Consider the following 104,349-nt stretch of genomic DNA (forward strand, 5'->3'; position numbering starts at 1 on the left):
ATTTGCGTAGTTAAATAAAGAGTAAATAAATCAAATGTAAAAGACAATGAGCAACTCAACGTCCCCTACCCCCCATCGAAGTTGAACGGTAAAATGCGGTTGAGGTTTCGCGTAGGAAGTCCCAAGGATCCCGGATAGCACTAGCCCCTTGGCACATGACACTGAGTACAATGAGTGGAATGTTTGTCAGACTGGTACGAAGACCAGCATGCATTGGTGTCTGGGAAAGATGTAATATATTGTCAATGTCATTTCAAAGCCATGTTTGTTAAATTGAGGTCTAAGTAATGTATAAAAAAAGGAAACTAAAACTCTTTAAGTTATGTGTTTGTCAGTGATGAAAAGGTAAATAAAAGGTTGAAGTCTTAAATAAAATATTCGAAAAAGTTTTACAATGCAACTAGAATTCTCTGTTTACATATAAATTAATAAAAAGCGGCTTTCAACAACTGTTTTCTTTCAAATTGTGCATTCGAGTGTAGAGTACTAAAACCAATTTACTGTTATTAAAAGGACGAGCTGCACATGAAATGGAGTCGGACAATTTCAACCACTAGATGGCGACATTGACTTGGTGAGCTGCTGCTGGTGAGATCTGGGTCAGAATGCTTTTCCAAAGTAATCAACAGATGACTGTCAAATGTTGACGCTTGCTACGAGGCGAGACTGAGGTCTGCCCTGACAGTCCTGTCCAAAATTTCTTCAACAACGGGAAAGTAAAATACAGATATAAGTGTCGCAAGCGGTTGTCATTCAACCCTGCATGGAATAAACAGAAAAAGATTGATAGAAGCGGCAAGGTAGCTAGCTAGCTGGCATGTCACTGACAGTGCTTGGGGGCTATACACAACCTTAGCCTACAGTACCTAGTTAGCTTGCTAACGTTGTTGAATGGCATGCTCGTAGGCAATAGCACTGGGCATATTCTTCTTTAGCATGTGGTTTAGCTAACGGCAGTATCTTTCTTGCCCAATGTGGGGACGAAAGAGACAGCTGGGACATTGGCAGAAAGCTTGGCTAGCTGCAGTAGCTAACCAATAACTGGTATTGTGCCGCAGATCCAGTTTCACCAATGGCAGTTCTCATCGCGGAGGACGCAATGACACAAGACTAGGAGCCGCGGGGTGACTGACAGTCTTCAGGAACCCGACCATCGAAGTAGCTAGCTACTACTGCTGACAATCTGGGAACATGGACAATTTTTCCAAATGCATCCAGAGAAATATCTCTCCCAGTGGATCAGAATGTAATGCAAGAAGGACGGATCATGTAGAAAAGCTTTCCAGGCAGACCAGGGCATGTAATGAACGGGAACCGCACACATCATGCCAACATAACACGCAACGCATTGAACCAGAAGGAAGCATGACAGCAAATTAACGTTTATTTTATCTTTGTATTTATTTTGCTGAACAACATTTGGTTTAGTCTGGCTATCATCACTGGTTCCCAGATTTAATGTACTAGTTCTATCAACCGATGTCTGAGATCAGTCAGAATTTAGATTTCATGATGACGGTGGAGGGTTCCACAATAAAGAGTCGGATCAAAAATCTTCTCCGCTCGCCATCTATCAAATTGAGAAGGAATAAAGATCGGAACCATAAAGAGAATCTCAGTAACAAGGTATGTATCCGGTGTGGATAGGATCAGTAGTAGACCATTATAACCAGCTTGTAGGTTTGCTCTCAAACACAACGAGCGACCTTCCAGGCAATATCGCGATAATGTTTATATAGGCCTAATTGAAATAGCGTTAATCTACAGGTAAAATTACATGATCAGCACATTGCTTTCCAGTGGAAATAATTGTCTGGCTCCTCATAGAGTCCAGAAACATTACATATTTAGGGAAGTGTGTCACTGATCATAAACCAAAAACATTTACATTGCATGCAGGCTTATTCCCCCTTGCAGAACAACCCCATGGAGGTTGTTCATAGCATTAATCCTCATCCCTCATAGTAGCCTAGTCTTGCAGTTAACTCCATATATCTTCATCTTGAAGTAATTGGTTACAACTAGTATATTACTGTCCCAATTGCAGTTACAGTGATTCCTATGGACAAAGGCTAGGATATTTGCAACTGTAAGTTGATTATATAGGAGAACTGTTCCCTAGTGTTGCTCCCTTGGTGTTGACGTGAGAAAATGGCATGTGACACACATGGCTTGTGACACCTACCTCTCACAGACAGCTGTGATCCTTCCATTCACATGTAGGATACAAGCTGCCTGTGTTTTCTCTCTCACAAAGGCACACACGTGATGTGTGCCTGACTGAACCCCCTACAAAGCAATAAAGAAAAAAAAACATTAGCCAAGTTAAGTTGATAACATTTTTAATGTATTTTATGTAACCTTTATTTAACTAGGCAAGTCAGTTAACAACAAATTCTTATTTACAATGAAGGCCTACAAAAAGGCAAAAGGCCTCCTGCGGGGACGGGGGCTGGGATTAAAATATATATATTTAAAATAAAAATATGGACTACATAAACAACACTACATAAGAGAGACCTAGGACAACATAGCATGGTAGCAACACAACATGACAACAATATGGTAGCAACACACCATGGCAGCATCACAACATGGCAGCAGCACAAAACATGGCACAAACATTATTGGGTACAGGCAATTGCAAGAAGGTAGAGACAACAATACATCATGCAAAGCAACCACAACTGTCAGTAAGTGTCCATGATTGAATCTTTAAATGAAGAGATTGAGATAGAACTGTCCAGTTTGATTGTTTGTTGGCTAAATCTCCATCTGTGACAATAACACTGTACATTTGAAGTTTAAGTCCAAGAATGTAATCAATATGACAAGGTTTCATGTATAGTAAAGGCCATTTTATTTGTAGGTGTAGACTAACAGTGAAATGCTTACTTACTGGTCCTTTCCAAATAAAATGTCATTTGAAACATGCACCGTATACAGCAGGTGTAGACCACCGGGTAGCCAATAAATACTGACATGAAGACTAAATAAACAGTGAATAACAATGAAGAGTCAAAATAACATGACTATATAGGGAGTAACACTGTTGAATCGATGTGCAAGGGTACGAGGTAATTGAGGTAGCTTCACTATATATACAAAAATGTGTGGACAGCCTTTCAAATGAGTGGATTTGGCTATTTCAGCCACACCTGTTGCCGACAGGTGTATAAAATCGAGCACACAGCCATGCAATTTTCATAAACAAACATTGGCAGTAGAATGACCTTACTGAAGAGCTCAGTGACTTTCAACGTGGCACTGTCATAGGATGCCACCTTTCCAACAAGTCAGTGTGTAACATTTCAAAGCTGCACCGGTCAACTGTAAGTGCTGTTATTGGGAAGTGGAAACGTCTAAATAAATACAAATATACACAAAATACCCCATAATGACAAAGTAGGTTTTCAGAAATGTTTGAAAATGTGTAATAATAATAATAATAATAATGAAATACCTTATTTTCAAAGTATTCAGACCCTTTGCTATGACAATCAAAATTGAGCTCAGGTGCATCCTGTTTCCATTGATCATCCTTGAGATGTTTCCACAACTTGATTGGAGTCCGCCTGTGGTAAATTCAATTGATTGGACATGATTTTTCAAAGGCACACACCTGTCTATATAAGGTCCCATAGTTGACTGTGCATGTCAGAGCAAAAACCAAGGTAAGAGGTTGAAGGAATTGTAGAGCACCGAGACAGGATTGTGTCGAGGCACAGATCTGTGGATGGGTACCAAACAATTTCTGCAGCATTGAAGGTCCCCAAGAACACAGTGGTTTCCATCATTCTTAAATGGAATAAGTTTTGAACCACCAAGACTCTTCTTAGAGATGGCCTCCTGGCCAAACGGAGCAATCGGGGGAGAAGGGCCTTGGTCAGGGGGGTGACCAAGAACCCCGATGGTCACTCTGACAGAGCTCTAGAGTTCCTCTGTGGAGATGGGAGAGAACCTTCCAGAAGGACAACCATCTCTGCAGCACTCCACCAATCATGCTTTTATGGTAGAGTGGCCAGGCGGAAGCCACTCCTCATTAAAAGGCATATGACAGCCCGCTTGGAGTTTCCCAAAAGGCACCTAAAGACTCGCAGATCATGAGAAACAAGATTCTCTGGTCTGATGAAACCAAGATTGAACTCTTTGGCCTGAATGACAAGTGTCACTTCTGGAGGAAACCTGACACCATCCCTACGGTGAAGCATGGTGGTGGCAGTATTATGCTGTGGGGATGTTTTTCAGTGGCAGGGCCTGGGAGACTAGTCAGGATCGAGGCAAAGATGAACGGAGCAAAGTACAGAGAGATCCTTGATGAAAACCATCTCCAGAGCACCTCAGACTGAGAGCGAAGGTTCACCTTCCAACAGGACAACAACCCAAAGCACACAGCCAAGACAATGCAGGAGTGGCATCGGGACAAGTCTCTGAATGTCCTTGAGTGGCCCAGCCAGAGCCTGGACTTGAACCCGATAAAAACATCTCTGGAGAGACCTGAAAATAGCTGTGCAGCAACGCTCCCCATCCAACCTGACAGAGCTTGAGAGAATCTGCAGAGAAGAATGAGAGAAACTCCCCAAATACAGTTGTGCCAAGCTTTTGGCATCATACCCCAGAAGACTCGAGGCTGTAATCGCTGCCAAAGGTGCTTCAACAATGTACTGAATAAAAGGTCTGAATACTTATTTAAATATGATATTAAAGTTTTTTATTTGTAATAAATTAGCAAACATTTAAAAAAAAAACAGTTTTTGCTTTGTCATTATGGGGTATTGTGTGTAGATTGATGAGAAAAAAAACTATTTATTCCATTTTAGAATAAACCTAACAAAATAAACCTAACAAAATGTGGAAAAAGTCAAGGGGTCTGAATTCTTTCCGAAGGCACAGTATGTAGGGGTAAAGTGACTAGGCAACAGAATAGATAAGAGACTGAGCTGTAGCAGTAGTATATGTGGAGCAGTAACAGCAGTGTGTGTGTGTGTGTGTGTTGGGGTGTAAGTGTGTGTGGGTAGAGACCAGTGTGTTTGCATAGTCAGTGCAATGAAGTTAGTTAAAAAAATATTATAGAGGTCGACCGATTTATGATTTTTCAACACCATACCGATTATTGGAGGACCAAAAAAAGCCGATAGCAGTTAATCAACCAATATTTTTATATATACAGTATATCACAAAAGTGAGTACACCCCTCACATTTTTGTATATATTTGAGTATATCTTTTCATGTGACAACATTGAAGAAAGGACACTTTGCTACAATGTAAAGTAGTGCGTGTACAGCTTGTACGGTATAATAGTGTAAATTTGCTGTCCCCTCAAAATAACTGGACACACAGCCATTAATGTCTAAACCGCTGGCAACAGAAGTGAGTACACCCCTAAGTGAAAATGTCCAAATTGGGCCCAATTAGCCATTTCCCCTCCCAGGTGTCATGTGACTCGTTAGTGTTACAAGGTCTCAGGTGTGAATGGGGAGCAGGTGTGTTAAATTTGCTGTTATCGCTCTCACACTCCCTCATACTGACTGGTCACTGGAAGTTCAAAATGGCACCTCATGGCAAAGAACTCTCTGAGGATCTGAAAAAAATAATTGTTGCTCTACATAAAGATGGCCTGGGCTATAAGAAGATTGTCAAGACCCTGAAACTGAGCTGCAGCACGGTGGCCAAGACCATACAGTGGTTTAACTGGACAGGTTCCACTCAGAACAGGCCTCGCCATGGTCGACCAAAGAAGTTGAGTGCACGTGCTCAGCGTCATATCCAGAGGTTGTCTTTGGGAAATAGACATATGAGTGCTGCCAGCATTGCTGCAGAGGTTGAAGGGGTGGGGGGTCAGCCTGTCAGTGCTCAGACCAGACGCCGTACACTGCATCAAATTGGTCTGCATGGCTGTCGTTCCAGAAGGAAGCCTCTTCTAAAGATGATGCACAAGAAAGCCCGCAAACAGTTTGCTGAAGACAAGCAGACTAAGGACATGGATTACTGGAACCATGTCCTGTGGTCTGATGAGACCAAGATAAACTTATTTGGTTCGGATGGTGTCAAGCGTGTGTGGCGGCAACCAGGTGAGGAGTACAAAGACAAGTGTGTCTTGCCTACAGTCAAGCATGGTGGTGGGAGTGTCATGGTCTGGGGCTACATGAGTGCTGCCGGCATTGGGGAGCTACAGTTCATTGAGGGAACCATGAATGCCAACATCTACTGTGACATACTGAAGCAGAGCATGATCCCCTCCCTTCGGAGACTGGGCTGCAGGGCAGTTATCCAACATGATAACGACCCCCAAAACACCTCCAATATGACCACTGCCTTGCTTAAGAAGCTGAGAGTAAAGGTGATGGACTGGCCAAGCATCTCCAGACCTAAACCCTATTGAGCATCTGTGGGGCATCGTCAAACGGAAGGTGGAGGAGTGCAAGGTCTCTAACATTTTCACTTAGGGGTGTACTCACTTTTGTTGCCAGCGGTTTAGACATTAATGGCTGTGTGTCGAGTTAGTTTGAGGGGACAGCAAATTTACACTGTTATACAAGCCGTACACTCACTACTTTACATTGTAGCAAAGTGTCATATATTCAGTGTTGTCACATGAAAAGATATACTCAAATATTTACAAAAATGTGAGGGGTTTACTCACTTTTGTGATATACTGTATATATGTAAGTAATAATGACAATTACAACAATACTGAATGAACAATGAACACGTTTATTTTAACTTAATATAATACATAAAATCAATTTAGTCTCAAATAAATAATGAAACATGTTCAATTTGGTTTAAATAATGCAAAAACAGAGTGTTGGAGAAGAAAGTAAAAGTGCAATATGTGCCATGTAAAATGTTTAAGTTACTTACTTACATGAGAACATATGAAAGCTGGTGGTTCCTTTTTAACATGAGTCTTCAATATTCCCAGTTAAGAAGTTTTAGGTTGTCATTATTATAGGAATTATGACGTGTCGACTATTTCTCTCTATACCATTTGTATTTCATATAACTTTGACTATTGGATGTTCTTATAGGCACTTTAGTATTGCCAGCCTAATCATGGGAGTTGATAGGCTTGAAGTCATAAACAGTGCTATGGTTCAAAGCATTGCTAAGAGTTGATGACAAACGCAGTAAAGTGCTGTTTGAATGAATGTTTACGAGCCTGCTGCTGCCTACCACCGCTCAGTCAGACTGCTATATCAAATCATAGACTTAATTATAATATAATAAACACACAAATGCGAGCCTTTGGTCATTAATATGGTAAAATCACGAAACTATCATTTCGAAAACAAAACGTTTTTTCTTTCAAGTGAAATACGGAACCGTTACGTATTTTATCGAACGGGTGGCAACCCTAAGTGTAAATATTGCTGTTACATTGCACAACCTTCAATGTTATGTAAAAATTCTGTAAAATTCTGGCAAATTAATTACGGCCTTTGTTAGGAAAAAATGGTCTTCACACAGTTTGCAACGAGCCAGGTGGCCAAAACTGCTGCATATACCCTGACTCTGCTTGCACTGTGAACGCAAGAGAAGTGACAATTTCTCTAGTTAATATTGCCTGCTAACATGCATTTCTTTTAACTAAATATGCAGGTTTTAAAAATGTATACTTCTGTGTATTGATTTTAAGAAAGGCATTGATGTTTATGTTTATGTTTAGGTACATTTGTGCAACGATTGTGCTTTTTTCACGAATGCGCTTTTGTTAAATCGTCACCCGTTTGGCGAAGTTGAAGTAGGCTGTGATTTGATGACAAATTAACAGGCACCGCATTGATTATATGCAACGCAGGACAAGCTAGTTGTCCTAGTAATATCATCAACCATGCTTAGTTAACTTGTGATTATGTTAAGATTTGTTGTTTGGCCTGGCCTGGCTCAGACTTATTACGTGTTACAAAAAAAAAGACATTGAGTGACTGTGTGACTAGCACCTGTTCTCTCTCTCTCCTCTCTGCTACAGCGACCACCACAGAACATCAAAGTGTTTATCGTGCTGTCTCTGCTGCAGCGACCACCACAGAACATCAAAGTGTTTATCGCTCTGTCTGTGTTGCTTAAGCTGCAGTATAATTACAGCCATTTCTGACTGAAAAGTTTTGTTACCGTAATCCCTCATGTGTATCGGAAAAACATTCCTTATTCCCTCAACCATTGCTCTCTTTATGTGACACATTAATGCACCACATGTACGTGAACAAATAAGGCCTGACCTATAGTATATCGTAATCACATCAATAAATTGGTTATAACAAACTCCGAACACCATAAAATAGAGGCAGAGGACGTGACAAATAAATCCAAAACGAGGGAATGTTTACTGGTTTCTCATGAGGTAAAGGGGAAGTCGGATGTGTGGAATGAATTTGACTAGTTGTAGAAGATACTGGAGATCAACAAAAATATGGTAAGGAGAAAGCACTGCGTGCATATTATGTGTCCCAAACTGGTGCTGTTAGATTACAATATAATTTTCTAACCGTTTGGAAAAATGTAAATGACACTAAATACATTATAAGCATACCAGACAGTGGAGGCTCCTCAGAGGAGGAAGAATAGGACCAAATATAAAAATAGTGATAGATTTTTAGATAAAACTATATTAAATATTCACAGCACCAAATAATTGATTAAAACACACTGTTTTGCAATGAGGGTAGCACCATGGTGTAGCTGGAGGACAGCTAGCTTCTGTCCTCCAACATTGACTTCAATACAAACCTAGGAGGCTCACGGTTCTCACCCCTTCCATAGACTCACACAGAAATTATGACAACTTCGGGAGGACGTCCTCCAACCTATCAAAGTTCTTGCAGCACGAACTGACATGTTGTCCACTCAATCAAAGGATCAGAGAATTAATCTAGTACTGAAAGCATAAGCTACAGCTAGATAGCACTGAAGTACATAACGTGTTGAGTAGTTGACTCAAAGAGAGAGAAAGACAATAGTAAAACTTTTTTTTTACAATTAATTTCTTCAAAAATGAAGGAGAAGCAAGAGAGCTTTGTTATGTAGTATTTTCTTTTCACTTACTTAGCTAGCATTCAAATGCAGCTAATTCATTTAGCCTACTCAAACATCCGGCTCAAAAAGAGAGGGATGCTATGTTAGCTAGCTGGCTATCGCTATCCAACACCGTAACTGTACACACTGTACTGCGTGATTGTAGCTGGTTTACGAATGCGTTAGTTGAAGTAGTAATGTTGACTCTGACATAAGATGGTGACAACAATGTAGGCTGTGTGTAGTGGTTAGCGACCATCATATGAAGGTTTGGCTTGGAAAGGTTTTTTTCTCCTGGTCACAGACAGCTGGTGAGTTGTGCACTAAAGTCCACAAGCGAAGGGAAAAGGTGAAACGAGAAGGTGTTTGTATGTGGCTGCTATGAAAGTTAGCTGTGTTTGTGTGTAACCAGGGTTGTATTCATTGCGCCAATTCTGTTGAAAAACATAATTAAACGGAAGCAAACAGAACGAGACAGGGATAAACATACCTGAATTTGTCCAATAGACACTCTTGTTTGCAACTGTTGGACTAATGATTACACCCTAGATCAGGTAGATGCAGGCAAGAGTGCCCAAGGAGGTCTTGAATGTGTCGCTGTCTGTCACCTTGAGTACTCAAAATTATCTCGACCTGTGCACCTACAATGTAAACTTTCATTCATAGGCTAGGTTGTAGCAACCTCATGATGGGTATAGGGAAAATTGTAGTATCATGTAGTTGCCTAAACCTATCAATGTTACATTGAACTGGTTGAATGGAATATGATTTACTGTCATCCAATATGGTGTAATAGAAATAAGGCCATGCTCATTAAAAAAAAGTTATCCTCCCCCATCTTAAATGGCACCGACCACCACTGGTACCAGAGAGTTTGTTGTAACGTTTTTTTGCTAATCCTCTATTACAGCAAAGACTAAAACCAGTCACGTTCATTCGTGAATGCAATTTCCGAAATGGAACAATTTATTTATTGTTTAAGCTAATTATTCAAGGCTCGCTTTATTTTAATTTTAAAACAAATGCTTGATTTGCATTTCAAATCATAAATGCTGTGTGATGATATGAACAAATGAATGTTTGATCCAGTATCCTATATACTGTAAGTATTAAAATGTAGGCCTAAGTAATTTACGGTATTAAGACTTAACAGGATGTGCTCTTAGGCCTATAACGCTATTGTGGATATACAAGGCTGCTTTACTAAGGCTACTAATGAGAATCACATTACTTATTATTATAATGCTGATCCTAATAGTAATAATAACAATAAGAAGGATATCAAGAAAAAGGAGCGTTATATTTTTTTCTGACAATGTGGAACAGTGTAAATAACACTAAAGAAATTATAAATAATATCAGAGACTTTGTAAAGCCTTTATTACAGCAAAGCAAAGATTAAAAACAGCCGAATCTGTGAAATTGTTTACTTGACAATGGAATTGGGGCTCATGAAATCAGTAGGCTATTAAACAAACACTCAAACAGGCAACAGAAGCAGGATCTGTCTTATTTCTGTAGATATACACTACCGTTGAAATGTTTGGGATTATTTAGAGATGTCCTTGTTTTCCATGAATACATACATGAAATTAGTTGCAAAATGAATAGGAAACATAGTCAATATGTTTACAAGGTTGTAAATAATGATTTTTAATTTAAATAATAGTGTCCTTCAAACTTTGCTTTCATCAAAGAATCCTCCATTTGCAGCAATTACAGCCCTGCAGACCTTTGGCATTCTAGTTGTCAATTTGTTGAAGTAATCTGAAGAGATTTCACCCCACGCTTCCTGAAGCACCTCCCACAAGTTGTATTGGCTTGATGGGCACTTCTTACATACCATACGGTCAAGCTGCTCCCGCAACAGCTCAATAGGGTTGAGATCCGGTGCTGGCCACTCCATTATAGACAGAATACCAGCTGACTGCTTCTTCCCTAAATAGTTCTTGCATAGTTTGGAGCTGTGCTTTGTGTCATTGTCCTGTTGTAGGTACCACGCTTAAGGTAAGACCCAGGTGCAGACAGTGTCAAAATAACAGAAGTTTATTATTTTGAACAGGGACAGGCAAAAGGACAGGTCAAGGGCAGGCAAAGTCAGTAATCCAGATAGGTGGGGTGAAGGTACAGGACGGCAGGCAGGGTCAGGGTCAGGTGAGGCAGAGGTCAGTAATCCAGATAGGTGGGGCAAAGGTACAGGACGTCAGGCAGGCTCAGGGTCAGGTCAGGCAGAGGTCAGTAATCCAGATAGGTGGGGCGAAGGTACAGGACGTCAGGCAGGCTCAGGGTCAGGTCAGGCAGAGGGCAGGCAGGAATGGTCAAAACCGGGAAACAAGAAAACAGGAACTATAGCAAAGACAGAAGCAAGGGAGAAAACGCTGGTAGGCTTGGCGAACAAAATGAACTGGCAACAGACAAACAGAAAACATAGAGGCGACACCTGGAGGAGGGTGGAGACAATCACAACGACAGGTGAAACAGATCAAGAGGAAATTGGCTCCAATTAAGTGCCGTCCATAGGGTCCATGGCTTTGCAAAATGGAGTGATTGCCTTCCTTTTTCAAGATCCCTTTTACCCTGTACAAATCTCCCACTTTACCACCACCAAAGCACCCCCAGACCATCACATTGCCTCCACCATGCTTGACAGATGGCGTCAAGCACTCCTCTAGCATCTTTAAATTTTTTTCTGCGTCTCACGGTTGTTCGTCTTTGTGATCTGAACACCTCAAACTTAGATTTGTCTGTCCATAACACTTTTTTCCAATCTTCCTCTGTCCCGTGTCTGTGTTCCTTTGCCCATTTTAATCTTTTCTTTTCATTGGCCAGTCTGAGATATGTCTTTTTCTTTGCAACTCTGCCTAGAAGGCTAGCATTCCAGAGTCGCTTCTTCACTGTTGACATTGAGGCTGGTGTTGAGGACTTGTGAGGTGTCTGTTTCTCAAACTAGACACTCTAATTTACTTGTCCTCTTGTTCAGTTGTGCACCGGGGCCTCCCACTCCTCTTTCTATTCTGGTTAGAGCCAGTTTGCGCTGTTCTGTGAAGGGAGTAGTGCACCGTGTTGTACAGGATCTTCAGTTTCTTGGCAATTTCTCACATGGAATAGCCTTCATTTTTCAGAACAAGAATAGACTGACGAGTTTCAGAAGAAAGTACTTTGTTTCTGGCCATTTTGAGCCTCTAATCGAACCCACAAATGCTGATGCTCCAGATACTAAACTAGTCCAAAGAAGGACAGTTTTACTGCTTCTTTAATCAGAACAACAGTTTTCAGATGTGCTAACATAATTGCAAAAGGGCTAATGATTAATTAGCCTTTTAAAATTATAAACTTGGATTAGCTAACACAACGTGCCATTGGAACATAGGAGTGATGGTTGCTGATAAAATGGGCCTCTGTACGCCTATGTAGATATTCCATGAAAAATCAGCCGTTTCCAGCTACAATAGTTATTTAAAACATTAACAATGTCTACACTGTATTTCTGATCAATTTGATGTTATTTTAATGGACAAAAAATTTGCTTTTCTTTCAAACAAAGACATTTCTAAGTGACCCCAAACTTTTGAACAGTAGTGTATATGGATGATTTATAAAGCCAGGCACATTTATCAGTTAGGCTGTTGATTATTAACTAAGTTTGGGTTTCCTCTCTACTCACTTTTCTTAGACAATAAGGCACAGGTTGTTTTCTAGTCTCCTCATTCTGCTGCTGCCTCCACCGCATTGTTCTCAACACCAATATGCTGGTTAACTTTGCTATTATCCACATAGCAACATGGTCTAGGAAAAGGCGCCAATTCAATAGCGCACTGATGTGTTTCAGAACCGCGGACAGCGACCACTATCCAACGCGGGGGAAAGCGCATTTGTTATAAAATAATATTATTTTTATTAGTGTTGCAACAATGTTCTTATGTAATATAACCATATACAATTTCAGTAGCACTGTGCCATCCCCGCGGTCTCCACAATGGATTAGTCCACTCAGACAGGCACGAATCAGAGAGGTGTCTTGTACACCATGATATACACAGTTGGACACACCTACTCATTCAAGGGTTTTTCTTTTTTAAACTATTTTCTACATTGTAGAATAAAAGTGAGGACATCAGAACTATGACATAACACATATGGAATCATGTAGTAACCAAAAAGGTGTTAAACAAATCAAAATATATTTGACATTTTAGATTATTTAAAGTTGCCACCCTTTGACTTGATGGCAGCTTTGCACACTCTTGGCATTCTCTCAACTAGCTTCATGAGGAATCCTTTTCCGACAGTGTTGAAGGAGTTCCCACATATGCTGAGCACTTGCTGCTTTTCCTTCACTCTGTGGTCCAACTCATCCCAAACCATCTCAATTGGGTTGAGGTCGGGTGATTGTGGAGGCCAGGTCATCCGATATAGCACTCCATCACTCTCCTTGGTCAAATAGTCCTTCCACAGCCTGGATGTGTTGAAGCCATGCTACTTCTTCCTATTGTCTGTATTTAGTTTTGCTTAATGATATATACATAATGTGAGTCATCAGCCTTGCTGTGGTTGTTTTATTATTGAAGTGAGCTTCATTAATTTGTTTTCTTAGGGTGTAGGCCAATAAGAGGTGATGGAAAGCTTTTGCAGACAGCCTACTGGCTTAGTGTGAAGCACTCTGGAGTAGGGAGTCAGACAAAGGAATATGCCACTTTTGTTTGAGTACGAGGGAAGTAAGGAGTGGATTTTCTTGTTATCCTGGGGCTGATTTATTTCTAAGGTAGTGAGTGGAGCTCTAAAGATTACTCACTGTATGTAGCCTTGAACCTATAGTAGCATTAGTGGATGGATCCCAAATGACACCCGTTTCCCTCACATAGTGCACTTATTTTGACCATTCCATAGATCTTTGGTCCATAGACCCCCAGTCCTTAACGCTTGCAAGCCTACCTATAACATGATGCAGCCACCACTGTGCTTGAAAATATGGAGAGCGGTACTCAATAATGTGTTGTATTGGATTTGTATTGTACCAAAAATGTATTGCTTTGGGGTTAGGGTTAGAATACTATAGTACAGTTTCAGAGGATACTACCAAATGTTTCGGCCCTACCGATCTACCCTCTGGCGTCTGCTCCCCTATTCCTTCATCAGTTTTTAAAATAGAATTTAGCCGTGATAGCGAGCGGGGATGCAGACCCAGTTCAGTCTTCTGTTATTACATTTGTACATTGGAGCAGCACACAGAGCGAGCAAAGTTGGTACATTGGCCTGATATAACCAAGAGCACAGGCCAATCTAAGTTCGCTGTCACGCTGCAGTGCCAGGAAGGAAAACCAGTATGGCGACAGGCATGCGTGCTTTACAGCAAAGAAAACGTCTCTAGCTCAAATGGTTAAGACAATATGATGGGATTTATCTGTTAATTGAATGATTAGAATATTCCACCCTGAAACCATATAATTGTATGGAATTGATTAGAATGTATAAAATTATAATCAATAAATGTGTAGTTCTAGTCAGAATTAGGGTCAAACAATATACAGTGCCTTGCGAAAGTATTCGGCCCCCTTGAACTTTGCGACCTATTGCCACATTTCAGGCTTCAAACATAAAGATATAAAACTGTATTTTTTTGTGAAGAATCAACAACAAGTGGGACACAATCATGAAGTGGAACGACATTTATTGGATATTTCAAACTTTAAAAAAAAATCAAAAACTGAAAAATTGGGCGTGCAAAATTATTCAGCCCCCTTAAGTTAATACTTTGTAGCGCCACCTTTTGCTGCGATTACATCTGTACGTCGCTTGGGGTATGTCTCTGTCAGTTTTGCACATCGAGAGACTGAAATTTTTTCCCATTCCTCCTTGCAAAACAGCTCGAGCTCATTGAGGTTGGATGGAGAGCATTTGTGAACAGCAGTTTTCAGTTCTTTCCACAGATTCTCGATTGGATTCAGGTCTGGACTTTGACTTGGCCATTCTAACACCTGGATATGTTTATTTTTGAACCATTCCATTGTAGATTTTGCTTTATGTTTTGGATCATTGTCTTGTTGGAAGACAAATCTCCGTCCCAGTCTCAGGTCTTTTGCAGACTCCATCAGGTTTTCTTCCAGAATGGTCCTGTATTTGGCTCCATCCATCTTCCCATCAATTTTAACCATCTTCCCTGTCCCTGCTGAAGAAAAGCATGCCCAAACCATGATGCTGCCACCACCATGTTTGACAGTGGGTATGGTGTGTTCAGGGTGATGAGCTGTGTTGCTTTCATGCCAAACATAACGTTTTGCATTGTTGCCAAAAAGTTCAATTTTGGTTTCATCTGACCAGAGCACCTTCTTCCACATGTTTGGTGTGTCTCCCAGGTGGCTTGTGGCAAACTTTAAACAACACTTTTTATGGATATCTTTAAGAAATGGCTTTCTTCTTGCCACTCTTCCATACAGGCCAGATTTGTGCAATATACGACTGATTGTTGTCCTATGGACAGAGTCTCCCACCTCAGCTGTAGATCTCTGCAGTTCATCCAGAGTGATCATGGGCCTCTTGGCTGCATCTCTGATCAGTCTTCTCCTTGTATGAGCTGAAAGTTTAGAGGGATGGCCAGGTCTTGGTAGATTTGCAGTGGTCTGATACTCCTTCCATTTCAATATTATCGCTTGCACAGTGCTCCTTGGGATGTTTAAAGCTTGGGAAATCTTTTTGTATCCAAATCCGGCTTTAAACTTCTTCACAACAGTATCTCGGACCTGCCTGGTGTGTTCCTTGTTCTTCATGATGCTCTCTGCACTTTTAACGGACCTCTGAGACTATCACAGTGCAGGTGCATTTATACGGAGACTTGATTACACACAGGTGGATTGTATTTATCATCATTAGTCATTTAGGTCAACATTGGATCATTCAGAGATCCTCACTGAACTTCTGGAGAGAGTTTGCTGCACTGAAAGTAAAGGGGCTGAATAATTTTGCACGCCCAATTTTTCAGTTTTTGATTTGTTAAAAAAGTTTGAAATATCCAATAAATGTCGTTCCACTTCATGATTGTGTCCCACTTGTTGTTGATTCTTCACAAAAAAATACAGTTTTATATCTTTATGTTTGAAGCCTGAAATGTGGCAAAAGGTCGCAAAGTTCAAGGGGGCCGAATACTTTCGCAAGGCACTGTAGCTAGTTTTTGTCTTTATGCTATTTTCAAGACAGACTGTCTGAGCAAACTTCGGCGCCGACCTGACTAGAGATTTGGGAGAGAACGGGGAGGGGTCTCAAGGTCTCCCTAATCTCTGTCGGCTGGGTAGTGAGACAGTATGTGCGTAGGATACCTTCTGTTAGTGTGAATGTGTGTGCGTACCAGGGCATTGTGTGCTAATGTTAGTGTGAATGTGTGTGTGTAGCTGGACATTGTGTGGTAATGTTAGTGTGAATGTGTGTGCGTAGCTGGACATTGTGTGCTAATGTTAGTGTGAATGTGTGTGCGTAGCTGGACAATGTGTGCTAATGTTAGTGTGAATGTGTGTGCGTAGCAGGACATTGTGTGCTAATGTTAGTGTGAATGTGTTTACGTATGGATGTGTGTGCGTGAGAAGCCAGTATAAAATTAATTGTTTTGTATTCTTGACTTTAGAACGTTCCCGTGAATGACTATTGTAGACTGGGCGTCTGTCTGTTTTCATTTCAATCAGTGTCTTACAAATCCTGATTTAGCAGACTGAGCAGTTTAATTGAATTGGTTTATAAACATTGAGAACATAATTCTCGTGACAATGACCCATACAACCGGAGCTACCTTATTAATACCTGGACGCTAATTATTGGTTTGATAACAAACAACGCCGTTCAGTCATGTTATCTAGCTAGCTAGCAGCCTGGTAACTTGATATTAGATCGAGGCAAATTTGATCGGCACTGGAAGAAAGGAAAAGGGTATTACCACTACGGACTTGACTGCAATGTGGGCCTCAGTTAATCTTTCAATCACCTACATTGGTATATGCTCCTAAAAACCAATGAGGAGATGGCACGTGGGTATATGCTCCTAAAAACAAATGAGGAGATGGGAGAGGCAGGACTTGCAGCGTGTTAAGCGTCACAAGTAGAACCAAGTTCTGTTTTAGCAGCTCGTTGATGCGTGCGAGCAGTGTGGGTACAATGATTGAAATGCATGTATTTGTACATTTATTTTGCTACACATGTGACGCGAGTGGTGTGGTCAGCATGTAATATAAGCCTAAACTATATAAAACAATCTATCTCTTTCTGGTGCTCCTTACACTCTGTTTGGTGCCCAACGTTGGGAACAGTGTGTGTATGTGCTTGTGGGAGAGAAAATGGTATGTGTGTTTATGTGAGAGGAGGAGACAGAGAGAGTGTGTGATGGAGGATGTGTGTTTTACAGCTGAAGAGTAAACATGGTTTCATGCAGTGTTTTCCCCATACTGCCACAATGACATGCAAATCATTATGCGTGTAGAAAACATTAGGAATGTGTGTTTCCATTCATTTTATTGTGGAGATGTAATAAGCTTTGTGTTATTTATTTTTCAGGTCACATTAGAGAAGGTGCTGGGGATCACAGCATTTGGGAACCGTGCTTTGGCCTGCGACCCTCGCTCCGGACTTGTGGCCTACCCAGCTGGGTGAGTGACCGTGGTGAACACCCGTTACACACCAAAACCACACCCAACATCTGCACCTAATTTGTGGAGAAATCCACAGAAATATGTGACAATGAATGTGTAGTAGTACAGGGAATACGTTGACTGTGTATGCCTAGTCCTGCACCTTGTTTAAATTCCCACATCTTGTCCTTCTGCTACTTGTTTAGTCAACTTCAATGCAATGTTTGTTGTTCTTTTTTCTGTTGTCTTTCCATGTCATTTCAGCAAGCCATGACACCCACCATATCAGATTATTTAAAAATTGTTTCTGTGGTTAGAATTCCTAAACATTATTTTGTTAAAATAACATTTGGTCTTTGAGAAATTAAGCTAATATTAATTACATTTATTGCATTTTAATTTATAGGATTCAGATAATATTCAGTAAATACAGTACCCAACATCTGATTTGGACCAAACTTCTTCCTACCAGTGGGTAAGAAATTATGAATACCCAAATAAATTCTGAAGCCACCCCATGCAAATCCCACCCCAACAACCAGTATAAGGTATCAGTTGTCTATGTTTGACAATTAGTAGGAAGCTGCGGCTTGGAGAATTGCTTCTCCAACTATGTAATGTATTCCCAGTGAATCTGCTGATGTTTTCTTTTCCTGTTAAGAGAAATAAATCCTTCACAGAGTTCAAGTAACAGACACATCTCAACATCAACTGTTCAGAGGAGACTGTGAGAATCAGGCCTTCATGGTCGAATTGCTGCAAAGAAACCACTACTAAAGGACACCGATAAGAAGAAGAGACTTGCTTGGGCCAAAAAACATGAGCAATGGACATTAGACCGGTGGAAATCTGTCCTTTGGTCTGATGAGTCCAAGTTTGAGATTTTTGGTTCCAACCGCTGTGTCTTTGTGAGATACAGAGTAGGTGAATGGATGATCTCTGCATGTGTGGTTCCCACCATGAAGCATGGAGGAGGAGGTGTGATGGTGAGGGGGAACTTAGTGACACTGTCAGAATTTATTTAGAATTCAAGGCACACTGAACCAGCATGGCTACCACAGAATTCTGCAGCGATATAACATCCCATCTGATTTGCGCTTAGTGGGACTATCATTTGTTTTTCAACAGGACAATGACCCACCACACCTCCAGGCTATGTAAGAGTTATTTGACCATGAAGGAGAATGATGGAGTGCTGCATCAGATGACCTGGCCCCCACAATCACCCGACCTCAACCAAATTGAGATGGTTTGGGATGAGGTAGACCGCAGAGTGAAGGAAAAGCAGCCAACAAGTGCTCAGCATATGTTGGAACTCCTTCAAGACTCTTGGAAAAGCATTCCAGGTGAAGCTGGTTGAGAGAATGCCAAGAATGTGCAAAGCTGTCATCAAGGCAAATGGTGGCTACTTTGAAGAATCTAAAATCTTAAATATATTTGATTTGTTTCACCCTTTTTGTTTTCTACATATGTGTTATTCCATAGTTTTGATGTCTTCACTATTATTCTACACTGTAGAAAACAGTCAAAATAAAGAAAAACCCTTGAATGAGTAGGTGTGTCCAAACTTCTGACTGGTACTGGATGTGCCTGTGCACAGCTTCACAAATTACATCTTGGCAAAAAGCTATTAATTAATTAAAGATGAACTGGTCTGGTCCCCATAGATGTATCCCTTTTTATGAGTAAAACATTAGGCTATATAGTAATGGTTCACTAGCTCTACCTGCTCATATTCTTCAGAATATGAGATTTTTCTGGATGCTAGTCTGATTGACTAGCATCCTGTCCAAGGGGGTGTACTTGTAGCCTACATCAAGCTGCTTTAGGCTGCAGAAACAGGAGATTGTCTATGCTAAGCCTTACTCTAGTCTGTCTGTAGTGTTGTTGTAGTAGTAAGTAGCCTTATATCATTGTGGGACTGTTCCATTCTACTGGCACATGATGTTATGAATCCTATGTGGTTTCATAACTGATAGGCCCCCAGGGCCGGCTGGTTTTATCACCAAGACGCGCATCCATACAGCACAGTCATATATGTGGGTATGGGGAAACTGGAATATCAGGATCCCAATTTGTTGAATGCTGAGTGTGTGACGAGGGAGGATATTTGTTTGATTTACAATGGCCTTGTTGTACAACTAGTTTCGTCTATGACGACTGAAGGATATCAGCATTTGCTGCAAATGTCTTAAATAACACCTTTACATACCCCTCTTTATTGTAAGAACATTTATGGCAGAACCTGAATGCAGCACACTTTAGGTCAATTTCCATTGTGCTATATATACAGTGCAACCTAGAATGATGGGTGCGTTCGTAAATTCACTCTGGCTATCTACTCCGATTTTGGAGCTCTCTCGTCTGAGTGTGTCAGAGCGCAGCATAACTGATAAATTTATGAACGCTCAACACCCGTTGAATATGGCCGCTGTCAGTAAACGCTGGCAAAAAAAGCGTAATTAAATTGTTGCCAGTGGTGGTACAGTTACAGTCACCAACGCTCTGGATAACATGCCCTAGCAGAGATGGAGCAAATGGCACTCCAGTGTGAATTTACGAACACACCCGATCCGATATGTGCGATTATTGAACAGGATAGTACTGTATGGGGTTTGAATGAATGTATGGCTGGGTCCTCTGAAGCAGCATCTGTCGTGTATTGGTTAATTTGGATCCTTTTGCCGAAGCAGCAGCTATTGTTCCTGGGATCCACACAAAAGCATAAAACGCGACGAGCAACAAAACACTGATGGACAACAACTGTCTCACGTTTAAATACAATGATTTACAAACAACACAACTAAAGATTGTGTGTGTCACAGTCCCTAATGTGCCATGAGATGTTTTATATTTTTTTTACATCAAATTTAGCTTTTTGCTTGAGAGATGCGATCATCGCTCCTTATAATACTGTGCATTGCCTTGCTGCAAATTTGTGTTGGACTTGGGGACTGTGAAGAGACCTCTGATGGCATGTCTAGTGATGTGGAATAAATGTCCTCAGTGAGAATTAAATGTCCTACTGCTGGATAAATCTAACATGCATGAATAGATGTGTGCCACAGACCCTCATCCTGACCGCACCGCACTGCAGCAAACTGGGTCAGTAGTAGCACTGTGTGTGTGTGTGTGTGTGGGGGGGGGGGGGGTTGCATGTGCGTATGTGTGAGGGGAATACTCCTTAGACCACTCTGCTCCGGAGAAGAGGAGTGGGCACTGCTCTGCCTCTGTGCTGCATTGCAGCTCTCTGCTGGAGGGTCTTACTGCAGCCTGAGCCTTTGTAACTGCAAGCTTGCAAATAAGCCTGCTGCAGAAGGATGCTGTAAAGACTTAAGGCAATGGATGGACAAAATAAGAAATGCAGAGGAGAATACAAAAATACAGCTCAAATGAATGCTTCGACTACTAAGAATAGCCTGAATCCTGAGGCAGTAAATATTTGGCTCCCATGGTTCACTTAGAAAAGAAAAGCTGCACACTCTCATGGCTACAATGCAATACATTTAATAGATTTGGACAGCTACAGTGTGCTGCCTTCAGGGTTTCAGCAGATTTAAGCAGCATAGCTGGCACAGAGCTCAGGGAAACACTAGTTCTCACCATCATTGTTAGCCACTTACTCTGGCCGTACTGGGCAGACAGGACAGGAAACTTGCAGTACGGGCAGATTAACAACGAGGTCATCCAGTCTGTCTCAGCATGAACAGAGGATGAGAAATAAGACAGTATCAGCATGGGGGAGGGGTAGGGTCTGGAGTGGACTGGCAGATTGGAGGGTGGTCTCTGTCTCTCCTCTCTTGGGTTGGAAGGAAACTGATATCCCCTCCTTGTTGACGCCACAGACCCTGCGGGGCTTTCTCATCTGAGAGGCTTGACCACCTGTCAGTCTGCTAAACCAACCCACCAGATGGCTGATAGGTGACTGATGATGATGATGGTAGAAACCGTGTGGCAATACTTTTACTCAGCCTACCATGAATTAGCCATAGGTATAGGCTCTTATTTTAACTTGTTTTTCAAATGATTTTTGAACGATGGCCTCTGAAATATACCGATAGGCCCAATGTAGACCGCACATTCTGAAGGAGCCTATGACTTAACCTGTCGGATAAGTAAATATTTTATTTATATTGCTGTGAAGTCAGAATAGTTTCACAAGATTATGTGCTTGCTACCATGTTGGACAGCAATAGTTTTATTGCTGTGAAAGTACAGAACCAGTCAAACGTTTGGACACACCTACTCATTCCAGGGTTTTTATTTATTTGTACTGTTTTCTATAGTGTAGAATAATAGTGAAGATATCAAAACTATGAAATAACACATATGGAACCATGTAGTAACCAAAAAAGTGTTAATCAAATCAAAATATATTTTAGATTCTTCAAAGTAGCCACCCTTTGCCTTGATGACAGCTTTGCACACTCTTGGCATTCTCTCAACCAGCTTTACCTGGAATGCTTTTCCAACCGTCTTGAAGGAGTTCCAACATATGCTGAGCACTTATTGGCTGCTTATCCTTCACTCTGCGGTCCAACTCAATCCAAACCATCTCAATTTCGTTGAGGTTGGGTGATTGTGGAGGCCAGGTCATCTGATGCAGCACTCCATCATTCTCCTTCTTGGCCATTGTCCTTTTGAAAAACAAATGATAGCCCCACTAAGGGCAAACCAGGTGGGATGGCGTATCACTGCAGACTGCTGTGGTAGACATGCTGGTTAAGTGTGCCTTGAATTCTAAATAAATCCTGACAGTGTCACCAGCAAAGTACCCCCACACCATCACACCTCCTCCATGCTTCACGGTGGGAACCACACATGCAGAGATCATCCATCCACCTACTCTGTATCTCACAAAGACACAGCTGTTGGAACCAAAAATCTCAAATTTGGACTCATCAGACCAAAGGACAGATTTACACTGGTCTACTGTCCATTGCTCAAGTCTCTTCTTCTTATTGGTGTCCTTTTAGTAGTGGTTTCTTTGCAGCAATTTGACCATGAAGGCCTTATTCATGCAGTCTCCTCTGGACAGTTGATGTTGAGATGTGTCTGTTATTTGAACTCTGTGAAGCATTTATTTGTGCTGCAATTTCTGAGTCTGGTAACTCTAATGACCTTATCCTCTGCAGTAGAGGTAACTCTGCGTCTTCCTTTCTTGTGGCGGTCCTCATCATAACGCTTGATGGTTTTTGTAATTGCACTTGAAGAGACTTTCTAAGTTCTTGAAATGTACCACGTTGACTGACCTTCATGTCTGTAATGATGGACTGTCTTTTCTCTTTGCTTATTTGAGCTGTTCTTGCCATAATAGGGACTTGGTCTTTTACCAAATAGGGCTATCTTCTGTATACCACCCCTACCTTGTCACAACATAACTCATTGGCTCAAATACATTAAGAAGGAAAGAAATTCCACTTTTAACAAGGCACACCTGTTAATTGAAATGCATTCCAGGTGACGACCTCATAAAGCTGGTTGAGAGAATGCCAAGAGTGTGCAAAGCTGTCATGAAGGCAAAGGGTGGCTACTTCGAAGAATTGCAAATATTAGATAATTTTGATTTGTTCAATCATTTTTTGTTACTGCATGATTCCATATGTGTTATTTCATAGTTTTAATGTCTTCGCTATTATGCTACAATGTAGAAAATAGTAAAATTACAGAAAAACCCTTGAATGAGTAGTTGTGTCCAAACTTTTGACTGGTACTGCATGTGTCCCAAATGGTACCCTATATGCTGTTTAGCTATTGATTAGGACACATAGTGCACTCCTTTTGACCAGAGATCTATATAGGGAATAGGGTGCCATTTGGGATACATTCAATGTCTGCAGAGTAGTGTTCTTTTCTAGTTGGGGAAAACATGCTTAGTCTGACGAAAGCATAAGACCTTTCGTAATGCTTAGCTTAATTGTAGTCATGTTACTGTAGTCATGCAATTTTGTCTACCAAGCACTCCAGCTTGCAAGGGAGAGAGTGCAGCACATATTCTTCAAGAGATACTGTGAATTTCTGATTCATGGCTTTGCTAATAAATAGCCAACTGTGTTTATTTGACTGTGCTTGCAGACACAGGATGAACAGCAGTGTCTGGGATAGACAAAACAGGATAGCAGTCGACAGTTTGTGCTGGCCTAGTACTGCAGTCTGCCCTGTGTGAAAGAGAACGTGTAGGATTATTTTGCCTGAGAGAGGACGCTCACCTTGATTACTCAGCCGTCCTCCTAAGGTCATTGATCTGAACCCTGTTTGTCAATCCCATCACATTCTCTATATAAATACATACTCCAATCCAATAATGATGTTATAGATAGATGGATAGATATGCTAGATACTAACGACTCAATAACTTTCTCGCTTCCCCTGTGAACCCCAGTGGATCTATGGAAGGCGGAAGTATATGGAGTGTTTGTGGTGAGATGAGTAATGGGATATTGAAACATGAGATCATTCCCCTCCCACCCCCGTGGCTCTGGCTGAAGTAATGCCACAGAGTGCTGAAGTAATGCCACAGAGTGCTGAAGTAATGCCACAGAGTGCTGAAGTAATGCCACAGAGTGCTGAAGTAATGCCACAGAGTGCTGAAGTAATGCCACAGAGTGCTGAAGTAATGCCACAGAGTGCTGAAGTAATGCCACAGAGTGCTGAAGTAATGCCACAGAGTGCTGAAGTAATGCCACAGAGTGCTGAAGTAATGCCAGAGTGCTGAAGTAATGCCACAGAGTGCTGAAGTAATGCCACAGAGTGCTGAAGTAATGCCACAGAGTGCTGAAGTAATGCCACAGAGTGCTGAAGTAATGCCACAGAGTGCTGAAGTAATGCCACAGAGTGCTGAAGTAATGCCACAGAGTGCTGAAGTAATGCCACAGAGTGCTGAAGTAATGCCACAGAGTGCTGAAGTAATGCCACAGAGTGCTGAAGTAATGCCACAGAGTGCTGAAGTAATGCCACAGAGTGCTGAAGTAATGCCACAGAGTGCTGAAGTAATGCCACAGAGTGCTGAAGTAATGCCACAGCCATGAGGCATTCCTTTACCGCTGACGAAGGCTTTTAAAGCACAAACCAGATGACCACCAAGGCATTGAAGGAATTGACATCGTAGTGCACTCACTCAGCAACATGCAGCTTCTTTTCTACCTATTGAATGAGATTTTTTTTATTTAAAAAAAGATTTTACCTTTGTTTAACTAGGCAAGTCAGTTAAGAACAAATTCTTATTTTCAATGACGGCCTAGGAACAGTGGGTTAACTGCCTGTTCAGGGGCAGAATGACAGATTTGTACCCTGTCAGCTCGGGGGTTTGAACTTGCAACCTTCAGGTTACTAGTCCAATGCTCCAACCACTAGGCTACCCTGCCGACCCAGATGACAGCACAGCAGATAGGGACAGGAGTTGTTCTGTGGTGGGGTCTCCCTCCCTCCAGCCCAGCTGGCCTGCATTTCCTGTCTTCCCACAAGTCCTCTGGCTGCTCTCTGAATATGACACCAGCAAGTAGGCAGCCTAAAACACGCTCCGGGAGCCTAGGTAATCAATCACTGACTGAGCTTGTGTCCCAAATAGCACCCGAATCTCTACATTATAGTGCACTACGTTAAAGGGCTCTGGTCAGAAGTAGTGTCCTGCAAAGGGAATAGGGTGCTATTTGGGGTGCATGCTGATTCTCTTTCTCTCTCTCGTTCTCTCTCACTGTTGTTTTATTTTTACACCGTGCCAGGCAGGAGAGCTGGCTGGCTGCTGGCCAGTTACCGTAACGTTCCCATTATTTATATACAACCTATGTGGCCGCAAGCAGAATCCCTTCCTGCTCCACACACAGCCATGGACCAGGGAGGGAAAGCCTCAAATCAAATCTTATTGGTCACATTCACATGGTTAGCAAGTGTTAATGTGAGTGTAGCGAAATGCTTGTGCTTCTAGTTCCAACAGTGCAGTAATATCTAACAAGTAGTGTAACAATTCCACAATAACTACCTTGTACACACAAATGTAAAGAGATGGAATAAGAATATGTACCTATAAATATATGGATGAGCGATGGCCGAGCTGCATAGGCAAGATGGAATAGATGGTTTAAAATACATTACTGTTGAAGTCGGAAGTTTACATACACTTAGGTTGGAGTCATTAAATCTCATTTTTCCACCACTCCACACATTTCTTGTTCACAAACTATGGTTTTGGCAAGTCAGTTAGGACATCTACTTTGTGCATGACACAAGTAATTTTTCCAACAATTGTTTACAGACAGATTATTTCACTTATAATTCACTGTGTCACAATTCCAGTGGGCCAGAAGATTACATACACTAAGTTGACAGTGCCTTTGACGGTGCCTTTAAACAGCTTGGAAAATTACAGAAAATTATATCATGGCTTTAGAAGCTTCTGATAGGCTAATTTACATAATTTGAGTCAATTGGAGGTACCTGTGGATGTATTTCAAGGCCTACCTTCAAACTCAGTGCTTCTTTGCTTGACATCATGGGAAAATCTAAAGAAATCAGAAAAGACCTCAGAAAAAAAATTGTAGACCTCCACAAGTCTGGTTCATCCTTGGGAACAATTTCCAAACGCCTGAAGGTACCAAGTTCTTCTGTACAAACAATAGTACGCAAGTATAAACACCATGGGACCACACAGCTGTCATAACTGCTCAGGAAGCAGACGCGTTCTGTCTCTTAGAGATGAACGTACTTTGATGCGAAAAGTGCAAATCAATTCCAGAACAACAGCAAAGGACCTTGTGAAGGTGCTGGAGGAAACAGGTACAAAAGTATCTATATCCACAGTAAAACGAGTCCTATATTGACATAACCCGAAAGGCCGCTCAACAAGGAAGAAGCCACTGCTCCAAAACCGCCATATAAAAAGCCAGACTACGGTTTGCAACTGCACATGGGGACAAAGATCGTACTTTTTGGAGAAATGTCCTCTGGTCTGATGAAAAACAATAGAACTGTTTGGCCATATTGACCATCATTATGTTTGTAGAAAAAGGGGGAAGCTTGCAAGCCGAAGAATACTATCCCAATCGTGAAGCACGAGGGTTGCAGCATCATGTTGTGGGGGTGCTTTGCTGCAGGGGGGACTGGTGCACTTCACAAAATAGATGGCATCACTAGGAAAGAAAATTATGTGGATATATTGAAGCAACATCTCAAGACATCAGTCAGGAAGTTCAAGCTTGGTCGCAAATGGGTCTTCCAAATGGACAATGACCCCAAGCATACTTCCAAAGTTGTGGCAAAATAGCTTAAGGACAATATAGTCAAGGTATTAGAGTAGCCATCACAAAGCCCTGACCTCAATCCCATAGAACATTTGTGGGCATAACTGAAAAAAGCGTGTGCGAGCAAGGAGGCCTACAAACCTGACTCAGTTACACCAGCTCTGTCAGGAGGAATGGGCCAAAATTCACCCAATTTATTGTGGGAAGCTTGTGGAAGGCTACCTGAAATGTTTGACCCAAGTTAAACAATTTAAAGACAATGCTATCAAACACTAATTGAGTGTATGTAAACTTCTGACCCACTGGGAATGTGATGAAAGAAATGAAAGCTGAAATTAATCATTCATTTTTTCATTATTCAGACATTTCACATTCTTAAAATAAAGTGGTGATCCTATCTGACCTAAGACAGGGAACTTTTACTCAGATTTAATGTCAGGAATTGTGAAAACTGAGTTTAAATGTTTTCTTTTGTGAACTTCCGACTTCAACTGTATATACATATGAGATGAGTAATGTAAGATATGTAAACATTATTTAAAGGGACTAGTGATCCATTTATTAAAGTGGCCAATGATTTGAGTCTGTATGTAGGCAGCAGCCTCTCTTTGTCAGTGATGGCTGTTTAACAGTCTGATGGCCTGGAGATAGAAGCTGTTTTTCAGTCTCTTGGTCCCAGCTTTGATGCAATTGTACTGACCTCACCTTTTGGATGGTAGCGGGGTGAACAGGCAGTGGCTCGGGTGGTTGTTGTCCCTGATAATCTTTTTTGGCTTTCCAGTGACATAGGGTGCTGTAGGTGTCCTGGAGGGCAGGTAGTTTGTTCCCGGTGATGTGTTGTGCAGACCGCACCACACTCTGGAGAGCCTTGCAGTTGAGGGCGGTGCAGTTGCCGTACCAGGTGGTGATACAGCCTGATAGGGTGCTCTCAATTGTGCATCTGTAAAAGCTTGAGGGTTTTAGGTGACAAGCCAAATTTGTTCAGCCTCCTGAGGTTGAAGAGGCACAGTTGCGCCTTCTTCACTGCATTGTCTGTGTGGGTGGACCATTTCAGTTTGTCCGTGATGTTTCCACCTTCTCCACTACTGTCCCGTCGATGTGGATAGGGGGGGTGCTCTCTCTGCTGTTTCCTGAAGTCCACGATCATCTCCTTTGTTTTGTTGACGTTGAGTGAAAAGTTGTTTTCCTGACACCACATTCCAAGTTCCCTCTCCTCCTCCCTGTATGATTGTCTCATCATTGTTGGTAATCAAGCCTACTACTGTTGTGTCGTCTGCAAACTTTATGATTGTGTTGGAGGCATGCATGGCCACGCAGTCGTGGTTGAACAGGGAGTACAGGAGGGGGCTGAGCACGCACCCTTGTGGGGCCCTGGTGTTGAGGATCAGCAAAGTGGAGGTGTTGTTTCCTACCTTCACCACCTGGGGGTGGCCCGTCAAAGTCCGAGACACAATTGCACAGGGCGGGGTTGTGACCCAGGGCCTCAAGCTTAACTTCTTATGGCTGGGGGGCAGTATTGAGTAGCTTGGATGAATAAGTTACCCAAACTAAACGGCATGCTCCTTAGTCTCAGTTGCAAATATATGCATATTACTATTAGTATTGGATAGAAAACACTCTAAAGTTTCCAAAACTGTAAAAATATTGTCTGTGAGTATAACAGAACTGATATGGCAGGCGAAACCCTGAGGAAAATCAAACCAAGAAGTGGCTTCTATTTTAAAAATTCCATGTTCCATAGCCTGCCTTTGCTCCATTTAAAGAGATATCAACCAGATTCTTTTTCCTATCGCTTCCTCAATGTGTCAACAGTCTTTAGACATAGTTTCAGGTTTTTATTTTGAAAATTGATCGAGAAAGATAACATTGCGTCATTGTATGGCCGTTTGCCAGCAGCGTTTTGTATGCGCAACAGAGTTTGGGCAGCCATTGCCTTTCCCTCTCCTCTCTTGATATTTTATCGATTATATATTTAAAAAACAACCTGAGGATTGATTATAAAAAACGTTTGACATGTTTCTGTGGGCATTACGGATACTATTTGGAATTTGTCCGCATTGTTGTGACCGCTCTTTCCTGTAGATTTCTGAACATAACACACCAAACAAACAGACATATTTTGGATATAAAAATAATCTTTATGGAACAAAAGGAACATTTATTGTGTAACTGGGAGTCTCGTGAGTGAAAACATCCGAAGATCATCAAAGGTAAACGATTAATTTGATTGCTTTTCTGATTTTCGGGACCAAGCTACTTGATGCTAGGTGTTCATAATGTTTTGTGGAGCGATCGATAAACTTACACAAATGCTTGGATTGCTTTCGATGTAAAGCATATTTTCAAAATCTGACACTGCAGGTGGATTAACAAAATGCTAAGCTGTGTTTTGCTATTATTGCACTTGTGATTTCATGAATATAAATATTTTTAGTAATATTATTTGAATGTGGCTCTATGCAATTCAGCGGTTGTTGATGAAAATTATCCAGTTAACGGGATGGCAGCAATAAGAAGTTAATGATGAGCTTGAAGGGTACTATGGTGTTGAATACAAAGCTGTAGTCAATGAACAGCATTCTTACATAGGTATTCCTCTTGTCCAGATTGGATATGGCAGTGTGATGGCGAATGCATCGTCTGTGGACCTGTTGGGGCTGTATGCAAACTGAAGTGGGTCTAGGTTGGCAGGTAAGGGGAAGGTGATATGATCCTTGATTAGTCTCTCAAAGCACCATGATGACAGAAGTGAGTGCTATGTGGCGATAGTCATTTAGTTCAGTTATCATTGCCTTCTACAGGAACAGTGGTGACCATCTTGGAGCACGTGGGGACAGCAGACTGGGATAGGGAGCGATTGAATATTTCCGTAAACACACCAGCCAGCTGTTCTGCGTGTGCTCTGAGGACGTGGCTTGGGCTGCCGTCTGGGCCAGCAGCCTTGTGAGGGTTAACACATTTAAATGTCTTAATCACATCGGCCACAGCGAAGTAGAGAGGGGGCCCGCAGTCCTTGGTAGCGGGCCGTGTTGGTGGCACTGTATTATCCTCAAAGCGCGCAAAGAAGGTGTTTAGTTTGTCTGGAAGCAAGACGTTGGTGTCCGTGACATGGCTAGTTTTCTTTTTGTAATCCGTAATTGCCTGTAGACCCCGCCACATACGTCTCGTGTCTGAGCCGTTGAATTGCAACTCCACTTTGTCCCTATACTGACATTTTGCTTGTTTGATTGCCTTGCGGAGGGAATAACTACACTGTTTATATTCGGCCATATTCCCAGACATCTTTCCATAGTTGAATGCGGTGGTTCGTGCTTTCAGTTTTGCGAAAATGTTGCCATCTATCCACTGTTTCTGGTTAGGGTACGTTCTAACACTCACAGTAGGTACAACATCTTCAATTCACTTCCTTATAAACTCACTCACCGAGTCAGCGTATAAATCGATGTTATTCTCGGAGGCTTCTCGGAACATTTCCAAGTCCGCATTATCAAAACAATCTTGAATCGTGGATTCCTATTGGTCAGACCAGCGTTGAATGGTTCTAGTCACGGGTACGTTCTGTTTGAGTTTCTGCCTATAGGACGGTAGTAGCAAAATGGAGTCGTGGTCAGATTTGCCGAAGGGAGGGCGGGGGAGGGCCTTGTATGCATCACGGAAGTTAGAGTAGCAGTGGTCCAGTGTATTGCCCGCGTGAGTGCTACAGTCAATGTGCTGATAGAATTTATGTAGCCTTGTTCTCAAATTAGCTTTGTTAAAATCCCCAGCTACAATAAATGCAGCCTCAATATGGTTTCCAGTTTACATAGAGTCCAGTGAAGTTTCCTTGAGGGCCGTCAAGGTATCTGCTTGGGGGAATATACAGTGGGGAGAACAAGTATTTGATACACTGCCGATTTTGCAGGTTTTCCTACTTACAAAGCATATAGAGGTCTGTCATTTTTATCATAGGTACACTTCAACTGTGAGAGACGGAATCTAAACAAAAATCCAGAAAATCACATTGTACGATTTTTAAGTAATTAATTTGCATTGAACTCATCAGTATGACAACAGCTTTCCCTCTCTCCTTTTATGGCAATTTTTTTTTACCTTACTGTTCCACTGAAAGTACTCTGGAAGAAAAACATTTTGCGTTTACAATTGTCTTACATAGGCCTACTTGCAGACCCCCTAAGACGATCTTTGTCAGCTGCTCTGTGGTAGTTAGGCTACTAGTAGCTTAGCAAACAGTAATATTGTGTGGCCACAGTACAGTTTCCCATGGTGCACCAGCTTCTTTTGTATTCCTTTCTGTCTGCACAATCTCAATGACGTCGTAGTGCCTTTGATTGTATCCCTTGTACACCTGGAGCACTTAAATTCAAAGGCTTTCTCAGCAGCTCTGATGATCACCCCAGTGCTTCGCCCTGATAAGTTGTCAGTGACTGAATATACAAGTCCTCTAAGTATCCTCTCATCTTCCCTGTTGCCATGTAATAGGATAAAAGGCCATCATTCTCTTTTAGTCTCTTTTTAGGAGGGTTACCCCACTGGGAGATGAAACAACAAATGGAAGTACCTTAAAAAGGCAACTCGGTTTTGCTTGGCCATGCAGCTCAGTGCTCATGCATTTACTTACTCCCACACATAGTGACTTTGTAACCGTGCTGTACGCTACTCTGATATTTAACCGAAAAAAAGTACAAAAGAGGGGTATTAAGTATTTATGTAACTTTATTTTAGTGCGGCTCATGGGTCATTCTTGGCTAGATGCTTGGTAAATAGGAATATCATGTTGTTGTTGTTGTCGTGACTCATTCCACACTTTCCACTGTAGCTTTATTGATGTTCACTGCTTACCTAACTTTTTTTTTTACTTACCTAACTTTTTTTTTAGCTAGAACTTTGCGGTATGAATTAGGAGTATACTGCTGAGCCTTGATTTTTGTAGTCATTCCCCTGAGTAGGCTTATGACTTCTGTAAGGCGATCAAAGAGGCGAAACAACCGTACAGAGACAAAGTGTAGTCACAATTCATTGGCGCGGACACGAGACGCATGTGGCAGGGACTTCAGATAAAGGGAAAACCAGCCATGTCGTTGAAACTGACGCCTCACTCACAGATAAGCTGAACACCACCTTTGCACCGCTTGGAGGAGAATAACACAGAGCCGCCGACGGAGGAATCTAACTTTCATTAAATCACGCATGCAATATAGCAAATTAAAGCTACATTAAAGCTACACTTGTTGTGAATGCAGCCAACATGTCAGATTTCAAAAAGGCTTTTCGACGAAAGCAAACAATGCTATTATCTGAGGATAGCACCTCTGTAACCAAAGAGAAGAAAAGCATATTTCAATCCTGCAGGCGCGACACAAAACGCAGAAATAAAAATATAATTCATGCCTTACCTTTGACGAGCTTCTTTTGTTGGCACTCCAATATGTCACATAAACATCACATATGGTCCTTAATTCCTTTTGATATATATCCAAAATGTCCATTTATTTGGCACGTTTGATCCAGAAAAACACCTGTTCCAACTTGCGCAACATGACTACAATATATCTCAGAAGTTACCTGTAAACTTTGCCAAAACATTTCAAACTACATTTGTAATACAACTTTAGGTATTTTTTTACGTAAATAATCTATAAAATTGAAGACGGGATGATCTGTGTTCAATACAGGAGGAAAACAAACTGTAGCTCGCTTTCTGGTCACGCGCTTCTATCTAACAGTACATTACAAGTGACCCTCGTTCTGAACAGGGCTACTTCTTCATTACACAAAGGAAAAACCTCAACCAATTTCTAAATGCTGGTGACATCCAGTGGAAGTGGTAGGAACTGCAAGAAGGTCCCTTAGAAATCTGGATTCCCAATGAAAACTCTATTGAAAAGAGAGTGACCTCAAAAAAGAAATCTGAATGGTTTGTCCTCGGGGTTTCGCCTGCTAAATACGTTCTATTATACTCACAGACATCATTCAAACAGTTCTAGAAAATTCTGAGTGTTTTCTATCAAAATCTACTAATGATATGCATATCTTATCTTCTGGGGATGAGTAGCAGGCAGTTGAATTTGGGCATGCATTTCATCCGGACGTGAAAATATTGCCCCCTGTCACCAATAAGTTAAGTACCCTGGCAGAGTGGTGCCGAGGACAAAACTGCTCCCTCTACGTCAACAAAACAAAGGAGATGATCGTGGACTACAGGAGACAGCAGAGGGAGTACGTCCCATCCACACCGAAGAGGTCGCAGTGGAGAGGGTTAAAAGCTTCAAGTTCCTCACCAAGGACCTGAAATGGTCCCACCACACTGACACCGTGGTGAAGAAGGCGCAACAGCACCTTAAACCTCAGGAGGCTGGAGAAATTTGGCATGGCCCTCACACTGTTGAACAGCCATCACATGCCGGCCACTGCCCAGTACTCTGCCTGGCACCTTAGACACTGTCTCTAGCCAGCGTCCGCCCGGTACTCTGCCCTTCATTCCAGACTCTGAAATTGCTGATTCTGATTTATTTTTTATATTTTGACTTTTTGAATTGTGTGTATATAGTTATTGTGTTGCTATATATCACTGCACCTGCGATAACATCTTGAAATGTGAGTACACCAATAAACCAATCGACTTTGATTTGATTGATTTGTTAGTCTAACCTCTCTTCTCCTCTCCCCTGCTTCTTCCCTACAGATGTGTGGTGGTGCTGCTGAACCCCAAGAAGAACAAACAGCATCACATCCTCAACAGCTCCAGGTGAGGGTCCGTCGTCATACTGTATGGCTGCTGCCTCCTGTTCGGTCAGTCACCCCCAGGCAGTCAAGGCACACTAGGGGAATGGATGGATCCAGACAGCTAGTCACTGTCACTTAGGCTTAAGGGTTCGTCCTCATACATAGCATACATACAAAAACAAAACTGCAACACTGAGGATTGTAACAGCCCTGCCATGACACTCGTGTCTCTTGATTTGGTGCATATATGTGGCTTAGAGTCATCATGTAGATGCCCTGTTATTAGGCCCTGTAAATACAGCCCATCTGGAGTCAATGCGAGGCAGGGAACTAACCTGGAGTGACTTGTCAAACACAACATGGCTTATGTAAAGACTGAAGACTGAGAGCACTGGACAGAGAGTCAGCAAACGACCAAAGGAGCACCACGGCTTCAAAGTCTCTGCCAACCCCTTTCATGTGTGGGGAAAAGCCAAAGTAGATGTGGTCACGTCAGTGTGACTGAGTAGCTGGCTCCATCCATTCTAACCGTAATATACCCAGAACGTTTTGTTTCATTATGCTCTCCTGGCTGGAGGCTAATATTTTTACTTTATACCCTCGTCGCCCTACTTTTACAGCTCATCACTCTACAAACAAATTATTACTGCGCCATGATTAGATTACAGTATATTAATAATGCCATGTGTGCATTTGCTTAGTACAGCATTTGATAAGATAAAAACTGCTTGGCTAGGCCTCAAATGTTTTTAGGACAGTTTAGCTAAGGAACAAATTGAGCGTCACAAATTGCACCCTATTCCCCAGTGGTGGAAAAAGTACCCAATTGTCATACTTTAGTAAAAGTAAAGATTAATATAAAATGGCTCAAGTAAAAGTGAAATTCACCCAGTAAAATACTACTTGAGTAAAAGTCTAAAAGTATTTGATTTTAAATGTACTTAAGTATCAAAAGTAAATGTAATTGCTAAAATATACAATAAGTATCAAAAGTATAAATAATTTCAAATTCCTTATATTAAGCAAAACATTTGCAGATAGCCAGGGGGACACTCCAACACTCAGACATCATTTACAAACAAAGTAAGTGTGTTTAGTGAGTCCGCCAGATCAGAGGCAGTAGGGGTGACCAGGGATGTTCTCTTGATAAGTGTGTGAATGGACCATTTTCTAGTCCTGCTAAGCATTAAATATGTAACGAGTACTTTTGGGTGTAGTAAAAAGTACATTATTTTCTTTAGGAATGTAGTGAATTAAAAGTAAAAGTTGTCTGAAATATTAATAGTAAAGTACAGATACCCCCAAAAAACGACTTAAGTAGTACTTTAAAGTATTTTTTACTTAAGTACTTTACACCACTTCTAATCCCTATATAGTGCACTATTTCTTAAAAAAAAAGTACTGCACTACTTAGGGAATAGGGTGCCATTTGAGATGCAGACAATATCTCTGTGTACGAGTACTGGAATGGATAACTGCTTCAACAGTTAAAGAAACACCCTGAAATCGAACCTTTTTAACCAGCGAATCGACTCCCAGTCACAGGCCATTGAGCCAACCACTACAGAACGTTAGAAGTGAAGGAGCCTGGCTCTAAGCTCTACTCCCAGTGTATGATAATAATAATCATTAGATTGATGTATTGATTGTGGTGAGTATAAGTATGCCATTGTCATAAAGTACATCCCAAGCGGAAAACCCTCTTTGAGACCCGGATGCGTTCATACTTCTCTTCTCTTCAACAGTAGTAAAATGTTTCCTCTGCTCCCTCCTGTCTCTCTTCACAGGAAAACCATCACCACTCTGTCATTTTCCCCTGATGGCAAATATGTGGTCACAGGAGAGGTGAGTGTCTTCTCATTGTGTTTTCGCATGCTGTGATGATGTGATAAAATGGACTGCAACCTTTTCGAAAAGATCTGACTGTTTCCCGCTCCACTGCCACTGCTTGGCAAAGCTATCATACCAGTGTACAACCCCAGAGTTCATAAATTGAACTCTGTCTGTGCCACATCATCAACAAAGGAGTGCTTCTATAACTGTGAATGCTACAAAACATACCCACAGATTGTTGTGTGTGTGTGTGTGTGTGTGTGTGTGTGTGTGTGTGTGTGTGTGTGTGTGTGTGTGTGTGTGTGTGTGTGTGTGTGTGTGTGTGTGTGTGTGTGTGTGTGTGTGTGTGTGTGTGTGTGTGTGTGTGTGTATGGGCTCGCGTTCGTGCGTGCTAGTCTAATCCTCTCCCATCTACTAAGAGCTTATTAGCCAGACAAGTGTGTGTGAATGTGTGTGTGCTGCTGCAGGGTTGCCATGGCAGCACGAGGGGGCAGGGTGGCAGACTGACTCTGTTGGCTGTCTGAAGGAGAGAGAGAGAGAGAGAGGGAGGGAGGAGAGAAGGGAGGGGAAGAGACAGACGGCTAGAGGGAGACTTCCAGGGATGTAGCAGAAGGCATAGAGTGTGTGCTGGTGCTCACCCTGCCTGTCTGTGCTCTGTGGTGTAGCTAGCTGACCGTGCTGCAAGCTGCTGCTGCCCTATGTATGTACTCAAAGGGAGGTCCACACAGTCTGCTTCTGTTCTGTCTTTAAAAGAGCTAGACGTCATCAGCTGTCCTGATTGTGTTATTTTCTAAAGAAGTGCACCAAAAGCAAATTCCTTTTGTCCAACATCCCTAACCATGGGTTTACTCTACCTAGCTGCTACTGTAGTCTATGATATTTATTTCAAATGAAAAATAAAAAAGAAGAATATTTGTCACATGTGCCAAATACAACAGTGAAATGCTTACTTACAAGCCCTTAACCAACAATGCAGTTTAAAAAAAAAAGTGTTAAAGTATTTACAAAAATAAACGTAAGTAAAAAAATATCTAAAGAACAAACAATTAAAGAGCAACAATAAATAACAGTTGCGACGCTATATGCAAGGTGTACCGGTACACAGAGTCCATGTGTTAGTCAAGGTAATTAAGGTAATAAACTCAGCCAAAAAAGAAACACCCTCTCACTGTCAACTGTGTTTATTTTCAGCAAACTTAACATGGATAAATATTTGTATGAACATAACAAGATTCAACAACTGAGACATAAACTGAACAAGTTCCACAGACATGTGACAAACAGAAGTTGAATAATGTGTCCCTGAACAAAGGGGGGGTCAAAATCAAAAGTATCTGGAGTACTGCAGTGCATCACCTCCTCATGGACTGCACCAGATTTGCCCGTTCTTGCTGTGAGATGTTACCCCACTCTTCCACCAAGGCACCTGCAAGTTCCTGGACATTTCAGATTGCCTGCAATGACAACAAGCTCAGTCCGATGATGCTGTGACACACTCCCCCAGACCATGACGGACCCTCCACCTCCAAATCGATCCCGCTCCAGAGTACAGGCCTCGGTGTAACGCTCATTCCTTCGACGGTAAACGCGAATCCGACCATCACCCCTGGTGAGACAAAACCGCGACTCGTCAGTGAAGAGCACTTTTTGCCAGTCCTGTCTGGTCCAGCAACGGTGGGTTTGTGCCCATAGGCGATGTTGTTGCCGGTGACGTCTGATGAGGACCTGCCTTACAACAGGCCTACAAGCCCTCAGTCCAGCCTCTCTCAGCCTATTGCGGACTGTCAGCGTGGTAGATGTGTTGTTACCTACCTTTACCTACCTGGGGGCGGCCTGTCAAGAAGTCCAGGATCCTCTGCCTGCCTCTGAGCCTCTGCCTGCAGAGGGGAAGACAGTACTAGAGATGCTTTGGAATTAATTTCCTGGCTTAAGTCTCCCTCGCCTTTCCTCTTTAAATTCCCTCCACTCGATCTTCTGTTCTATCCTTGAGTTGCATAAGACAAATCATTTACAATGTACCCGCAGTTACAGGGTACATTGAAAAGCTTAGTGGAGACTAGAGACTTCTGTCCTCAGACAACATCTGCATGATCCAGGGAATCGGACTGAGGCTACATCACCTTTTGGATACAAACCTGTCAGGTCGTCATTATAAGAGTTAGTTCTTAATCCATTTGCCTGGATGAATGAATGGGAAATAAATGAAGATAAGATGAACATGTGTGGGTGTGATACATGGAGTAGGCTAGAGTGACAAGAAGTAGAATATTTTTGTGCATGATTTATCATTTTGTCTTTCATTCATCTCTATTTCTTCCTTTCCTCCTCCCAATCTCCCCTTCCAGAGTGGGCACATGCCTGCTGTGCGGGTGTGGGACGTTGCAGAGCGGACTCAGGTGGCCGAGCTACAGGAGCATAAGTACGGCATCTCCTGCGTGGCCTTCAGCCCTAACAGCAAGTACATCGTCAGCGTGGGATACCAGCACGACATGATCGTCAATGTCTGGGCCTGGAAGGTAGCGAGCTACTCCCTTATTAGGTCTTCATTGGGTCTTATTAGGTCTTCAAATGTCTCCATTTTCCAATACATTTTGGATGAGTAAAAAAATACTTTAGCTACTTAGGCCCATTGCTCCTTTGGAAGAAGAGGCAATCGACGACGACTCTCCAAATACATTAATATACATATAGCCAGATGGTGCGGTTTTTAAACTGCTGTTCAATGTTTTATACTGAACACCTTTCCTCTCTTCTTCTCTGAGGAAAATAAAGTATATATCTAATGTCGATCTACAGTCCTTGTTCTGTGCTATTTTTTTCTCCGTCTCAGAAAAACATTGTGGTGGCAGCCAACAAAGTCTCCAGTAAAGTGACGGCCGTGTCCTTCTCAGACGACAGCTCCTACTTTGTCACGGCAGGGAACAGGCACGTCAAGTTCTGGTACCTGGATCACACCAAATCCTCCAAGGTATTTACAGTCAGTCACACCAACAACAGCATGACTTAATCCATAACTGATCAATAACAACTGTTGAGTTAATTAACAAATTAGATAATAACTAACGGACTTAAGAAGAAATTTGATTCTACCTGCCACCCTAATTAGGTGTGATTTTGTTGGAATTTAACAAATACTTTATGTGGAATTGTTGGAGGTCACAAGGACCAGTTTTGGAAACTCTTCTCTTCAGTAAGCTATTAGGATGATAACAGACATCAGATCTCAAGTTCAATAGCCATGTTGATGCCCAATCTAAATTTCCTACCACTCAAAATCCAGCAGCATACCACCCTGCATCCCACTGTTGGCTTGCTTCTGAAGCTAAGCAGGGTATGTCCTGGTCAGTCCCTGGATGGGAAACCACATGCTGCTGGAAGTGGTGTTGGAGTGCCAGCAGGAGGCACTCTTTCCTCAGGTCTAAAAAATATCCCAATGCCCCAGGGCAGTGATTGGGGACATTGCCCTGTGTAGGATGCCGTCTTTCGGATGGGACGTGAAACGGGTGTCCTGACTCTCTGAGGTCATTAAAGATCCCATGGCACTTATCGTAAGAGTAGGGGTGTTAACCCTGGTGTCCTGGCTAAATTCCCAAGCTGTCCCTCATACCATCACGGTCACCTAATCATCCCCAGCTTACAATTGGCTCATTCATCCCCCTACTCTCCCCTGTAACTATTTCCCAGGTCGTTGCTGTAAATGAGAGCATGTTCTCAGTCAACTTACCTGATAAAAAAAATCTAATAAAAAAAGTTTGGGGTCACTTAGAAATATCCTTGTTTTCCATAAAAACCTACATGAATTGAGTTACAAAATTAATAGGAAATATAGTCAAGACATTGACAAGGTTGTAAATATTTTTTTCAATTGAAATAATAATTGTGCCCTTCAAACTTTGCTTTCGTCAAAGAATCCTCCATTTTCTGCAATTATAGCATTGCAGACCTTTGCCTTCTAGTTGTCAATTTGTTGAGGTAATCTGAAGAGATTTCACCCCACGCTTCCTGAAGCACCTCCCACAAGTTGGATTGGCTTGATGGGCACTTCTTACGTACCATACGGTCAAGCTGCTCCAACAACAGCTCAATAGGGTTGAGATCCAGTGACTGTGCTGGCCACTCCATTATAGACAGAATACCAGCTGACTGCTTCTTCCCTAAATAGTTCTTGCATACTTTGGAGCTGTGCTTTGGGTCATTGTCCTGTCGTAGGAGGAAATTGGCTCCAATTAAGTGCCGTCCACAGGGTATGACATGACGTTGCAAAATGGAATGATAGCCTTCCTTCTTCAAGATCCCTTTTACACTGTACAAATCTCCCACTTTACCACCACCAAAACACCCCCGGACCATCACATTGCCTCCACCATGCTTGACAGATGGCGTCAAGCACTCCTCCAGCATCTTTTCATTTTTTCTGCGTCTCACAAATGTTCTTCTTTGTGATCCGAACACCTCAAACTTAGATTTGTCTCTCCATAACACTTTTTAAGAGTCTTCCTCTGTTGAGTGTCTGTTTTTTAGCCCATCTTAATATTTTCTTTTTATTGGCCAGTCTGAGATATGGCTTTTTCTTTGCAGCTCTGCCTAGAAGGCCAGCATCCCGGAGTCGCCTCTTCATTGTTGACGGGTTTAGGTTAACATACCAAACTGATGGACTAGGTCTTTCAGACCCCATAGCAATGGCTCTCAAATAATTCCTCCCTCCCTCTCTCCCTCCCCGTGTCTGCTAGGTGAATGCCACAGTTCCTCTGCTGGGTCGCTCAGGGCTCCTGGGAGAGTTGAGGAACAACTTCTTCTCTGACGTGGCATGTGGGAAGGGTCGTAAAGCCGGCAGCACCTTCTGCATCACTTCCTCAGGCCTGCTCTGCGAGTTCAATGACAAACGCCTGCTGGACAAATGGGTGGAGCTAAGGGTGAGTTACTTTAAACTCTAGGTCACATTCAGTATAGGCACAACGTAACAAGACATTTTGCAACCGAAAACGGAAATGAGCCTTGTTAAAGGAGTCATTCATAGAATTAAGAATTGATCTCCTTGACTCAAAAGTATTTGGCTGCCAGGTTAAAAAGGCAATAAAATAAAATGGAAAGGAAACCCTGAATTCAGTGACATTTTAGAGTTCCCTACAGACGTGTGGTGGTGCTCACCTTTCCAGTTTATTGGACACATTTAGGCAACAGGCTACTCTCCGGTTCTACTGGAACTGTAGCTGCCTGGCTGTGTCCACAAGCGGAGAGTAACACTATGAATCTCTTTAGTCTAAAACCCTGTGAATGAATGGAGTATCGCTACAGGACCCATGGTGTGTAAACGTTGGCAGAGAAGGAGCTGGTGACTTATCACAGCTTCTGCTGCATAACCAGCTTAGAACTTTTTCAATCTACTTGTGGCACAGGTTCAAACTTTCAAGCCACTTGACTGGCTACTATATCCTAATTCATATGTAGCCACCGACTGTCATACAATACACTGCTTTCAGCCCCTTCTTAAAAGTCAGTTATAGACAGACAACTCGTGTAGGGGTTGTGGTCCTGTAGGAGTGTTCATTTGCCCCTCTGTGCTGCTGTCTAATATTAGTCTTCTTCTGCTTCTTCTCTTACACTGTCCAGAAAAACGTCGTCATCACAGTAAGTCTGTCCCTCATCTGTGCTGCAGCAGTTGTCACTTCCATGTCACATCAGCTGAAAGTTGTGCCCTCCGATACCTCCGAGCATCCCATTGGGAGTCTTTCTCAGAACACTGCGTTCTATCATGCCCACCTGTCCACCCTATTGGCTGTGTGTGTGTTTGACTTGACCCTAGTCTTTGTCGTCATCTGCTCACACACCAGATGTTGGCCGTCCATTGTCCTCACTCAAACCTTCCATCACCTCGTGTCCACATGATTATACATACACTCCATAACAAAATATAGAGGGTTTATAATGGCGTTGGTGTGAAAACAATATGATATATGAACTTGTCCACAGAATTCAATAGGACACATGTTGTATCTCTATGAACTCATTGATTCCCCCCCTTTAGATAAGTATACCTTGTTTACTCACATTTAAAATCTGGGGTAAAGTTGACTTCAGCATACACATACATTTTCTCCCAGGTTTTCATGTGAGAAAAGGTATGTCATTGTTAGCATCACTCTTCGATATAGGCTAGCCTTTATTCACATTAAAAACCTGAGGTAGAGTTGATTTCAGCACCACCGGTCACCTCATTTTGGTGTTGGTGTGAGAACAAAACAATGTTTTCACCCCAGGCCTTCGATAGATACTTCTCGTATCATTGCTAGTGCTAACCTCATGGTTTCCTGGTTTCATATCCTGAGGGCCTGAGAAGGTCATGTTGACTTGTGGGATTATACTCTGTTTTGGTTTTTATGAACTGTACATTGAAAAATGCATGGGAATTATCAGGTCAAAGGGTCAGTTTGTACAGTATTTTCATCTGGTCGTCAGAATTCATGCAGGACTTTGATGGAGGGGCCTTAGTATGCGTCCCCAAATGGCACCCTATTCTTACAATGGGAAGAACATGTATATGAACCCTTTCGAATGACCTGGATTTCTGCATAAATTGGTCATAAACAATTTGTCTTACCGTGGACTGACTTTTAGAGATACTTTTGTAACCCTTTCCAGCTTTATACAAGGCACCAATTCTTAATCTTAGGTCTTCTGAGATGTCTTTGGTTCGAGGCATGGTTCACATCAGGCAATGCTTCTTGTGAATAGCAAAGTCAAATTTTTGTGAGTTTTTTTTTTATTGGGCAGCTCCATACCAAAATCTCCAATCTCGTCTCATTGATTCGACTCCAGGTTAGTTGACTCCTGACTTCAATTAGCTTTTGGAGAAGTCATTAGCCTAGGGGTTCACATACTGTTTCCAACCCACACTGTGAATGTTTAAATGATGTATTCAATATAGGCAAGCAAAGTACAATCATTTGTGTGTTATTAGCTTAAGCACACTGTGTTTGTCTATTGTTGTGACTTAGATGAAGATCAGATCAAATTGTATGTCAAATCTATGCAGATATCCAGGTAATTCCAAAGGGTTCACATACTTTTTCTTGCCACTGTATATAGTGCACTACTTTTGACCAGAGATTAAAGGGACCTGGTCAAACATAGAAGACTATAAAGGGAATAGGGTGCAATTTTGGATGCAGACTTTGAGGTCTCAACAACCTTTGCCTGAACTTGTACCACATTATTGGAACCCACTCTACCAGAGAGTGATCCCTGCCTGATTGACAATGCTTGGCCTGGCACCTTCGTGCTGACAGTGCTGAAGTGGGTCGGGGCTACGGTGGGGCGGGTGGGTGGCAAGGGAGAGAAGAATGGAAATGAAAGCGGGGGAGAGAAAAGAGAATGAGAGAAAAGAGAGAGAGCGAGGGAGAAGAGGATTGGACAATGCTTGCTCTGTCTGATTCAGAGCTCATCAACCTCTGCGACACCATCACATTCCATCCTGGCACCTCCACTCGCGCTGCTCGTCAAGAAAACGCCTATTGTTTCTCTCAACGCAATTGATTAGTTGGCGCTCTTAACATTCTCACTGTGAAGCTACTGGTGGGGATTTTTAAAGACTTCCAAACATGAGGTGCTTTAGCCTGTAACAAGTGACCACAACCACTACATCAAACTGGGACATTTGTCTTTCATCCCCTCCCATGAACTGCATATGTGACATGCTGTAGAAGGCAGGAGAGAAATTACCCTCTGTAATAACAGGACTGTCACCATACACTCCTCTTCCCCAGAGGCCACTTGATGCTGTCACTTTCATATATTTTGGTTTCTCCCCTGCTAAGATGGTTGCTTCACTGGCATGCTTTGATTGTAGGGAAAGCACAGCATGCTTTGGCAACCCAAGCCCAATGGGGGAATGTGTAAACGATTTAGTAAATTACTGTTGTTGGACTTGGAGCTAAATATGTGTCCAGTCTGGGCACCATGGCTGGCCGAATCGCTCTTATACGTTATTCTAAGCATCATACTGGTAAATTGGAAAATGATATTGCGTATTGTTGTTTACAAGCTGTAGGCCTAGATGTCATTATGCTGCACGCGAGCATTTGTGGTTTCTGGATGCCTTGCATCTTTCAGCTTTACCACAGGGAAATATATTGCATATCATTCTGTTTCTGGCTTCCTGTTTCTGCGGTTAACTTTGGACAATATTGCTTTTCTAGTGAAGCCACTTCTTCTGCCTAAATTAAATTACTTGAGAGATGTTTTCATATTGTTTGCCCAGGGGCCTAGCGACAGTAAAGCTGGTAATATTGGCAAGTGAAATGATATCAGTATTTTCACAGAATAACAAGTCTGTGGTGCTGACTGCTAGTCCCTAGAAGTGGGTTCTCTGATGCTCCACTGACAATGGGCTTCAATAGGTTCAATATTATTGACAGACAGCATTCTAGTTCTTTCTGCTGTCTGTGCAAGTTTATTTCCCTGAAGACCTATAAGCCTATGTTGTGCAGCAGATCGTCAGTGTTTCCCCTAGAGTATTTTCAAGGTGGTTCTTGAAAGGCCCTTAAATCAACGTCCAAAGCCTCTTTAAAATCCCACTCCGTAATTCAACACAACAAATGTTTTTTCAATTGAAACTCTTTTATGCAGTGGGGAAAAGAGCCAGACGTGGTGGCCAGTACCGTATACTCTGTACAATAGTAGGGGAAGCAATGTTGTGTATAACCCCCCTTCCTCTCCTCTGCTCCCCCAGACATCTCAGGCCACATCTCTGTCTGTGACAGAGGAGCTGATCTTCTGTGGCTGTGCAGACGGCACCGTGAGGGTCTTCAGCCCTGTCAACCTGCACTTCATCTGTACCCTGCCACGCCCACACAGCCTGGGAACAGACATCGCCACCGTGGTGGAGGCTAGGTGAGTGTCAGTCAGAGCCAGAGAGGTAAAGGTGAGTGTCTAGGAAAAAGGTCTCAGACCGTAACGTTGATATTATAAACAGCAACGTAAAGAGGTCTTCGTGTCTGCAAGGGTATATTTTAAGAAAAAGGAACACTATTCAAAAAAAAAATAATCGTGCAATTTTAAACGTCAATATAATGACGTTTACATGATGCCCTGATCGTGAGTAAAGTGTCCAGTGGCTGAATAGTTTGTTTGTGGCTGTGGGAAGTGGGAGCAGTCCAGTTGATTAGCCAGAGAAGTGTGGGTTGTGTGGTATCTGCTTCTCATACAGCATCATACTCTACATACCAATGCAAATACCCAACAAACCAACCACACAAAATACCCTTGAATGATTTCCTTTTTGTTATTACTTTTCATCCAGGATGCACGGGGGCCCAGCTGGAGTTAAATATCAGATTGTGTTCCTATCATGTGTGTTCCCCTCAAGTTCTTTTTAAATATATATTTTGTCATTGATGCCTTCAGAAAGACAAAACAGAGATTCCTCTGCGAGTTAGTTCTCTTCTCCTCATAAACATGGACTGAGTGCTGAGATGCTGACGCTGTAATTCTGCTGGTTCATTTCCCTGTTCGACTGACTCACTGACAATAGGCCCCAGATGTTCCAAACAGGTTAGCTGACTAATCATGTCTGTACAGTAGCATGTTTGTGTGGGACATGAAAAAGCCCACCGGTGAAAGGAAGGGAAAGGGGGATACCTAGTCAGTTGTCCAACTGAATGTATTCAACTGAAAATGTGTCTTCCGCCTTTTAACCCATCCCCTCTGAATCAGAGAAGTGCTGGGGGGGGTTGCCTTAATCGACATCCACGTCTTCGGCGCCCGGGGAACAGTGGGTTAACTGCCTTGCTCAGGGGCAGAATGACATATTTTTACCTTGTCAGCTCGGAGATTCGATCCAGGAACCTTCTGGCCCAACGCTCTAACCACTAAGCTACCTGCTGCCCCTGACTAACTGCATGGGTGTGTCCCAAATGACACCTTATTCCCTATTTAGTGCACTACTTTTGAACAGGGCCCAGAGATGGTGTTGTAGTTATGCTCATGAAGAAACTACTATTAAGTGAAGCCTGCCATCAAGGCCAGCTCGCTACTGTATAGAAGTTTCTGTGGGACACCCCTGTTAAGTGGCCAGACCTCTCCCAGTATGCACATCATGTTCTGGTCAAAAGCACAGCTGGTAAAAAAAATCTGCCTAAAACAATTTGCCTAAAAACACAACCATTAAATTACCATTAAAGTTGGGCTTTTCCATAACCCTTGTATTGAGTAACTTTTTGACTATCTTGTAAATGATCTCTGGGTTCTGGAAAAGTCCTTTCTAAATTTAATGTCTACTTTTTATTACAGTGTAACAGTGCTATTATATATCAACTCTCCCCTCCCTCCCTCTCTCCCTCCAGCCACCTCTTCAGCCACAAGATGGACGCCCGGTACCCCGACACAGTGGCTGTATCATATGACCCTGCGAGCCGCTGGCTGTCCTGTGTCTACAACGACCACAGCCTGTACGTGTGGGACGTACGGGACCTCAGGAAAGTGGGCAAGGTCTACTCCGCCCTCTACCACTCGGCTTGCGTGTGGAGCGTCGAGGTAAGGCCTGGAGGAATATGTTGCGTTACAAAGCCTTCGTCAGGGCATTCGGAAACCTGGTTGAGTGTATGCGTATCGTATCACTCCTTACTCCTTGTATACAGAGGCTTATTTTACATGTAGAAAAGAAACAAGATACCCGTTGCACACTGTTGAATGATGCTCTCGTTTATGTTGTTGGGTGCAGCACAGCATTCAACGGTGTGCGGGTATCTTATTCTGTAGTGCCATTTTTCAACCCCGCAGCTGGAATGTGCGTATATTAGTTTAGAACTGTTTCCGTGTCCTATGTACTTTTTTTTTTTAGGTGTATCCAAAATGTATCTGTATGAATGTTTGCATCATCTCTTCCAGACGCCAGGTCTACTAATGTTCCATGTTCTGTGTACCTGGACAGGTGTACCCGGACAGGGTAAGTGATGGTGAGCAGCCCTGTCTGCCTCCAGGCTCCTTCCTCAGCTGCTCCTCAGACAACACCATCCGTCTCTGGAACACTGACGGTCACAGCACCACCCTCAGCCGCAACGTCATCAGCAACGTACGTCTGTCTTTCAACACACCCTGTAACTCCTGCTAGCTCACCAGCTCCCCCTCCTCTAACCGTAACCCCCGCCCTCCTCAGCTGCCTGCAACGTATGTCTCACACACTCCCGTCGAGCTAAATAACTTCTGATCTCAACACGAATGGCTGCTGATTTGAGATTTGATAGATAGTTGTTCTACTCAAAGAGGAGAGGAACCTATGAATCCAGAGTTATACCGTGAGAGGGGGACACTGACTCTGCAGCACACACAACCACCTGACAGAGATCGATTGATGGTGAATCTACAGTGTATGGTTTTCTCAGCTAATAACCTGTCCCTCCACTTCTCTTTCTCCAGGACCTCCAGAAGATCATCTACATGGACAACAACACGGCCGGCCTGCTGGACACAGAGTGCCTCAACTCGGGGAACGGAGAGAAGGCCGACCCCCAGACCTCAGAGACCAGGACGGGCATCAGGACCATGTGTGTGAGCCCCGACGGGCAGCACCTGGCGTCGGGCGACCGCACCGGCACCTTGAGGTACTGTTGGAGAAAAATAGTGTTTGTTCACACACCTGCAGTTCCAAGTCTATGGAAGAAACGATAGTAGAACGAGAAACTCTGGTACATTGGTAGTCTTGATTACTCTACAAACAATTCAATGGATCTTGTTTAAGCAATCAATGTTTGGGTTAGTAGACCTTCATCCGGGGAAAACACTGAGGTACAGTACCTCTCCCATGCCTTCCTAGAGAGAGCCTTGTTTTTAATCTCCACCCTTCAGGCATCAGCACCTCTGTCCTCATTCAATTCACTTAATTAGACTCCTGGGAGGGTGTGTGTTCTCAAAGCAGTGTTTTTAAAATGTGTTTATTTAACCTTTATTTAACTTGGCAAGTCAGTTACGAACAAATTCTTATTTACAATGATGGCCTACCCCAGCCAAACCCTAACCCGGTGGATGCTGGGTAAATTGTGCACTGCCCTGTCTGACTCCCAATCACTGTGTTTGTTAAATTGGGGTTACAGGAGGTTAGAGTCCTTTCAGCAGCAGCAGTCCTGCTGCATCTTTCCACATACAGTTGAAGTCGGAGGTTTCCATGCACCTTAGCCAAATACATTTAAACTCAGTTTTACACAATTCCTGACATTTAATCCTAGTAAAAATTCCCTGTCTTAGGTCAGTTAGGATCACCACTTTATTTTAAGAATGTGAAATGTCAGAATAATAGTAGAGAGTGATTATTTCAGCTTTTATTTCTTTCATCAAATTCCCAGTGGGTCAGAAGTTTCCATACACTCAATTAGTATTTGGTAGCATTGCCTTTAAATTGTTTAACTTGGGTCAAATGTTTCGGGTAGCGCTCCACAAGCTTCCCACAATAAGTTGGGTGAATTTTGGCCCATTCCTCCTGACAGAACTGGTGTAACTGAGTCAGGTTTGTAGGCCTCCTTGCTCACACACGCTTTTTCAGTTCTGCCTACACATTTTCTATAGGATTGAGGTCAGGGCTTTTTGATGGCTCTCTAATACCTTGTCTTTGTTGTCTTTAAGTCATTTTGCCACAACTTTGGAAGTATGCTTGGTGTCATTGTCCATTTGGAAGACCCATTTGTGACCAAGCTTTAACTTCCTGACTGATGTCTTGACATGTTGTTTCAATATATCCACATAATTTTCCTGCCTCATGATGTCATCTATTTTGTGAAGTGCACCAGTCACTCCTGCAGCAAAGCACCCCCACAACATGATGCTGCCACCCCCTTGCTTCAAGGTTGGGATGGTGTTCTTCGGCTTGTAAGCCTCCCCATTTTACCTCCAAACATAACGATGGTCATTATGGCCGAACAGTTCTATTTTTGTTTCATCAGACCAGAGGACATTTCTCCCTAAAGTATGATTATTTGTCCCCATGTGCAGTTGAAAACCATAGTCTGGCTTTTTTATGGCGGTTTTGCAGCAGTGGCTTCTTCCTTGCTGAGCAGCCTTTCAGGTTATGTCGATATAGGACTCGTTTTACTGTGGAAATAGATACTTTTGTACCTGTTTCCTACAGTATCTTCACAAGCTCCTTGACTGTTGTTCTGGGATTGATTTGCACTTTTCCCACCAAAGTACGTTCATCTGTAGGAGACAGAATGCGTCTCCTTCCTGAGCGGTATGATGGCTGCGTGGTCCCATGGTGTTTATACTTGCGTACTATTGTTTGTACAGATGAACGTGGTACCTTCAGGCGTTTGGAAATTGCTCCCAAGGATGAACCAGACGTGTGGAGGTTTTTTCTGAGATCTTGACTGATTTCTTTTGATTTTCCCATGATGTCAACCAAAGAGGCACTGAGTTTGAAGGTAGTTACATCCACAGGTAAACCTCCAATTGACTCAAATGATGTCAATTAGCCTATCAGAAGCTTCTAAAGCCATGACATCATTTTTTTGAATTTTCCAAGCTGTTTAAAGGCACAGTAAACTTCTGACCCACTGGAATTGTGATACAGTGAATTATAAGTGAAATAATCTGTCTGTGAACAATTGTCGGAAAAAATTACTTGTGTCATGCACAAAGTAGATGTCCTAACCAACTTGCCAAAACTATAGTTTGTTAACAAGAAATGTGTGGAGTGGTTAAAAAACAAGTTTTAATGACTCCAACCTAAGTGTATGTAAACTTCCGACTTCAACTGTAACTGGATGGATGGATGCACCATGGCTAGATCACTAATGACCCGGTGAACACCAAGGCTACTTGTTAGAATGTCACACAAAATGTAATGATGGCGGTCTACTCTGCATTCTACTGCGGCCCTGTGGTGTCTGTGTAGAGAGACTCAGCTGTGCTGTAAACCATATGCGGTCCTCCCAAAAAAGTAGTGTTTGTTGTGTTAAGGACTAATAAAGTACTATTCTATTCTAATTGCTGTTGCAGAATCCATGAGCTGGTGAGCATGGAGGAGATTCTGAACGTTCAGGCCCACGACTCTGAGATCCTTTGTCTGGAATACTCCAAGCCTGAGACGGGTAAGTCAGACAGTGGCTTTCCCTCTCCTGGGAGGAAATTAAAGAGACACCATGCTTAATGATACTACTGGAGTTATAAACTACCTTCAGCTGCTTGCCAGATTCTTCACCAACCTCCCATTGACTTGTGAAACAAACCACTTCAGAGCTCCGGCAAGTTATAAGAAGGATGGGTTGTGAATTGACGTTCCCAATGAACACAGTAAAATCAAAGCTCTAAATAGGCATTTTGTGCAATGGAATGGAACTATCAAAGCACTCTAGAAGTTAGTTATTTTAGTAATTTTCAATGTAAAAATTTTTTAGGGGGTGGATCAGCTTTAATATTACAGATAGTTTGTGGCTTCTATCAATGTAATTGTCTGCATCATATCCAATCCCCCATCCTTTGTTATTTTCTCCTAACCCTATCACCCCTCCACCAATTGGAGTTAACTAATGGACAACAACAATTAAGCTTCTACTTCCAGCTTATACATACTATATACATTTTACAGACAAAGTATAGTTTTACATTAGTTCTCTTCTTTTTTTTGTCCCACCCTTCAGCTCCCATCAACCCCTCCCATCTACCTCTGAACACTATCTAGTTTTGATTTGCAAAAAATTCTAATAACCTGTTTTCGCTTTGTCATTATGGGGTATTGTGTGTAGGTTTATGAGGACATTTTTGTATTTAATCCATTTTAGAATAAGGCTGTCATGTAACAAAATGTGGAAAAGGGAAGGGTTCTGAATACTTTCTGAATGCACTGTAGTGCACTACTTTTGACGAGGGCCGATAGGGTTGTCGTAGTGCACTGTATAGGAAATAGGGTGCCATTTGGGACGCATGTAGTGGCTCACCTGTTAATATGAGTATTAATGATATTAAGGTTCTCTCAGTGGATCATTCCTCTCTAGGCCATTCGTTGGTGGTTGCCACCACATGCATAGAGGGGAAGATAGAAGGGCTAAGAATAAACCCAATACACTGACACACCCTCTGGCCGCCACACTGCACTGTACATTAACACCTCTAGGGTGCTAATATGCAGAACTGTTACTTACCATTGTCCTGTAGAACTGCTGTGTTCAGATAGCCTGCCTGCCTACAGTCATAGAAATATAATTAAGGGACAAAGCCTCCCGCAGACCACGGCAATTTGACTGGACCACCCATGGGTGCACTCGATATGCTCAATACGTTTTAAGTCTAGCGCTTGCCCTTGCTATTGTATCTTGCTGGGAACAAGGTTAACACAGTCACAAAGCTGCCAGATCCAGGATCGATGTGCAATCTCAGCAAGGAGAGGATGAGCTAAATAGATAGTGCTTTTCATTTACTCAGTTGAATCAGGTTGGAAATTCAATCAAGTCCCTCGGTAGAGTGCTTTAAATTCATTTTTGATTAACAATTCACATGGATATTGAGTTCCGTCAGCTCATTGGTATTAGGCTAATATAATCACGTTTGTTGACCATGTGGAGTGCAGTCACTCCACATAAGCACTGCATGTTGCACATGCAAATAGCTGTAGAGTCATCTATAAATAAATTAATAAAATATTTAGAAAGCAGTTTAATCTAGTTTTCCAGTATGATTTTGGTGAGAAATATTGGACTCGACCTAGCTGAGGATATTTCATATCCCTCTATGCAGGCGATCCCTACATGGCTCATGCTTGGCATACCGTAGTACTGCTCTCATTTCTCAGTGAGCCTCTAAGGAAAAAGAGAGTTTGCACTGCTGTGTCCTCTCGTTAATAGATTACCGTTAACAGGGATAAAGGTAATACAGATGGAGGTTCTTCATTCGATCACCCTGTTGCAGGAGAACTTTCCTGCATTGCAGAAAATGTCAAACTTGTAATGTATTTGAAGTTTAAAAAGGCTTCGGGAAGTTTTCAATTTCCACTTTGAAATTTCAGGCTTGATTTTCCCTTACGAAAAATGTATCAACCACTACAAAAATGTCAATGAATTATAATCCACTTAATTGAAATGTCCTGTTGCTACAGGATTATTTTCCTGCTGTAGCAAACTAGCTCAAATTAAGATCCTACGTCTGTAGCAACTAGCACGCTTTAAGAGGTTACAGTGAGTCCACACGTGGCATTGCTATGTCAGGAAGCAGTCTGCGGAGCACATGTTCACCACTGTACTCAACAGGATGCATTATGGCTGTTAAAAACATGAAAGACCACTCGCTGTAATGAAACAGGTTTACCACCACTAAGATGGAGAACAGGTGTTGGCTGTTGGAAAGTTGCTGATGTCCTGTTGTGTGTGTTTATGTTATATCTGGCAGGTCTGAAGCTACTAGCCACAGCTAGTCGAGACCGTCTGATCCATGTGCTGGATGCAGAGCAGGAGTACAGCCTGCTGCAGACGCTGGACGAACACTCCTCCTCCATCACCGCCGTCCGATTCGCTGGTGAGACGCGTAGACGACCTTTGACCCTTTACAACATCCCGCCAACCTGCCCCCCTTTACCTCAAACTCTCAAGTCTCCATCCCTTAACTGTTATATTAGTTCATGTAACTTAGACTTTTGGCATGTCATGGAAGTGTCAAGTGTGGCGCTAGCTCGCTGTTTGAAGTTAACATGGTTGCTATTGTCATAATAACAGTGCTTCTTCTCTTTCAGCCAATGACGGCAAGGTGAGGATGATCAGCTGTGGCGCTGACAAGAGCATCTACTTCCGCACAGCGCAGAAGGTAAAGGCCGCTATACACACACACACGCGCGCGCTGCTCCAGAACAGCTGTTGCTGCGGCTAAACTAAGTTTGGAGGACTGATGCTTTTGTACCACGTCTTGGCAATATTTCATGATCTTCTTCTCTCAGCATATTTCGGCAATGGACCACATTTTTTTATCTTGGCTCAGGCAACCCCTACTGTATATTGAGATATTTCATTTGAAAATCCTTGTTGCTTACAGCTAATTAATTACACTCTAAGTGGCCTATTTAATAATGACACTTTTTCTCAAAGGCTTTCTGTGTCATCCTATCTGTTGTATACCCAAAGTCCCCTGCCAACTTGCTGCAAATAAATGCTCTCCCCCTCCCATGTTCCTCGCCCATTGCTTATGAGGGTCACAGTGACATTTTCACAAGGCTGCTCTACAAAAATAGTCAAATTCCTGACCCAGGGGGCTCAGAGGGCCCTCAAAACTAGGCTACTATAAAAGCATCAGCATGCTTCAGTAGCTTGAAAAATGAGAAAACAGCGGCAATAGTACTGTTTGTCCATTTTGAGATGCTGTAGCCAGTATACACACCCTCAAAATAGTCAGAATTAAGATAACTCGAGAAATCGGTCATTCATTATGACGTTTTTGCCGAATAGATATTTGTCGCGCAATTTTAAATTTAACTAAGATGTTTGGTGCAGTATTTTTCTATGAAAAAGTGGTCTCTCGTTGAATGACAACAAAGACTATTGACGAATACCCACTGTTGACCAATCACTGACGAAGGTGCGTAGACTTCGGCTCGGAACTTCGGCTTGCCTCCAGAAAATGTTTTGTGTGCCTGAACAGCTGAAAAAGCCCTCACTGAAGTCCAAAACGAAATGAACAAAAACATCACAAAATGTTGTCATAATATACAGAGTTTGCACTGGGATGCATACAGTGGTTGCTCCACTAAAAGTTTTGCGATTATGCTGCGGACTTAGAGGTAATTTTGGGGGGAGTTAGAGCACTGATTATGCTTTTGGTTTTTATTATTTTATTTTGTAGGATTATTTTGACCTTTCTGGTCACGTTGTACAGCGCCTGAGTGGTGCAATGGAACAAGACACTGCATAGCAGGGCAAGCTGTGTTGCTCCAGATGCTGGTTCAATACCCATGCTGGCCTCGACTGGGAGACCCATGAGGTGACTGTAGGTTTTTGGTTTCTCTACCTCTAAAACCAGAAAAAATCATTCTAAATAACAAACTAGCTTTATTTACAAATTAGTAACAATGTCTCACCCCATGTTCAAGAATGGCCTTTTTGTCGCTCATTTTACGTTATTTGAAAACTAAACCATCTCCAAAATATTGTTATTTCTTAAACAAAGCGATTATTATTAATTTAGAATTATATAAAAGCCCTTTGGATATTCTCACAGATATTCTCGCCCTCACTGTGAACTGTGTTTATTTTCAGCAAACTTAACATCTGTAAATATTTGTTTGAACATAATAAGATTCAACAACTGAGACATAAACTGAACAAGTTCCACAGACATGTGACTAACAGAAATGGAGTAATGTGTCCCTGAACAAACGGGGGTTCAAAATGAAATGTTACAATCAGTATCTGGTGTGGCCACCAGCTGCTTTAAGTACTGCAGTGCATCTCCTCCTCATGAACTGCACCAGATTTGCCAGTTCTTGCTGTGAGATGTCAGCCCACTCTTCCACCAAGGCACCTGCAAGTTCCCGGACATTTCTGGGGAGAATGGCCTTAGCCCTCACCCTCCAATCCAACAGGTCCCAGACGTGCTCAATGGGATTGAGATCCGGGCTCTTTGCTGGCCATGGCAGAACACTGAAATTCCTGTCTTGCAGGGAATCACGCACAGAACAAGTAGTATGGCTGGTGGCATTGTCATGCTGAAGGGTCATATCAGGATGAGCCTGCAGGAAGGGTACCACATGAGGGAGGAGGATGTCTTCCCTGTAACACACAGTGTTGAGATTGCCTGCAATGACAACAAGCTCAGTCCAATGATGCCTTGATACACAGCCCCAGACCACGACGGACCCTCCACCTCCAAATCGATCCCGCTCCAGAGTACAGGCCTCGGTGTAACGCTCATTCCTTTGACGATAAACGCGAATTCGACCATCACCGCTGGTGAGACAAAACCGCGACTCGTCGGTGAAGAGTACTTTTTGCCAATTTTTTACCCTGGCTACATCTGCAGTCCTCATGCCTCCTTGCAGCATGCCTAAGGCACGTTCACGCAGATGAGCAGGGACCCTGGGCATCTTTCTTTTGGTGATTTTCAGAGTCAATAGAAAGGCCTCTTTAGTGTCCTAACTGTGACCTTAATTGCCTACCGTCTGTAAGCTCTTAGTGTCTTAACGACCGTTCCACAGGTGCACATTCATTAATTGTTTATGGTTCATTGAACAAGCATGGGAAACAGTGTTTAAACCCTTTACAATGACGATCTGTGGAGTTATTTGGATTTTTACGAATTATCTTTGAAAGACAGGGTACTGAAAAAGTTATATTTATTTTTTTGCTGAGTTTAAATTGATCATAATGGTCATGGCTCCCGAATGGTGCACAATAGGTTTGCCTTCCACTAAAAACATGCGATGTTCAAGGCACGAGGGCCGAGGGCACAGGATGGGCCGCAGAGCCACGCACAGAAGATGGACCTAGACCATTGGTGGCTGGACCACTTCCCGTCACACTGGATAGCACAGAGCAACACTTTAAGGGGCATTGCACTAGTAATGGCGCTGCCTCGGGAAACGTTCCCGTTGTTCTTAGTGCCAGTCTGCACGTTCAAACTAAAGCAATGTAACTAATAATGGCATCTTTATGCTTTCATTAATAAAATAATGATAAAAATACTCTTTCAAAATGCCAATGTTTATTTAGTAATGGATTCATAACGAATTACTATGGGAATAAATATAACTGAATTACAGAAATGTTGGAATGAAGTTGTCTAATGAAGGTAAACAAATAGTTGCTTATTGGAAAATACTCTTTCAAACACACATGGTCATGTTGTACATCGCCATTATGGCTATTAGCAGATAGCTGGACAATACACTTGCCTAGAAGGAGGGTAGGGGGAGAATTCTATCCTCAAATGTATTTCTAAGTTAGGTTGGCTGTATCACAACCGGCCGTGATTTTTTGCAATTTCAGTTTAATCCACCAGGAAAGACAAAACAAATAATACTATAAAAAGTATCATCATGTATGACATCCGACCGTGATTGGGATTCCCATAGAGCGGCGCACAATTGGCCCAGCGTTTCTCTCCCTCTAAAACCAGAAATAAATACTTTGGCCTTTACAAATATTATTTTGGCCTTCATTTAGATAACAATTACTCTTTCTTTCTTTTTTTTTTACAAAATCACCTCCGAAATATTGTTATATATTATCAAGTTGATGACACAGTCATATAGCCGGCACCTACATAAACCTGAGTGACTCACTCATTTATGGTTTTGGATCCAAATAAACAAGTACCAACATTCTTTCTGATAGTCTTTAATAAAGAAATGTTTTGGTTATCTTGACCTGGACACCATGTACAGTATTATAATAGCCCATTATGGGCTATTAGCAGGACAATATACCTTTACCAACACCTCTCTGTATTTTGATACACTGGCCTCCCCAGTGGCCCCATCCACAAGTCACCACATCGCAATGCTAAGTGCCTTGCTGCAGATTCCCGTGGCGGCCACCACCCGGAGACCCATGAGGCGGCTTTTGGTTTCAATTTAGAATCCTCAAATCCTCTCTATGTAATTATTGGCGGGGAGTCACGTCATATTTTTTTATATACTGTAGGCCTACCGTAGGCAACATGAGTCTCACTAGTGTTGAGTAATGTGCTGTTAAAAGTGGTGTAGGTCTTATTTATTTAAAGAGCATATTGAAGTTAGAAGCAATAGGATTTAAAGCAATAGCCTACAACTATTTTAGCACCATTTCGCGTTGCTTTGAGACAAGATTGGGGAATGGTCTAGATAAATCAATGAGATTTTTTTTTCACTGAATCTCCGTTTGGGTATTGGTTAGACTACAATTGTACAATTAGGGTGTATAAATGTTATGCTCTTAGTGTAAACTTTATTTAACAAGGCAAGTCATTTAACCTCTCTGGACGCTAGCTTCCCACCTGGCCAAAAGCCAGGGAAAATGCAGAGCGCCATATTCAAATAAATTACTATAAAAATCTAACTTTCATTAAATCACACATGCAAGATAGCAAATTAAAGCTACACTTGTTGTGAATCCAGCCAACATGTCAGATTTCAAAAAGGCTTAAAAACAAACAATGCTATTATCTGAGGATAGCACCTCCGTAAATAATGAGAGAAAAGCATATTTCAACCCTGCAGGCGTGACACAAAATGCAGAAATAAAAATATAATTCATGCCTTACCTTTGACAAGCTTCTATTGTTGGCACTCCAATATGTCCCATAAACATCACAAATGGTCCTTTTGTTCATTTAATTCCTTTCGATATATATCCAAAATGTCAATTTATTTGGCGCGTTTGATCCAGAAAAACACCGGTTCCAACTTGCGCAACGTGACTACAAAATATCTCAAAAGTTACCTGTAAACTTTGCCAAAACATTTCAAACTACTTTTGTAATACACCTTTAGGTATTTTTTTACGTAAATAATCTATCAAATTGAAGACGGGATGATCTGTGTTCAATACAGGAGGAAAACAAACTGTAGCTAGCTTTCTGGTCACGCGCCTCTATCTAACAGTACACTACAAGTGACCCTCGTTCTGAACAGGGCTACTTCTTCATTACACAAAGGATAAACCTCAACCAATTTCTAATGAAATCCCAATGAAAACCCATTGAAAAGAGAGTGACCTCAAAAAACTAAAAATCTGAATGGTTTGTCATAGGGGTTTCGCCTGCTAAATAAGTTATGTTATACTCACAGACATGATTCAAACAGTTTTAGAAACTTCAGAGTGTTTGCTATCCAAATCTACTAATACTATGCATATTTTATCTTCTGGGAATGAGTAGCAGGCAGTTGAATTTGGGCATGCATTTCATCCAGACGTGAAAATACTGCCCCCTGTCACCAAGAAAATAAGAACATATTCTTATTTACAAGGACAGCCTACTCCTTCCTCCCCGGCGTGCCCACACGACACAGTGATTCTTTAGCCAAATAGCCAAGTACTGTAGCCTACTCCCGACCGTCACATTGTACAGCTCCATATTTTCCGTTCCATCTTAATGGAAATCCAGAGGATTTTCATTTTTCTTGGAATAGAAACATCATAATGGTAATCAAATTAATTAAGCTAAATTTCTTAAAATCAGTCCCATGTACTATGTTCTTGCGGAAAAAGGTTTTACATTCTCTAGTACTACCTCTATTGAAGGCTTTCAAATGCATCTCAAAGATGGTAGTCCTCTAGTAGTCAAACTTGCACTAACTAGCATTAATGGTACCAGTGGTTCACATTTAAATAACGTGCCACAGTACGCTGCAACTTTTAAAGTATGAACCACTGTACTATGACCCAGACAGATTATTTCACTTGTAATTTACTGTATCACAATTCCAATGGGTCAGAAGTTTACATGCACTAAGTTGACTGTGCCTTTAAACAGCTTGGAAAATTCCAGAAAATGTCATGACTTTAGAAACTTCTGATAGGCTAATTGACATAATTTGAGTCAATTGGAGGTGTACCTGTGGATGTATTTCAAGGCCTACCTTCAAACTCAGTGCCTCTTTGCTTGACATCATGGAAAAATCAAAAGAAATCAGCCAAGACCTCATAAAAAAATTGTAGACCTCCACAAGTCAGGTTCATCCTTGGGAGCAATTTCCAAATGCCTGAAGGTACCCCGTTCATCTGTACAAACAATAGTTCGCAAGTATAAACACCATGGGACCACGCAGCCGTCATACAGCTCAGGAAGGAGATGCGTTCTGTCTCCTAAAGATTAATGTACTTTGGTGCAAATAGTCCTTATCGGTCCCTAACAGACAAGGACCTTGTGAAGATGCTGGAGGAAACAGGTTCAAAAGTATCTATATCCACAGTAAAAGAAGTCCTATATCGACATAACCTGAAAGGCCGCTCAGCTTGGAAGAAGCCACTGCTCCAAAACTGCCATAAAAAGGCCAGACTACAGTTTGCAACTGCACATGGGGACAAAGATCGTACTTTTTAGAGAAATGTCCATTGGTCTGATGAAACAAAAATAGAACTGTTTGGCCATAATGACCATCGTTATGTTTGGAGGAAAAGGGGGAGGCTTGCAAGTCGAAGAACACCTTCCCATCCGTGAAGCAAGGGGGTGGCAGCATCATGTTGTGGGGTTGCTTTGCTGCAGGAGGGATTGGTGCACTTCACAAAATAAATGACATCATGAGGCAGGAAAAATATGTGGATATATTGAAGCAACATCTCAAGACAGCTTGGTCACAAATGGGTCTTCCAAATGGACAATGACCCCAAGCATACTTCTAAAGTTTTGGCAAAATGGCTTAAGGACAACAAAGTCAAGGTATTGGAGTGGCCATCACAAAGCCCTGACCTCAATCCCATAGAAATATTTGTGGGCAGAACTGAAAAAGCATGTGCGAGCAAGGAGGCCTACAAACCTGACTCAGTTACACCAGCTCTCTCAGGAGGAATGGGCCAAAATTCACCCAACTTATTGTGGGAAGCTTGTGTAAGGCTGCCTGAAACATTTGACCCAAATTAAGCAATTTAAAGGCAATGCTACCAAATACTAATTGAGTGTATGTAAACTTCTGACCCACTGGGAATGTGATGAAAGAAATAAAAGCTGAAATAATCATTCTCCTTACTATTATTCTGACATTTCACATTCTTAAAATAAAGTGGTGATCCTAACTGACCTAAAACAGGGAATTGTTACTGGGATTAAATCTCAGGAATTGTGTAAAATTGAGTTTAAATGTATTTGGCTAAGGTGTATGGAAACCTCCGACTTCAACTGTATGTCTGCCAAAACTCTCATTACTCACTGGAGCATTTACAGTAGTGTTAATGGTCTAGCATGGCAGTGAGTGACTGACCTGTTTTAACCTCTGGTTATGTTAACATCTTGTTTTGTTCACAGTCAGATGAAGGAACAGTGTTTACCCGCACCCACCACATCGTACGCAAGACAACGCTGTATGACATGGATATCGACCCCACCAGGAAGTATGCCGCTATTGGTTGTCAAGACCGCAGCGTTAGGTGGGGGCCTAGTCTACCTGTCCTTGCTTGTCTGTCTCTGTTTCTCTCGATGACTTTATATTGTTAGGTTCTAATTCTCAGAGTAAAACACTCAACGGACATTAGGAAAGCTTAACCAAGTGTATTTCTTCCCTGAGGGTCAATACAGCATTCAGACAAAACATGTTTCCACCACAAGTATATATATACTCCAATTTAGGCACTCCTTCTCTCTGATCCTTACATCTTTTATGGTTTGACAGGAAGACAAAGTAATAGGGTAATAAACCGTAATTTATCCTTTAAGGGGATCTGACCTGACCTCAACCTCTCATTTGCCTAATCCACAGACATCCATCCATATCCCCTATAGCAATCCTGTGACTTCCTCCTGTCCACCCAACATCCACCCATCTGGATCCTACAGATAACCATTCACTTCTGATGTAAAAACCAGTCTCTTTCACCCCTCAGATACTATACTGCTCAGTATAACAATGTTACAAGTTTAACCCAGAATCTAACCGTATGGATTTGTGTTTCTGTGTACGTGTGTTTGTATGTCAGTGTTGGTGTGTGCGTGTGTGCGTGTATCCATGTGTATGCATGTGTGAGTGTATATATTAGTGTCTGTGCACGTGTGTGTTTTCGTGAGTACGTGTGACCTCTCTCCCTCAGTAATCTGCCAGACTGTGCAGTCATCCCTTCCTAGCAGGTGGATTATCACTTAACTCAGGTGTTGTCGACACAGGACGGATGAGATTGAGGGCCTTGCCCCCGGCTCGTTCTGTCTTTAGCTATCTGCAGCTACAGACATGCTGCTGTCCATGTGCCTGACCTGAGTTTATCCTACTCGTGCCTCGGTCTGCCTGCCCACACAAGTGTTTCCATCTTTCTCTCACATACTCCACCTTGTGTCAACAACAGTAACAACATGCTATGAAAGTCAACCATAAAATCAACCATAATGGAGAAAATTTAAACAATCACCTTCAAATTATGTTAACAACCACCCCCGGGTTATAGTGTACAGCTTTATTTATCAGTTGGTGTAAATTGGAGGAATGTGGGAGAGTAGTACAACAGTCCAAAAAGGGCTTTCCCTCAGCTGGAGATACTTCAAGTCAACTGTAAACACACCTCATGCTGCTATGAAAACTAGGACATCTCACTGCACTTTAATGATAAATGTAGGTTGTAGAGTTAAAGGGCTTTTGTTTAACAGGCTTTGGTTTGTTCCTTATGTAACTAAGCAGCGGTGCTTAAAAGTGAGAACCAATGGTTGACTGGCTGCCCTCAGCCCACAGTCTGCCAACTCCTCCCAAGGTTGGCTGGGCCCTGGCTGGGCCTTGTGGGTGGTTGTCTGCCAGCTGGTGGCTGCTGGTCTTTCCTTCCTGCACTTAGTGGAAATACACCAGTTAGGCTGTTAGTGACCCCATGTGGTCAGCTGGGGAGAGACATGCTTACCAGCTGAGTTGCTGTGCTGTTAGCACACTATGTGGCACAGAGTTCACTGACTCATGAACAGAACACAGTCACGTGTTTCCTTGAACTCCCTGGGTCAGATGACTCAGTCCCTTGATCTGAAAGTCGTGGGGTCATATCCTTAACTGCTGAGGCAGGATGTAAATGGGTAGAAGTGTCTGACTTTTGGGCTATCGACTTATCGTCCTCCGTTGTCCTTGTGTGGAGACGCGCTGACAGTGGATAAAACGGAGGATTGATTAACTCATCGGTGCTTCAACAGCAGAAACTATATTTGTGATTTACTCCTGGAGTACTGAGCTGCTGGTGTGTTTTCACATTGAGATCGAAACAGGCACACCTGCACTTCTGTGTGTGGAGGTGTAAAGCCTCTAGACCTGTCCTTTTGTCTAACTCTTAGTTCCCCGCCCACAGAATCTTCAACATCAGTAACGGCAAACAGAAGAAACTGTACAAGGGCTCCCAAGGAGAGGATGGCACTGTTATTAAGGTTTGCATGTTTTCATGTAATGTGGTGTCACTGTGAAGACTCATTTGACAACACAGATTGCTGGTTTATAATAATGTGCGCTACAAGTGGTGTTTAAATCCTTCTTCTCCTCTCCCAAGGTTCAGACCGACCCCTCGGGACTGTATGTGGCCACCAGCTGCTCAGACAAGAACATCAGCATCTTTGACTTCTACTCTGGAGAGTGTGTGGCCACCATGTTTGGACACTCTGGTAAAAATAGCCCATTTAGTTTTTAAAAAAGACAGCAAAATGGCTGAATGACAACCTGTAGTGTGTTCAGAAGGAGAAACCAGCTGGAACTCCTCTTCCTCTCTCCCTCGCAAATTTGTTTACATCCCTGTTAGTGAGCATTTCTCCTTTACCAAGATAATCCATCCACCTGACAGGTGTGGCATATCAATAAGCTGATTAAACAACATGATCATTACACAGCTGCACTTTGTGCTGTGGACAATAAAAGACCACTCTAAAATGTGCAGTTTTGTCACACAACCCAATGCCACAGATATCTCAAGTTTTGAGGGAGTGTGCAATTGGTATGCTGACTACAGGAATGTTCACCAGAGCTGTTGCCAGAGGATTGAATGTTACTTTCTCTACCATATGCCACCTCCAAATTTGGCAGTACGTCCAACCAACTTCACAACCATAACCACGCCAGCTCCAGGACCTCCACATCTGGCTTCTTCACCTGCGGGATCATCTGAGACCAGCCACCTGGACAGCAGATGAAACTGTGGAGTATTTATGTCTGTAATAAAACCCTTTTTTGGGGGGGAAACGTATTAAGATTGGCTGGACCTGGCTCCCCAGTGCGTGGGCCTGGCTCCCAGTCATGTGAAATCCATAGATTAGGGCCTAATTCATTTATTTCAAATGACTGATTTCCTTATATCAGCAAAATCGTTGAAATTGTTGAATGTTGCGTTTTATATTTTTATTCAGTATAGTTCTGATCTAGGATCATTTTAGCCTTTTAGATTATAAAAGACCAGGGAGACTTTATCCTAGATTAGCAAACCTAATCTGAGACACTTGTTTCATACTGTGAATTCCACAGATCAATTATCTGTCAAAATGTCCTAATTGTCTTCCCCATGCCTTATATAAACTTGTCCATTCCCTTTGTGATTATTCTGAAGAAGGCCTTTGAAGGCCGATAAAGTCGGTCTTTTAAACTTGTCTAATAAAACGACACATTTTTAACGGTGAGCGAGCACTGCGGCTTTTCCTGTCCAACGATGTCTACACATTTTTAGGTTGCACCTCTACTGACATTGGTTGGACACCATCTACTTCTTTCCATAACTGAAAGTGCCCAGATGATTTAATCCTTGTCATTTTGTTTTGTCCTTTTCTCTTTTTCACAGAGGTTGTGACTGGAATGAAATTCACCAATGACTGCAAGCACATGATAACTGTGTCTGGTGACAGCTGCATCTTTGTGTGGCGTCTGGCCCCGGAGCTCACCATCAGTATGAGACAGCGTCTGTCAGACCTCAAACAGAGTGGCAAGCCAGTTCAGAAGACACCACCTCACAAACCTTGCAATCTCAGGTAGCCACCCTTTTGGAACACATCATTGTAGAACAAAGAACCTTGGTTTACATTTCTTTATTCCTGTTTTGTTGTCGCTGTCCTTATTCTTGTTAGCTCCAAAGTGAAGCAAAGGGCCTCCCTGGAATACCTAGTTAATTGGATAACATGTTTTGTGCTAGCTAATACCCTTAGAAAGCAAAACATGGTGTTTTACATAACGTGAACACTGGATGAGAGACGCATTCTGAAGACAATTGGAGTGAAAAGCAACTGTTAATCCTGCGTTCGGTATTATTTGTAAGACAGTCTTGTCGCTATGAACGCTGCTAGTGAATGACCAGTGTTCCTTTCGTAGCATGTTGCATCATCAGAGACATTTGACTATTGTCTCCTAGTAGTATGGTTTGCTCTGCTCACTGTCTGTTCTGTGCAGCACCAGGAGAGAGGTGCACAGAACCCCTCCCATAGTCACCATGTCCTCTGACAGCGACAAAGAGGTAGAGGAGGAGGAGGAGGGGATAGAGGAGGAGGATGAGGAAGAGATGATCTCTCCTTACATGGTGTCAGGCTGCAGTGCAGAGGAAGAGACAGGTTGGTATCTCAGAAATACATTTGTACACAAACAATACACTGAGTATACAAAACGTTATTGCATTTGTTTTCATTTAACCTTTATTTAACTTGGCAAGTCAATTAAGAACAAAGTTCTGACAAACTGACCAGGTGAATCCAGTTGAAAACTATGAACCATTATTGATGTCACTTGTTAAATCCACTTCAATCAATGTAGATGGAGGGGAGGAGACAGGTTAAAGGAGGATTTTTAAGCCTTGACACAATTGAGACATGGATTGTGCATGTGTGCCATTCAGAGGGTGAATGGGACAAAATGTTTAAGTGCCTTTGAACGGGGCATGGTAGTAGGTGCCAGGCGCACGGGTTTGTGTCAAGATCTCAAGATCTGCAACGCTGCTGGGTTTTTCACGCTCAACAGTTGCCTGTGTGTATCAAGAATGGTCCACCACCCGAAGGACATCCAGCCAACTTGACACAACTGTGGGAAGCATTGGTGTCAACATGAGCCAGCGTCTATGCCCCAACGAATTGAGGCTGTTTTGAGAGCAAAAGGCGGTGTGGTGCAATTCAATATATACTGAGTGGTATACAGAGTGTATATCTACAGTATTAAGAATGTGTTTTTTCGTGGCAATGTTGATGGCAGCGCACATCCTGAAATATCGGTTGGTTTTGTGTTTGCTTTCCAGACACCTCAGACGAAAAGCACAACTCTCTTAACTCTCACGGCAGAGAACTGAAAAGGGTTAGTATTTCTTGTAACTGTCAGTGAATATTTTCCCACTAACACAGTCAGTGAATATTCCCCTTATAAACTGTTAACTGAACCCTTGTCCCTCCCTCCCTCCCTATAGGAGAGCTCTTTTGGCAGGCGTTCCTCCCAGGGCAATCATCACTGTGAGGAAAGGGGTCCCCGTCCGCGGCGCCGCTGGTCCAGAGGCATGGTCAGCATGGAGCTGATGGTCAAGTCCATGTTGGACCTCAGACAGCTGGATTCCTTCGCCATGCCCCCCTCCTCCCCCAACAAGACCAAGACCCAGCCTGATGCTTTCAGAGACCCATTCAGGGAGGATGAACTGGGCAGCACCATCAGCCTGCAACCCCTTACTGCATGGGTGAGTGGATCACAGAGAGAGGGAAATATCCAATCACTCGTGGAAGTGAAGTGGACTTCAAAAAGGCTTCTTTGTCTTCATCCCAAAAAGTACCCTAATCCCTGCACTACTTTTGACCAGGGCTCATAGGAACACTTATAGGTAGAATAAAGTATAGTTTATTATTAAAACCATCAGAACTCATACTAATATGTCTCTGTTTGCTACTTGCAGGGGGATGAGTCTGAGCAGAGGTCCCAGCAGCGACCCCACTACATCATGTTCTCTCCACAGACCCCAGAGACAGGCTCAGTGCTCTACCCCGAGGGCTGTGAGGACAAGGTCAGCTTAGCTGGCAGGTAAACTCTCGCCATTAGTGTATCTCATTTTCTCCTCACTGTATATGGCCAAGAAATGACTGCATAGTTTGGGCCTTTAGTTTTCACTGGCCAAGTGCCTCTGACCTTAAAAAACTCATGGGGTTGTATTCATAAAGCATTCCAAATTACACTGAACAAAAATATGAACGCAATATGTAAAGTGTTGGTCCCATGTTTCATGAGCTGAAATAAAAGATCACAGAAATGTTTAATATGCACAAAATGTGTTTTACATCCCTGTTAGCGAGCATTTCTCCTTTGCCAAGATATTCCAACCATCTGACAGGTGTGGCATATCAAGAAGCTGATTAAACAGCATGATCATTACACAGGTGTACCTTGTGCTGGGGACAATTAAAGACCACACTAAAATGTGCAGTTTTGTCACACAACCCAATGCCACAGATGTCTCAAGTTTTGAGGGAGTGTGCAATTGACATGCTGACTGCAGGAATGTCCACCAGAGTTGTTGCCAGAGAATTTAATGTTAATTTCTCTACAATAAGCCGCCTCCGTCATTTTAGAGATTTTGGCAGTACGTCAACCGGCCTCATAAACGCAGACCACGTGTAACCACGCCAGCCCAGGACCTCCACTTCTGTCTTCTTCACCTGCAGGATCAGCTACCTGGATAGCAGATGAAACTGAGGAGTATTTCTGTCTGTATTAATACCCTTTTGTGGGGGGAAACGTATTAGGATTGGCTGGGCCTGGCTCCCAGTCATGTGAAATCCATAGATTAGGGCCTAATTCATTTATTTCAAATGGCTGATTTCCTTATATGAACTTTAACTCAGTAAAATCGTTGAAATTGTTGAATGTTGTGTTTATATTTTTGCACAGTATAGTTCTAATCTAGGGTCAGTTTTGCCTTTTCGATGATAAAAGACCAGGGAGACTTTATCCTAGATTAGCAAACCTAATCTGAGATACTTTATGAATACCAGCTCCCTACATATCAGATACCGTAGTCTATGTATACAGTATACATACCACCTAGTCCCAACCCATATATCCACTATCTGTGTTTCCTCTATAGTGAGTACCTAGTGAAAGAGCTACTGCCCGGGCCTGAGACCAGCAGGAGTGTGAAGGGGTACCAGAACCACAGCCAGTGGAGCCAGGGCCACCATGACAAACACAGCCCAGACAGCGCCTGCTCTGTGGACTACTCCAGCAGCAGACGGTCCAGCCCCGACAGCCAGCAGCAGCCTCCTGGAGAGAGTGAGACACACGCACACAGAGGCATAGGATCTTAATGTGACCTAAAATATTCCCGCAGCAACAGTTTTTGATGTTTAGTCCATAATGTTGCTTGATCGGTTTGTTAGGCTATTAGCTGGCCAAAAGTAGACTTTGTGAAAAGTGCAATACTGTAATATAACCGTGTTAGTGTGGGTTTTCAGTGAATTCATGTAAATCACAAAGCTCATCTGTATCTCCTGGATAAGTACAGCAAACAATTATTTTTCACCAATCACAATTCAAACAGTTTTGTTTTTTTTGTTGTTGTTTTTTAAAACTCTGGATATCTGTGTGTTTTCTGTGTCGTATGACTACAGTTATAACAGGAAAAATAAAGTTCTTCAAATCTATTTTCTCTGTGTCAGACTCTGAGCCCACGGATCCTCTCTGTGTGGATGGGAACTCCTCTGAATTGGACATGGAGGAACTGGAGGAGGAAGAGGAGGGGGGCGTAGGGAGGGGAGAGGCCAAGGGGACAACAGTAGTACCTAAGACCCCTGACCAGGAGGCCTTCCTCAAACAGCACTTTGGCAACCTGGCTGAGCTTAAAAACCCAGGTAAGAACAGCATCTATGTCTCTCCTTGACTGGTATAACACATTTGGTGGAAAATCCCACTAGCCCATGCCTCCACCGATTCAGTGCTTTTAGATTTGTGGGAGGTAGTGAACGAGTGCACACTTCAGGAGAAAATAGATATTATTGGGATGCACCCAGAGAGATTCAAGAAAGCTTCCCTTTCAACTGGCACATGTAATATTCAATTCAAACTTTATTGTCCACACAAATTGTGCAGCCAGGAGTACATTAGACACAATAGTATACACATATAGAGACACACAAGTTAATAGTAAAAATATTTCAGAATAATTCATTGTATTTCTCCTCTTTGATTGTCAGTGAGCCCGACCAGAGTTGTCACCCCGGACAGTGTCAGCATCTCCTCCAAGTTCCTGTCCCAATGCTCTCCTGGAAGGTATGTCATACTTACACTACATGGCCAAAGGTATGTGCACATCTGCTCATCGAACTTCTCATTCCGAAATCATCGGCATTAATATGGAGTTGTTCCCTCCTTTCCTGGCATAACAGCCTCCACGATTCTGGGAAGGCTTTCCACGAGATGTTGGAACGTTGCTGTGGGGACTTGCTTCCATTCAGCCACGAGCATTAGTGAGGTCGGGCACTGATGTTGGATAATTAGGCCTGGCTCGCAGTCAGCATTGGAATTCATCCCAAAGGTGTTCAATGGGGTTGAGGTCAGGGCTCTGTACAGGCCAGTCAAGTTATTCCACACTGATCTCAACAAACCATTTCTGTATAGACCTCGCTTTGTGCACAGGGGTATTGTCATGCTGAATCAAGGAAAGGGCCTTCCCCAACCTGTTGCACAGAATTGTCTAGTATGTCATTGTATGCTGTAGCTGGAACTAAGGGGCCTAGCCCAAACCATGAAAAACAACCTCAGACCATTATACGTCCTCCACCAAACTTTACAGTTGGCACTGTGCATGGCGGTAGGTAGCGTTCTCCTGGCATCCTCCAAACCCAGATTTGTCTGTCAGACTGCCAGATGGTTAAGCGTGATTCATCACTCCACAGAACGCGTTTCCACTGCTGCAGAGTCCAATGGCGGCAAGCTTTACACCACTCCAGCCGGCACTTGGCATTGCACATGGTGATCTTAGGCTTGATGCGGCTGCTCGGCCATGGAAACCCATTTCACGAACCTCCCAACAAACAGTTCTTGTGCTTCCAGAGGCAGTTTGGAACTCTGTAGTGAGTGTTGCAACTGAGCACAGACGATTTGTACGCGCTTCAGCACTCGGCGGTCCTGTTCTTGAGCGTGTGTGGCCTACCACTTCGCGGCTGAGCTGTTGTTGCTCCTAGATGTTTCCACTTCACAATAACAGCACTTACAGTTGACTGGGGCAGCTCGAGCAGAGCAGAAATTTGACGAACTGACTTGTTGGGAAGGTGGCATCCTACGACGGTGTCACGTTGAATGTCACTGAGCTCTTCAGTACGGGCCATTCTACTGCCAATGTTTGTAAATAAAGATTGCATGGCTGTGTGCTCTATTTTCATTTTGGCCATTTAGTGTATCAGTTAGTTAACCAAAGAACATTCTGTTAACCCACACTCATCGATCACAAAAGTGAGCTATCCTTTGAGATGACTGAGTATGTTGACAAACAGTCCTATCTGAACGGATCACTGTTTTTCCTTTCTAGCAGAACGGCCTTTCCATTCCCCTCGAAGAGCGGTGTTGAGGGGAAGGTAGCCAGCGGTGTGGTGAGGCCCCTGGTCTCTGAGGTGAGGCCCCTCATGGAGCACAACCAGGGCCAGAGCCACAACCAGGGTCAGAGCCAAGGCTACAACCAGGGCCAGGACCAGAGCCAAGACCACAGCCAGGACCAGAGCCACAGCCAGGACCAGAGCCACAGCCAGGACCAGAGCCACAGCCAGGACCAAAGCCAAGGCCACAACCAAAACCAGAGCCACAGCCAGGGCCAGAGCCACAGCCAGGGCCAGAGCCACAGCCAGGACCAGAGCCACAGCCAGGGCCAGAGCCACAGCCAGGACCAGAGCCAAGGCCACAACCAGGACCAGAGCCACAACCAGGACCAGAGCCAAGGCCACAGCCATGGCCACAGCCAGAGCCACAGCAAGGGCCAGAGCCACAACCGGGGTCAGAGCCAAGGCCACAACCAGGACCAGAGCCACAACCAGGACCAGGGCCACAGCCAGGGCCAGAGCCACACCCGGAGGAAGGGCTCAGAAGAATCTCAGAAGGGCACTACCGCGAGACTAGAAGTAGTGGACACTACGGAGAAGGGTCTGAATCTCCGGGCCTCTCCTTTGCGGAAGAAGCTTTTTAACCCTGCAGTGGACTCCCGAAGGATAGTCAGCCCTGTGGCCAAGGCTGCAGCATCACACCTCACCTCTACAGGCATGAGGAAGTCCCAGTCAGTCCAGAACCTGCACACTGAGGGTGAGACACCACGCATGTGATTGTGATCATGTCCAGCTAGTGTATTGATGTTATGATCATGTATGATGTTTTGCAGGAAAATGTTATGATTTAAAAAGGTCCTCATGTTATATTCTACGCATGGTGTAAAAGGTCAAGCTCTTCCTTGAATGTCTAATAAGAGACAGAAATGTTGTTAACACTGCCCTGGCCTGCATAGGCTAATCATTTACCTTCTCTGTCTGTAGAAATGCCTCTGAGCCTGTCTCGGCCTTCCAAGGAGGTAGCCCCTCAGCCCCATCACTCCCAGTCTCATCAATCCCAGGCCAACGAGCGTCCAGTGACCCTCCCCACAACCCCCCGCCGCACCTTGCCCAGCGTGCCCCCCCTCTGCAACCCCACCTCCCCACAACCCCGGGACATCACCAGTAGCAGTCACGGCACTGCCCCCACGCCCAGGAGCATCAAATCCCGCTGCTCCTACATGAGCCCCACCACCAGCTCCATGGCCAAGATGTCCCGCTCCATGTCCATGGGAGACAGCCTAAACGTGGCCGAGGAAGAGTCTGAGTCTACAGAGTCACGCAGGGGGTCCAGCTCTGACACGTCAAACGCTCCCACCAAGAGCCGGAGCTGCTCCTCCCAGAGCTCCCAGAGTCTTAGTACTAAACCGTCTACCCCTGTGGCCGTTGTCTCTTCCACCTTATCCTCCTCCTCCCCTCTAGCGTTGGGTTTAGCCATGCCCCATGCTGCAGTTATCCCCACCCTCATCACTAGCTCTCCAAGCAACTCCAACCCCAGCCCAACCACCAAGAGTCTGCAGGCTAAGCTGATGTGCAGCACCCGGCCCCAGCTCAACCTGGACATCTCCAAGCCCCTCCCAGACAAGCCCTCCCTGGCGGCCTTCACTCCCAACAGTACCTCCAAGACCGCCGCCTCCTCCAAGACTGTCAAAGAGGACAACGACCTCTCTTCCAGATCTCCAGTCAGCTTGTTACCTCACCAGGGCCAGACTCATCCAGTGCTCACCACCAAAGTCCAGCTAGTCACTGCACTGTCCCTCTCCCCAGCCACTCCTGTGGAGACTAGCCCTGCTCAGAGTCCTGAGGCAGAGCGGCGGTTTCTCACCACGGAGCTGCGTCCTGAGGCCCCCGTGGTAGACAACAGGCTAGAACAGCCAAAGATGGAGGAGAGCCAGGGCCTGACCCAAGAGAAGAGTCCCGCGATGGAGGTGTCTCTACAGGGCAGTCCCGTATACCTGCTGTCATCTGGAGGTCCCGGCCAGGACCGTGCAGGTTTGCTCCAGCGATCTCCCTCCTTCATCCTGTCATCTCTGCGTCTGGGCATGCCCCTGGCCAACACCAAGCACTTCTTTACTACTGGTGCCGGGTGGCCTACCGTCTCAGTCTCCACCCCCATATACTCTGCACCTTCACCCTGTCCTCCGTCACTTAATCATTTCCTCCTGACGGGTGAGGCATGGCTCTCTTTCTCATGTCCCTCTTTCTTTTTCTCTCCATCTTTCTCACTACCCCATTTCCATGAAGAGCGTTCCCTCTGTGGTCCTCCTGTCTGTCCTTGTGTAGTAGCTAGAACATAGCCTTGTATTGACATACTAGCTATGGGTTGTCCAATGAAATAACCCTGCTATTGTCCGTCTTGCTGTTCTGTTTTTGACTTGACTAGTTTCTTGTGGTCTAGCCTGACACACATGATGAGACTTGCAGTAGGATAGTTTAAGCGGCGTCAGCCTGACCATGTATAACTCGCCTTTTATTAGACGGTTCTCTCAGTATGGAGTCGTGCAGGGTGGTGGCCAGCGATCTACAGAACACCTTTAGGAAGGCCTCCCAGCTCTACAGAATGGTGAGTCACTCACTCCCCCAATAAGTATCCTGTTAACTAAAAATATTTGTTTACATTGGCTACTATTTTATTGGCCACGATCTGTCTGTTTTATGTTAAGTTTACATTAATTTTTTTAAACATTTCCATACACTTCTTTTTTTGTGGTAATGTTGGTCATGTCTGTGTCTTGCAGGTGAACAGTGTGCCTGTAGACTCCAGGCAGGAGCACCATGAGATGGCCCAGGTCCTGTCTGAGGCCTTTGAGGTGGTGAGGGCCGAGCTGAGCTCCCTGCCCCAGAGCTCACCCCCATCCCCCTCTGGAGGACCTGCAGCAGGAGGCTCCCTGTGTACAGTGGGCTGCCGGCCCGTTGGACCAGTAGAACCAGGGACGGGGAGATTAGCCTCAGGGGAGGAGAGGACTCTGGCTCTGCTGGAGCAGTACTCTGAGCTCCTCCTTCAAGCCGTGGAGAAGAGGCTGGACAACAAGCATCTCTCCTAAATACTCCTCTTCTTTCACACCCTTCCTTGAAGACTGACGCAACCCTCTTGCAAATGTAGGATCGTAAGCCATTGTGCAAGGATATCTGCAGACTACAGTACTTCTTCTTTTTATTTAATTTCTTTCTCGACACGTTTTTAAAATGAACAGATTAAAATACTCCTGAAGGATGCCTGTACATATTTTTTAGAAGTTATTTTTTCTTTTTAAGCACTTCTCTCTCTTTCTCTCTGATGCACCCTGTGGTTGGGTGGTCCCCTCTATCCCTGTCAGATCTCTGTAGGCCTAGGAGGGGTTGGGAGGGTTGGACTCAGCACAATGGCCCACAGATACTGATACTGTAGGGAGACTCCTCAGGATGATCAATGCCTCAGCATTCATTCCCGGTGTGGCTGAGCTGCACTACAGACCGTCATTCATCACCCTTCCTCCCTCTAATATATTGTGTGCTACCTACAGTACCTACCTACAGTACCTACCAGACACCTGCACTCTCACGACCACTGGTTTTGTTTACCCCTGTTGCCAAATATTGTGCCCTGCTACTTTGTTTTAATGAAGTTGTTGTTATGGAAATTCCCGGATGCCCTAGAGTTGCTGCGTTGGAGCCAGTGGCGTAGCGTAGTTTTGCGGGCCCCTCTTGCAAGATGTCCCCACAGAAAGAAAAATGTGCAGTTTTATAGCTTATCTCATGCTATTTGACACATATTGCCATGAGGTTGAGAGAAAATGTTGATGTTTTAGAGCTCAGGCATTCTTGAAAGACGGGACAATGGGACAACCTCAACTTTTTTCCCACAAATATTTGTCTTTATATTAACAAAAGTTGAAATCTATATTTTGATAGACCAAAGTACCAGCTATCACACCATGTAAAGGAAGAAGCAACTTCCAAACTTATTTTTGTTTTGTTTTTATAGTACTCCCGAGTGGCGCTGCGGTCTAAGGCACTGCATCTCAGTGATAGAGGCGTCACTACAGATCCTGGTTCGATTCCAGGCTGTATCACAACTGGCCGTGATTGGGAGTCCCATAGGGCGGCGCACAATTGGCCCAGCGTCGTCCGGGTTAGGGTTTGGCCGGGATAGGCCGTCATTATAAATAAGAATTTGTTCTTAACTGACTTGCCTAGTTAAATAAAGGTTAAATAAATCAATTAAATACAAATATTTAGCACTACTAAATGCTCCAGGACAAATTTCTTTAGCATTGTGACATGTTTTTCTAGATTTAGAACATAAAACATTTAGAAAGCAAACATCTTTTAGGTCTAGCAAATCAAATGCTTCAAATGTTTAAGCAAATGTTACAGAGCAGTGATGACAATATTTGTTCTGAATATTTACACAAAAAACGATGTTAAGGGAGTGGACCATCGGTGACATAATTGACAAACCAGTGACGGAGTTGTGACAACCGATGCTCAAAACAACAAAAGTTCAACACAAACATTCAATACAAAATATGGGAAAGGATTCATTTGAAAATCTCCAATAAAAACACAGCTTTACAGACTGAGGGGGCTTGTTGCAGTACATGTATTGAGGACATGAATGAGGGGTCCTTGTGATGTCGCTGACCCTGCTCATTCCTGATTTATTTAGGATTTTAGACAAATCTGACGGAGTTGACAATCTCCGGACACATTTTTAAGGAATCAGTTTTGAGATAAACAGGCTTTAAAGTCACAGAGGGCTTTTGCAAGAAACTACATAAGATCATTTTTCAATTAATATCCATAATTGCCCATTTTTAGAATTTTTAATTGGGTTCCTTTGTTCCAGACAAGGGCATTTCCAGGCATACAGCATACATGGAAATGAATCATATATATACAAGTCCATTTTAAGCTCAAATAATGCAACAAAATATTATTTTTTTAACTATGAAATTAAAGTTTCCCTGCCGGACAAGGATTGTCCCAACTTTCAAGAATCCCTGAGCAAATGTCCTGTTATTCTACACATTTTTCATGAGGCTGAGAAAAAAGTGTTTCAGTTTTAAAGCTAGTTTCCTGTCATTCAAATAAAATAATTCATGGCTTATGACGTGATCATATGCTATGTGGGGGGCTGGCGGGCCACCTGCCTTGCAGGGGTGTGTGCTATACCAGCGATTGGAGCTTGATGCTGGCTGTTGTTTTGGGAAGCAGAAGCTGCACTTTTTGGACAATCGGAGGGCGTTGCTGTTCAATGCCATTCCTGACCCCAGTGCTCTAAAACAATACTAACAACTGTTGTCACTACAATGTGAAATGTCTGTGTTGGTGTACCTGTCCCTACCAGGGCTTTTTGCCCACCGACACCAGGCCATAGCAGCCTCCACACTACTAGAGGAACACAGGACCCTTCCAAGTCTTAAAAGCCAGATTAATCAGACATGATCATGTTTTCGTGGGTGATTTGATTTGATACATTGTGTTTTGAGAGGCCCTGTCTGTGTGTGTGATGTGTGGTTGTATTTATTATGTTGTACAAGGTCCACGTTACAAATGGAGTTGTCAGCCCCTTGTGAGTTGTAGTTTGTTTTGTACCAGAGCTAGGTCACCAGTGGGGGAATAACACTGCAAAAACAGAAGACTTGAAAATATACAGCATCAACTGAGAGTCTCCTCGTTCATTAACTATGCTGGATGGTTTTATAAAACATGTGAATTGTATTCCCAGTACATTTTTTGTATTCCAAATTGATGTTCAAGGTGTGCAAATAATAATACAAAATGTCTCAAGGAAATGGGTGCCTTAATTCAAAACCAGCGTTTTTCATAGTTTAAAATGTGTTGGGTTATACCAAAATAATATTGAATTGTAATGAAAAGGCAACTACTGAAATTGAGCTACTGCTGTGGGAAACAAATGACACTGAGGAGAAGCATTTTCTGATGACTGAATACAGACATCGCATCTCGGAACCCAAACCGGCTGCACACATGTACCATCGTGCAAACATTTATTTTGTCCCCCCACACCAAACGCGATACGCAGGTTAAAATATCAAAACAAACTGAACCAATTACATTCCTTTGGGGACAGGTCGAAAAGCATTAAACATGTATGGCAATTTAGCTAGCTAGCTTGCACATGCTAGCTAATTCGTCCTATTTAGCTAGCTTGCTGTTGCTAGCTAATTTGTCCTGGGATATAAACATTGAGTTGTTATTTTACCTGAAATGCACAAGGTCCTCTACTCTGACAGTTAATCCACACATAAAGCAGTCAACCGAATCTTTCTTGTCATCTCTCCTCCTTCCAGGCTTTTTCATCTTTGAATTTCTACGGTGATTGGCATCTAAACTTTCCTAGTATTACCATGACAAACAGCAAAACAGTTTGTCTTTCAATCACCCATGTGGGTATAACCAATGAGGAGATGGCACATGGGTACCTGCTTCTATAAACCAATGAGGAGATGAGAGAGGCAGGACTTGCAGTGCGATCTGCGTCAGAAATAGGAATAACTTCTATTTTAGCCCTTGGCAACGCAGACGCTCGTTGGCGCATGCAAGCAGTGTGGGTGCAGTTATTGAATAACATGGATTTCTACATTTATTTTGCAACGCTCGCACATGCGACGTGTCTGGTCTGGTCAGCATGTTAGGGTTGGGTTACCAGAGGTAAAGAACCCAGAACAAACCAGATCAAATCAGATCATAACAGATCTTGCATCAGATACAAACCGTGCAGAAAACATTTTTTTTTCCCACACCTCATTTATTGGCTCTTGTCTGGCTGTGGTGTTTTCATCCTGGTCCCTGGGCACTTTTCCACCCCAATAACAATGCGCTTTCATTCCTATCAAAATGTTCATAGGTCACATTAATGTATTTGTAATAGCTTAGACAGACTACTAAACTAAACCTGGGTCTCTGTGTAATGGTGTAACTGTTGTGTCAAAGGCTCACAGAATAATAGTGTTCTGATGCTGCTATGATTGTGGCTGCAGACTAGCACAACACTGCCCTCTGCTGTTGAAACTCCATCACTGCCCAGTTGCTACTAAAACAGAAAGCCCTAACACTTCCCTCCTACAATTTCTCTGGTCAGGATTATTCTGTGCTGTGTTTTACATACTTTTCAATACACTAGTGCCCTCAAACAATATTTTAATCACCTGTGCATACAATAGTGTTTAATTTCCTGAGTTATTGATAGACTTGTTATAAACTTACACTTATTGGTAGAAAGTCTTATCAGGTACCCAAAGGGTCTTACAGCCTCTCAACATGCCATGCCTAGAACTCTGTTCTCTCTAGTTTTGATTAAAGCATTGTATGCATATGACTAGAAATGGCATAGAATAAGAATGAAGTATATTCTGCTGTTTATTAGTTATTCAGTATTTCCCCATCTGACTGACAATATTCAGAACTGTGACCTTAACTAGACTGGAGGTTTCATTAATACATAGGATTGTGTTTGATGGGACAGTAGTACAGGTGCACCTATCTGCTACCAGGATGCATCAGTATTTATGCATGAAGGGTGGTGAGGTGTGGAGGTTGACCGACTGGCTCGTTCCTAAGTAGGATTGCATGGTACAACGTACCCTAGGCTTGTTTCACTGTATGAGTCGTTCCCGCTCTTTTTCACTGGCTGGTATAACTTGTAGCTGACCCTCGTTCTTAATAACCCCACCTTTTCTATGATGATTACTTGTCTTAAACTACAGATTATGGACCAGAATGTTCCTCTTTTAGGAATTATCACTTCTCAGACATTTTATGAGGTTTTGTTTTCTGTTTTGTACCAACCACAGTTGAGTGTTTTTACTATATTCACTCCCTGTACTTCTCTTTCTGCTGGAGAATAAAAACATATTTATTACACTCAACTAGTTTTTTCAGACTAAGCACTTTATTTACATAGAATACATCCCTAATGGCACCCTATTCCCTATATACACGGAACTACTTTTAACTAGAGCCCTATGGGCCCTGGTCAAAAGTAGTGCGCTATAAAAGGGAATAGGTTGCCATTTGAGGCACAACCATGAAGACATTTGCTGGTATATCAGATGAATTTAAATGTCAAAGCGGCCCCACAGCTCCAGCCAGCGACTCCACCAGCTGGAAGTAGTTGTATTTGATGTCATACTCCATATCATACCAGAAATTCACTGAGGAAGAAAACAAAAATATGTTTAAAGATACATACATGACCCTTGTAAACAGAACCTCAGTAACAAGGCCGGGAATTGTCAGGAGCCTTACTGTACGATATCATGATACTTCGGTGCCGATACGATGTGTATTGCGATTATATATACAGTGCATTTGGAAAGCATTCACGCCCCCTTGACTTTCATATTTTATTATGTTACAGCCTTATTCTAAAATCGATTAAATTGTTTGTTTTTTCTCATCTACATACAATACCCCAGAATTTTTTGCCAATGTATAGAAAATAAATATAACTGAAATAACACATTTACATAAGTATTCATGCCCTTTACTCAGTACTTTGTTGAAGCCCCATTGGCAGTGATTACAGCCTCATGTGATTACAAGCTTGGCACACCTGTATTTGGGGAGTTTCTCCAAATCTTCTCTGCTGATCATCTCAAGCTCTGTCAGGTTGGATGGGGAACGTTGCTGCACATCTATTTTCAAGTCTCTCCAGAGATTGGGTTCAAGTCCGGGCCACTCAAGAGACTTGTCCCGAAGCCACCCCTGTGGCTTGGCTCTTGGCTTAGGGTCGTTGTCCTGTCGGAAGGAGAACCTTCGCCCCAGTCTGAGGTCCTGAGCGCTCTGGAGCATGTGCCTTTTACTGAGGATCGTTTTCTGTCTGGCCACACTACCATAAAAGCCTGATTGGTGGAGTGCTGCAGAGATGGTTGTCCTTCTGGAAGGTTCTCCAAACTCCACAGAAGAACTCTGAACCCATCGGGTTCTTGGTCACTTCCCTGGCCAAGGCCCTTCTCCCCCGATTCCTCAGTTTGGCCGGGCGGCCAGCTCTAGGAAGAGTCTTAGTGGCTTCCATCATTCTGAAATGGAAGAAGTTTGGAACCACCGTGTTCTTGGGGACATTTAATGCTGCAGAATTGTTTTGGTACCCTTCCCCAGATCTGTGCATCGACACAATCCTATCTCAGCGCACTGCGGACAATTCCTTCGACCTCATGGCTTGGTTTTTGCTCTGACATGCACTGTCAACTCTGGGACCTAATATAGACAGGTTTGACAGGCATATCGATTGCGCAACCAGGGCTGGCAAAACCTTGGATCATTGTTATTCTAACTTCCGCGATGCATATAAGGCTCTGCCCCGCCCTCCTTACGGAAAAGCTGACCACGACTCCATTTTGTTGATCCCTGCCTACAGACAGAAACTAAAACAAGAAGCTCCCACGCTGAGGTCTGTCCAACGCTGGTCCGACCAATCTGATTCCACACTCCAAGACTGCTTCCATCACGTGGACTGGGATATGTTTCGTATTGCGTCAGACAACAACATTGACGAATACGCTGATTCGGTGTGCGAGTTCATTAGAACGTGCGTTGAAGATGTTGTTCCCATAGCAACGATTAAAACATTCCCAAACCAGAAACCGTGGATTGATGGCAGCATTCGCGTGAAACTGAAAGCGTGAACCACTGCTTTTAATCAGGGCAAGGTGACTGGAAACATGACCGAATACAAACAGTGCAGCTATTCCCTCCGCAAGGCAATCAAACAAGCTAAGCGTCAGTGTAGAGACAAAGTAGAATCTGAATTCAACGGCTCAGACACGAGAGGTATGTGGCAGGGTCTACAGTCAATCACGGATTACAAAAGGAAAACCAGCCCAGTCACGGACCAGGATGTCTTGCTCCCAGGCAGACTAAATAACTTTTTGCCCGCTTTGAGGACAATACAGTGCCACTGACACGGCCTGCAACGAAAACATGCGGACTCTCCTTCACTGCAGCCGAGGTGAGTAAAACATTTAAACGTGTTAACCCTCGCAAGGCTGCAGGCCAAGACGGTATCCCCAGCCGCGCCCTCAGAGCATGCGCAGACCAGCTGGCTGGTGTGTTTACGGACATATTCAATCAATCCCTATCTCAGTCTGCTGTTCCCACATGCTTCAAGAGGGCCACCATTGTTCCTGTTCCCAAGAAAGCTAAGGTAACTGAGCTAAACGACTACCGCCCCGTAGCACTCACTTCCGTCATCATGAAGTGCTTTGAGAGACTAGTCAAGGACCATATCACCTCCACCCTACCCGACACCCTAGACCCACTCCAATTTGCTTACCGCCCAAATAGGTCCACAGACGATGCAATCTCAACCACACTGCACACTGCAGTAGAGGTCCGCAGTAGGGTGCTCTCAGGCGGGCATGGGTATGTGGCACACCGGTAGGCACCATGGTTTTTTAATTTTCGGGTTCCCAGGTGCCTATGTTGTTACCTACCCTCACCACTTCCTGAACAATGCTACCTAATATAATGTTTACATACCCTACATTATTCATCTCATATGTATATGTATATACTGTACTCTATATCATCTACTACATCTTTATGTAATACATGTATCACTAGCCACTTTAACTATGCCACTTTGTTTACATACTCATCTCATATGTATATACTGTACTCGATATCATCTACTGTATCTTGCCTATGCTGCTCTGTACCATCACTCATTCATATATCTTTATGTACATATTCTTTATCCCCTTACACTTGTGTGTATAAGACAGTAGTTTTAGAATTGTTAGTTAGATTACTTGTTGGTTATTACTGCATTGTCGGAACTAGAAGCACAAGCATTTCGCTACACTCGCATTAACATCTGCTAACCATGTGTATGTGACAAATAAAAATTTGATTTGTGCCAAATTATTATTATTTGGTTCCAAATAATGTCCAATCAATTGAATTTACCAAAGTTGGACTCCAATCAAGTTGTAGAAACATCAAGGATTATCAGTGGAAACAGGATGCACCTTAACTTCGAGTCTCACAGCAAAGGGTCTGAATACTTAAGGAAATAATGTATTTGTTTTTTTTATAAATGTGCAACATTTTCTGTTTTCGCTTTGTCATTATGGGGTATTGTGTGTAGATTGATGAGAAACAAAAAGGTGTAATCCATTTTAGAATAAGGCTTTAACGTAACAAAATGTGGAAAAGGGGTAGGGGTCTGAATACTTTCCGAACTAAGTATGAATATATATATTTTTTTTTACAAATGATTCTTGAGAGTCACAGTATCGATATATAAAAATCGGCAAGGACTAATTGTAGTACTAACAGTTCAGTCCTAGTTGAAGTAACCGTACATTACTAGTTGTAGTACCAGTACAGTACTAATTAAAGTAACAGGACAAGGACTAATTGTAGTACTAAAAGTTCAGTCCTAGTTGAAGTAACTGTACATTACTAGTTGTAGTACCAGTACAGTACTAATTAAAGTAACAGGACAAGGACTAATTGTAGTAATACCAGTCAGTTCAGAACTAGTTGAAGTAACAGTACTAATTCAAGTTACAATACTAGTTAAAGTAATAGTATAGTATAGTATGAGTTGTAGTACCTGCAATGCAACCGTGAGACTGGCGAACATGGTGGAACCAGAGAGAGGGCAGGTAGAGCATCTCTCCGGCCTTGACAGTAACATGGAGTGGGCGTGCCAGACTGTAGTCAGGGTAAAGCTCCAGGTCTGGCTTTAACGGGTCCAATGGTATCCAAGGAACCTGGGAAGAGAAAGGGAATTGCTGTTTCACTGCGCAGATCATCAGATCTCACAACGCCTGGAAAAGTTTGACATCATGATTGTCGAATGCCAGTGGATTACTATCCAAAATAATCTAATAGGCTCACTTCACTCAAACCCACCTTGTCTGAATCTGCCACATCAACCACGTCGAAGTCCCCATCCTCTCTCTGTCTGTACACTGCAGGCTGGTAGTGCTCTGAGGAACAAATACATACACGGCCACAAAGTGGGCTTTTCATACAAATAACAGGATGCACAACATGACATGGACACAATTTAGTGTCTAATATTGTACAATGAGATATATACAGTTGAAGTAGGAAGTTTACATACACCTTAGCCGAATACATTTAAACAAATCCTGATATTTAATCCTAGTAAAAATCCCCTGTTTTAGGTCAGTTAGGATCACCACTTTATTTTAAGAATGTGAAATGTCTGAATAATAGTGGAGAGAATAATTTATTTCAGCTTTTATTTCCTTCATCACATTCCCAGTGGGTCAGAAGTTCACATACACTCAATTAGTATTTGGTAGCATTGCCTTTAAATTGTTTAACTTGGGTCAAAGTTTCAGGTAGCCTTCCACAAGCTTCCCAAAATGAATTGGGTGAATTTTGGCCCATTCCTCCTAAGAGAGCTGGTGTAACTGAGTCAGGTTTGTAGGCCTCCTTGCTCGCACCCGCTTTTTCAGTTATGCCCACAAATGTTCTATGGGATTGAGGTCAGGGCTTTGTGATGGCCACGAATACCTTGACGTTATTGTCCTTAAGTCATTTTGCCACAACTTGGATAGTATGCTTGGGATCATTGTCCATTTGGAAGACCCATTTGTGACCAAGCTTTAACTTCCTGACTGATGTCTTGAGATGTTGCTTTAATATATGCACATCATTTTCCTGCCTCATGATACCATCTATTTTGTGAAGTGCATCAGTCCCTCCTGCAGAAAAGCACCCCCACAACATGATGCTGCCACCCTTGTGCTTCACGGTTGGGATGGTGTTCGTCGGCTTGCAAGCCTCCCCCTTTTTCCTCCAAACATAACAATGGTCATTATGGCCAAACAGTTCTATTTTTGTTTGATCAGACCAGAGGACATTTCTCCAAAAAGTATGATCTTTGTCCCCATGTGCAGATTTTTTTAATGGTAGTTTTGGAGCAGTGACATCGAGGGGGAGGCTCCATCTGCTGTACGTGCCAGGTCTCAACGGGCTCTCTGGCCACTGTGGATATAGATAATGTTGTACCTGTTTCCTCCAGTATCTTCACAAGGTCCTTTGCTGTTGTTCTGGAATTGATTTGAACTTTTCGCACCAAAGTACGTTCATCTCTAGGATACGGAACGCGTCTCCTTCCTGAGCGGTATGACGGCTGCGTGGTCTCATGGTGTTTATACTTGCGTACTATTGTTTGTACAGATGAACATGGTACCTTCAGGCGTTTGGAAATTGCTCCCAAGGATGAACCAGACTTGTGGAGGTCTACAATTTGTTTTCTGAGGTCTTGGCTGATTTCTTTTGATTTTCCCATGATGTCAAGCAGAGGCACTGAGTTTGAAGGTAGTTCTTGAAATACATCCCCTGATACACCTCCAATTGACTTAAATTATGTCAATTAGCCTATCAGAAGCTTCTAAAGCCATGACATAATTTTTTTGAATTTTCCAAGCTGTTTAAATGCACAGTAAACTTCTGACCCACTGGAATTGTTATACAGGAATTATAAGTGACAATCTGTCTGAACAATTGTTGGAACAATGACTTGTCATGCGCAAAGTAGATGTCCTAACCGACTTGCCAAAACTATAGTTTGTTAACAAGAAAATTGGGGAGTAGTTGAAAAACGAGTTTTAATGACTCCAACGGAAGTGTATGTAAACTTCTGACTTCAACTGTACATACATATATTATGGCGTACAGCAGGTCAGCCACCAGGGGGAGACTCGTCGAGGCCTGGTGACAGACAGAGTATACATCACGAGGCGATGGCGCCATCTGCTGGACGTGCCAGGTCTCGACGGGCTCTCCGGCCAGGACAAATTGGGGTTGAATTTATTTTTTATTTTTTTTTTATTTTTATTTAACCTTTATTTAACCAGGTAGGCTAGTTGAGAACAAGTTCTCATTTGCAACTGCGACCTGGCCAAGATAAAGCATAGTAGTGTGAACAGACAACACAGAGTTACACATTGAGTAAACAAGTCAATAACACAGGAGAAAAAAAGGGTCTATATACATTGTGTGCAAAAGGCATGAGGAGGTAGGCAAATAATTACAATTTTGCAGATTAACACTGGAGTGATAAATGATCAGATGGTCATGTACAGGTAGAGATATTGATGTGCAAAAGAGCAGAAAAGTAAATAAATAAAAACAGTATGGAGATGAGGTAGGTATAATTGGGTGGGCTATTTACCGATAAGACTATGTACAGCTGCAGCGATCAGTTAGCTGCTCAGATAGCAGATGTTTGAAGTTGGTGAGGGAGATAAGTCTCCAACTTCAGCGATTTCTGCAATTCGTTCCAGTCACAGGCAGCAGAAAACTGGAACGAAAGGCGGCCAAATGAGGTGTTGGCTTTAGGGATGATCAGTGAGATACACCTGCTGGAGCGCGTGCTACGGGTGGGTGTTGCCACCGTGACCAGTGAACTGAGATAAGGCGGAGCTTTATCTAGCATGGACTTGTAGATGACCTGGAACCAGTGGGTCTGGCGACGAATATGGAGCGAGGGCCAGCCGACTAGAGCATACAAGTTGCAGTGGTGGATGGTATAAGGTGCTTTAGTGACAAAACGGATGCCACTGTGATAAACTGCATCCAGTTTGCTGAGTAGAGTGTTGGAAGCTATTTTGTAGATGACGTCGCCGAAGTCGAGGATCGGTAGGATAGTCAGTTTTACTAGGGTAAGTTTGGCGGCATGAGTGAAGGAGGCTCTGTTGCGGAATAGAAAGCCGATTCTGGATTTGATTTTCGATTGGAGATGTTTGATATGAGTCTGGAAGGAGAGTTTACAGTCAAGCCAGACACCTACGTACTTATAGTCCACATATTCAAGGTCGGAAACATCCAGGGTGGTGATACTAGTCAGGCGTGCAGGTAGCGAACGGTTGAAAAGCATACATTTGGTTTTACTAGCGTTTAAGAGCAGTTGGAGGCCACAGAAGGAGTGTTGTATGGCATTGAAGCTTGTTTGGAGGTTAGATAGCACAGTGTCCAAGGACGGGCCGGAAGTATATAGAATGGTGTCGTCTGCGTAGAGGTGGATCAGGGAATCGCCTGCAGCAAGAGCAACATCATTGATATATACAGAGAAAAGTGTCGGCCCGAGAATTGAACCCTGTGGCACCCCTATAGAGACTGCCAGAGGACCGGACAGCATGCCCTCCGATTTGACACACTGCACTCTGTCTGCAAAGTAGTTGGTGAACCAGGCAAGGCAGTCATCAGAGAAACCAAGGCTACTGAGTCTGCCGATAAGAATATGGTGATTGACAGAGTCGAAAGCCTTGGCAAGGTCGATGAAGACGGCTGCACAGTACTGTCTTTTATCGATGGCCGTTATGATATCGTTTAGTACCTTGAGCGTGGCTGAGGTGCACCCGTGACCGGCTCGGAAACCGATTGCACAGCGGAGAAGGTACGGTGTGATTCGAGATGGTCAGTGACCTGTTTGTTGACTTGGCTTTCGAAGACCTTAGATAGGCAGGGCAGGATGGATATATGTCTGTAACAGTTTGGGTCCAGGGTGTCTCCCCCTTTGAAGAGGGGGATGACTGCGGCAGCTTTCCAATCCTTGGGGATCTCAGACAATATGAAAGAGAGGTTGAAGAGGCTGGTAATTGGGGTTGCGACAATGGCGGCGGATAGTTTCAGAAATAGAGGGTCCAGATTTTCAAGCCCTGCTGATTTGTACGGGTCCAGGTTTTGCAGCTCTTTCAGAACATCAGCTATCTGGATTTGGGTAAAGGAGAACCTAGAGAGGCTTGGGCGAGTAGCTTCGGGGGGGGCGGATCTGTTGGCCGAGGTTGGAGTAGCCAGGCGGAAGGCATGGCCAGCCGTTGAGAAATGCTTGTTGAAGTTTTCAATAATCATGGATTTATCGGTGGTGACCGTGTTACCTAGCCTCAGTGCAGTGGGCAGCTGGGCAGTGGGCAGCTGGGCAGTGGGCAGCTGAATGGGGATTGGTGAGTAATCGAGGGCTGTTTGCTCACCAGCTGTACAAGTCCCATTAAGCTGCCAAAAGGGCAGCACACAAGGGGGAGACTAGGGGAGGAAAGGACTCCTGTATAGTTGGGGATGGTAACAGGAGGGAGTTCAGTTTTTGATCCCAACAGGATACAGCAAGACCCGGAGCCCAGAAGTCGGTATCCCAGAGAGGGTCTCTTCGGGGAGTCCTGTTCTTTTCTTTTGGACTATTATTTTAATAAACACCTTTGAAACTAATCTTACTCTGTCCGTGTCTGATCTGTGTAAAGGTTTTGACCCAACCCCCTGGTCTGCCACAATATATATATATAGTTGAGACAATGTCTTACCATAAGGTATAAAAGGCCTGTCAGACGGCGGGAGAAGGATGAAGTGTTTCTCTCCAGTGATGACACAGTACAGGTTCTCATAGTGGTCCTTGTGCACTGCGAAACAAATACACTGATTTCAAGTTCTGAAAATCCTGAAAGTAGTTGGCCCGAGATTCAATCAGATCAAGCTTTGACCGGCAATAGCAGACACCCCCATAGCGGATGTTTTGGTGGTGTCGGAGGTGGAACTGCGTTGGAGCCGTCAAATTGGTGAGCCGCTGCTCTTGCATCACTGTCATAAAGCCACACCGTCCCACTCACTTTAGAAGTTCAGCACAAGAAAGTGTAGGCTGTGTAGACATAATTACTCTCAAATAGAAAAACCACAAAACTAAATAATGAGGGTTTTATCATCATAATGGAGGTGTAGATCACATCTCACATTCCAGTGTTCCAACTTAAAAACGAGGCGACATGGAATTTCTGTTCATGTGACTCCGTGCAGCCAATGGCAATGCTCGCTTTTGGTATAATGCCTCGAGGCACTTGTGGATTACGCAGTTCCTCCTCCTACACTGCCAAAACAACCGCTAATGCAGATGTTGGTTAAAGCGGATCTGATTGAATCGAGCCCTTCCTTCTGTAACTTTACATACATTCTATGCATCAAAGACATGCAAATGACCATCAACGTGTTGCTATCTCAATGTAGGTGTCACTAGAACACTACTTACTCGAAGTGACTGCACCGGCTTCTCCTAACCAGAAATTCACTGCATCTGGTAACTTCCCTAGGCAAAAGAGAACAGCAAGCACTGAAGCCTGGAATTACAATGAATATCGGAGATGGCAAGGAGAGCTGAAGAAGAGCTCTTGCCTGTCTGTCAGACTGATTGTTAGTCAAGGTCTGGGAGAAAGTCAATTCCCCTTTCTCCACTCAAGCCATACCAGAGACTGTCTTTCCAAACTGCCTCTACTTCTTTATGATGCTGATTAGACACCATGCACTTCCTATGTTTGATCATCTTTTGTGTTTGTTTCTTTTTTGTAAGTTATAGGGACCACAATGGAAAAAAGTCTCTGACTTTGTGATATCCCCGTCACGCTCTTACAAATGTATGCACTGTAAGTTTTATTAACTGGCTAATCAAATCTAATTTCTAGGCATCTATTGGGGCGGCAGGGTAGCCTAGTGGTTAGAGCGTTGGACTAGTAACCGGAAGGTTGCAAGTTCAAACCCCCGAGCTGATAAGGTACAAATCTGTCGTTCTGCCCCTGAACAGGCAGTTAACCCACTGTTCCCAGGCCGTCATTGAAAATAAGAATGTGTTCTTAACTGACTTGCCTGGTTAAACAAAGGTAAAATTAAAATGTTCTACAGTTGTTTTTGTTACTATTCCTCTCAAAATAACACCCTATTCATTTTAGGCCTTTAGTGCACTACCTATGATCAGAGCCTTATTTCAGACACAGACAGAGGCTGCATCCAAAACGGCAGGTCATTTCCTATGTAGAGCAAACCTTTTTTTAAAGTGATTAACTATATAGGGAATAGGGTGCCATGTGAGACAAAACCTTATTCTAGATGATGTACATGCCTGGTATGGCACTCACCGAGGGCTTCACTCATCCAGGGTATGTGAGCCTCCACGTCCCCAGTCAGCTCTGGCAGCTCCTCGGTCAGGTTAGAACACTGTTTCTGGATGTAAAACACTCCCCTGCTCTCCACCTTCCCCTCCACAACATCCAGCAGAGAGGAGAAGGTCATCAGCCGCTCCTCAGGCATGACAAAGCGGTCCCGGTTAACTGCGTCTGCATAGCCATTTGGGGTCACGGCCACACTGATGACCTTTGAACCCACCACTTCCCTGAAGTAAAAAGAAGATGATAGTACTCCAGTGCACACTCCAGTACATTCAGTGCGCGCGCACACACACGTACCGGAGGTGGGAGGGATTCCATTTGGACAAGGCTGGCCAATGACCGAAAGCATTCCGGATGACGCAGGGTTTATTTGGACCAATCCATTCCCGGTAGAACTCAAGTGGGGAAAGGGGCTGCTCTAGACACGGCACTGTTTTATTGAGATATAGCTCTGAAAAGAATAAAGATCATCACCAAGCATGTAATAGGTGGGTTACAAACTTACAGTATTTCAAACGGAACCTTTTTTTAGAGGATAATGCTGTTAACTTACCACGTGCCTCCAGAGGGAAGTCTCTCAAACACTTTTTCACTGCATCCAACGTTTTATTTTCTGCCATTACATTGCCATTAAACGATTTTAGTTTTAAAATTGACATATTTTGGAGCTCCTTCTATACATCCCGATTAAGATTGTTCATAGAAAAACATGTAATATCAATATTTGTTCCCCAAAAAATGGACAATAAAAACGTGCACATGCGTCTCCATATTTGTTTACCTTCTGTGCGCGCATGCGTCGTCTACTTCTTCTACAAGACGATTTGCATCAATTCGACTCAAATTGTCTCCCTCTTCTGGTGGGAGACTTTAGAATAGTTTGTTAATATCGGCGTTTCCTGATCTCATGCTCGCCATTGGTCCCTGGCAGTTTCTTTCGTGTTTTGGACAACAGTTGTTGACAACTGTAGTATTTTAGCTAAGCCTAACCCTTTTCCTAACCTTAACCTCATTCTCCTAACCTGCTATGTTAACAAATCATCTGTGTCAAGAAACCAGCAGTCTCATAACACAAAAACAGACCAATGGCAGATATCAATGGACTAACCAATGACAGACAACAAATTGGCATTTCCTGATATCAAGGAATGCCCACATCAAGAAACGCCCCAAATTGCAGTCTGCAATTACACCATATTGTACTCCTGCAGGGCATAGGCGTTTGCTACAAAGTATTCACACCTGTACTTAATTTAGCTGTCTGTCAATCAATGAACACCACCAAGGCTCCCAGTGGTGTTTAAAAGTGAATCCTGTTTGTTTCTAAATGATCAATCATGGATGAAGATTCAGCATTGGATGACCCAATTGCAAATGTACCAGTAAGTACCCTACATGTACAGTATTTTGATGACCCAATTGCAAATGTATCAGTAAGTATCAGTGGGACTGATTGTCAGTGTCAAGGGGATTATGAACCAGTCAATGTAGTGTTTTGGAGGTGGGTGAAACAGTTTATTACTCAGCAAAATTAACTTCAACATTTTGAAATTACTTCAACAAGCCTATAGTAAAAAAAAATCAATGTAATTCCACTCTCCATTGTCTTTTTCTTGTGTCTGGAAATGAAGGGCCCATCCTACCTCTCCTCCTTGAGTCAACCGGAGAAGGACGTCGGGAAAGATCTGGATCTCAGCTTCCTGCAAGAAGAGACCAGTGGAAATGCTGCTTCTAATGCTAACGTGACACAGGACAGTGGTGTCTTCGACGCCTGTAGGCAAGAGGAGTCTGCTAAGACTGACCCTAAAAAGGTGGCCATGCCGGGAGCCTCTACCTTCTGTCCCATGACACCCGTGACCCCAGTGGCTGAGAGTTCTGGAATCATCCCCATGTTACAGTGCGTAATGTTCCAATAACCTGGGTTGTATTCATTATTTTCTTTTATTTCACTTTTATTTAACCAGGTAGGCAAGTTGAGAAGAAGTTCTCATTTACAATTGCGACCTGGCCAAGATAAAGCAAAGCAGTTCGACACATACAACAACCCAGAGTTACACATGGAGTAAAACAAACATACAGTCAATAATACAGTATAAACAAGTCTATATACAATGTGAGCAAATGAGGTGAGATAAGGGAGGTAAAGGCAAAAAAAGGCCATGGTGGCAAAATAAATACAATATAGCAAGTAAAACACTGGAATGGTAGATTTGCAGTGGAAGAATGTGCAAGGTAGGGAGAAATCATGGTGTGCAAAGGAGCTAAATAAATACAGTAGGGGGAGAGGTAGTTGTTTGGGTGTAATTTATAGATGGGCTATGTGCAGTAATCTGTTGAGCTGCTCTGACAGCTGGTGCTTAAAGCTAGTGAGGGAGATAAGTGTTTCCTGTTTCTGAGATTTTTGTAGTTCATTCCAGTCATTGGCAGCAGAGAACTGGAAGGAGAGCCGGCCAGAGGAAGAATTTGTTTTGGGGGTGACCAGAGAGAGACCTGCTGGAGCGCGTGCTACAGGTGGGTGCTGCTATGTTGACCAGCGAGCTGAGATAAGGGGGGACTTTACCTAGCAGGGTCTTGTAGATGACCTGGAGCCAGTGGGTTTGGTGACGAGTATGAAGCGAGGGCCAGCCAACGAGAGCATACAGGTCGCAGTGGTGGTTAGCATATGGGTCTTTGGTGACAAAACGGATGGCACTGTGATAGACTGCATCCAATTTATTGAGTAGGGTATTGGAGGCTATTTTGTAAATGACATCGCTGAAGTCGAGGATTGGTAGGATGGTCAGGTTTACAAGGGTATGTTTTGCAGTATGAGTGAAGGATGCTTTGTTGTGAAATAGGAATCCAAATCTAGATTTAACTTTGGATTGGAGATGTTTGATGTGAGTCTGGAAGTAGAGTTTAGTCTAACCAGACACCTAGATATTTGTAGTTGTCCACATATTCTAAGTCAGAACTGTCCAGAGTAGTGATGTTGGACGGGTGGGCAGGTGCAGGCAGCGATCGGTTGAAGAGCATGAATTTAGTTTTACTTGTATTTAAGAGCAATTGGAGGCCACGGAAGGAGAGTTGTCTGGCATTTAAGCTTGTCTGGGGGGTTGTTAACAGTGTCCAAAGAAGGGCCAGAAGTATACAGAATGGTGTCGTCTGCGTAGAGGTGGATCAGAGACTCACCAGCAGCAAGAGCGACATCATTGATTGTATACAGAAGAGTTGGTCCAAGAATGGAACCCTGAGGCACCCCCATAGAGACTGCCAGAGGCCTGGACAACAGGCCCTCTGATTTGACACACTGAACTCTATTAGAGAAGTAGTTGGTGAACCAGGCGAGGCAGTCATTTGAGAAACCAAGGCACATCTTAGCAAAATGTTTTGCAACATTTGACTCCAAACTTAGCCCAATATTGTAATAAAGGAGCATAACGTAAGGTCATTGGGCTAAGTAGTAACATGTTATTTTTTTTTAAAGGGTGAATTGGCTATGGAAGCAAAAACAGCCATGCTCAATCCTGAAGGTGAATCGATTCTCAATTGCGGTGCCATTCTTGAAACATAAATCCCTCTACTTTCATATCACATGAGAAAATAATTTCCCAAATGCAAAATATACACTGTTTTAATAGTTGCAGCTGACAGTTTTTCCAGTGACAACACATTTGTGGCATCTGTCTTCCTTTTACACGCAGATGTTTGTAGATGCAGATAGATAATTAGCATAGGTAGTCCACTCTGTCTTCAGTATGTTTTCTGTAAACAAGCGCTGTAACATGTAAATATGGCTGTGTGGGATCCCTAACCTTATAAAGGTGTCTCAAATTAACCTGTATTATTTCTCGGTGACATGAAAGACAAGGTCCTTCTGCTTCCAAAACTGTACCTGCAAGAGGTGTGTTTTTAATGTTCAAACCGAATGTTGCAGCTCTTAACAGAACTCCTACATAAGACGCTTTGTCCAATTACTCTTGTATGTAATGGAAATGAGTCAAGGGCTACTCCAAACAATCTAAATGATCCTGGGAAATTAAGTAGTGTTCTATACAGAGGGAAAGTGGTGCACTAAATAGGGAATAGTGTACAATGTCAGATTGGCCCCTACATGTCTTGTTTGTATTGATCAGTGCTTGCATGTGAACCCTTTTATTGTTTATGCCCAGGAATATTGTATCCACAGTGAATCTGGCCTGCCCACTGGACCTGAAGTCCATTGCTCTACAAGCCAGAAATGCAGAGTACAACCCCAAGGTATTCAAGTATATCCAGTTTACGCTCAGTTTTATTTATATATTACTGTGTAGCTAGTTCCAAAGGATGTTTTCCTGAATGATTTTAATTGGTCATGATCAGATCTTTAGTTTTCCATTATCATGATGTGGGCATTGTACTCATGTTTCAGCGTTTTGATGCTGTCATTATGAGAATACTGGAGCCTAGGACCACAGCGCTCATCTTCAGCTCTGGAAAGATGGTCTGCACAGGAGGTGAGACTTAAGGACAGTATGAACCATGGTTGAGTTCAGTAGAAAGAAACTGTTTAGAAACTGAGATATTACCTGAACTTTCCAATAAAAGCACACTTTGTTTATGTAGCTAGACGTTTTGTTAGTGTGCCCTACTGAATACCAGTATCACACTTATTTCCAGGGCCCTGTCCATTTTATTTTACTACATTTGAACATTCGGTATGTACCTCTCATTGCTTGAGCAATGCCACTATGCCATTTTTGCATTCTATTCTGACAGTGAGGAGCTGTGTCGCTTAGCTGCCCGCAAGTTTGCTCGAGTGTTGCAGAAGCTGGGCTTTCCTGCCAAATTCCTAGACTTCAAGATACATAACATGGTGGGGAGCTGTGATGTGTGCTTCCCCATCCGACTGGAGGGTCTGTTGCTGGATCATCAGCAGTTCAGCAGGTACATTTACTGGCTGTGTTAGGACTTTCTAACCTTCTCCATAAGTGTACACTTGTTCACGCCCTCTTGTGCGTTTTTAAAAGCAATGTATTGGTGCAAGCATGGCAGGAACGTTTCCACCATCATATTCCACACACCAGTAGTCCATTTATTTAAATCCATGTGGGGGAGTGTTTTTACTTCATTTTTTTAAAGGAATATAGACCATTTTGTTCTATAGACAACAATTGGCAGACATCCTTTAGTCAGTGACTCTTCCATTTTGTTGCTTGAATACTATAGGGTATTTTATAATCTGTTTTCACAGAATATTCAAATATACCCCAGACCTGAGCAACCTTTTCTCCTGTAACTAACTGTGATGCCTTTTGGCCCTCTAGTTATGTGCCAGAACTGTTTCCTGGTTTGATCTATCGCATGGTGAAACCACGTATTGTGTTAATGATCTTTGTGTCTGGAAAAGTGGTCCTGACAGGTATGTATGTTGACAACTGGGGCGGGTTTAGCAGGACATTGTTGTAGAACATTCCGATAGAAATATGTTAAGTAAAACAAATGCCTCTCTGGCATATGAAATCATGTCGGCTCTATTCATTGCATTTCTATCTTCAATGTTTGGCTACTGAATGTGACCCAGGGCGTATTCAATACGCCTATTCTTGTACGGTTTTATGGCATACTACACCTATTGGTGTCTTGTTGCCACCTACTGTACGGGGTATTTATTCATTTGACTGGGATCCCGACATACAAATAACACTGCATAGGGTTTTGGCACCAAGGTTCTCATACAACAGAAATATACGTGAGAAAGGAGACTCTTCATAAAACAGAATGGATGGAGTGGGCTTCCTCACTCCATCCACCATCAGTCTGTGTGCACCAACCACTTAATCCAATTCTTCACATACTGTATATCCTTTTGCTTTTACTTCTAGTGCCACCCCAGCGATAACCGCCTTGCGAGGCTCCCTGCTTCGACGACCCACAGTCGACACTTTCCAATCCGATATCTTTAATGAGGCACAGAGCACACGCCTTCTCTTCCATATATACACAAAAAATAAACCCGCTTCATTACTCTCATCAATGCCACCTCATTCACAATTTGTAGAGACTTCAATCGGATCTCCTAGGTAACATCGATGCAAAACCCTTACTCTGACCAAAAACTAACTAGGCTTGGATTTACTAGATTCCACTTTACTTCTCGTTGCCTTTTGCATTCGCCACTGTAATCCAATCCTTCTCATCTCCACTCCACACAGCTAATTCAAACGTAACATCCGCTTCTGCCACTTTCTCACCGGGTTGCTCTTCTACATTGCCCGCCACCTACTGTACTGGGTATTGATTGTTACCCCTAACAGGGAGGGACCTACCTGAATGTGTCTATTACGGTACTATGATGACCATGCTTGCTTTTCACATTTGAAAATAAATGTTCACGTAACAAAATGCAGCCAGACGTACTCTCCATTTTCTTTCAGGAGCTAAAGAACGTCGAGAAATCTATGAAGCCTTTGAGAACATATACCCAATTCTGAAGGGATTCAGAAAGCAATGAAGTGCCTTCGCTGATTTTTGTGAAGACGATGAAAGCATTTAACGCACTTAATCTTCATGTGTGTAAAATACATGCGTCCTTAAATTGTTTCATTTTGTGTTGCACTTCTGGAGTGTTAAATAAAAGTGTACAGATGGGCAACTTGTAACGTAGTTTTATAATTGTGAAATGGAATACAGGACCTTCTAATAAAACCGAAGTTTGCATGTTATACATCATGCAGTAGATGTTCTGTTGTAAATCTATAGCCATGTGCCCACGTGACCATACGTACGTAAACAAACCATCTCATGCAAAATAGTCAGCACAGTTTGCTGCGGGCTCGCTAACAGCAGCAATATAGTCCATGACTGAACATAGCTACATTTCCCGAAATTGAAGACTGCATTGCGGTGGTAAATATATCCGTAACATTTACAATAAGTAGTGAAAACTCAGACTCGATGCCAGAAGAGCTATAATTTAGCTAGCGCTTGAACCGCAGTTCCATCATCATGACATCCTCACTGCGAAGCGAAGTCCGCTCTGGCGAAGGGACTTTGGGAACGCTGCCCGGGGCTCGGCCACAGCTTCGCTCGCACCTCCTACACGCCACAACCACCACAGGTTCCCCTGGGTCTCAAATGGTGGAGTCTGTGGACGATGCGGAGGGTTTGTATGTCGCGGTGGAGCGATGTCCTCTCTGCAACACCGCCAGGCGCAGGCTGACGTGCGCCCGATGCATCCATGCAGGCGATTTTATATACTTCGACGGTAGAAACCCTGAACGGTGCGTGTTTACATTCAGTTAACTTCATAACACAGCTCTAAATAAAGGCTTTATGAAATGTTGGCTATGCATTATCAGCTAACATTGCATTTAATAGCTACCAACAATCAAACAAACTGGCTGGCTAGCTATATTGTTTAGCTACAACCAACACCTTTAGCAAAACGTCAGCTAGCTAGCTAGCTTGTTTACACGTGTAACCTAAGTTATAGCCAGTAAGGCTGTTTGCGGAACAGTATTGGCCTAGATTGCACAACACAATATGTTATTTTGAATCATGTCATTTGAGCACCAACTTTCTCGTACTCAATACAGTAACTTTCTAGTGTCTTGAAACGGAAAATAACTCATCGTTACGTCAGGACTCTTTGTAGTCGTGTAGATTCATTAATACTTTACTTACACAGTGACTGACATACTTTTTGTATTTTTCTTAATCAAATGACATTGTAAAAAATAAAATTGAAGTACATTACATCTCAACTTGTTTGTGTGAAGTTGGGACGGAGCATTGTAAATAAGAATTTATTCTTTAACTGACTTGCCTAGTTAAATAAAAAGTTAGGCCACACTCTTGCCAACACCTGCCTGTAGTGGGCAATGGGCACTTTTGCCGCATTCAAAACAACTGGGAAGTCGGAGAAATACGAGGTTAAAATCATGACGTCAGTGATCTTCAGATCGGAAATTCGGAGCACTAGAATGAGGCCCGAGTTCTGGAGTTGGAATTCCGAGTTGGATGACCGTTCAAATCGATTTTTCTTAGTCAGAGCTTAATTTCCCCCCCGAGTTATCAGTTGTTTTGAATGCGGCATTGAAACATTCTGCTATGATGTCAGAAAAAGTAACACTCCATTGTTTTTTAATTTAGGTTTTCTAATGGTAACATTTTTTTCCCAGATACACTGACAAATTGGAAAGACTTAAAATGCTGAAGGTGGAGAAAGAACGTTTCCAACACATGTACAGTATAATATTTGCAGTTATCATGAATATGCTAAATAATACTTTGCAGTTTAAGCATTTGTATTCCTACCTTCCATTGTTTATATTAACCATATTGATATTACACTATACTCTTTCTTCCAGGGTCATTACAGCCATGGACAAGAAAGTCCAGGCAGATCAGCTGGTAAGTTGAATTATGAGTAGAGGACCTCCCATATCTATATAAATTCTCGTAAATTTACGCTGCCCTACGTGAGGTATGTTTTTCAAATGCGTCACTTGCCTGCCTGTTCTCTTCAACTCCCATCTACCCTTAGCATTTTGTATTGTTTCATTCATTCAGAAATGGAAGATCATGTCATGCAAGATGAAAATAGAGCAGCTGAAGGAGGCTATTGGTTGTGGGAATGAAGAGGTGAAAAGTGGTGAGTTACATGGTCTTGACAGCCATTCAAATCAGTGATACTCACCTCCATGTGAATGTATACACTCACCCCCATTTATAAACCATAAAACAGATATGTATGAAAATACCCTCCAATAAAAGGTGACATTCTGTACTGTCACCTCATATGAAACATTTGATCTCAAATTTAAAATGGTAGCTTCACTGTCAAAATACATATGGAGGTGAGTGTAAATGACAATGCACTGACTGTTGTATTATATTGTACATTATTAAAATAATCATCTTGATTTATTCTCTTCCTCATACCCATGTCTTTATGTAGCCTGTCTAAGACAACATGCAAACCTGAAATGGTGCAAGACATTGGCTTGCATCCCAAATAGCACCCTATTCCCTATTTAGTGCAGGCCCTGTGGGCCCTGGTCAAAAGTAGTGCATTTTATAAGGAATAGACTGCCACTTGACCCATATTAGTCACTCAACTTATTACCTTTCCCTCTTCTCCCAGGTAAAGACCTGCTGCTTCGCTCCCAAGAGGAGAGCCAGAGGCTGCAGCGGCGGGCCAGCCGCCATCAGGAGAAGAGAGACAAGATAGAGAGACACAACCTGCGGCTGGGAGAGCTGCTGGAGAAGAGGGGCAAGGAGCTGCAGGGTCGTCTGGAGCACCTGGCTGAGGTCCGCAGAGGACACATCCTGGAACTCACAGCTCACATCTTCCCCACACAGGAGGAGAAACAGGGTAGCAGGTAATCATGGCCATGGTTTCAAGTTTATTTGAAGTGTATTTTACACTAACTCACCCGATTCACCTAAACAAGGGCTTGATGATACGTTAACAAGTTGAATCACGTGTGCTGGCTCTCAACTCGATCAAATATATGGAACAGCCGGGGGTCCTTGAGGAGAGCTTTGAGAACCACTGTCATACAGCATTGGCCAGAGCCAAGTATTAAGTATGGCCAGCATTATGAATCTCGGCTTTAGTTTTCACGGACAGCACCGATACCAAGGCTCTCTGTCCATTTGAGATATTGGTTGTTGTTTTAGGATGTGGGTCAGCTGATTCTTGATTCAAATCTGAAAGTGCATGCTGAGGGACCTCTCATCTGCTGTTTGACTTAGTTATAGAGACACACTGTAATGACAGTCTCTCTCTCTCTCTCTCTTTGCTCCTTTCCCTCAGGGACCCAGCAGACGTGTTGTCGGAGTGTGACTTGGCCCTGACCTCCAGCACAGTGAGTGAGTTGGCTGAGGCCCGCCGCACCACCTACCTGTCAGGGCGCTGGATCTGGGATGACCAGAATGGAGAGACCTCCATTAGCATCACTGGACCCAGGGTCACGCTGCCTAGCAACGGGGACTGCTCCCCCTATTACAGCTGGGTGGAGGAGAAGAGCACCAACGAGGGGCCCGGTAGGACATTATAGCAAAATATGTTGTATGTAATAAGTATATATGCCATTTAGTAGATGCTTTTATCCAAAGCAACTGACAGAAGAGTGTGTGCATACATTTTACTATGTGTTTTAGTATACTTTTCTAGCTCCACACTCTTACCAAAATAAGACATCATAATCAAATGATCTGTCTTTTGAGATGTGACAAGGACAAACGACTAGCCGGTTGAGAGGAACATCTAGTCCTTGGAGGTTACCAATCTGCAATATTGACTTGTACTGTGCCAAGGCTACTTGTTCTCATGAAGAGCTTCCATTTCCAGAGCTGGACCACATCAACCCAGCCCACACCATCAGTGCAGCCCTCTGTTTTGCTACCCAGCTCATCAACATCCTCTCTCACATCCTGGATGTCAATCTGCCCAAGAAGTTGTGTAACAGTGAGTTCTGTGGTGACAGCCTGAGCAGGTACAGGTTCACCCGGGCTGTCACCAAGCTCAACACCAACATCCTTCACCTCTGCTTCTCACAGGTACTACAGAGCATGGTTCGTCTAGAAGTTTCTTCCTTCTGGGAGTATATTTTCCTTGCCACTGTGCTGCTGCTTTCTCTTCTGGGTTCTAGGCCGTGTTACTGTTAATCACTTTGTTACATGATTGATCTAGCTTGTATGTATCAACCCACACCGTAGATGCACGCCACTAACCAGTTGCGTGTATTCCTGTGCAGCATGTTGAGAGTGAGCTGCTGCACCCTCACCACACCCTGAGGAACATCATGTTCCTTGTCTCTCCTGACAACAAAAACCTGGGCAGGTAAGAAGATCCCTTGTCAAAAATGGAATCCTATTTGGGACACCGCCTGACTATCTCTCTGTGCAGGACGGGTCCGTACGAGGTGACTGCTGACCTGGAGGACTCCATGGAGTTTGTTGAGCCGGAGGCGGCCGGCCCGGCAGAGGAAAGCGGGGATGAGATGGTGACGGATGAGGAGACAGACCTGGGGACAGACTGGGAAACGGTCCCCAGCCCGCGATTCTGTGACATCCCCTCCCAACCCATGGACCTGTCCCAGAGCACGGCCATGCAGGTGTCCCAGCCCGTGGGCCAGGCCGGGGGCATGATCTCCTCAGCAGCAGCATCCGTCACCTCCTGGTTTCGGGCCTACACCGGCCAGCGCTGAGGGAGCCTGTGGACTCACTGGCCAGGGTCGTATATATTAGAGCACACTAGAAAAACGTTTTGCAACGTAGAATAAAAACAAGTGTTTTTTTTTTATTGAACAAGTTCAGGTAGTGTTTCAGTCCGTTTGGTGTCTAATGAATGCACCCCAGGACTGGCTGGAGCTATGCAGCACTGGCACCGACCACTACACAGAGACTGTTCTGTTCTGGCCTATGCCTGTAGTCAGCCTGTAGTCCTGGTCCACTACCACCAAGAAGGGATATTTGTTTTTATTAAATTGCATGACTGAATCCCTGTGGGAGGAAGGGGAATGTATCGCTCACTTTCTTATGGAGGAGAATGTTGTCATTGACAACAGTGATTTTTCTGGTAAAAATGGTTATAGTGCGAAAGACTGTCGCTTGGGACGGGTGTTATTCAAAGAGTAGTCTCTCTCACAACTCTCGGCCATCTGCACGCTCCATCCCAGTTGTTGTGAGAAGACAATTTAAAGAGAGACTGGAGCTTCTGTTGCTTTCCCGTGTACCCATTCATATTGTCGGTTCTTAATGTTTCTTTACTACATCCCAAATGGTACCCTATGCCTTATATAGTGCACAACGTTTGACCAGAGCCCTATGGGCCTTGGTCAAAAGTAGTGCACTACATAGGGACTAGGGTGCCATTTGGGACAGCACCATCCTCCCTGCTGCATTACAACAAAATGGTTTGTGTAAGGATTGTGTTTTGAAGACTGACGAATGCCAAAAAAGGGGCATGACCTTAGTTATTCTCACTAAATGATGGCATGGCACTTTTTGTTTTACTTCAAATGCTGTTTACTTACCAGGTGTGTGTGTGTGTGTGTGTGTGTGTGTGTGTGTGTGTGTTGGGGGGTGGGGGGGGGGGACAGACAAACTTGACTGCAGCAGTTCAATGTTGGGGAGAGAGATGAACTAGTGGCATTTGTTTTCCTCAGAAGGGTAGATTTGTACTATTTATAGTAACGTGGGTGCCTAAAACCTCATTGGTGTGTTTTGTGGGTCTTTATACAGGTGATTCGAACAGTGACATAGGTGGCTTAAATGATAGGATAGGACACAATACAGTTGTGGTCTGAAGTTCACATACACCTTAGCCAAATACATTTAAACTCAGTTTTTCACAATTCCTGACATTTAATCCTAGTAAAAATTCCCTGTCTTAGGTCAGTTAGGATCACCACTTTATTTTAAGAATGTGAAATGTCAGAATAATAGTAGAGAGAATTATTTATTTATTTCAGCTTTTATTTCTTTCATCACATTCCCAGTGGGTCAGAAGTGTACATACACTCAATTAGTATTTGGTAGCATTGCCTTTAAATTGTTCATTAACTTGGGTCAAACGTTTCAGGTGGCTTTCCACAAGCTTCGCACAATAAGTTGGGATAATTTTGTCTCATTCCTCCTGACCGAGCTAGTGTAACTGAGTCAGGTTTGTAGGCCTCCTTGCTCGCACATGCTTTTTCAGTTCTGCCCACCAATTTTCTATAGGATTGAGGTCAAGGCTTTGTGATGGCCACTCCAATACCTTGATTTTGTTGTCCTTTGGAAGTATGCTTGGGGTCATTGTCCATTTGGAAGACCCATTTGTGACCAAGCTTTAACTTCCTGACTGATGTCTTGAGATGTTGCTTCAATATATCCACGTCATTTTCTTTCCTCATGATGCCATCTATTTTGTGATATGGACCAGTCCCTCCTGCAGAAAATCACCCCCACAACATGATGCTGCCACCCCCGTGCTTCACGGTTGGGATGGTGTTCTTTGGCTTGCAAGCCTCCCCCTTTTTCCTCAAAACATAATGATGGTCATTATGGCCCAACAGTTCTATTTTTGTTTCATCAGACCAGAGGACATTTCTCCAAAAAGTACGGTCTTTGTCCCCATGTGCAGTTAAACCGTAGTCTGGCTTTTTTTTTATGGAGGTTTTGGAGCAGTGGCTTCTCCTTGCTGAGCGGCCTTTCAGGTTATGTCGATATATGACTCGTTTTACTGTGGATATAGATACTTTTGTACCCGTTTCCTCCAGCATCTTCACAAGGTCCTTTGCGGTCCTGGGATTGATTTGCACTTTTTGCACCAAGGTATGTTCATCTCTAGGAGACAGAACGCGTCTCCTTCCTGAGCGGTATGACGGCTGTGTGGTCCCATGGTGTTTATACTTGCGTACTATTGTTTGTACAGATGAACGTGGTACTTTCAGGCGTTTGGAAATTGCTCCCAAGGATGAACCAGACTTGTGGAGGTCTACATTTCTTTTTCTGAGGTCTTGGCTGATTTCTTTTTGATTTTTCCCATGATGTCAAGCTTTGAAATACATCCACAGGTACACCTCCAATTGACTCAGGCTAATTGACATATATCAGAAGCTTCTAAAGCCATGACATAATTTTCTGGAATGTTCCAAGCTGTTTAAAGGCACAGTCAACTTAGTGTATGTAAACTTCTGACCCACTAGAATTGTGATACAGTGAATTATAAGTGAAAAAATCTGTCTGAACAATTGTTGGAAAAATGACTTGTGTCATGCACAAAGGAGATGTCCTAACCGACTTGCCAAAACTATAGTTTGTTCACGAGAAATTTGTGGAGTGGTTGGAAAACAAGTTTTATTGACTCCAACCTAAGTGTATGTAAACTTCCGACTTCAATTGTACATCTTTGGCTTACTTCATAAGATGTTCGTTTATTTTTCTTATTCAGGGCTTGTAGAACTTAATTTTGAAATGACTGGTAATGCAGATTAAGCATTTACCACTGTCACAATAAGCAATATTTCACATGACAAAAATGAAGACCCCTGTAATGACCTTTATAACTTGTACCTGCTAGTGACAAAATAGGTTGTGTTTAAAAAAAAAAGGATTAATGATTTGTTGCCATAAGTCTTATTTGAACCATTTAAGAAATAAGTGTCACTGTCAAGTGTATTATACAACCATGTTCAGATGGAATCTAATGGGTGTGTGTTGGCTGCACTGCAAACCCCAAACTATTTACTGGTATATTCTAACTAACTGCTTCACAGAAAAACAGGTTCCACAGTTGACTCAAAGGCTGCTTTTACACAGGCAGCCTAATTCTGATCTTTTTTTTTCTCTTCATTTTCTCACAATCAGTGTACCTCTGAAAAAGATTTTGATTGGTCAAAATCACAATTAGTAGAAAAAATATCAGAATTGGGCTTCCTGTATAAACGCAGCCAAAATAACCTTAGCTTTCTGGTAAATAACACTAGTTCTGACTTCTAACCCCCTTGAAACAGTGTTTGTGCTCCGGACTTCTGTGCTGTACCATTAGATTAGGCTATTTCTTTTGCATCCGTAGATACCAACAATTAGTCTGTGATTAACGGGGGCTGAGCAAGAGCAGTGTTTGTGAGGCAAGGGCGAGTCCCGAAGGGGTCCGGGTCTTTTATATAAAAACGTCTGTAGCAGTGGTTACCAACGTTTATCACCAAACTTAAAAATAACGATAAAGCCCGACGTTCCTATTTTGTATATTTGTTTCGCGCTGTTGGCATAGGTGCACTTGATTCAGCAGCCCTAGTGCCGGGAAGGCAGTGTTCCCGTTTTGAACCATTTCATGTGTCTGAAGGTAGAACTCCGCATACACCCCCAGATAGGTAAATCAAGTGCACCTATTATTTATTTACTTATTGGGGATAATGCACATTAATCAACATCAATAATGCAACAGCCATGTAAATGTGCCGGGGTTAGCCAAAAGCTCATTTGCACCCGTAGTCCCCGGGCAGGTAAGGGACTTTACACAGCGACAAATACTCACACAAACAATACAACATACAAATACATTACATCCAATAATATATTATTCTAACAACAACACTGTCATCAACTGTCGTCTTACATATGAGAAACCACAGATAATTCATGTGTACAGGTTTGGATAGATTTGAGCCATGTTTTCAATTTAAATTAAAAAATACAATAATCAGTGCAGCTTCTCAAGTCCATGGGCATTGCATTCCAGTATATTGTAGCTCGAACAGAGAAGGCAGATTGACTGACTGATTTTACTGTGTGGAAAAGGGACAACCACCTCTAATTACTGCCCTTGTTATCCTGGAGGGGCTTTCCTTGAGCATGATATTCTGGTATAGGGGTGGAGGAGCAAGACCATGCAGGATCTTAAAGACAAGGCTTGCATCTACATACTGCTTAAAGCTATCCAGACTAAATAAATTATGTTTGTAAAGGATATGACAATGGTGGTAACTGTTTGGATTGTTATCAAACATCTTAAGTGTTTGTAGAGTGATACAATTGGTTTCAGAATAGTATCTCCTGCTTGTGACCAGCATGTGAGGCAATATCTCAGATGTCAGAAGATCATAGCATGCCTATATAGTTTGGCAGCCTCCAGAGGAAGGTCTTGTAAACCTAAAGTTGGATAATCCAAACTTAACCGTCTTAACCACCTTCACATGTTTCTTAAATGTCAAGTTGGAGTCCAAAATGACATCAAGATACCTGAAGTTAGACACAACTTTCAGATTCTCCCCATTAACAAGAGCAGCTCGTTGGGAAGAATCATTGGATTTCTCAGAGAAGTACATAGTCATATTTAAATGCAGGCAATAATTAGTCATCCATTTAGAAACATGTACCATAGCTTCAGTTAACTTGTTTACAACTAGTTGTCTATGAGTGTACATACTGTATCGTCTGCATGTTAACTTGTGGGCAAGCAAGTGGGAGATCATTTATATAGATGGTAAACATAAGGGGGCCTAATATTGACCCTTGTGGGACCCCAATGTTATAGTAAAGAGAGTCCGGCTGAGTGTTCCCCAGACAAACCCTTTTGACTTCTGTTTGTTAGATATACATCCAACTAATAACTTCAGTGGACACATTAAGGGAGGATAGTTTGGATAGGAGGACCTCACCACCTATGTCCACTTTAGATTGAATTGGTTAGTTCTGAATCCAAATTGCATTTGATGTATGGAGTAACCCCAAATGAGGTGATCAGTCAGATGATCAGCCACCCATCTTTCAGCTACTTTTGATAGCACTGGAAGAATGCTTATAGGTTGGACATTTTCCACCAGTATTGGGTCACCAGATTTTAAAACCGGTATCGCTGCAGCAAACTTTCAAGCATTGGGGACGAGCCCATATTTGATGGACAGACTAACTAGATGTACAATAGGGGCAATCAGAGAATATTTGTGTCTCTTCAGGAATACAGTGTCTAGACCAAATATTTAGTTCTAGAGCTCTTGAAGAAGCTAGTAATGCTCAGCTGATGCTGATATTTCAGGAATTCTGAATATTGGTTTATTATTATCTATGGGAGTGAGAACTGTGGACTTGGTTGAAAATATCTGAGCCAGTTCTTTGACAATCAGCAAAAAAAGGTGGTTGGATATGAAATCGGAGTCTTGAATTAGAATCCCATTAACCTTTAATTCAGGATGTTTTTTCTCTCCCTGTTGGTTTGTTGATTTTCCCAAACCACTCTGCTATTTCGTTTTGCTTCATTGATCACACTAAGAAAGAATTATGCGTTTGCTTTAAAAAAATATTCCTTACCACTTTCTCTCTTCAATGCTTTTAAAAAATATTCCTTACCACCTCTCTTCAGTGCTTTTTAAAAATATTCCTTACCACCTCTCTTCAGTGCTTTTTTTCAAGGAAAGATCCCGTTCTCTCATCTGCCTCCAGAGGTCCTCGTTGAACCATGGTAGAGAGGTTTTCCATCTTGGCTAACGTTGACATTTCCTAGTAAAAGAGATCCACTTTCTCAATAGTTTACAGAAATGTTCCGTATCCAGACTCTGGGTCTTTATTGCTTAACAGAACAGAACAGTCCATTTGATTCATCTTAGTTACTCTGCTCATTTTTCAGGATTTTTTTAAATCATACTTTTGCACACGAATATGTTTCCTAAATCTCTTTTTAGTGAGCTTTCTAACCACCAATGTAACATTGTGGTCAGATATACCAACCAGTTAGTCAGTTAGTGGACTTATTAGATCAGGTCTGTTAGTAAACACCAGATCAATTTGAGTCTGGGATGACGGTGTTACTCTGGTTGGACCTTGTATTGTTGGAGTCCGGTTGAAATAGTCTGAACTCTTTAGTTTTTTTCCTGCAGGTTTTGTTTCCCCAGTTTATATTGAAATCGCCTTATGATCACATTCTTTAAGCATGGCATTTAAATGGTCATAAAACAAGATATCAGATGGTCGATATAACCCAATAGTGAGATACATGAGGGGAGAGGAATACATTCAGCTCCATATATTCAAGGTCTTTGGCATGTTTGCATATGATAACTTTAAATGCAAATGATTTTTCAGCCAATCTCAGAGAAACAGAAAATAAAGATTTGAGTCATTTGATAAATGTTCTACCTGTTCAAGTTTAGAAAGAATGCTATGAATATTCAGATGACCTCCCAATATTCCTCTAGGCTTGGAACGAGTGTCCCAGAGCGTTTTAGCCTGATTAACAGTTTGAAAAAGTTTCATGGTTTTCTAATAACTGGGTTAAGGGAACTGAGTTTCCGTCTCGAAGGGGGTTTTTGTTTGGGACGTGTATCAAGAGTTGGCATTACATTTTCTGCAGATTGCTCATTCTTTTGAAAACCATGTTAGTGTAAGTAATACAACATTCTCTCTTACCAGTGTGATCATATACCTACATATTTTCAAATCTATTTGGCAGGGAAATTGA

General features: G+C 42.9%; 4 protein-coding genes across 8 annotated transcripts; 3 read left to right on the forward strand and 1 right to left on the reverse strand.

Annotated features, from left to right (window-relative positions):
- The first annotated feature begins 658 nt into the window (after positions 1-658).
- Positions 659-76,397, forward strand: LOC135507961 (mitogen-activated protein kinase-binding protein 1-like). Of its 3 annotated transcripts, none has more exons than XM_064927801.1 (29): positions 659-1,626; positions 17,550-17,641; positions 33,542-33,604; positions 35,370-35,427; positions 37,761-37,931; positions 38,246-38,383; positions 40,146-40,328; positions 44,144-44,304; positions 45,756-45,945; positions 46,343-46,483; positions 46,828-47,012; positions 49,399-49,490; positions 51,781-51,906; positions 52,121-52,191; positions 59,317-59,438; positions 61,317-61,392; positions 61,512-61,623; positions 62,784-62,970; positions 63,386-63,543; positions 64,218-64,273; positions 64,383-64,643; positions 64,857-64,981; positions 66,042-66,226; positions 66,613-66,804; positions 67,147-67,222; positions 68,481-69,241; positions 69,469-70,692; positions 71,001-71,086; positions 71,262-76,397. In XM_064927801.1, exons 1-29 carry the CDS (start codon positions 1,480-1,482, stop codon positions 71,565-71,567), a joined length of 5,745 nt encoding a protein of 1,914 aa, XP_064783873.1. In that variant the 5' UTR covers positions 659-1,479; the 3' UTR covers positions 71,568-76,397. The 3 variants fall into 3 exon arrangements, with proteins under 3 accessions (XP_064783873.1, XP_064783875.1, XP_064783874.1); XM_064927803.1 differs by having other exon boundaries at positions 69,469-70,515; XM_064927802.1 differs by having other exon boundaries at positions 68,484-69,241.
- jmjd7 (jumonji domain containing 7) lies at positions 76,386-87,245 on the reverse strand. Of its 2 annotated transcripts, XM_064927809.1 has the most exons (8): positions 86,992-87,243; positions 86,736-86,889; positions 86,409-86,662; positions 85,529-85,585; positions 84,813-84,908; positions 80,392-80,468; positions 80,090-80,249; positions 76,387-76,682 (listed from the first exon to the last, which is right to left on the reverse strand). In XM_064927809.1, the coding sequence occupies exons 1-8, from the start codon at positions 87,095-87,097 to the stop codon at positions 76,594-76,596; spliced, it is 993 nt and encodes a 330-aa protein (XP_064783881.1). In that variant the 5' UTR covers positions 87,098-87,243; the 3' UTR covers positions 76,387-76,593. The 2 variants fall into 2 exon arrangements, with proteins under 2 accessions (XP_064783882.1, XP_064783881.1); XM_064927810.1 differs by lacking the exons at positions 84,813-84,908; positions 85,529-85,585 and having other exon boundaries at positions 76,386-76,682; positions 86,992-87,245.
- Positions 87,246-88,063: 818 nt separating this feature from the next.
- On the forward strand, positions 88,064-93,051 carry tbpl2 (TATA box binding protein like 2). The gene is given in 6 exon segments (XM_064926996.1): positions 88,064-88,335; positions 90,590-90,677; positions 90,829-90,929; positions 91,176-91,343; positions 91,724-91,818; positions 92,834-93,051. Coding segments are annotated over 6 exon segments (801 nt in total). The 3' UTR covers positions 92,911-93,051.
- Positions 93,052-93,148: 97 nt separating this feature from the next.
- On the forward strand, positions 93,149-98,410 carry atg14 (autophagy related 14). 2 transcript variants are annotated; one of them, XM_064927807.1, is made up of 9 exons: positions 93,149-93,679; positions 94,580-94,642; positions 94,769-94,811; positions 94,971-95,052; positions 95,545-95,782; positions 96,220-96,449; positions 96,757-96,965; positions 97,163-97,248; positions 97,315-98,410. In XM_064927807.1, the coding sequence occupies exons 1-9, from the start codon at positions 93,405-93,407 to the stop codon at positions 97,613-97,615; spliced, it is 1,527 nt and encodes a 508-aa protein (XP_064783879.1). In that variant the 5' UTR covers positions 93,149-93,404; the 3' UTR covers positions 97,616-98,410. The 2 variants fall into 2 exon arrangements, with proteins under 2 accessions (XP_064783879.1, XP_064783880.1); XM_064927808.1 differs by having other exon boundaries at positions 93,149-93,305.
- Positions 98,411-104,349: the final 5,939 nt, after the last annotated feature.

This window comes from Oncorhynchus masou, chromosome 21, assembly GCF_036934945.1.
Source record: "Oncorhynchus masou masou isolate Uvic2021 chromosome 21, UVic_Omas_1.1, whole genome shotgun sequence".
NCBI lineage: Eukaryota > Metazoa > Chordata > Actinopteri > Salmoniformes > Salmonidae > Oncorhynchus > Oncorhynchus masou.

Bases quoted from the DNA above. Each gene is read 5' to 3' on its own strand.
- jmjd7 (XM_064927809.1), bottom strand. From the start codon at position 87,097: ATGTCAATTTTAAAACTAAAATCGTTTAATGGCAATGTAATGGCAGAA. The intron at 86,890-86,991 runs GTAAGTTAACAG...TATTCTTTTCAG, and splicing joins CTTCCCTCTGGAGGCACGTG to AGCTATATCTCAATAAAACA. The intron at 86,663-86,735 runs GTACGTGTGTGT...TTTTTACTTCAG, and splicing joins TGGAATCCCTCCCACCTCCG to GGAAGTGGTGGGTTCAAAGG.
- atg14 (XM_064927807.1), top strand. From the start codon at position 93,405: ATGACATCCTCACTGCGAAGCGAAGTCCGCTCTGGCGAAGGGACTTTG. The intron at 94,643-94,768 runs GTACAGTATAAT...TCTTTCTTCCAG, and splicing joins AAAGAACGTTTCCAACACAT to GGTCATTACAGCCATGGACA. The intron at 95,053-95,544 runs GTGAGTTACATG...CTCTTCTCCCAG, and splicing joins GAATGAAGAGGTGAAAAGTG to GTAAAGACCTGCTGCTTCGC.
- LOC135507961 (XM_064927801.1), top strand. From the start codon at position 1,480: ATGTCTGAGATCAGTCAGAATTTAGATTTCATGATGACGGTGGAGGGT. The intron at 62,971-63,385 runs GTAGCCACCCTT...TGTTCTGTGCAG, and splicing joins CACAAACCTTGCAATCTCAG to CACCAGGAGAGAGGTGCACA. The intron at 66,805-67,146 runs GTAAGAACAGCA...TTTGATTGTCAG, and splicing joins GGCTGAGCTTAAAAACCCAG to TGAGCCCGACCAGAGTTGTC.